The 142,140-nt window shown below is 37.8% G+C and overlaps 1 protein-coding gene across 3 annotated transcripts; it reads left to right on the forward strand.

Annotated features, from left to right (window-relative positions):
• The first annotated feature begins 42,157 nt into the window (after positions 1–42,157).
• Positions 42,158–114,954, forward strand: Scn9a (sodium voltage-gated channel alpha subunit 9). 3 transcript variants are annotated; one of them, XM_038336109.1, is made up of 26 exons: positions 42,158–42,415; positions 45,358–45,476; positions 45,776–45,865; positions 46,385–46,513; positions 47,992–48,083; positions 49,035–49,247; positions 57,541–57,604; positions 58,759–58,900; positions 60,699–60,905; positions 63,705–63,992; positions 66,191–66,562; positions 69,600–69,729; positions 70,684–70,922; positions 72,695–72,868; positions 73,574–73,930; positions 77,795–78,271; positions 88,589–88,709; positions 94,137–94,291; positions 97,609–97,782; positions 101,366–101,488; positions 105,557–105,838; positions 106,483–106,536; positions 107,348–107,485; positions 110,789–110,893; positions 111,160–111,430; positions 113,762–114,954. In XM_038336109.1, the coding sequence occupies exons 1-26, from the start codon at positions 42,158–42,160 to the stop codon at positions 114,952–114,954; spliced, it is 5,967 nt and encodes a 1,988-aa protein (XP_038192037.1). The 3 variants fall into 3 exon arrangements, with proteins under 3 accessions (XP_038192037.1, XP_038192039.1, XP_038192038.1); XM_038336111.1 differs by having other exon boundaries at positions 66,191–66,529; XM_038336110.1 differs by lacking the exon at positions 47,992–48,083 and adding an exon at positions 48,194–48,285 and having other exon boundaries at positions 66,191–66,529.
• The last annotated feature ends 27,186 nt before the right edge of the window (positions 114,955–142,140 follow it).

Raw genomic sequence — 142,140 nt, forward strand, 5'->3', positions numbered from 1 at the left:
TGACTTGAGAAATCACATCCATTAGACAAAGTGATTAAATATGCATCAGTCCTCTGGAAGGGAGCCGTGCAGATATCGGATACCGCAGCAGTGCAATCCCGCGTGCTCTTTCTAAAAGGAGCATGTTTTGGCCGTCGACGTGTATCGTTTGTCAGTATCTCAGGTCAACTGCTGAAAGTGGGTTTTCATGAGAAATATCACCGTTGATGGTTTTCTGTGAACCATAAAGTAAAAGCCGTTGGATCTTGGTAAAAATCACAAAGGAAGTGCTTCCCACTTGATCATCTCCACGCTAGTATAGGTTTACTTTGAATTATTGTTGTTTTGTTTTGGGTTGTGTTTTAAGATAGGATCCCATGTTGCCCAGGCTGCACTCAAACATGATGTAGCTGAGGCTGGTATTAAACCACTGGTCCTCTTGCTCCTGTCTCCTAGGTGCTAGGATCCTAAGGACATACAGCCACACCTAGATTGGCTTTATTGCTCTTTACGGTTTGGGCACTTCAATATTTCTAGTCATTTTATTAAATGTTTACCCTGGAAAACTTTGTGTCCAAAAATTGGACTTGAAAAAAACATATGCATAAATGCATATCTTAAATATCTGATTTTAAAAATAAAAGATTGTCAAATGCAAACTAGCATTCCAAATAACGCCCTTAAAATGTTTAAAATATTTTAGATATAAGGAAATGTCGCTATCAAAAGAGAATTTATAGTCCTAGTAATTACTTTTTTCATCTTATGTTAGCATGCTTACTGGTAACTATCTCAAGAGGTAATACAGGCCCTTACAAGTTCTTTTTGGAATGAATATCCTTTTATTTTTCTTCCCAGTTTTCATCAGCAAATATTTGGAAGATAACTGGCAGAGTATGTTTGCTGGTTTGGAATAAGAGACAATCCCAGCATGTTAAAAAGTGTACTTATTAAATATAGTTCTATACCTTTATTCAAGACAAGTTCCAGACAACTCAATCTGGTGTCTCAGAAGATAATAAATTACTGAAAGTACCATCACTAAACTGTTTTATTCGTAATTTCCTAAGGAGTACCCTCATGCAGAGCAATCTGTTTCTTTTGAACAAACACTTCCCTGTATTATGCAATGTGCATATTCTGAGTTTCTCAGTCATGAAGGGGTAGACCACTGAGATCTGTCTCTACTGTCTCCTGAATCAGCTGTAGTGATGCTTCTAGTGATGCTTCCTTTCCCAGGACCAAGCACAGCACAGGGGCAGGAGGCTGGTCTATCTGATAGCCCCGATGATTCAAATGGCATGTCCAGAGGGAGGCCTACCTGATAACCTCTCTGCTTACATAACAATATCAAGTGAGTCCCTTACAATTTACATCTAGAGAAGAGATAGAGCACTTTTCTTTATACTACAAGGAACCTTGCAAGTGATGTCGCTGAAACTATGATTTTAGTAAAGGATTTTATAAGCTGTGACGTTTTAGCTGGTGGAGTAGTGGGTTTTATAGAAAACAAGACCTGAGAATAGGAAAGCTCTTGACTGAGATGCAAAGCAGACTGGTCATGCCAATTTACAAGTTTCTCTTTCGTATTTGGAAGAATATCTTTGTATAGGGGCAACACAAGCTGAATTCAAGTCCTCTGTCCTCCATCTCAGCTTCCTGAGAGTTGTGATTATTGGTATGATCTTCTATGCCAACCTGAAATATTTCCATAAATACGGGCACCATAGGCTTGCATGGCATTGTCCCAGTTGTCTGCATAGTTTTTCATAAAATGAAGTCCTGATTTATCATATACAAATGGTGTTCTACTCTTCTTTATCGCTAGTATCCAACTTTCTCTGACATTAGACACTTACAGCTAATAACCACTTATAACTGAGGGCATATCATGTGTATCTCTCTGGGTCTGGGGTATCTCACTCAGGATTATTTTTCTAGTTCCATACATTTGCCTGCAGATTTCATGTTGTTGTTTTTTAACAGCTGAGTAGTATTCTATTGTGTAAGTGCACCACATTTTTTGTATCCATTCTTTGGTAGAGGGACAACCAAGTTGTTTCCAATTTCTAACTATTATGAATAAAACTGCTACGAATATAGTTGAGCAAGTATCCTTATGGTAGGATGGTATGTCCTTTGGTTATATGCCAAGATGAGCGATAGCTGGGTCTTGAGGTAGATTAATTCTCAATTTTTTGAGACACTGGAAAACAAAGTTGTTGTATCACAGTGAGAGCAACTGCTTTGGAGACATGGATGAAATCCATGTCTTAAAAGGAAGGAGTCATGGATGAAATCTTGAAGGATGACCATGAATCCCTCCTGGGCCAAAGTGTACAACTCAGGATCCAGGGTTTTGAATGGGCTGGTGGGAGTGCATAGCTGGGAATGAGGCCAAAACCAACTGTAAGCCCTTTGTGGTTGGTCCCATACTCTCCGAGAATACCACTGTTAACTTTTAAACACAGAAGTGACTGGGTTGACTGTTCTAGTTGCCACTCTGACAGCAAAGTATATCCGATGAAGATGAGAAAATGAGATTGGAAATCTGGGGACTGGGAGACTGTGATGATAGTTCAGAGTAGAGATGGACTAATATAGAACCAAAATGAAAGCCTCTGTGATAGGATTCTTTATGGATAAGAACTGAATCCATGAGCCTCCAAGAAATGGTTGGTATTTACCATTTTTAGAACTAGCTATTAAGAATCAGAGTCATTAAAGTAGAAGTAAAATTATAGTTTTCTGATCTTCAAGGGTACATCTAAGCAGATGCTTTTCATGTGGGTATATTGAGTACCTTTTCATTCTTGGTTTGTAGGAAACAATCCATATGGCAATCAATAAGCAATTACATAGAGAAAAAGGTGAGATATTGTTCACTTCCTGTGTCCCATGATTGATTGCTCCCTGAGATGCTTCCTGAGAGTCACAAATTACCAGCTGAGAAATTAGAAGTATCTTTTCTTTGAGTTTGCACTGAGTTTAGGTCCCCATTAACTTGCTGAAGTATAAGGCTTAGTCCATATAGTCTGTGCTTGTGAAGAGCTTTGAATTCACTGTGCAGATTCAAATTCTTAGATGTGGATTAGCTGGAGGACATGGATTCTGTTTGAAAAAAAATTCCCTTAGGTTTTTAACTGTTCATTCCTTTTCATGCCCTTGTGACTCTCTTTTCCTCGCTCTGGGTCAGAGTGCATCTGGCCGGTCCAACCTGGAGCACATGAAGGACGGGACTAGAGAAGGACCACACATCAGTCAATCCAGGTGCTTCAAACCCTGGTTCCTGCATTTGTTTTCAGTATTGCAATGTATTGATTACTTCACACAAAGCTGTAATGTTTTACAACACTGAAAATCTGATGGAATAGTACCAACAGTGCCACAGGTATGCTTTCACCATTAATTACTCGATTACGAAACAGAGAGATTTTAAATCACACAGAACTCACGAACTTTCATACCAACAGAGGTTTATGAATACAGCAGTTAGTAAACCAGGAGAAACAAAAGCCAATTGTGACCGGGCTCCTAGACTCTAGGATCTGGAACGATTGCCTACTTGAAAAAGTCTGTCTGGATGTCAAAGACTTTCTGAGAGCAATTCTTTGTGAACACCTGAACACAGCACAATAGCATAACATTACTCTCATCTGTTCTTTTAAGAGGTTTCTTGATTTGAGACAGGTTGTATTTTGTTTCATGTGGTGGAAGTTTATGTGGAAACTACCGAAGACTAAAAACACAAGATCCTGGAGGAGATTAAAGAAGGGGCTCTGGGTGTGGCTCAAGAGAGGGAAATGCAGGGAAGAACACGATCTGAACACTAAGATTATTTAGCAGTACTGAAATACCTTATGTTCTCAATTGGGCATAATCATGCAAACTTTGTAAAGTGTTTCATACCAATGGCAACACATTGGTATGAAGAAAAGTGAGAGAGACACAGGATGACTCTGTCCTACTTAACATTCCTCATTCAATTTTTAATTTAAAATACTCAGTTTTTCAGATCTCTACCTGAGGTGAAAGCGAATAGTTGTTTGGTCTTGAAACTATTATACAAGGACTCGGGTGTATCCCAGGGATAGAATTCTTGGCTGGTATGAGCAAGGCTCTGGGTTTGAGCCCTAGTAATATTAAAACAATAACAATATCTGAAATGTAGAGATCATTTTCCTATGTTTCATGTTCAAATTTCTCCTCTGTTGGACTTCCAACATATTATTAAAGACAGTGTGCATTATTATGACGTCTTTGATCACATGCCTTTTCAGAGAGCTGGATTCCCAAGCTGAATCCATGCTACTAAAGAACAATGGTTTGTCTCTGCATCTGCATGATGTTTAGTACCTTTCCAGCTACTTTAGGTGTCAAATAATAATGGATGCCTCTGCAGTCCCTTAGGTCACTAATATGCTTGGCTTTGTTGTCAGGGTAGCAGCCGAACCATATCTTTCACAAACAGGTGTTGATTTTTTTTTCCATCCCGGGCGAGCATCTCACCTTCATTAGGAGAAATGCCTCCAGAGGCCATTTTCATGTCATGATATATTTCAAGCAGGATAGACTTCACAGGGTCTAACCTAGTTTCAGCTGCGTGTCACTGGATTGTTTTATATCATTAATAGCATTAGCACACCCTAGAACTTTGCTGAGATGAAAAAAAAAAGGTATTTAGTTTTCCAGAGGCAATACAGGATGCTCCGTGAGAAATGCCAAGTCATGATGGATGCACGGTGGGAAGGAAAACATGGTCTGTGGCAGAAAAGACCTTTACTATTAAACTCTGAAATGAATCTGAGTCCTGGGTGATGAGAAGAGTCTCACAATGTGCTCTTCGGTTTGGAAATGTCCTCCAATGAAGGCAGCGGACATGCTGAAATATTGACTGGGGCAGGAGAAAGGTTGGGAGGTAGGTCATCAAGAACTTTGCATTTCCTCTTTGTTTTTTTTTTTTTTTTCTGTACAAAGCAGGGAGACAAATTGCCTGTAACGCGGTACAGTTTACTGCAGAGGTATTGAGATGCAGAAATATGAGATATCTTCCATCATCTATCTTGTAGGGCCATGTTTTCTGTTTGGGAATTTTCAAGGCAGATGGCAAAAGTTCCTCATTCCACAAATTTCAAGAACAAGGCTCACAGCGTAGATCTTCCTGAGATTACCTGATAGTTACTTAGTGCAGCATTCACAGGACTCAGTTATGATGCTGGGGCTGTGGAATTGACTCAGTGCTGCTGAGTAGCATAAAATTTTATGCTTATGTTTAAACATGATTTTTTTTCTAACAAGAGGTCATATTTAACATTAGAAGATATTCTTTTTTTTTTTTTTTTGGTTTTTTGAGACAGGGTTTCCCTGTCGTTTCTAGGGCCTGTCCTGGAACTAGCTCTTGTAGACCAGGCTGGCCTCGAACTCAGAGGTCCGCCTGCCTCTGCCTCCCGAGTGCTGGGATTAAAGGCGTGCGCAACCACCACTTGGCAGAAGATATTCTTATAAGATAAGAATCAAAAGACACTGAATAGACATCATCCATTTTTGTGATGGAGGAAGATTTGGTAGTTGTTGAAAATAAAATTAAAGAGCCAGGTAGTGTGGCTCATACTCATAACCCCATGTCTTAATTAGTGTTCTGTTGCTATGAAGAAACATCATGACCAAGCAGCTCTTATGAAAGAAATAATTTAGTTGGGGTTGGCCTACAGTTTCAGAGATCTAGTCTATCATCATGGGTGGGGAGCATGGCAGTAGACTAACCAGCATGGTTCCTGAGAAGGAGCCAAGAGCTTTACATCCTGATCCTCAAGCAGCAGGCAGAGGGAGAGACAGAGACTGCTGTGGGCTTTAGAAAATTCAAAACTCATTCCCTTCTCACAACACACCTATGCCAACAAGGCTATACCTACCAAAGGAGGCCACACCTCCTATTTCCTCTCGACAGTTCACCAACTGGGAACCAAGCCCTTAAATGTGTGAACCTACAGGACTTGCTCCCTCAGCCCAACACACTCTCCTTGTGGTCTGGACAGCTTGGTCAAGGTTCCTTTTTACTGGTTAACTTTATATGCACATCACAAGACAGTCACAACATAGTCCTAAATTTTTTTAAACATATCTCTTTTTTTCTTCACGATAGGTTCTCACTGTGTACAACTCTTTTTTTTTTTGCGCATGTCTTTTTTTTTTATTAAAGATTTCCATATCCTCCCCCTTCCCTCCCCTCCTTTCCACCCATACCCCCACCACTCCACCCCTCTCCAAGACAAAGAGCCATCAGGGTTCCCTTCACTATGTTAAGTCCAAGGTCCTCCCAGCTCCCCCTAAGTCCAGGAAGGTGAGCAACCAAACTGACAAGGCTCACAGTGAGCCCATCCATGCTGTAGAGTTCATGTTCATTGCCATTGTCCTTGGTTTCTCAGTCCTCCTCCGCCGTCAGCCACATTCAGAGAGTCCGGTTTGGTCCCCTGTTCCATCAGTCCCATTCCAACTGAACTTGGTGGTCTCCCATTAGATCTGTCCCACCGTCTCAATGGGTAAACGCACTCCTCACGGTCCTGACTTCCTTGCTCATAATCTCCCTCCTTTTGCTCCTCATCGGGACCTTGGGATCTCAGTCCGGTTCTCCTATGTGTGTACAACTCTTTTGTTCTCAAAGCTGACATCAAACTCACAGACAGCCTCCTGCTTCTGCGCTTAGAGTGCTAGGACTTAAACTGTAGAGTAAACCACTGAACTGTAGATATGTCTTTAGACCAGATAGTCTGTGGAAGAATTTCAGGATGCACACAATCAAAGTACTTATTCTATGTCAGTGGATGTTCTGCTGTTTGACTATATGTATGAAGAGTTAAAGTCTTCTATTGCTCTAGATGTCGTACATGGAGCCTGTGGTATTTTAGCTCCCATAATAATTGGGGCCTATTCACAATAGAATCAACCGGAATCTAATTTGTCAATGCTATGAGGTTTGAAATGTGGTCGAAGCTTGCTTTGGGTGCCTGAAGGAAAAGGAAAAGGCTTACCAAGGTAACAAAGGCCATGACTCAAATGCTGTCATCCGAGAGCCTCTGCTCCGCATCCAGCGCCGAGAAATTGGGTTCGGTGACCTTCTCCTCCCACGGATTTGGTAGTTTCTTGTCATAAACACAGCTATGACATCAGTGATGGAGATTTCCATCGCCCAGCTTGTTTATATTTGTGAGATTACGCAAAGAATTTTTTTCTTTTTTTTTTCTTTTTTTTTTTTCTTTTTTTTTTTTGGTTTTTCAAGACAGGGTTTCTCTGCAGCTTTTTTAGAGCCTGTCCTGGAACTAGCTCTTGTAGACCAGACTGGCCTCGAACTCACAGAGATCCGCCTGCCTCTGCCTCCCGAGTGCTGGGATTAAAGGCGTGTGCCACCATCGCCCGGCTTAGGCAAAGAATTTTAAAGGAATTTTCAGAAATCACACATGAACAACGTCACTAAAAGGAAATTTAAAATAACATATTTTTAGCAGAGAGAGAAATTAAAGTAATAAGAATTCCAGTTTCACCCATTACCCAAGATCTGCTTGCAGTGATGAAGCGTTGAAGTGAGGACTCTTTATGGAGCTGAGAGACACCTTTACATTTGTGTTAGTTTTGAACAAGCACAGGAAAATTAAATTTGAAATCTTTAATGTCAAATAGCTAGAAGACTTTCCTAAACAATATAGGGAATTGTGGCTCTTCAACGTTGTAAGAGGCCATCTCACCCCTGGACTTTATTTTGTAGTTTCTCAAATTTCACATTTGTGCTCACTCCTAGGTGACAGTTTGTATCTATTCTTTAGAAGTTTACTGTTATTAGCCTCAAACCAAATGATAATTACTAAAGAGCCTTATAACATTGAAAACATTACAAAAATATGTTCATTTATTCTGAGTAATGTGGTATGGCTAATAGATTTTGTTTTTCAGCTAACTACTTCTCTGTGCCATGCTAGATTGGTACAATATGCTGCTGGAGATAATACATAGGACAGATGCCTAGAGGGACATATGTCATTTTCTCCATGGACACATGGTCTTCTAAACCAGTGGTTCTCAATCTGTGGGTCTTGACCCTTTTAGAGCTGGTTATACAACCCTTTCACAGGGGTCACCTAAGACCATAAGAAAGCACAGATACATTTACATTATGATTCATAGCAGTAGCAAAATTGCAGTTATAAAGTAGCCATGAAAGCAATACTATGATTGGGGGGTCACCACAACACAAGGAACTGTATTAAAGGGTCACAGCATTAGGAAGGGTTAGAGTCACTGTTCTAGACTTTTCTCCTGGACTCTACCTAGTAGTCTCTCACAAGCATAGGCTTGACAGCATTTTGAAGTTTTCTACATGTTGAGGATATCTGTTCTCCCTCCATTACTTATGCCACAGAGCTTCTATAGGTAAGGAGAATATTAATATATACCATTGATTGCAAAAACACAAAACCAACTAGAGAAGATGGGCACTGCTGTCATCTTCTCTTTTAGAGAAGCTGGGGTTTAAGGATATAAAGACATGCTGCCTCACATGACTAGGAAATGACAGAGTTGGAAAGTAAGGCAAGACCTGTCTATTTCATAATGACTGATACTGTATTGCATTCCTCCAACTCAAAGACCTCCTCTAAAGGGAGTTTCACATAAATGGAGAAATCCTTGAAAAATAAAGAAATTGTTTTCAGTTTCCAGAACACCCATCTGACATATATTTTATACAAATCAGGAATTTGTGTTTAAAACAGAGACATTCCTAGTTATATAAAACATTGGAGAGGTGTGTTAGATGGAGAGATGGCTCAGCAGTGTAGAGTATTGTTGCCCTTGCGTTGGACCCAGGTTCAATTCCTAGCACCCACATGGAAGACTGCAACCATCCATTGCTTCAGTTCCAGGGGATTTAATGCCTTCTTCTGACCTCAGTGGCCACAAGGCATCCACATGGTGCACATAAACTCATGCAGGCAAAATATTCGTGCACATAAAAAAAAAATAAATCTAAAAAACATTTAGAAACATCAATGTATGTAAAGTGGCTTAGGGTTGTGGCACTTCTTTAGGTGATGGCTGTTTGCCTTGTTTCTTTTCATAATAAAGCATCATTTAGAAATCTAATTGAGTTGCCATAAAATTGTACTTTTGTTCTATAAAATGATAGAAGTAGATGACAAAAATTTTATGAATTTTTTTCACTTTAACAACAAATTTAGCTGATAATCATTGAACTTAAATAAGCTTTTTTCATCTGCGCTATGTTACTTAATCAATTTTATATATGCCACAATGTTTATTCAGGAGAATATCAAAATTAATATTATGCTGAAAACGTGAATTGTAAAATCCATTGCTCTCTGTTTGCTAGTCATCTTTGCAGTGTAAAGAAACAGGCCACCCTGTACATACAGATATATACAAATTATATCTTCTTTTTTTCTTTTTTTATTAAATTATATAATTTTACAAATTTTCTCCTCCTCCCATTTCCTCTCCCCTTCCCCATCCTCCTCCCCCTCCCCCTCCAGTCCAAGGAACAGTCAAGGTTCCTTACCCTGTGGGAAGTCCAAGTTCCTCCCCCATCCATCCAGGTCTAGGAAGGTGAGGATCCAAACAGACTAGGTTCCCACAAAGCCAGTACATACAGTAGAATCAAAACCCAGTGCCATTGTCCTTGGCTTCTCAGTCAGCCCTCCTTGTCAGCCACATTCAGAGAGTCCAGTTTGATCACATGCTCCATCAGTCCCAGTCCAGTTGGCCTTGGTGAGCTCCCATTAGATCAGTCCCATTGTCTCGGTGAATGGGTGCACCCCTCACGGTCCTGACTTTCTTGCTCATGTTCTCCCTCTTTCTGCTCCTTATTTAAACTATATTTTCTCTATAGTTTGGTGATTGATTCATTAGCTAAACCTATAAACAGTGTTTAAATATTTGAAAGCACAGTCTATGACATCCATAGTTAAAATTTCATACCTCAGATAAACTATAAAACAGTTTAATTTCTACAGGTTGTCTTTAAATTTTTCCATTTTGTGCATTTTGAATAAATAGCTACTATTTGTACTATTGAGTCTTAATTTAGAGAATCTATTAAGGCATGCTCATTTTGTTTGTATTTTAATAGTTATTTCGTTGCCAAGGATATGTGATTAAAATTACTGGAGACTACCAACATTAAACATGTTAAGTATGAAATCTTCACTAGCACAAATAGACTTTTAAATGCATGATGGTATAATTAAAGTTATGAAGTTTGAGACTTAATGGCAAGGACTGGAAATGTGGCCTTATGATTATTATCATTGCCAGAAAATGCCAGAAAACTAATTACACTAATCAAGCATGACAATGGAACAATAATTATGGTCAATCTTGTGCAAAAAGTAAATGCAACAGAACGTGTCTCTATAACATTGACGAAATAGAATACTATCACTATTAATTGAAGGGGCTTTTGTTTCTCACAAAAACATGAGATAACTTGATAGTTCAACATGACTTTAAAATAAGGGCAGTGAAATATTAGTACTACATGGACTTATGAATGTGTGCATCTCTTTATATTTTTTCTTTTGTACTTGAAAGATCATTGCTTTCCAATGTCAGGTACAATATCAACAACAAATGACTTTGGAACAGCAAAGAACACAACTATTACTCTGTTATTATCTGATAAATTTTTATGACGCACATTGGAGTGCATGTCTGAGACATTTCCTGTTCCTTGGTCTTGTTATACTGGAGGTATGTTTACAAAGCAATGCAATAGGTCCTAGTAATGTCAGTGCTAAGGCCTAGCCTGTCCTCACAGTTCCTGACTGAAATGACAAGTTAATGTTATTGATGGAATGATTATGGCTCAGCTTCCTTGAGACCCAAACTATTAGTGGAAAAGCAATAAGACAATAATATGGGAAGGAAACAGCAGCTCCTGTCCGTGGTTATCCCCTCCCCTCCTCTCTGCATTGTATCATGAACAAAAGCAGTGCAGCAGCCACTAATTATAGGAAACCTTCTAGACTTTTTTTGTAATTGGATCTATAATTTTTCCCATAGCAACTATGAGCTAAGACTTCGTTCACAAACCAGGGCTGGTACATTCCCTGGAGTTTTTACCTTTTTCCTCTGTAGAATCTTCAAACGAAGACACCAAAATAGATATTTGTGTATACTTATACTGGTGAGTTGGTGCTTTGTTTTTCTTTTTATCTTTCTCCCTACCTTTCTTTTCTTTTCTCTCTTTCTATCTCCCTTCCTTCCTTCCTTCTTTCCTTCCTTCCTTCTTTCCTTCCTTCCTTCTTTCCTTCCTTCCTTCCTTCCTTTTTTCCTTCTTTTCTCCCTTTCTTTCTCTTTCTTTCTATCTCAACTTTATTTCTGATGTTTCTAATTATTTCATCTTAAGTAGTATGGAGTGGTTGAGCCAAGCCACTAGAGCTCCAAATTCAAACTTGACCTCAAATCTGAGCTTTGTTTTTAACTAGGACAGGACTTGCTGGTCAACAATGAACGCTATGACAATGAATGCTATAAATTTCAAAGACTGATGCTGACATGTGTTAACTATATGAGGTGTCTATTCATCTTACCTTTCAAGAACAATGTTATCTATGAAGAAGCCATGAAAATGATAAGCTAAAAGAACATGTTATGTTCTATGTAGGTAGTAATTCTCATTATTGTTAAAAGTTTTTGTTTTTCTCTACAAATAACATTCTACCACATGCATGAATAATAAAAACATCTTATTTTCCATGTTCAATTTTCAAAATTTTAGTTGCTTTCATAAAAAGGCAAAGTAATTATGAAGTGTTACCCATGGAAATAATTCCAGAGACAATGCAGTAATATAGCAATGTCATCAAATAACAAAAAAGACTATTAGAAAAATAACAACAACACAGCTGGTAATTCTGGATAAACAGGAGCATATTGTGAAATGCATGTATATAACCAGAAACTTTATTTTTACAGTTTAAAAAAGGAAGTCAGCAATGGTTAAAAGAGAGAAATTCAGACTGAACCAGAAGGATCAATGAAAACACCTGTACTGGTGTTAACAAGTGAATGTTTAAAGACAAGTCTTGGAAGAAAAAAAACTCTTGCTGCCATTTGTCAACCATATTTTCTTAAAGTAAATCATTTTAATTTGAAAAGTCCCCAAGTCTGTTCTTATTCCTTCATATTATTTAGAACATTTTGTCTTCATTTTCATCATAGGGACAAGCTTTTCAAGTGTTTTCTAGTTCAGCAGCTATGATATTATAGAATGACAAAGAATGACTGAATTCTTTCTTTTAAAGAAATTTAAAACAGCAAAGTTCATTTTACTTGATGAATACAAAGCACCTGGATGCGGAGGATCTAGAAGATGCAGTACCCGGAAAGAGCAGCTGGTCATTGTCAGAGAGGTAAAGGGAGGAGAGCCTTCAGAGAAGACCCCTGCGGCCTGGAACTGTAGCTCAGTTGAGAAAGTGTTTGCCTTGCAAGCACAGGGACGTGAGTTTGATCTTCTAGAAACCACATTTTTGAAAGGTGGATATGATGGCATATGCTTATAATACCAACGCAGGAAGGCAGAAACAGGAGGATCCCTGGGACATTTTTGAAAGTTGGGCATGATAGCATATGCTTATAATACCAGTGCAGGAAGGCAGAAACAGGAGGATCCCTTGGACTGGGGTGCCAGGGCTGATCATTTGCCTGCTTTTCCAAGAAGTCATCCAGGCAAGCCAAGCCCACCCACAGTGCCATAGGCTGCAGAGCTCCTGAGCAATTGAGAGGCAATTTGGTTGTGGGCGTTGACACACCTGGTGCAGAGTCAGTGTTGGGCTTCTGATCCTCCAGTTGTAGCCTCCAGCCTCCCTAGACAGTAGGCTTCAACTTCAGAGAATGCCGGGGAAATGCCATGAATATTTATATACCGAGGTTCCCCTTTGATTTCCTTTCTATCATTTTATTTCACAGATGTCATCTAATTAAAATTTTGACCTATTGTGTTAAGGCACTTTCTTGTTATGGTTTGTATATTGACTTTTAGCAGTGCTTAAGATAAAACCCAAGGGCTTGCAGGCCTTAGGCAAGTGCTCTGCCATTGAGCTGCCATACTGCCTGTGTTTAAGGAAGGAAGCTTTGAGCTTTCGTGGTTATACTCTCTTCAAACCCCAGTGAAGATCATGAAGGGGGTCACCAGGATCTCAGAGCAATAGCAATTTAAAAGTTTGGAGGTGTGCAGGCTGAAGTGTGGCCCTCTATCCTGTACAATAAAGCTTTGAAGTTAAAAAAAAAAGTGAGTTTTACACTACCAACTAACTCTTCTTTGCTATACTAAGCTTTAGGATGAAGAGCTATGTGGGGCAGGGACTAGTTTAGTTTCAAAGAACTCAATGCTTTCTTGTTAGTGAACTTATTCATTTTAATCTCAATGTGTGTATGTGAAAAGTCACAGATTGTACCTTCTCATTAATCTTCCTAAAGTCACTGCACTTAGGGACAGGAGCATATGACAGTATGAGGACATATATATGGGTTATATTTTGACGTAAGTTCTCAAAGACTTTGCATCGTTCTTCCTCCTCTCACGTAGTTTTCAATTAAAGTGAGGAAGATGTCACTTAGAGATTATGTCACTGTCACTCGAAGGGTATTATGAAGGGAACGAGTCTTTTCTGTACCACATAGATATCAGAGGGTTTGTGATTACTTGCCCATGCCCTTAGGGAAGTTAAGAACAACTTGCCTGTCATGTTAAATTAGATTTTTAAAGAGCAGTGAGCCGGAGATTTGGCTTAAACAAACCGACAAAGTGTGGCTTCTAGATTCCTGATGGGCAGGCATTATTTGATTAAATTTCTAGGGATTGTTTTATTTAATTACAAGAACAGCTCACCAAACAAGTTAGTCACTGATTGAATTTCTAAACTCAGGTCTGTTGAATAAAGCCAAATGAATCATTTTTCCTACCCAGGAAAATCTTCAGTGATTCAGATGCCAAGACCTTCATGATAAATAAATATTCCAGGCCATGGACTCCTTGCTATAAGCTTTTAAACACAGAGAAATTCTTCTCCTGGTGTTATATTTACATATTTTTCTACACTGAACAGGAAATAGAAGATCTTAACCTTAGTTATTGCATCATTACCTATGACACACTTAGCTAAGACAAAGCATCTAACTAACCCTTTAAATGATACCTGTTTCTCAGCAAAGTGGACTGAAAAGATTGACTTCAATTTCTTTTAAGTACCCATTAAGTACTGAAGTGGTTTCTGGTGGGATTATTGTGTTGTAAAGTATAGATATGATCCCACTGGCAAAAACCAATGTAAAGAATGAAGACAGAATAGAGAATATTAGTAAGCATTACCCCTAAGAAGAGTTTTCATTGCTTGTTGTGATCAAAAGTTCTTGAACTTTTCCAGAATATTCACCAATATTTTCTTTCTGTTGGTTCCCAAATGAAAGCTTCATACGTTGCATCTGTGCCCCATTGAAGGATTTAATTGTTGTACACTTTAAAATACGGTGATACCAAATGACAGATCTTAGAATGAACATGAAGCAAGATCATCCATGCTTGAGATAGACTCTGTATGGAAATAGTTGATTCTCTAACTTACATTTGGCTGTGGGAAATCATAAGGGGCTCTTACAACATTGTGTAGTGTTTTCCTTTTAAGATGTATGGTGAACTCTAAAAGATCTTCTCATCTAAAAAGGCTGATGACTAATTTACATGCTAACTTTATTAAGCAATGTTCCCATCAGAACAATGAGTTTGAAATTGCAGGCTGAGATTTGCATATTAAATCAAGATGGTTAATAGCCATTGAGGCTCAGTAGGGAGTAGGTAATGTAGTCTTAGAATATTTGGACTTTCATCTCTAGGCCATAAAATAGATTTGAATGGTACATTATTTATTTCACTGCTGTGACAAAATACCTGGCAAAAGCAACTTAGTAAATTGATTTTGGTTGACAATTCCAGGGGATCCATATCCACCCATGGTGGCAGGGAAGGGAAAATGGTAGGAATAGAAAATGGCTGGTCATCTTGTGGCCACATCCAGGAAGCAAGCAGTGATGAATGCTTACTCTCAGTTTGTCTTGTCCTTTTTATTCAGGCTTGGTCCCCAACTTGTGAGATGGTATCATCTATTTTAATACTCGGGATCCACACAAGTGACCTGATCTAACAGGTTCTTGACAGAGATACCCAGAGTTTAGTTTTTGGTGAGTCTAAACCTCATCAAGTTGATAACCAAGATTAACCAACACATGTGAGACAAATAGAAAGTGACAGTTAAGAAGATCATTTGCTTTAATGTATTATTATTATTAATAATGTATTATATATGAGAAGTTGACTGCTATCTATATGTGCTGTGCAGGAGTCTTAGTTAATTAGTAACTTTAGGAAGGGGTGATAGTACATATTTATAATTCCAGAACTTAGTACTCAGTGAAGAGAAGATGAGGGCCCAGGAAGAATGTTCATGAGTTTGAAGCTTGTCTGGGCTACAAAGAGAGCATATAGTTGGGAGGGGTTTGGGAAGGAGGCAGACTACCTTCAGGTTCATAAGTATAATCCACTGATGCTCTTCCAAGTAGAATTGCTCTTTTGGTGTGCCTTTGGGCTTCCTTTATGTAGTGCCAAAGTCATGGTCCTTTCATGACTTATGAGAGTATTAAAGTTGTTTGAATATGGGATTATTTTTTATCCCTCTATTTTAAAAGCTTATTAAAATACCATCAAAGAACAGAGAACAATTGATGGTGGCATTCCGAGCCCTAAATGGAACAGCTATATCATTCACTCCTAGTCACTGAGAACATTGCTGAAGAGTGGGCGGAAAGAATGTAAGAGCCAGAGGATGGGGAGAAATGCAGTAGAAAAGAAGCCTTCTGCGCATGACACAGCCATTGCACACATGAATTCATTCCAGCTGTGAATCTCTGCATAGACCTGAACTTGACTGGATCAATCAACATTTATCACGAATAAGAGAGGATCCCATGAGACCACACCCCTCCCAAGGGACTACTGGCAATTAATGGCTGTTGGGGAAGTGCCTGTCATTTTTTGTCAGCCGTGTAGCCTCTGAGAGGATTGCTTTTCTACAGTGCATGACCTCCCACTCAGGCTTACTCAATGCTAATTAAACTTATTTGTGAGGGCCACATACAAATTAGACATGACGGTGGGAGACGGACTTGCTAGGAAGAGGTGTCTCAGTGGGTGATGGTTGGAGGAGAGAGTATGGTAGTGTTAAAAAATAACAAAAGCTTGTGGTAGAAATGTTGGACACTGTCAAGTAAAGTATTAAGTAACAAGCAATAAAATGCTTGTCCAACACAGGCAACACTCTCGGCTCCTTCTCCAGCACTACATACGCAGACCTAAAAACATTTATTAAATCTCCTTATTCAAAGTATAGTTTGTTTTTAAGTGTTTTCAATTATTTGCTCACCTTTCTCCCGACTAAATAGAGAGCAATTTACACAGGAACTCAATAAATGCTTCAATGAATGTCTGCAGTAGGTTGACGAGTTTGAATCTGAGCGACAGTGCAAAGTCACCGAGGACCCAGATAATTTGTTTGACTTGTTCTTCAACCTGACAGTTATCGTGCAGTCCAACACCATTATCAGAGGACTAACATTTAAATTTGAGGCGGAGTGTTAGCTTCTCCTTTTTCAGGCATCGTATGACATTCTATGTAACTCTTCTCACATTCCTATAGCCTGCGCTAAATTCATCTTCATTCATGAGGAAAGCTAGACAATGTACTGTCCCAATTTTCCTTAAAGTATTAGCCTTTTACCACAACAATGTACTTGCCTAGGAATTTAAAAGAGAAAAGATGTTCATGTAGCTTATACTTTTAGATGCTGAAGGTTTAAGATAAGCTGGTCCCATCGATTCAGTATCTAGTATTCAGTATCCAGTATTCAGTATCTAGTATTCAGTATCTAGTATTCAGTATCCAGTATTCAGTATCCAGTATTCAGTATCCAGTATTCAGTATCCAGTATTCAGTATCTAGTATTCAGTATCTAGTATTCAGTATCTAGTATTCAGTATCTAGTATTCAGTGTCTAGTATTCAGTATCTAGTATTCAGTATCTAGTATTCAGTATCTAGTATTCAGTGTCTAGTATTCAGTATCTAGTATTCAGTATCTAGTATTCAGTATCTAGTATTCAGTGTCTAGTATTCAGTATCTAGTATTCAGTATCTAGTATTCAGTATCTAGTATTCAGTATCTAATATTCAGTGTCTAGTATTCAGTATCTAGTATTCAGTATCTAGTATTCAGTATCTAGTATTCAGTATCTAGTATTCAGTGTCTAGTATTCAGTATCTAGTATTCAGTATCTAGTATTCAGTATCTAGTATTCAGTATCTAGTATTCAGTATCTAGTATTCAGTATCTCGCCCTCCTGGGCTGCATCAAGGGAGCACAGTGTAGTGAGAGTGACAGTGGAAACACATGGAAGAGATGCAGTTAGAAAAATGAGGTCTGGGAGTCAGGGATCACGCTTGCTCTTGTTATGGTAATCTACTCTTGTCTCTCTCACTATTCTTCAGTCCTGGTCAGCCTCAGAATTGTCATCCTGAGAGCTGGAATGGCAGGTATGAGCTGTATTATAACCTACTCTTAATGACAGAGGGATCTTGCCAAGTAATCTCTCCTAAGAACAGATGCAGTGACGTAGTCGCTAGCTGCATCTCTTACAGGGTTTGCCATTTCGTACACCACCCTGTTGGTGGTGCTGGCATATAAATGTTTCCAGAACAAACCATATCCAACCCATAGGAGACTGGTTACCTGGAATTTCCATATAAAAAAGAGCTGGACAATAAATATCAAAATATGCATTTCCTGTTTTGTTCCAAATAACTAATGAAATTTATAGATGTTTTGGTTTTTTTTTATTTTCAAAAACGATTCTATCATAAAATAATATCATTTTATTTAATAATTATTTATTGGCACCATTACTTTTACTGAAAGTCAGAATGATTTAAATGGATATTTTAGACAAGTCAGAATGATTTAAATGGGTAATTTAGACAAGAAAAGCACGTTAGAGATTATCATCAAAATTTTATATTTTCTATATGAGGTAACCGGCACTAGGGCAAGCTAGGCGACCTGCTGAGGGTCTCAGAGGTAATAAAAGCAGTGAGGCTGAGCATGAATATAAATGAGGCTCACAAGACTTTCTCTCTACTACATTAGGATGGGCATTATTGACTAAAGGAGCCTGTGTTTGGCACTTTGCTTCTCTGAAATGAACATTACATTATAAATATTTTAACATTAATGCTAATCTGATGTCTTTTTCTTTTTAAGTTTATCACATGGAAAGGAAAATTCTTGCTAGGCTGCTGGTGGTTTGCACTGTGGAAGTGTGTTTATATACCATTGTCAGGTTGCTGGTTGTACTACAGAAGGGTACTTATACACCATTGTTAGGTTGTTGGTGACTTGTATTATAGAAGTGTGTTTATACACCATTGTAAGTTTTCTGGTAGTACTGTAGAACTGTGTTTATACACCATTGTTAGGTTGCTGGTTGTACTGTAGAAGTGTGTTCTTACACCATTTTAAAGTAGCTGATGGGTGACATTGTAGACGTGTGTTTAGAAGCCATTTGATAGGAATTCAGAGGATGCTTCCATAGAGAGATTATGCAGCGTTTCCACAGTTGAACCAGATACCTATTTAACTCTTGATGAATGTGCTATACCATGCAAATAAAACGATCACAAAACTATCTTGGGAGCTTTAATAAGTTTTAAATGCATCAACAAGTTGTGTAGACATTGTGATGTATAGAGGATATAAAATAGACCTAGTACATTATTTTATGGCAAAAGAGACAGACATTTAAATTGTTTCCATGGGAGAAACTAAAGTTTCAAGAAAACATCTGAACTAGAGGAGGTGAAGTAAATTCAGTTTCCTGAACATGCAGAGAAACAAAAAGACAAAATGTAAAGTATTCCTTCCTTCCAAACTTAATTGACTCCAGATGTTGGTGATGATGCCAAGAAAAACTATTGACATAAAAGGGTTACTTTGCTCATAGAATAAAAAACACTATATCTTCTGCCATGGCATCTACTTTAGACCTGGTATCCCATGTCATCCTGCTCCTTTCTCCCTGGAATGGATTTAAGCATCACAACCCCTGCTTTATAGATCATGGAGCTTCAAGACTCTTGAAAAATATATTAACTGTGCCTTTTTTCTTCTCCATGGCAATTCAGTCTTCAGTTAATTTATCAGTTCTGTTTCCTTTGAAGTGGTAGTCACCACTTATGCCAATGTATTACTAAGTCACCTTGTCCATGTTAACAATGGCTTCTGATATATAAAGGGTTTTACTGATCAAATCCACCACCACTGGTTCTGAAATTTGGGACAAAAATCTAAAGAGAAACTGAGTTTCCAAAATCTCAGACTGTCTTCTCAAAGGTACTTCATAACACTCATTACAACAGTGAGGGAAGTTCTCACTGCTTAACTCCAGTTCCTAAAATAAACATCTGCAGCAATACGGTGACAGAGCTCACTAGCTACGGTATGGATTTCTACAATACTTCTACCAAAATTTCAAAACTTTATCACTAAAATGAAAAGAGCCATATTAATCCAGACTGAGGATTATTTCACAAAACTGGTTGCCTTCAAAAGTATGCAGGTGGTGAAAATAAAGACTTCTCTCTCTCTCTCTCTCTCTCTGACACACACACACACACACACACACACACACACACACTGACAAACACTCACATGTATGACCTCTTCTGGCCTTCACATATTCTCCACACCACACACACACAAACACACACACAAACACACACACGTATGACTTCTGGCCTTCATAGGTGCTTCACATACTCCCCACACCATACACACACAAACACATACACATAATGAAAATAAAACTAAGTTAGTAGAAATCAAAGTTTGGTGGCTGCTGAGATGCTCAGTGAGAAAGAAAACTTTCTTTGAATGCAAAAGGCTCTAAATCCAGATCCCCAGTGCTAGTGTGGATCTTTGAATCTTCTTCCATCAGTTGCTGGATGCAGTTTCTTTGATAACAGTTAAGGTAGTCATCAATCTGATTACAGGGGGAAGGCCAGTTCAGGTACCCTCTCCCCTATTACTAACTGGCTTTTCGGAGCCTATGCTCTTTGGAAGGATACCTTGTTCAGCCTAGATATAGAGGAAGGGCCTCAAAGTGATGTGCCAGACTTTGTTGAGTTCCAGTGGGAAGCCTTACCCTCTCTGTGGAGTGAATAGGGGGTGGGGTGAGTGGGAGAAAGAGAAGAAGAGGGAACTGGGATTGATATGTAAAATCAGAAAAGATTGTTTTAAAAAATAAAGGAGAGAGAGTCAGAAAAAAATATTCTCATACAAATTGGTCAGATGTCTTGCTTTCATGAGACAAGGCAGATGAGGCATAATTTATTTATTAATTGATTTTATCCTGTACCCTGCATTTTCAATGTACCCTAAATTTCCTGTAGTCACATATCAGTGAATTAGAGAAGTGTATCAGTTAAATCTACTTCTCCTCCATAGTAATATTGACTTAATGACATCATCAGCATGAACACACAGGTACACACACACACACACACACACAGTTGTCTATCTACAACCTATGATTTCTCCTGCACACTGGTTTAAGGTATCACTTAAAAACTGTGTTAAGTGTTAAGAGTCATTGGAGCTGGGGCTGGCCAGATGGCTCGGTCAGTAATGACACTTGCCTCCAAACCTGAAGACCAAAGTTTGATCCCTAGAACCCACATGGCGAAAGAATAGAACTGACCCCTTACATTAATTAGTCTTCAGTTGACATTATCGGCAACTCGATTAAGCCATTTCATCTTTACAAATGAAATACGATTCGAGCCAAGTCTTATTTCTTGTACCAGGGAAGTCTAAGATTACAGATGCCTATGGATAGATTCGAAAGACTCTGTGAGGCTTTCCATTTGACATTCCGTGATAAGACAAAGCTGAGATGACGTGTTTGCTGCCTGGAAAACTGAGATCACCAGGGACAGTCAGATGAGAGAGAAGCCTGAAGACAAAGGAAAGGCTTGGGGCCCGCAGCAGATGTGGAACAGCCATAGAAGGGGTTAGCGCACTGCAAGCAAAGACCCAGCTCATGCCTCCTCTCCCCCTGACTGAGTCTTCCTTCCAGAGTCCAGGTGAGATGTCTTTCCCGGGTGCTCTGGCTGTTCCCAGGTGGCAGGATCTCTGTCATTGTTTACCTGCCCATGTTCCCCAGGGGACTGTAAGCCTTCGGGGAAAGGACTAAAAAAGTCTCCTTTGTATCTGTGTCTCCAGCATCTGGCTTTAGATACGGTACTCAGCAGACTATTCAAAATAAAATTTGCCACACTCACACACACAAAATAACAAGAAGTAAAACAGTAAAAAATTATACATGGCAAACCAGATGTGAAGCTATGAGACGAGATACTAGACTTTTAAATGTCTATTTGTATTCCAAACCTCCATGGAACATACCTTACATATACACAGGAAATTGTATTTTTCTAAATGTTGTTAGTAAGGCATGATGACTTGGACCTGTGCTGAAGGCAATTTGGAGACAGAGTCAGAAAGATCATAAACTAAACATCATACTATCCCCAAAATGGAAAAAAACTTATTTGCTGAAATAGAAATAAAATAGAACAAGCATTTTAAAGAGATATCAGAATGACACAAGGCCAAATGTTTTGCCATGTGTGAAAACTGCCAGAGGTGACCTTAAAATCGGGATAACTATTCCTTGTCTTAGTGATTTGTGGGATAATAAACTGGCAATGTATAGATCTCCTTGGTCTTCATTATTGCTAAATTTAGTCTTTGATCTTGATTTTAAAAAGTCTTCAAGGTGTCTGATTTTAAGATAAACTATAATGACAACAATAACCCTGTGTAACGTAACCAATCAATAGTAAAGTATGATATAGTACTACTTAATTTTCAGTTGCTAAAAAACCCCTTCAAAAGAAGGCTGATTTTCAAAATCAGTACTTACCATACATTACACAGTAAAGCAATTCGTGGCCAGAGAAAGAAAATTTTCTTCTACTTTGTTTGAAGCACACAGAAATCACATTTGCAATCAATCCATGTAAATGTAAAAATAATTGACGTCAAGGTAAAATGTAGGGGTATATGCTTTGTTTTGTTTTGTATCTATAAGGAAAGGGACAAACTCATTCATACACTTTACATGGTCATATAATCCATGAGATAATTGCTACTGTCTAGTCACCAGCTTTTCCTCTGTCGAGTCGGTTCATCCTGCGTACACACAGTGGAGTATGTGATCTGATGCCTTCATTTCTTGAGGCACTTACCCTCTTCTGTTTGTTTGAGAACTTTTCTCGATACTAGAATAACTGTCACTAATGCGCTGTGTAGTTCAGTATAGGAATGAATTCCACCACTTTGGTATTTTTGAAATAGTTTTCTAAGCAAAGCTTTAACTAGTGTAGCTACTTCAGTAGTCAGCAGAGTAGAAGGGAGCAGGTGCGGGGAGTTCCTCAAAACAGAGAGAGAATGCGAAGTTGGGTGGGCAGGGAGAAGGGAGAGATATGAAAAGAACTGGAGGGGGAAGCAAACATGGTCAACATATATTGTATAGAATTTGTAACATTATAAAAGATACCTAAAGGGTAGATCCCGCTATACCCACCCTGAGAACACACCTAAGAAGGAGTCTGAGTTAGCCTGCAATAGGCATGTGCACACATTTGCTGTGCCACAATTAGCAACAGCTACACAGCTACATTATTGAACCCATTTCCCCAGCTACTTGAAGATGGATGAATGCAGAAAATATAGCATCTATACACAATGGCGGTTTATTCGGTAAGGGTCATTTGAGGTCATTTGAAGGAAAGGGGATGCATCTTTAGATATTATTTAGTTAAGCAAAATAGGCCAGACTCCAAACAAACTAGAAATATCAGTTGCATTTTCTCATATGTGCAATTTAGTTTATGTGCAGTACATATTTAAGGTTATGTACACAGTATCATATGGAATGGAATGGGGAATATTGGAGAAAAGGAAAGAGATTTTCAGGATTGGGAAGGGAGAGAGGAGCAGTAGTGGGGTGAGATGAATACGAGCAAATGTAAATCTTGGATTGAAATACATCATTTTTACAGTGAACATACACTAAAGAGCATCATTTTATAATCAGAATATATAAAATCATATATATCATAGAAATATGTAGCCCCATGGAATCTTCATAAAGAAAATGAGCCACGTGCCCAGGTCTGGATAAACACAGATCTCTAGCACTATAGACTATGCTCCTTCCCGTTATTAGTCTGCAATGCCAAGATTGGAAGTCTGCACAATCAAAAAGATAAGTCTACATTGTTTCAGACACGGTTACACTCCAAAGATACACTTTGCGCAAGGCCTCTAATTCGAATAATTGCTTTAGTGGCGCCATATATCTGTGGACAGCAGTTAAATGGAGACATGGGCTGGGAGTTTTGCCCTCTCATCAGGCAACCTTCCAATGGTGCAAGGAGGGAAAATGAGGAGCTAGTGTCCAAGATGGCAAGGAAGAAGTACTCTAACTGAAATTTCCATCCCAATGCACCATACTGGTCAGGACTATGGTAAAGACAGGTGGTTACTTGATAAACAAGGTTATATTGTATTTAATTGTTCACATCTGACGCCATTGTAAGGTTAAAAGCAAACAGAAATGTTATACTGAGGATAATAAGGGTGACTTATAGATTGATACAAACTGGCCTAATTCTAGACTCCTTACTCAAAACTGACCTTTGGGAAAATTTTAGGTTAGGTTTGGGCTGATTGCTGAATTTAAGATAACAGAACAAATAATACATCTATCACATAAATCTCTAATAAATGTATATAAAGTATATGACAAACAATTGTTGTACTGATCTTAGAGGGGCAAAAGGTAAAATGACCAAAAAGACAAGCAATCCTAAATGCGAAAACAAATATAATTTTTAAAAATTATGAAATCATATCCAAGATTATAGGTGCTTCCCTCACAGTGGAATAGATCATATGCAAAATAATTCAATAAAAAATGCAAGAATGAAACTTTAAGGCTGAAAATGATAACATTATTCAAGAGGTTTATCGGATCTTTTACTGCATAATTTTATGCAATGCTAATAAACATATGGATGTAGCTAGGAATGCTTTAAGCCTTCAGCCTGAAGTCCAGAATCTCCATTTATCCAAATGGTCCCAAGCCCTCAGGACCACTTAGGATACACTTTATCTAGAGCTACAGTGTCCAAACACTAGTGGCTTAAGAACAGGTTTCTATTAATGTTTATTTTTGCATCTGTACACAGACACAAAAGACACCTTGCAGAAAAGTGCATGGTAACTGTGTTGTATATTGATGACTAACAATCAAAATGATTAACTAATGTGTTTATATTAAAAACAAAATTATTGGTGCTTGGGATATAGCTTGGTAGGTAAGATAACGAAACTAAAATCAGCAAAAATCGAGTCTGAATCTCCATCATCTACATAAAAGCCAGGCACAGCTGACCGTGCCTGTAATCCTACCACTGGGGAGCAGACACACAGATCCTGAGAATTCACTGGCCAGCCAGGTAGCTGAAAAGGCAAGCTTCTAGTTTAATGAAAGACCATGTCTTAAGCTAATAAGGTAGAGAGTAAGAGAAGACACTCAATATCTTACTGTGGCCTCTTCATTTCCATGTGTGGACTCACATACCACACACATGCACAGCATTACACACACACACACACACACACACACACACACACACACAACTTGAAGAAACTATCACATAGCCAGCAACAGGTCCTTGGGAATTTTTTTTGATGATTAATCCACCAAACTCTCAAAAGAAAGAGTTATAAACATACCTAAGATTTTCCCCCAAAATTTCCATTTTGCCTCCTGTCTTGACAATCCAAGTGAAGAATATTTTTTTTGTTTGCAAAACAATTCTTACTTAGAATAAAAACACCATGGTTTTCTAGAATGAAGTCAGATGCATAAGTGAAATTATGTCAGGACAAGCAGTGGGTCTCTCCTTCCTCAAGAGAGGATGTCAGGTGTTCAGATTACAAACTGAAAGCTATCCCTTATTTACAACTCCAAGAGCAGAAAGAACCATCCTCAAACTCCAGACTCAAGTATACATCATTGTTGAGTTTCTTACTTAAATTGTCCAACTGTACAGAAGCTACACTGCACTTAGATTTTTCTTTCAGTACATTGATGTGATAGCTATCAAGGTGTACATTTTCGTTTTCATTTATTTATTTATTTTTTATTTATTTATTTATCTATTTTATTCTGTCATAGATTACATCTGACTGCAGGTTCCCCTCCTCCCACTCCTCCCAGTTTCCCATCATCTCCACTCTCCCACAGATCCACACCTCTATTTCCCTTCGAGAGAGAGAGAGAGAGAGAGAGAGAGAGAGAGAAAGAAAGAAAGAAAGAAAGAAAGAAAGAAAGAAAGAAAGAAAGAAAGAAAGAAAGAAAGGAAGGAAGGAAGGAAGGAAGGAAGGAAGGAAGGAAAGGGCAGGCCTCCTAGGGATGTCAACCAAACATAGCAAGTTACAATAAGACTAGGCACATACACTCAAATCAAGGCTGAACAAGGCAACTCTTAAGAGTTACTTAAAGCAGGCAGATGAGTCAGAAACAAACCCCTCTCCCACTGTAAGAAGTTACACAGGAATACTATGCTAAACAATTATAATACATATGCAGAGGACCCAGGTCAGACGCGGAAAGGCTTCCTGATTGTCACTCCAGTCTCTGAAAGCCCATATGAGCCCTGGTTAGTTGATTCTGTGGGCCGTGTTCTTCTGGTATTCTCAACCCCTCTGGCTCGTACAAATTTTCTCCCCCTCTTCTGTTAGATTCTCTGAACTTCACCTAACATTTGTCCTGGGCCTCTGTATCTGCTGCTGTGAGTTGCTGGATGGAGCCTCTCTGATGACTATTATGTTAGGCTCCAGTCTTCGAGTATAGCAGAATATTATTAGAAATCATTTTATTGATTTTTTTTTCTTCTTGCCAGTCATGTTTGTTCTGAGCTTGTTCTATCCTAAGTCTCTGGCCTATTCAGCCTCTGGGTCCTCACTGTGGGACAATGGTCTTGTACCCTGTAAAGATTTATCATTTGTATTGGTTTAATAAAATGCTGATTGGCCAGTAGTCAGGCAGGAAGTATAGGTACGGCAACCAGAATAGGAGAATTATGGGAAGAGGAAAGGTTCAGTCTGCAGTCATCACCCAGATGCAGAAGAAGCAAGATGAGAATGTCTCACTGATAAAAAGGTGTGTTAAGATTTAAGAGTTAATAAAAAAAAAAAAGTCTAGGCTAATAGGCCAACCAGTTTTTAATTAATGTAGGCCTCTGTGTGTTTCTTTGGGACTGAATGGCTGCGGGACTTGGCAGGACAGAAACCTCTGTCAACAGGTCCTGACTCTCCTGACAGTGTCAGGGCTGGTCTCTCTCTCATGGCTTTGGTCTCAAGTTGAACCAGTCTTTGGTTGGTCACTCCCATAAGTTCTGCTCCATTTTTACTCCAGCACATCTTGCAGGCAGGACAGATTGTAGGTCAATGGTTTTGTGGCTGATTTGTTGAACCAGTCTCTCCACTGGAAGCTTTGCTTGGTTACAGAATATGGCCAGTTCAGGTTCCATGTCCCCCATTGCGAGGAGTCTTTGCTAGGGTCACCCTAGTAGATACAATATTTTTATACTTTCACTTGCGTGTCTGTGTTTTAGCTGTACTACTCACGATAAGCAGGGAGCAAAGATGGAACCAGCCTAAAATCTGTCAACAGAATAATGAATAAGGAAAAGAGGGTACAAATCCACAGTAGACTTTAATGCAACCATTTAGAACAATGAAATAATAACATTTGAAGAAAAACAGATGTAACTAGAAATCTTATTGTTAAGTGAAATTAAAAAAGACTAAGAAAGAGAAACACTACATGATTTTTCTCATACCCAGAACATTTATTTATTTATTTATTTATTTATTTATTTATTTATTTATTTATTTATGACATGATTCCAAGGGGAAGTATTTTTATTTATTTCCTTAGTGTGACAGCAACGCATTATTGGTAACACAAAATTAATCACCAGTTTATATAATAGACACACTATCTAAGCAATTACCTTGATCTTTCCCCTTTCTTCCCATCTGGTTATCAACACCCGCGTCTGTCACAATTAAAGTTCACCTATTAGGTCAGAAGATTCAATGCCTCACTTTAGCCTTCTCTTCTAATTTGTACCAAAACTAACTGAATTATTTCATTTCTTCTGGCTCTTTAATAGGCATTCACTTAAATATATAGATAGAGATAGAGATAGAGAGAGAGAGATTATACAGATGATATAGATATAGATATAGATATAGATATAGATATAGATATGATATAGAGATATAGATAGATATAGATATAGATATAGATGAGAGATAGAGATAGAGGAGATAGAGATATAGAGATAGAGAAAGAGAAAGAGATAGAGATAGAGATAGAGATAGAGATAGATATGTGTTTAGACATTTCTGTACATATGTGTAGGTCATGAAACTAGAAAGAGTATCATGTGAAAGAAGATATAATGAGGGAGTTAGGAAGCAGAGATGCTAATAAAATATATGTAATAATAATGTAGAACTTAGGACTAGCTGGGGGAAGAAAGTTAATCAGCTGGAGTGGGGAGGGGTGTGGAGGAAGGCAGTGGGGAATAATCAGGAACAAAGTATAATGACATAAATAGTATATATCAATAAGTCACGATGAAATCTATTATTCTGTTTTTTGTTTGTTTTCTGGAGCTGAGGACAGAACCCAGGGCCTTGCACTTGATAGGCCAGCACTCTACCACTGAATTAAATCACCAACCCCCAATATCTATTATTTTATATTCTTGCCAAAACAATTTATTTAAAAAAAATCAGAAAGAGGAAGAGAGAGGGGGAGAGAGAGGGGAGACTGGTATTCCCAGAAGCTGGCTAGCTGCGGTCACACAGTAGAGTTTCATCAATGACCTGATTCTAGGACACAGAGTACCTCTATAATATGATTCTGGTAATTGCTCAATATTTCCCAAAACATTTTGTTGTAAATGGATTTGCCATTTTTTGTATAGTTACTGCCTTCCTTTACAGTATATAAAGGAAGAAACCCCATTAGATAAAGATAAGAAATCTTTAGTTAGCTTAGTGATCTTGCTGTCCCACTTGGGTGTGGAGACTTGTGAAGGAAGGACACAGTATCTCCTTCGGTGCCATATGCACAGACAGTGTCAAGCACCATTTGAGTCTTTGGTTCTAATTTCATAGTGTTACCAAAATGGAGCATTGCATTCCTGGTCTTCCACAATGCTTTTCCTGTCACTGGAGTTGAGATCCTACAAATGGAAATGATGTGAAGTGCTGAAGAGAAGATTTAGCAGCCGTGCTGACAAAGAGCCCTTTGTGTTTATGGTCCATCAGTAAGTGCATCCAAGACCGTCACACTGGAGCTGCTGCTTTGCTCGCATGATGCCAACAGGCACTTGAATTTCTGTAAAATGATGATTTCTGAATTAAATGGGTTTCTTTCAACTGTGTTATCCTGCAACAAAATTCAATGAGTGATGATGCTTGTGTCTTCACAGCATCAGTATGATGGCTGTGTAATGAGGCTCTTATTAGTAACTTAAAATTGTTAGTATGTTGACCACAGATGAGTAAAGCTGCTCATATTTTAGAAAGAAAAAGAAATACCACGCACTCTCTAAGCCACTTCACCATAGGACTCCCAAGTGTAATTAGTGCTCAGACACTGTGACTCCAGTCAAGTTCTGTTTCTAAGAGGAAAGCTCATTCCTGATCCAGGAGAGTACATTTATAGAAATTTATCTTACCAAGTCTAAAGACTTAAAAAATTGATCAGCATTTCTAATGGATTTCCCATTGATCAAAGCAATGCAATTTTGTATGGCATAAAATATACAATTTCTGTATGGATTTTAACTCATCTTAATTAGTAAAGGTAAAATAAGAGATTCTATAGTAACTATACCTTGTCTTGATGAACAGCAGTTCCGATTATTAGTCAGTTATCACAGGTGCACTGTACATAAGGGTACTGATAAACACGATTGTATAAAGATGATACATTAACTGCAACATTATTGGTTGTTTGGTTATTTGGTTTTTGGGACAGGGTGTTATACAGCCCAGTCTGTCCTCAAACTTGCTATATATCACAGGCTGTCCTTGAGTTCATGATCTTCCTAGCTTCATCATGAGGGATAGGATTGGAGGCATGTACCACCATGGGACAGTCTAACCTTTGTATAAGTTCAATTCTATGATTGATTTTTGGACAAAGTTTTTTTTAATCTCTTATCTTGGAAATGATTTGTTTGCCTATTTTTATTAGATCTTGAGGAATTTCGTAAAATATATTAGACCATGTTCACTGTTCACCCCCAACTCCTCACAAATACCCTTTCCCTCCCCACTCTGTGTTGTCTGTTTTTTATAACCCCTCGAGTACAGTAGCATCTTCCAGCACTAGGAAATCTAGCCAGTGGATACAATGTCTCCAGATCAATACTAGCTTCATTTCTCCAGGTTTTATGTTTCAAGGTTGATTTATCTTGAGCAATAGGGTTTTAAGGTCAAGTTCTACTTGGTAATCAACAGCATTGGCAATAGCCTATAATGTTTGGGGGTGTGTGGGGCCCTATAGCCAAGAACCCCACAAAGAGATAGACCATTTCAAACATTGAGGTGTTTTATTTGTTACTCTGTGGTGCCTAGTAGGGGGATTGTTTATCTTTGATAGGGGAACTCCATTGTAGCTATTTTTATATATGTGTGTATTTGTTTTAGAAAGTTTATACTGTAGGTGTGTATACACCTTTTTTAAAAAGGTTTTTAGTGTTATTTATTCTATCGCCCTGTTCACTTCTCTGTCCTGGCCTCTGATCTCACGCCCTGTTTAACCCTTTCTGGGCTTGCCCTTGGCATTTCCCAACTTTTTTCTGTTGGTCCAGTGCAGAGTGCTAGTTTTCAAACTTGTTCACACAACTTGCTTGTCAAAGTTCACACTTAACTTGTCTTTTAACTTGTATTTTGTGCTCTCTCTCTCTCTCTCTCTCTCTCTCTCTCTCTCTCTCGCTCGCTCTCTCTCTCTCATCTCCTGCTCTTCCTCCTCCTCCCAATCTCTCTAGACATGAACAAGAGAAATGAGGAGTAACTATGACACAGACAGAAAATGTAACTGTCTTGAAATTTCCTCTGTCAAACAAACACTTCCTTTAAATTAAACCTCCTTTGATTTCTCAGAACAAGGACAAAACAAAGCCAGATTCTTAGCCGGAATATCACACAAGTGTACCTGAGCCCAAGAAAGAATCATTTCTCCCATGAAACCTCAGGATCCTGGTCTCCACAAAACTGTGTTCCTCTTCACATTCCTGTCTTCCAAGCTTCTACAAGGATGGTCTTTTTCCATATGCTCTATGCTCAACAGCTTTGCTCACACAAAGTAGAATCTTTTCCACCTCCTGCTACGAACCAGTTCCAAAAGCCTAAGAACTACATTGCCACATTTACGACAATAGCTCTTTACGACTTTGCAGCAACCTTTTCCTCTATTGGTCACTTTTCTCGTTGTAATCAAGTGCTAGACCAAAGGAAATCCAGGAAGGAAGAATTGATTGTGTCTCACAAAGAATGGTGTAGTCTGTCATGGGGGTAAAATTGGTGCTTGGAATTGCTGGCCACGTTGCTTCTATACTCGGGATAGAGAGGATGAATCCTGGTGTTCCTTTCTGTTCAGTCTAGCAGTTGATGTGAATCTCCTTTCTTCAGGTGACCTAAGTCAGATAATCCACCACAGCACACTCAGAAATCAGGAGATTCTGTATCTTGTTAATTTGGTGATCACTGTAATCTGTCACACATTCCTTATTCTTGCATTGGGTTTTCTAATAGCTTTCTCTTGAAAGATGTATATTAAAATTGGGGTGGGGTTCCACACTAATAAGGTTCACACCATCACATCGTGTTAATGGCAAAAGTTACCAAGCTATGTTATCTTCATTGATATTAATGATTTAGTTTAATACCCTTTTAAAAAACACTTATGCAGATTTCATTCAGCTAGAAAATGCATCAAAATGAATATCAAGACAGGTAACTCATAAATATAAAATAGATATTTAAAAAAATGAACGAAGTTCAGTCAAAATTTTATCTGTGAAAAACATCACTCTTTTTAAAGAAGTAGCATTTTCAGAGCAGGTTTTTTGCTTAGCAGCAGACAGTATCAATATAAAAGATAAATTTTACTTTTTTTTTTGCATTTCCACTGTTTGTATATGATTTAGATCTGAACTAACTCTATCCAGATTTTTAAAGTTTTTTTTAACTTTCTTTATATTTATTTATATATCTTGATCCAATTTGAAAGATTTTTTTTAAAATTTGGTTTGTTGGACTGGCTTAGTATAGACATGGTTTAAGTTATCCCAAGCAAGAAACTCAGAGGGCATGGTGATATAAAATAGCCTGAGATGACAGCGCAGTTGTACACTAATCACTGTTTCCAACTCCCTGAAACAAAGGACAGACTCTGTCATTGTCCTAAAATTATAACTATGGCGGCAAAAATATTGAAAACTGCCAAACAAAACTTGCTGTTTAAATTTCTGAGAAAGATCTTAAAAAGAATGCCTCCATTTTAAAATGCAAATATTATATAAAAACATTTGTTGATTATATTCATTCAAAAAATAAAATGGAAATCACCAATGATACTCACATAACGCGAATCTAGCCTATCTATTCTCACAAAACATACGGTAGTTACAATTTGAATTTCTATCATCAGGAGCCTTCTATGTGGTCAAAATGATACAGAGGTCCAGTAAGAACTTTGCTAGGTATAATAATGGTCAAACACGGCTCATATTTTCCACATCTAGTTACGAAGGTAAGAATTAATATGGAGATTCACTTCCATAATTTCTGAGTCACAATTTGGACTGTTAACATCTAGGGGGATTCTCCCATGAATGTTCTCTGTACAAGAAGACTACAGCATCCTGGAAACTAAAAAAATATCTTCAAGGTGGTATTTTACACTGTCGGTTGCCTCTGATTTTTGACTCCTTATAGGTTTTGAGAACAATATCCATTCCAGACACTAGAGTCCCTAAGACTCTCCAGAGACTGCAGAGATCTGAGACACTTCTCTGCCTGCAGGAGGGGATCTTCTGTTCTTTGTTCAGAGACTCCATTAGTGATACTTAAATGCTTCTCAGAAGAGAAATCAAGTGTTGGAATTCACTTCCCTTTGAGTTAAGAAATATTGATTATGACTTTTAAAAGAGCCAAAGAATCATAATGACATTTCCTGAGCGACATACTTTGTTCTAATTAACAGTACTTATAATAAAGTTTCAAATAATGAGAATTTACCTGAATGAAATGGAGCCACAGACTAAGTGCCCCTGCAATCAGTACTAGGAAAAATTCTGCAGTGTCTACAAAGGCATTTTTAAAATAACTGTAAATATTCTGAGTCTTGGTTTTGGGGGTTTTTTGTTGTTGTTTGTTTGTTTTTGACAAAAAAGAAGTTGCATATTTGGAATGTCAAGTCCTCAAAACTAGTAAATGGTAAATACAAGGTTCAAATCAAATATTTTCCAGCTCTGAGCTTCTTCTAAAGTCATGACATTAGATCAGATGTTTGCTACTTTAGAGAGACATGAAATGTTTTGTGTTTAAAAGGCCAAGAAACTATTGGAAAAAGTCTTTTCAAACTTATGTGGTTAATAGACATTAGCCATAGAGGCGTAACTGACTCAGGTGATGAATTAAAACAGATACCTGAGGAGAGGTCACAGCGCTAAAGGGTTCACACGCACACATGGCTTCAGGTGTCAAACACTGTCTGGTACTTCCCACATTTTCTATCCCGTATGAAATGTTTGTTTGAGAGTGCGATGATTAATCCTGCTTTTCTAATTAGGAAATTACAGTTTAAAGTGATCACACTATCTTCCTAGAGCCACAGCTAGGAACAATAGAGCCAAGATTGAGATCATGGAAGATTAGTCTTTGTCTCTGAGCTCTGACACATTGTGGACTTTTATTACTCTAAGGCATGTGGACTTCAGGGTAAACACAGACTGCTGGGAATATTTTACCCATTTTATATTGTATGAATGAAAAGCGGGGCCATATACTCAGTATTTTATGAGAACTTAAAATTTAGACAAAATTACATAAGTTAGTGAAAGTGAAAAAATTTAAACGTATATATGTTTATAAAGCCACAGGCAATTGACAATGGCTGAGGGTGTCTGTTCTAGAGATGGGCCTCCAATCTCAAGCAATCACAGCCCTAAACACATATACATATGAGGAACACTAAATAAACTTAAAAGGTTTTGTTCATAAGAGTGTGTGTGTGTGTGTGTGTGTGTGATTGTATGTGTCTTTGTGTCTGTGTAAAACAATAATAATTAAAGAATAAGTGGCTATGAAGTTAAGGAGGAGCCAGAAGGACATAAGAGGATTTGAAAGTATGACAGGGAGTAAATGTTGTAAATACAATACTTAAATATGAAATTAAATAAATATCAAAATAAATAGAACGAACAAAATAATCTACATCTTTACTTCTAAGATTGATAAAAAAAAAAAAAAAAACTACGTTCCTTTCATTGTCTTTGCTTTGGTAGGAAATTTTGTCAGCTACGCTGAAAGTTGGCAATTCAGCTTTCTAAAATAAATGCTAGAAAGGCTAAATGTACCTCCTGGTTAGTTTACCACAGCAATGGTTCTTCCTTGTCCTTGCTCGTTGCTTAGCAACAGATTGTCTGAGGTTACATTAGAGCTGACAGGTCTGAGGGATGATTGACTCTGTAGAATACTCAGAGGAGAGCATTGCATGTCTCGAATGGATATAAGAGAAAAGGGTGCAAGAGTGGACTTGCTGATGGTGATGAAATCATGCCAGCAGCATCAGTGAGGGTGAAAACATAAGGAATTAAAATAAAAATAAATACGCTGAAAATCTTGCTTTGCTTTTTGGCTGTCTTGTTGCTGGAAATATGCTAGGAGAGCAGGGGAGTTTTGTTACTCATTGTTTTCTTCCAGCATTTCTTTCCTTTTTGGTCACTTGTATTCTTCTCTAAATGTTCTCTCTCTCTTTCTCTCTCTCTCTCTCTCTCTCTCTCTCTCTCTCTCTCTCTCTCTCTCTCTCTCTCTCTCTCATCTCTGTGTGTGTGTGTGTGTGCATGTGTGTGTGAGTCTCCCTCTCCCTTTCTCTCTCTTCCTGCCTTCTTTCCCTCTCTCCCTCCCTCTCTTCTACCCTATTTTCCTCCAAACATGTTCCCTTATTCCAACTCTCCTTTTGCCCAATGGTAAAATCATACAGAATTCTAAATATTGTCTTTAAGATGATTTATGTTTACCTATACCAACTTTCAAACGGATAATTTTAATCTTCTATTTTATGTGTTGTTCAAATAAAACAAAATTCAAAAATTTGTCTTTAAAGTAAAGGTCTCCTATTTTGACTAATAAAACCTCTCCATGAGTTTGTGCATGATTGCATAAATATCTACTTTAGTTTAAAAGGAGTTCTTGGTCCAACAAGATGGCTTTCTTGGCAAGGGTTCAACTCCCAGGACCCACCTGGTAGAAAGAGAGAACAATTGGTTCCTCTGGTCTTCAAGCTCCCTACACCACACATTTTTTTGCGTTAGTTCTTAATGAAAAGTTCCAATTGCCAAAATATAGTCTGTAAAAGAAGACACGTTAGGCCCTTCCCATTTCAGAATTACTGGATATGCTCAAGTATCTGTATGTATTTAAGTTACATAGTTAATTCCCATATATACTGTTGTCAAAAACCACAAAGGTAATAGGTTAACTGTGAAATAATCATGTTGCAGAAGTCATACTTAATTACTCCTTGATGACTGCCTAACATAAATTTGAAAAATTACAATTCTACTGGTATTTATGGAAATATGAGGAACTAAGACACATTAATTCCAAACTAAAAAATCTTGGCTTTATTTAAGATAGAATTCCTGTGCACAGAAGCCCATCATGAGAGAGTTAAGGGTTACCAGGACATTTGATAATATGGAGACAGGCATTCCACTAATCCCACTCCCCCGCCATAGTTTACACCTGGTACCGTGTCCAGTGTTCCCTTATGCTGGCCCAGGAGAATACAGAGTCCTCCCATGTGTCACTTTGTTCCCTTGGCATATATCAATAAAATAATTTGCAAATTGTTGACAATTTATCCCCAAACAGATTTAAATGTTTTGAGTAGATAACTTTGGAGGGATATGAAGCAGACAGTACTTTGAGGGCCGAATGCAGATGATCCATGTTTTCTACACTAGAAGCTTCATGTTGGCTTTTTTTTTTTTTTGGCTCAAAGTATATGTTTGGGATCTCCTTACAATTTATAGCTTATTTTTATTTTTATATAATTAGTTTTATAAAATTAAGACATAACCATGGAAATGAACTCACAGCATTGTCTCGTGCCTCTAGTCATTCTTTCCCTAATGTTTCCTGTTTTCTTCAAATCTGTTAGGACTACACCGCTCTCATTTGCATTAGCTTTAGGCATCTAATTTTCTAACCTGAATGGTAAAGTGTGTATTTACTTGTGCAATCCCCCTTTTACCCCATTTTCAAGTTCTCATCCCCTTGAACTGTATTTATCTTCATTTTTCCTGTTGGATTTCAACTTGAACTGAACCTCTGTCTATTTCCAGTGTTACCTAACCTAACATGTCTGTTCCCACTGTTGTTGTTTTTTTTTTCTTTTTTTTTTTTTCTATGCTATGATAAAACACTGTGACCAAGGAAACTGATGGAGGAAAAGGTTTACTTGGTGTTACTGTTCCAGAGTAACAGTCTGGAGTTGTGGAGATACAAGGCAGAATGTACCAAGCATGATTCCTGGAATAGGAGGCTAAGAACACTTATCTTGAATTGAAAGCAGGAATCAAAGCGCTTGTTATCAGTGATAGGAGTCTTTAAACTCACAAAGTCCATTCCTATGTGGCATACTTCAAGAAGATGCAATGTCACATCTTCTAAATCTACCCAAACAGTGCCACCAACTGGGGATCAAGTATTCTCATGCCCAAGATTGCATGGGATGTTTATCATTGAAACCACCATAACTCAATATAAGATTAGGACATGAACTCTCCTGCATTTCCTGCATGTCATACCCTATCCCCCAGCTTATGGTCACTACCTCATTGTGTGTCCAGTGCCCATATACACCTATATGCTTGTTCAGTAACCACACTTACATTTTCTATAAGCATTAATAATTAGCAAGATAGCAAAACAAACTGACATTCTTGTTAAATCATAAAAATGTTTTCCATGGTCATAAGTAATAAGGTGGTTTGACAAAGAGAAAGAAATAAAATCCTCATTTAACTGTTGTAGCTTGAGAACTCCATCAAGCTTAACTAGATCTTTTCTTCATTAATTCCATCGACTGGTCAAACTCCATGCATATTTTGACTTGCTCTCTGTCTAGACAGCTGTTGTAATATATAGCCAACTCTTATTGAAGAAATGAATTTCCTAAACTTTCTTCACACTTTTTGCTAACCAGTCTGATCTTGACTGTTTCTTGTATTCTAGGCATCTTTTGTTTTTTGGAAATACCATTTAAATCCAAACAAATTTTCATAGAAAATAAGAAAGGAGATAAATTTTGAGTCTTTTTATGCCTCAACATCTGTTATATTTGTTATCAGGCTTGACATGAGGCAAGTGGACACAGAGATTGACACACCCTATTTCTCTTACTGTGTTGGGGTGAAGAAGGTGGCTGGGACGTTTTAATGGTGATCTGATGGTCCTTTATGTACAGTGATGCTCTGATTTCTGGAAGTGTTTAAACTTTCCAGAAATGTGTACATGAAAGGCAACTGCATTATTAGCATTCTATTTCTGACATTGCTTATCAATTGTATGCTGAAAATGTATTTTTATATCCATGCCTTTAGTAATAAAAAATACATCCTTATTGTTGCTGTGGCCTATTATTTTATGTAATAGATTTTCTACCTTTTCAAAATTCTCAAGTAATGACCATTTTGTCTTTTTTACCATCTATAATACTTGCACTTTTTAACTAGATTTAAGTCTTGGTACATTCACTTGGGTCTACAACTCTCTGTTTGGTACTACTGGCATGTTAATTTATCATTTATTGTCTAATTACTACTGGGAAAAGAGTGGATTGCTTTTGGAGGAGGTTGCATCTCTCTGTGTGCAGGTGTAGGCTTGTTACCCCAAATAACTCATTGTTCAAAGGGAGGAATGGCTTCCAGCTCTGTTTATATGCCTTGCATCCTTATATGCAGGCTACATTTTAGCATCCATGTGCAAAGAAAGAGAAGCAAGAGTCTTTTTTATTAACTTTTTGTAATATTGCAATTTCATTCTAAAGAAGATATGATAAAAGTCATAATAAAAGGTATTATGACCGTTTAGTTCCAAGTATCAGTTCAACTTGGTAATAACAAGTACTAGTGTATTTGCTAAATAAAAATGAGATCAGAATACTTTGTTTAAAAGCAAGTATCTTTTTTTTTTTTTGATGGAGGCTAATTGTTCCCAACCACCCAGACTCCCGAAATAATCACACAACAACCATATTATTTAAATCACTGCTTGGCCAATCACTTAAGTGTATTGCTAGCTAGCTCTTATATCTTTGGTTAACTCGCTTCTATTATTTTATATTTTACCACATGGCACATGCCCTAGCAGCAAGGTTGACTTTCCCCTTTGGTGGCTCTATGGCTTCTCACTGACTCCACCTTCTCTCTCCCAGCATTCAGTTGAGTTTTTACCTAGCTCTACTCTGCCCTATCACAGGCCAAAGCAGCTTCTTTAGTTATTAATCATTAAAAGCAATAAATATACAAAAAGACTTCCCATACCAATTTTTTGATATGAGTATGGCATTTTATGATATAAAATATTTAAGTCAAGAGTATAACTAAACATGGATAATCTATTAAAATAATCCATAATTGGTCCAGTAAATTGTTCAGAGGGTAAAGCTGCTAACCATCAAGACTGGCAACCTGAGTTTGTCAGGACCTACATCAGAGAAGGAGTATACTGACTTCTGAATGTTAATGCCCACCCCACACCATGTGAGGTACAACACAATTCTAACGTTTTATTAAGGAAACACCTACACATTTAAATAAATGCAATAACTTTTGTGGAAGAGTAATTATTAATTGTAGACCAGGAGTTGCTTTTATTAAACATATTGCATACTGAATGTGCTTCTATACATTTACATTTTTTATTTAAAAATGTGTGAATGTTAATTTCGTTCCATCAGCTATCCATTATAAGGTGCTTATAATCTATTAGTCTCTGAAAACACTATTTAAAAGTTGTACGTTTTTTCTTATATATTCATTTTGTTGCTTAATAAATTTTGACTTTTGTATTGATTACAATTCTATTAAATACAAAAACATTTCAATAAACATCTTCATACTTGTTTAAAGGAATTTGACATTATTGACTTTAGATAAATACCTAGAAAGGAAAGCATTTGGTAAAGAACATCAGCCAGTGTACTTAAGAATTTTGTAAGATCTGCAAAATATCTATGCACACAGCTTTGTAACTTATTTATTAATTTTATTTAGGGTTTTCATGTAAAATGTCATTATTATTTTGTTAATACCTTTGATGCATTAATAAACTATATTTGGCTTCCCATACTTTATTTTTCTTTGACTACTTGACTACTTGTGATGTCAGTCATAGATAACATGAACTGTTGATTAAGTATTTGTATATTTTTTCTTTTTTTTAATATTTTAAAAATTTCCATCTCCTCCCCTCCTCTTCCCCCTTCCCTCCCCTCCCTTCCACCTATACCCCCACTCCCTCCCTCTCCAGACCAAAGAGCGAGCAGGGTTCCCTACCCTATGTTAAGTCCAAGTTCCTCCCAGCTCCCCCCAGGTCCAGGAAGGTGCTCAACCAAACTGACAAGGCTCACACAGACCCCGTCCATGGCGTAGAGTCCAAGCCCATCGCCATTGTCCTTGGTTTCTCAGTCAGTCTCCACCGTCAGCCACACCATCAGCCACATTCAGAGAGTCCGGTCTGGTCGCATGTTCTATCAGTCCCATTCCAAGTGGTCTTGGTGATCTGTTAGTTCTGTCCCACCGTCTCAGTGGGTGAACGCACCCCTCATGGTCCTGACTTTCTTGCTCATGTTCTCCCTCTTTCTGCTCATCAGGACCTTGGGAGCTCAGTCCGGTGCTCCAATGTGGGGCTCTGTCTCTATCTCCATCCATCGCCAGGTGAAGGTTCTATAGTGATATGCAAGATATTCATCAGTATGGCTATAGGATCCGGCTTTTTCCGGTTCCCTCTCCTCAGCTGCCCACAGAACTAGCTGGTGGCATCTCCCTGGATACCTGGGAACCCCTCTAGAGTCAAGTCTCTTAACAACCCTAAGATGGCTCCCTTAATTAGGATATATGCTTCCCTGCTCCCATATCCACCCTTCATGATTATGCTGTTTCATAATTCTGAGTGTATAAGTACAGACTTGTTATTTCCAAATATAACATTGCATAGCTTTCAATATATCCTATCTTGTAAAATTTGTCTCTGCTTCTAAAATGCCTTTCAGTTCTCCACTGTAGCAAGTAAGTAGAGAAAGGATAAAAGATACAACCATTTATGTCAGAAATGTAGAGCTTCCTGCCACCACCTGAAACCTAGCACCTTCTCTTAAGCTGTGATTATCTCCTGACACGTGCTTGTAATTCTATTTGTGTTTCTTCAAGAGAGTAGTAAAGATGCCTCAAGCTCCTTCTCCTAATCACATCTGCCTTGATGACAGAGAAGTCAAGGCTGCCCTTGGAGAGGATAGTGTGCCTTTTTCACCCACAAGTTTATTGAAGACAAAGCTGTATTTTCTCTTAATTCTCACAGCTATAAGTATATGATATAATGAAGTGTACATATTTAGTATTTGGAGTGACACTTCTTGTAACTAAAGATGGGTTATCAGTTTAGAAAGGAAATGTGAAGTATACTATGGCATGTCAACTATCACATAAACTCCAAAAAGCATTTCTCAAAAACTTGTCCTACAAGCCCTAAAACAAACTACGTTAAAAAAAAAAAAAACTTGTATTGCTTGAAGAAGTCTACAATTTCTTCTTGTCCCTAATTTGTCATCCAGCAGAGTAAGGGAAGCTGGAAGCAGCTGCAGTAACAAATGAGCCACACCTCACTTTGACGTCTCTTGGCATATAGAAGATCTGTTTTCAGTGGTGTCACCTGAGGGCCCTGCTAGTAGTCAGCTCGCTTGCAATGCGCCCAGGTGCCTGAGGAGAAAAGTAATTCACTTCGTCCTAATTGAAGCTTCTTGGTTTTGTCCCGAGAATGGGAGAAATCCAGGCAAAACAACAGTTTCAACAATTTCTTCTTGCATTTATATACCTGCTATGGCCATTACTACAATTCACATGCAGTTTACATTGGGCTTTGGAGAAAAGCAAAGCAGAATATAGCGACTCTTTGGCATGTGATGAGGTCCCTTAAAACACAGTCTGTCAACTTGTTGCTCTTGCTGCTTCTGCTGTTTTGGTTTGGTTTCAATTTTTCGGTTAGAGTATGCAGTATAGCACAGGCTAGTCTAGAACTTAAGATTTTCTGCCTTTGCCCCTGGAGTTCTGGCATTATAGTGATGGGCTGCCATGCTGAGCACGATGAGAAGAAACTTTTCTGATTCCTACTATAGACAGCAAAGTCCAATGTTTATGTTGCCATTAAAGTCCTGAAAAAACATACTTCATGACTCAAGAAAACATTCCCAAACTTTTCTATCCTTTTTACTTTTCACTTTAAAATACAGAGATGTGTACATTGATGTGAGCAGTCACATTCAGGAATTCAACATTAACACCAGTGCCAGGTGTTTTCTTTTTAAAAAACATTGATCATAACTGACAATAGGGACAGTGTTATTTCATTTGACTGGCATTAAACAACTTCAATGATTGATATGTGTGTGTGTCTGTGTATGAGAGAGGGGGGGAGGGAGAGGGAGAGAGGAGAGAGAGAGAGAGAGAGAGAGAGGGAGGGAGAGGGAGAGAGAGGGAGAGAGAGAGGGGAGGGAGGGAGGGAGGGAGGGAGAGGGAGGGAGATGAAAATTACAGATTTAAAATATTTTTTCGTGGGAGTTGTAATTGGTGTTTCACTTTAAGCTGTGATTGTTAGATTCAAATGTTTTAACAATGAAGTAATACACATTTCTTGCCCAGCAGTGGTTACTTCTTAGTTTGAGTTTATACACACATTTCCTCTTATATTTGAATCTGCTGTTTTTCTGTTTATATTTTGGATTTTAAATTCGGATCCAAAGCCCTTGTGTATGAAAGGAGAGCACTCTACAATTCCATTGGTTTCTTTCGTTTTGCTGTAACTAATGCTTGACGAGAAGCAAGCTTTAAGGAAAAGGGAGGCAAATTTGACCCACTGCTCAAGGCTACAGTCCACTATGGCAGTTAAGTCATGGAAGCCTGACATCGAGGCAGCTGGTCGCACTGTCCATAATCAGGAAGCTCAGAGTAGTTAATGCTAGGGTTCAGTTAGCTTTCTCCTTTTTATGAAGTCCTGGATCCCAGGCCATGAACTGGTGCTGCCTACATTCAAGGAAGGTCTTCGACTTCAGTAGATACTCACCCCCATTCATATCCACAGTTATGATCCATATATATCAATATATATTATCCTTCTCAGTTGGGTCCAGAGTTACCTCATAGGCAACTGTAGGTCCCATCAGGATGGCTATGAAAACAATCGCAGTCACAAAATACACCCTGGACTAGAGTTTGTTGACATTAGCTTTTAAAGTGTCTTCTCTAGAAGCCATGCAGTTACGTTTCTCTCTTCTTCACTTTTAACCAGGTCTCTTAGGTAAGGAGCCAAAGGGGAAATAAAACAAACAGGATGAAAAGATGGCGATGCTGCCTCCCCCGGGTCCGCAGAGCTTTGTCTACTTCACCAAACAGTCTCTCGCCCTCATTGAGCAGCGCATTTCAGAAGGAAAAGCCAAGGAACACAAAGACGAAAAGAAAGAAGATGATGAAGAAGGTCCCAAGCCCAGCAGCGACTTGGAAGCTGGTAAACAGCTGCCCTTCATCTATGGAGACATTCCCCCTGGGATGGTGTCGGAGCCCCTGGAGGACCTGGACCCGTACTACGCAGACAAGAAAGTAAGTTATTGAGACTTCAGTGATAGAGTTCTGATGACTTCATTCCATCCAAAGATATGTGAAACTTAATGACTTCATATCATGAGCGTTATATGAAATACATATTAGGATGTTGAGAATATGTTCTTTTTGTAGTATTTCATTAAAACTAGTAATGGAATTGGCCTTCTTATTTGATTTGGTTTGATTAATTCTTTCAACATATTCAATAGAAAAATCTGCCTTTTTAGGTATGGCATAGTGAACACAACTCCTCTAATTTTATAATTATGGCTATAATTTTTTACACTTTTTTTAGTAAGTAGGGTGCATGATTGAAGTCCCAACTTGGAGGGAGTCGATTCTCTACTTTTCTATGTGAGGCCTAGGGATCAACTAAAGTCTTCATCAGGCTTAGTAGAAAATGTCTCTACCTGCTGAGCTATCATGCCAGCTATTCACAGTAATATTTAATTAATTCCTGTGTGCATGTGGATTTAAAAATTCCTTAAGTTTAACCACAAATGAGTAATGATACCATAAATCACTATACCTTAGTAATAGTTTTATTTTCTAGTGAGAGACAGAACAGATTGGATTCGAGGGGAGGTGGGAAGGAACTGGGTGGAGTAGAGAGACGGACAACAGTAATCAGGATATATCATGTTAGGAAAAAAATCTATTTGCAATAAAAAAAGAAATTTATAAAATACCAAAGTTGTTCTTTTTATTCTTTTAAATTTTGACTACAATGTAACTTGGTCTTGCAAAGACTGTGTAATAATATAGTGGTTTAAACGTTAGTTTTGACTCCTTTCTTTGCCTTTTATGACACAATTCCTCGCCATGCATTTGTCGAAAGCTGGTTTGTTGAGACAATGCTTACCTCAAAAAAAAAAAAAAAATAGATTTCCCCTACAAAAGACACAGACTTAGGAGCTCATCTTCCCAATTTGATGAAAAAGATTTATTGTAGGAAGCTGATTTATAACTGCATGTAAACCTCAGTTAAAAAGTAGAACAAAAGAAAAAGATCACTGCCTTCTAGACAGCACAAGCATTTTGCTTTCTAAGTACAGGGAATCATAATTTAGGCCCAGTGTTTCAGACTTAGTGTTTCTGAGTTCCTAGCCTAGGACTGTTTTTAATATGCTGAGGTTAACATTTTTTATTTGTCTAACTAAATGCAAAATTTACGAGAAATGTCACTTGCCTTGCACTGAAGAAAACACAATACCTTTATACCTTTTTATACCTTTATTGATTGTGGGTTTCACATCATGCATTCTGATCCCACTCATCTCCGTCTCCTCCCCCTCCTAAATCAAAACCAAATTTAAAAGAAAAACCAAATACCAAACAAATAAAAACACAAAAACAAAACCAAAAAAGGTTAACCTTGTGGTAGCTGTATTGTGGCCTGTTGAAACATACAACTTACCCTTCCGTCCATTCATCTTTACTGACAAGTGTTCATTTCCATGAGTCGCTGGTCTGGCTCAAGGGAAACAAAATATTTTAAGGATTTTTTTTATTTAAAAAATTTTAAGCAAACTTTTTTTTTGTTTTGTTTTGTTTTTTTTTTTCTGAGACAGGGTTTCTCTGTAGCTTTGCAGGAGTCTGTCCTGGAACTAGCTCTTGTAGACCAGGCTGGCCTCGAACTCACAGAGATCCGCCTGCCTCTGCCTCCCGAGTGCTGGGATTAAAGGCGTGCGCCACCACCGCCCGGCTTTTAAGCAAACTTTTAAAACTGAATTTGGCCAATGAACTCCAGGACTTTGTATTTTCAGTAAAGGAAGAACTGCGCTACATACAAGTATATATTATTTTTAACAAAAGTTCAATGAATGAACTTTTTTAAATTTTTTAAACATTATAGTTATATAAGTAAAATACGGGAATCAAACTGAGTAATTGGAAGGATGGTCCAAGCTGGGGAGACAGCTCCATCATCAAAGTGCTTGCATTGCAGGAGGCCCTGTGTTTCTGCCCAGAACCCACATTAAAAAGAAAAATGGACTTTATGCTTTATAACCCTAGCCCTGAGAAGTCAGAGACAGATGTATCCCCTGTAGCCCACTGGACAGTCATCCCAGCAGAATCTAAAAGTCACAGGCCAGTGAAAGACTCTGTCTTATAAAAACTAGGTCTGTTATACCTGAGAAAGACAAGCGAAATAGTCCTATGGCCTCCACATTGGCATGTGCATCAGAACCTTAGGCAACGCGCGTACACGCGCACAAACACCAAAAGAAGAGAAGGATATTTTCAACTTTGATATGCCTTACTTGTGAAAAAATTTTTAACCCATTTTGTATTAACTATGACAATTCTCAACAAGCTTTAAAAACTCTCAAGGTATTGTGGTAAAAAAAAATCAGTAATAGTTTCTACTCAATCTTAAATTCTGTGTAATAGAAAAGAGAAATTTATTCTTAAAGCCAATTTCGGTTATGACAAGTGATTGTAATCATTGAAGGACTCTGGCAAAGGAAAGACTTAATGCTTTGGAGGCCTCCTCGACATGGCCAACTCGCTCCCCATGGTCTGCCGGGAGCTGAGAAGAACTATGGCTGTCATCCAACACATCATCACAAACACATTTACATCATGAGATCTTTTTGGTAGTTTTATTTTGAAGCAATTCAGCATGAACTTTGTAGTTTGTGACATGTTGTGGCAGTGTTTAAAGACTGGCCATGCCTACAAGTGAGTTATATACATCCTGGTATACATACTTGTATATAGCTCAAGTCCTCATTTATTGCAAAGAGGCAGCCTTGAAGTCCATTGACCAAAGTGACTGACACCCACTTACAGGCAATGGAACTGCTTGCAGAGTTCCATGGCAGCCTTTCTTCTGCCCTGTGCTACAATGTGGAGGTATGAACTTCTCACAGCATTGTGTTGGATGGAAATGCTGGGAATATGGTGTCACCCTGATTCTTTTTTTTCTCCTGCAGACTTTTATAGTATTGAACAAAGGAAAAGCGATCTTCCGCTTCAATGCCACTCCTGCATTGTACATGCTGTCACCCTTCAGTCCTCTAAGAAGAATATCTATTAAGATTTTAGTACATTCATATCCTTTCCGAAGCCTGGCTTCAGCAGTACCCCAGGATGTTGGGCTTGCTCCTGTCCTTGGACGTAGATGTGAGCTCGTCTGCACCTTGAAAGGTCTTTATAGAGTCCAATATAAATTATTCTCAAAGTAAAATGAGAGGGTGGTCTTATTAGCATTTTGGAATATGTTAATTTTATTCCAAGCACTGAAAGAATAATCTATGCATCCATTTCAATTAATTTCTAAAGAAAAGTTGTGTTTGCATTTAAATAAGTGTTTCCTTTGGTGGTGTCCCACACTCCTTGACTAAGGGCTACCTTATTCAGCATGCTGATCATGTGCACAATTCTGACGAACTGCATATTCATGACCATGAGCAACCCTCCAGAATGGACCAAAAATGTAGAGTAAGTGTGCATTGCTATATTTTAAAGTAGGGCTAAGTGATCATTTTATGATTTTTTTATCCTGCTAGAAGTTAAGAGTTTGAGTCTATAAAACAATGTAGTTTATCTTTTCATGCATACAATTTTATTTCAGTTTTTCCTTTCCTCTGTGTTCAATCATTGTTTGAGTAATTAGATGCCACCATGTTTATGAAGAGTGAACTTGTCATATCCCCTTGCATGTTCATAAACATGATATGCACATCATGTTAGTGGCTATGTTCTTCTTAAGCACTCTATTGGCATTGACTAGGCAGATCTAATACCTACATTCTCAGTTCCTTAAAAACCTGTGTCTTCTGTGAGTAGCTCTCATAGGGACATTTTAAGAGTTCCAGGAAATCCCTTGTGTAGTACATTCTGTGAGGTGGGGTGATCTACACACCACCAGCATCCAGGAGATGCTTCAAAAAACTATAAAGATGTCAATGGGATGTTATTCATTTCACACCTAACATTTCAGCCGATTATTTTTTTTAGATACACTTTTACTGGAATATATACTTTTGAATCACTCATAAAAATCCTTGCAAGAGGCTTTTGCGTGGGAGAATTCACCTTCCTTCGTGACCCTTGGAACTGGCTGGATTTCATTGTCATTGTTTTCGCGTAAGTACTCTCAATTTTTTTGAACTGGAAAATTTATGGAAGTCTCCAAACAGTATTCCAGTAAATACAACTTTTGGAGACTGATTTTTCTTGCATGCAATGGCTATATTTAAAGGTAAAGGATTTGTATATAAATTACTTATTCACAGTCATTTCTTTTTCAGAAAGTGTTTTTCACTCAAAACACATTTAATGTAGAGATAATCTTTCTTCCTGCCCAGGACTTGAATTGGCATGTTTGCATACAGTGTCAATTAGGTACACACTTTTCTTAAGATTTTATTTAAAAAACTTAATAGTGTGTGAGACACACTCTCAGTGCTCCCTAAGGACTAAGCTTCAGATTTTTTTTTCTTTTTTCTTTTTTTGGTTTTTCGAGACAGGGTTTCTCTGCAGCTTTTTTAGAGTCTGTCCTGGAACTAGCTCTTGTAGACCAGGCTGGCCTCGAACTCACAAAGATCCGCCTGCCTCTTCCTCCCGAGTGCTGGAATTAAAGGCGTGCGCCACCATCGCCCGGCTAAGCTTCAGATTTTAAGCACAGTGTCTGTATTCATGAGCTAGTAAATAAATTAAAACAAAAAGTTATACTGTGTACTGCTCCTACCACTAATGTATTGTAAAGCTATTGCATGGGCTCCATAGTCTGCTTTAAGTATAATTTAAAGTTATTTATATCTTTTTGAAAATGCATTTAACAGAAACATTTATAAAGTCTCAACCTTAATAATTTCCTCTATTGTCTTGAATTACAAAAGTAATTGATATTTATCTGAGACATTTTGACGATTCAGAAGGGTCTTAGATTTCTAGTCTTGGGGTCCCTCATCCTTGCCCACCTCCTCTCTCATCATGTTTCCTCCAATAGAAAAGCTGTAGCTCCATTGTCTCCTGTGGATAAGAAAATGGCAGGATGGATACCCTTCTCCTAGCTCCTCATTCTCTACTGTTAAATTCTTGTGTCACAAAGTTCAGCCTTTTTAAGTATGCAATTCAGTGTTTTCTAGTATGTTCGCAAATTGTACAGCTATCACTACTATCTAAACTGAGAATATTTTACTCACTCCAAAAAGAAATCCTTCACTAATTACTAGTGACCTCCTAATACAGACTCTTGGAAACACTATATTGACTTTGTTCTATGAAAACCTTGAATGATGAACATTTCATCTGGATGGAATTTGTTGAGTTTGGCTTCTTTTCCTCAGTATAGTACTTACAATGCTTTAAAGGAGATTAACACTATGTATTACTATACTAAGCTGATAGTGGAAGCATTAAATTGTTTAGGTAAATGAACCACATTAAAATACAATACTTGTATTTTAATCAAATGATTCAAATCCATATATATTAGGTTACATTAGGTTAGAAAAAAAAGACTTGACAAACTACGTACAGAAAAATACTTAACAGTAGCAGCACGGGTGAGTATTGTAGACTCTACCTATATTCTGAATAACTCTGATTTAATTCTACAGGTATTTAACAGAATTTGTAAACCTAGGCAATGTTTCAGCTCTTCGAACTTTCAGAGTCTTGAGAGCTTTGAAAACTATTTCTGTAATCCCAGGTAAGAAGTGATTGATGTGGAGCATTAGGCCACTCAACTCCAGCTGTTTGTGAGTTTTCTTTGTCTGTGTGTGTGTTGTCATTGTGTTTGTGTATAAACCCCTATTACAGATATGTGACAGAGTTTGTGGACCTGGGCAATGTCTCAGCGTTGAGAACGTTCAGAGTTCTCCGGGCATTGAAAACTATTTCAGTCATTCCAGGTGAGAGTGAGGTTAAACACAGGGGCTGACTTTGACCTTTAAGAGAAAGGCAGTTCCTTCTAGAGCGCAAACCAAATTACATTTCTTCCATTTTTGCATTGCAATCTTTATTTTTAAAGTCAGCCCTTGAGTTTAACCTGCTGCATGGGTCTTGGAGAAGGCAGATGACCACTTGGCTCACATCTCCACTTGAAATTTTGCCCTCCTGCCAAAGGGCTGATTTTCCACCTTTTCAGGAAGGAAAATTTCAACCAATCAGAACTTTCTATAACGAAGAAGATAAGACATTTCCGCATGTGGGCAGTGCATGAAACTGTCTTATCTCCTTCAGCAAACTCTTTCTTGTGTGAGAACTGCTTCAGTAGACGTTGTCGCTGTGAGCTTTCATTCAGTTTCTTACGTTTTCCGTTTCATTATGTAGAGGTAGTTTGTCCGACGTTTACTGAGTTAGTGATTATAAAAGCTACATTTGTGAGTGAGCGTGGCGATGGTTTCAGCCACCACTATTCTTAACTAGTGAATCCGAAGATTCTTTGGGAATTGTTTCACTAGTTTTAACCACTTGCTAAACTTCATAGAAACAAACTGTGCAGAGCCACACTTTTGAGCCAGAAGATTTCTCTGGTTTCAATTCAAGGCCATTGACTTGACATAAGCATGCATTCCTAGTAAGGCTTGTCTTTTTGATGTGCTTCTCACTCAGAGCCTATATGTCATTGTGAATGTGCTTTTCTCCCCTACATTTTAAGGACTGAAGACCATCGTGGGGGCCCTGATCCAGTCGGTGAAGAAGCTGTCTGACGTCATGATCCTCACGGTGTTCTGTCTCAGTGTCTTTGCATTAATTGGACTACAGCTGTTTATGGGAAACCTAAAGCATAAATGTTTCAGGAAGGAACTAGAAGAGAATGAAACATTAGAAAGCATCATGAATACCGTTGAGAGTGAAGAAGAACTGAAAAGTAAGAATGCCCCTGTAGTTGCTATCAGGTAGAAATAACACCAAAAGTTCGACTCTCTTCTGACAGTGCATGGGGCTTGAATTTTGATTATTTTGAAGGTATTCTAATATACAATGAAAACTTGTCAGTATGTGAATTCTTGTCACTTTTTTTTTTTTTTTTTTTTTTTTTTTGGTTTTTCGAGACAGGGTTTCCCTGTAGTTTCTAGAGCCTGTCCTGGAACTAGCTCTTGTAGACCAGGCTGGCCTCGAACTCAGAGAGATCCGCCTGCCTCTGCCTCCCGAGTGCTGGGATTAAAGGCATGCGCCACCGCCGCCCGGCTTCTTGTCACTTTTAGAAATGTTATTATAAGCATTTATTTTTCTTGGCTTTCTAGTGATTCTCTGTGTAGAAAGCTGGGTTAGTTCCATAATAATGAATTTCTACATGATGAAGAGTCAAGTTGCTAGGAACTAATAATGACTCACACTAACCATTGGATCTATGTATACAATATGGATTTTGTTCTATAATTTTATTTTTATAAAGACACTGACTAATTATATAATTTAATGGGCAATGCAATTCTATTTGCATTTAGATTAGACTTAGAACTATAATATCTTATAGCTAAATTAATGTTAATAATGATAGAACTATCACGACTAAGATAGATAGCTATTGACAACTTAGTTTTATCAACACCATTGTTATAATAATGATATTTTATCAACATGAATTCTATAAATAATGATAAATTTGAAAGGCTTTGTAGCACTTCTTGATAGTATCTTCATTTATGATTGATGGAGTCAGCAAAGACTAATTCAGAGAAATCTTCCCCTTTAGTAGAAGATGTGTACAGAATCTCAGAAGTCTGCCGGAAAAAAAAACAAATGCTAACATCTCATAACACGCACACTGCACATTCTCTAATGGTTTCCCCTTAGACTGCTTTCCCACAGTTGCTATTGATGAACAAGAAGCAAAAATGAAATCGGGTTGTATCCATCTTGACACCTGGATAGTGTCTGTGTGACATGCCTAATTACCTTAGGGCATAACATTCCAATCTGATCTCAGGATGAGGTAGGAAACAAAAAACCTTACCAGTTTGCATCCCTTTTACCAAAAAGAAATTGGAATTTTCTTTGATATGAGGGAACTTACTTTCTACTTATTCTAGATGTTTTTAAATACTGGTGAAGTAAAAGCAAACCAAGCCTATCTCAGATGGCGAAAGTGTGTAAAAAAAAAAAAAAGGAATGCAGGTGGGGCTGATAAAAGAAAAACAACAGGTTCCACAGTAAACTGTGCAGTGTGCACTTCATTACTATCACAGGTTACTACAAATATCATGCTTTCTTCCTTTTATCATTCTGTATTTTTTATCCAATTTCTGATTTTTATAATCAATATCTCCAGGTTTCAACTTCTAGAAAATATTATTTCTTCATTTTTTGCTATCGAAGTGGTGAATGCAATAAACAGTTGTCTACATTTATATTCATTTTTTTAAAATTCAATTTGCAATTCTTACCTAAATTTAGCTTCTTTAACACTTATGACACTACCATTCCTTTTATTCTGAGCCCTAGCCTCTTCTGAGTCCATAGCCTGAATGTCTTTCAGACCTTTGTTAAAAAAAAAAAAAAAAAAAAAAAAAAAAAAAAAAAAAAAAAAACCTTCAAACACATTTTTATTAGAATTTGTTTGAGCTAAGAACGACTCATGAAACCAGTTGACTTGGGAACAAGAAGATGTTCAGACAGTTCAGTCCATCAGTGTGGTGGGCTCTATTTACAGACAAAGAAAATGCTCATGACTTAGAGAAACAGCTTCAGCGTTATAGATCGGCATTTGCCTGATATGGCTGTGGTCTGATCAGTTCACAGTTCACAATGACGAGCATACTGAAGAGCTGCCATTCCAAATATATTTATTGCAATGTGGTAGATGTTAGTTCTTGCTTACCAGCATGTAGTTCAAAGCAATCTCGTTGCTTAAAGAAGATGGCTGGACAGCTATGACCTTTACAGTACAGTTATCTATTGTAGCCTATCCTATAATGAAGCCATTAGTCATGAATGCATTTACATGTGTGTTGAGCTGGCGAAGGAATGGTCCATGGAAATATATCCTTTTAGATGGTTATATGCCAGCACCTACTGGTAAAATTTAGATGACTACACTAAGGCTCAGTTGCCTATTGGCTGTGAACTAACATCTGTGTTGTTAGATTTCTTTATCTATATTGGTCATTATTAAAATAAAAAGTTGTTCATGGATGCGAGGGGATGAGAATTATATCACTAAATCCTCTTGTTCCCTGGAGGTTGACATTGTAAGTTACCAAAAAGAAAGCATGATATTTATTAAGGTTTCACTAGGAATTGCTGCATGGTTGTAGGCTACCAACAATTAAGAGATTAAGGATAAACATTTGCTTCAGACTTTCCACTTTGATGCTGTGTTATGCAAGTTCTGATATAACTGAACTACAAAATCATCTACAGGTTTTTAATATTATTATATTTAGAAGAATCCAAATATGTGATTCTGAAAACCCAACCCTAAAGAGAAGGCAACATTTGCAAATTGAGCAGTTTTCTTTATATTTCCTACTTTCAACTTTTAAAAACCATTTTGCTCTCCTATGACATAAACAAGCTACTCAGTGCAAAGTTTTTAAGAATGGAAACTTGGTATGAATTAGAAAGTTATTCAAGACATCCACATTTAACACCAGATTTACTTTATTTTAAATACATTTTATTTTCTCCATGAGGCACACAACAATATTTGGCTGACCAGATAGTACCTATCATTTGATGCGGATAAAATGACATAGCTTAGCAATATTAGTGCTGACCATCTGAGGTAGTATAAAAACATGAAAAAGCTTTTATTGATATTATTAATTATTTTTATTAGATAAGATGTATTTTTATTTTTATTTTTTATTTTTCTATGCTCCCCTCCTTTTTTCTCCCTTCCCCATGATTGCCATTCTTCCAATTTACTCAGGAGATCTTGCCTTTTTCTACTTCCCATGTAGAGTAGATCCATGTAAGTCTCTCTTAGGGTACTCATTGTTGTCTTGGTTCTCTGGGATTGTAATTTGTAGGTTGGTTTTCTTTGTTTTATGTCTAAAAGCCACTTATGAGTGAGTACATATGATATTTTAATTATTTTGCTTGATGCTGAGGTATTAATTTGTAGAGTATAGTGATTTCATCGTCATTAGAGGTGAAGAATCCATATCTGTCTAATTAATGGAAGGCCAAATGCCCTGGTATCTTGGAAATTTATGTGATTTCTAAAACACATTTTAATAATTTGGCTATAAAGACAGAACTAAAAGGAAGCTTGAAATTACGCATTACCTGACAGCACTACTTGGGTACTTTATAAATCAACTCAGTTCTCTGTTTTTCTTGATATAAGAACAGACGCCATTCTGAGATGACTAATGGGCCATTCTCTCAAGAAAAAAAATGAAGTTAAAATTAAAATAATAATAAATGAATGAATGAATAATAATACAGCAAAATTCCAAGAAAGCACAGTTGCTTTCACTTAGTGAGTCAATCTAGATTTTAAAAGTTGACAAAGTTTTAGAAAAATATGTTACAAGTAATTCTCTTTTAATCTTATCCAGCTTTATCACACATAAAATTTCTTTCATAAGGTCTGTTTTGTATGGGAACCCCCACAACCTTAATAGCCCTTTAGCTTTTCCTTCTGTTCTATGAGTCTGAAACAACTACCTGTGTTACTACAAGGCAAGGGTTACCATAACAGAACAAAACATCCTCACACTCCAAAGCTTTCTGAGGGGAGGGAACAAAATTTAATTTAACCATGTAGTGAAACAATGTTTAAAAGACATTAGATAGAACATTAAAAAAATTAAACTATTTGAGAAGTGAATTTAAATAAAACATTAGCACTAATGTACTCTAACTGAACCAAGAGCAAAAAAAGGAGAAAACATTTTTGTCATTGTGAATATTAAAAATGAAAGCAATGGCTCTGTAGTAGAGTAAAGCACATGACACTTGCTCAGTTCTGAAAGCCTTACTCAGATAGCTCTGGAAATACAAACACACCTCATGAGGGTCATAAGGAAGTGGAAGTGCCTTCTCAAGAAAGGCCAAAGACAAAGCCTAAAGCATAACTACTTATCATATAAGGATAGGACAGAAATACATATGCATATTTTTCAATATTATCTATTTCAAATGACCTATTATATGAGAGCTTAATGTACGTTTATCTAAATATTATAAAAGGCAGCCATGTATCAAAAATTAAAAATATAAAACTCTAAGCAACAACCTCCTTTAATATTCTCTTTCTGCCAAGAATCTACATAGTTGGCATTCACTAAAGCATATCAGAACAGTCGGGTGAAGTCCACAGTTCTACAGAACACCTTTCTACAGTCAGTTCAAGATTTTAGTTCATGGATCAATTAAACCAGTCCTTAGGTCAGAGCATCACTATCTAACTGTCTTTGGAAACACTTTGCAGCACACAAAGAAATGCACTTAATCTCATAAGCATCCTTAATCACTCAGTAGTGTAGTGAACATGAAATGTTTGTGTGTACATGTGTCTTCCTTTTTTTGACCTAGACCAAATCTCATGTACCTCAGACTGGCACTGAATTCCCTATACATATGACTTTGAACTTCTGATTTCCCTGACTCCATCTCTTAAGTGCTGGGGTTATAGGTATGATCCACCATACCTCATTTATGCAGTGCTGTGCATCAGACTTAGGGCTTCATGTGTTCTGGGCAAGCATTCTACTCACTGAGCTCTGTTCACAAGTCTGGGAATCTATTTTCAATTCTCAATGTATAACTTGTGGTTAAATTCATGAGTCATGGTTATATCAGCTCATGAATCACTTTCAGAATCATTTATTTTAGATTTTATACAATGATCACTTTCTCTTTCCAGGCCATTTCTCCTTTCCTTTAGATATTAAAATTATATTCTCTTGGGGACAATTAGCCCACACATTCAGTGGCTATTTAGAAAAGACTGTAATGTGCTCTGCAAAAGCATGGTGAGCTAGATGCATTGCTAAACCTTTTATCATGCCTGTTGAGTTAAATGGAAGCCTGGTAGCGTGAGAGTTCAGGCAGCCCTAGAGCCTCTTCCTATGATTTGGCTCCTCAATGACTGCTGAACATTCATTGGTAATTTTATGGCTAATCACTAGGTAATCTTACCTCATTAAAAATGTCATGTAGGTTTATGTGTGGAAAAAGATATCACAAGAGCCACATTTAGTAATCCATGTCTATAATCTCCACACATAGGAGACAGAGTTAGGAGTATGAGTTTGAGACAAGACTGGGTTACATCAGGCGTTATGTGAACCTGAAATACATGGCAAAAACCTTATACCAAAATCCCAAAGTAAATAAATAAACATACATAAAAGGGATAGAAAATTGCTTCCTATTTTGACTATCTTTATGTTGCCAGACTCATCATCACTGAAGCATGGGATTTTTTTTTCAAAGCTATTTACTGTCTCAATACGTAAGATCTTTTCCAGTTTTGCTTGTATCTTATATGTCAAACAAGGAGCTGGTGTGTGAGCCAGTTGGTCAATCTCCTTTGAAATTAAATGATATTTAGTGATAGTAGTGCTTGAACTTCAGTGACCGGTTTGTGTAGAACTTCATTCTTGGTCTATCTGAAAGTCATATATATGGATCATTTAAAAACTCAATAGGTATTTCAAACTATAACCCACAAATGCAGCATCTAAAGCAGTAAGATAACTTAATTGTATAGAAAGCTATAAAAGCAATACCCACTATAAGAATATGCAACTTCAAAATCTTTTTAAAAATTTTTTTAAACTTTTTTCATTTTATATACCAACCACAATTTACCCTCCTTCCCTTTCTCCTTCTCCCCCCACCATCCCCCTCCCAAGCTCCCATCCATTTCTGAGAAAACATAAGGCCTCCCATGGAGAGTCAACAAAGTCTGACATATCAAGTTGAGGCAGGACAAAGCCCCTACCCCCTGTATCTAGGCTAAGCAAGGTCCTTAGAGAATGGACCCTAAAAAAGCCAGTTTATGCATTGGGGATAAATCCCGGTTCCACTGCCAGTGGTCCCACAGACTGTCCCAGCCACACACTGTCACCCACATTCCTATGCAGGTTCCCCAGCTATCAGTCCAGAGTCAGTAAGCTTCCACTAGCTCTAGTTAACTGTCTCTGTGAGTTCCCCATACTGATCCTGATTCTCTCGTAGACTGGACTCTGGGAGCTCGAAACAAAGTTTAGTTCTGTATTTCTGCATCTGCTTTCCTAAGTTACTGGATGAAGGTTATGTGATGAGAATTAGGGTGGTCATCAATCTGAATACAAGGGAAAGCCAGTTCAGGCCCACTCTCCACTATTGCTAGGAGTCTTAGCTGGCGTCATCCTTGTGGACTCTTGCGAGTTTCCCTAGAACCAGATTTCTCCCTAATGCCATAATGGCTCCTTCTATCAGATAACTCTTTCCTTGCTCTCCCTCTCTGTCCCTTCCCCAATTAACCCATCCCATTCCATTATTACTACAAAATCCAATAATCATAATTTTCATTATTGTTGTTTTGAGCCAAATGGGAATTTGAACCCTTTAAAAAAAGATTGGAATTATATGCAAGTATGGAAATGCCATAGTGAAATCTATTATTTTCTAAAATTAACACTCATAAAAATGCTAGGATTTGAGAGTGATGATGTAAGCCTTAGTCCTTTATGTATGTAATTTGGAAGACTGAGTTGCCCTCCGGTCATATCAGGAAGTCTTAAAACTGAATGATGAAGAAAACATGAAATCCTTTACTAAGAAAAATAGGGATAAAGGACACCAGGGAAGAGCCAAACTCTCAACATCTAGAACTTTCCGAGTCCTATAGATACTGCTTTGTGAGTGAAGAAGAAGAGAATTTTGTAAAATACATTGTATCCATTTGCAGTATTGCATAATTGATTCTTTTGCTTCCGGTGTAGTACTTTAAGAGACAGTTTAGCGCTTCTTCCTTCTCTGTCTCCTCCCCTCTCCACCTCTCTCCTCTTTTCACCTCCTCTCCTTTCCTTCTCAGCTCTACCTTCTCTCAGAAAAACTTCCTAAAACCTGCAGCCTTGAATAGAATTTTTAAAATAATTATCCAAAGCTGAATGTGTCTCTCCAAACCTCATCTTCATCACAAGTGCTGTCTCTCTGCCTTACACACATTTCACCTGTCCCCACCAATAGTTGCCACCTCCTGTATTCCATGCCATCTTCATATCTAAGTATTCTTGAACCTGTTACTGCATCCATGTTTCCTCCTCTATCAGCATATATCTTCCAGGGTGATCACAATGACATTTCAAACATCAAAGAATGGTTTCTTCGTCAAATCCCATCCCCTTAGAATTTCCTGGACACCGTTTTTCTTATTGTTTTAGTACATTTTCATTAGATCAGTTATAACTCTCTCTTTGTTTTTTTTTTTTTAAAGTTATGATTACATTGGTTTAAATAAAATAAAAGTCAGTTTAGCTCAAGGTCTCGGAAGTTTGGGTCCATGGTTACTTAGCTTTGTTGTCTCTGAATGTGTGGTAAGGCAGAGCGCTATGATAATAAGCACATCCAAAGACTTGTGCTTACTCATCTTGCGGTAACCAGGAGGCAGAAAGAGAAAGGGGGAGGTGGAGGAAGAGACCAGGGACAGAATGTGTCCTTCAAGGGCATATCCACTTACATTCTTGCTCCGCCTGTGCCTGACCTTCATAGTTAGTTCTCTGTTGCCTCCCAACATCCCACTGAGATTGGTTCCATAATGCATTGATCCAATCGTGAGTTTAAAGCCATTTTAATTCAACCAATAACAATCCAAAGGCTCTATGAATCTGTGTACTAAAGAACAAACCAACTCTAGAGTCCTGACGGTAACAATGAAGACAAAAACCAGCCACTATCTGGGATTGCTACACATATTATTTACTTGTTAATTGCTTTCCTACGTACACTAACATCCATATGCATCAGATTAAGGAAGCTTCCCAAAGCTAGGGATTTTGTTTATCATTTGTGTCTTGGTAATTATTCACAGGTCCATAAAATGTTATAAGTAGATTCTTTATCAATAACGTATGAGAATATTAAAAGAATAAATGCTCATTACCAAGGGATGAGACTTAGATGTTTGCATACATGTCTATATTCATTAACTTACTTGCCTTATGACTCTTACTGATTGCATCCTATAATTGTATATTTTTCAAATTCTTCCTAAACAGGATATTTTTATTACTTGGAGGGAACCAAAGATGCTCTCCTTTGTGGCTTCAGCACAGATTCTGGGTATGTAATATTTGCTTTGCTTTTAGTTGAAATGCTGCCAAAGAAAAATCTCATGTTCACTGAGTACTTTTGATTCAATATTATAATTTTCATAAATTTCATGGCATTGATTTTGCTCATTTTATCTAACAATGAACAGAGATTTTAAAATGTTTATAGTTTATGCATGCATTGGAAAGCAAGACCAATCATGAGATAAGGCTTGAATCAAAACAAAATAGCCATCATGAGAATCTTGGGATATACAAGAATACTTTCTAAAAGCCTATCAAAAATTGGTTGGCTAGTTTCAGGCCTTACTTCTTGGAAAGAAGAATAACAAAATCAATATCTCTTTCCATCTCAAAGCTCTCCACTGCCTAATTCAATATGACTCATAGGTAACTGAGTACACTGCTCGGACCAATTTACACAGGATCCTGCGGACTAGCTGTTTTCAGAATCTTCTGTTTATAAAACACCGTTTTGATTTCTCCATACACCACTTTCAGTTTGCAGCAGAGCTTTGTTCTTGTTCTGCTTGCCAGCAAGGAATCTCTTCATCGGGCTCTGGAAACTATGAACCTCAAAATCAACAGTGCTGCCCCTCCCACAAACGCTTCAGTCACCATGTTCATCTAAGGAGGCTAAAAACCAATCTGCGAGTTTTAGAAAGAAAAAAAACTTTAAAGCCAAAATTTTTATGAGCATTTTCAAATGTCGTATTATGACTGTTCTTGGCTTTAATTCACCACAAGACTTACTTTAAAAGAAGCCATTTTGCCAGAGGCCTTCATAGTAAACCCTATTGATTTGAATTCATGAATATGTTGCCTATGACATCTTTCATTTGCTAAATGGTTCTATGGTCAGGGAGTGGGTTAATCATGTTATTTAAATTCAAAGTCAATCTTAAATTCTTGGGGTAAGTCATTTTGCTATTCCCACTGGAAGAAAGTGTATCTTTGAGAATTTAAGTAATCTGGCAAAATGGTCAACTAGTAAATACTGAAATGAGAAGCAATGGCCATTCTTTCTGACCCCAGGTTACAGTCTCTTAGTTGTTCTGCAATGTTCAACCTCTACATTGAACCTTGAGGTTGACACTCTGCTATAGTGTTCCTTATCTACACGCCAAACATATCCTGACCTGTAATTCCCATTTGTATCTGCAGCCAGTGTCCAGAAGGATACTACTGTGTGAAGGCTGGCAGAAATCCCGATTATGGCTACACGAGCTTTGATACTTTCAGCTGGGCCTTCTTGGCCTTGTTTCGGCTAATGACTCAGGATTACTGGGAGAACCTTTACCAGCAGGTGGGTGCCAACAGAATCAGCCGTCTCTGAAGGCGGTCGGTGCCCGGTATGCTTTGACTCTGCCTTGGGAACTGTTGAGGTTGCTGTTGCTTTCATTTTATTTCTGTAGACAGTATGGGAATCCTGACGTGCATTTCTAACATTAGAGATAATTTATCATGCTCGTATTAAAACAGATAGTTCTTAGATCCTAAATTAATTTTCTTCTATGTTCTGTGCAATGTCAATTTTTAGATCTTCCTTAGTATCTGACATACCCTTAGGATCCAACGTAAAAAGCAGAGAATATTGCAGTTTCTTGAGCTGTCTTTGTACACTCACTGTTTCCTTCACATGCCTGGGCATCAGAATCCTCAAGCATCTCATGTACTGTGCCCACCAGACCCTTCTGTACTGTGCCCACCAGACTCTACTGTACTGTGCCCACCATACCTTAGTGTTGAACCCTTATTTACAATTAAATACCCAGTTCTTCTTCAAACCTTCCTCTCCCTTGTCAACTACTTCCTCTTTTGAACTTCACGACCCTTTAAATATTCCTCAGCTTATAACATCAATCTGCTATAGTGTTCAGTCCCATGGCCATGTACTCTAGCATAGATGTGAGGCACTTGCTACATAGGCTTCTCTATGTGCATATTATATATTCTCATTGCCCAATCCCAAGAGGGAAGAAGTTGAAATGATAATTCTCTTATTTCATGTAACCATGAATTTCTTTTCTCAGAATTGTTATAAGTGCTTCTTTTGGCCTCTTTTATATTTACTTCTGTGACTATTACAAATGTTATAAAAACTATATAAAATACCTTTTGTAGGAAAATAAAATTAATAGAAATAATTCAGAGGTAGAAACAGAGTCGTAGAATGCTGTATTGCTGGGCTCAAGTCCTCCTTTGTCATCCTCCAGAGTCTCCAGGGCCACTGTCATAGGACTACCATCTTAGTCCCCACCTTTATAAATATAGAAAAGAAGGGTATCTTAGCTCAAAATTAAGATGATGCAAAATAAAAATATTGACATACAATTTTGCAAAAAGACATCGAAAGATGGCCATATTTAAGTTGAGATATGGAAGCTAGACTTTCTCACGCATTGGTAGCAACCTTTGTAAAAAGTTAATGAAAATAAAAAATAAATGTTCCCAATGACCTAAAAGTTCCACTTCGAGGAATTTATTCAAGAGAAAAGCAATAACAACAACAGAATGATAGCGTGGTGAATTGAGTAAATAGTAAGGATTCCAGAGGTATATAAGTTACACTTATATCTCTATACTATTTTGAATTTTTCTAAAAATGCAGCAAATGGCAGAATAAACTGCATTTAAAAATTATTAATGGTGATACTAGATAAAAATAAATATCCATGGAGTCAACAGATAAATTTAATCAGTAGGGCAATCTACCTGCATCAAAGTTTAAAATGATAACCCATGCTATAAAAGGGAAAGTATACGACTTGAACAATAAAGGGGGCCTGTTTGAAAAATTAAAAGACAGCATAAGAGCTAAAGTTACCAGTAATTTCAAAAATGTAGAAAATGAGGAATTGTTATGCTATATTTAATACTAATGATCAAACCTTAGTACCAGCCTGATACATTACTATACCTTTTTATAGTATTAAAACAGTTTGTTTAATACTGTTTTTCTTCAACTATATTTTCATTTATATATCTATAACATTAAATTATACAAAATATTTGATTTTGATGTTCTTTATATATCAACCACAATGAGAAAACTAGTAAAGTTTTTGCATTATTAAAATAACAATTTCCCTCCTTACCCCCAGACTCTACGTGCTGCTGGCAAAACCTACATGATTTTCTTTGTCGTGGTGATCTTCCTGGGTTCCTTTTACCTGATAAACTTGATCCTGGCTGTGGTAGCCATGGCGTATGAGGAACAGAACCAGGCCAATATCGAAGAAGCTAAACAGAAAGAATTAGAATTTCAGCAGATGTTAGACCGACTCAAGAAAGAGCAGGAAGAAGCCGAGGTAAGTGTTTGTCACTACAAATATGAAGGCAGAGGGGAGCCAAAGGTCCATGACTTTTTTTTTTTTCTAACCATACTGAGTTTAACCAGAGCAGTCACCGTCCATGGATTTGCTACTATTCCCCTGAGCCCCGTGAGCTAATCAGTGGGTACAAGACTGAAGACAGTGTCTGCCTCTCCTCCAGAATCCAACAGTGGCTCATAATTCAGCAAGAAGGGCAGGGCCATATGAGCCCTCCCTGTAACCGAAGGCTGGCGGGCGCAGTACTGTGTAAGCCTGTCGTTGGCGGTCTTCGCTGCTATGACGTCATGGTTCTTCGCTGCTATGACGTCATGGTTACATTGCTGTGTCGTTCTTACATCATAAAGTTTCATATCTCTTATCCCTATCCTCCACGCTCTTATATTCTTCTCGTCCCCACTTCAGGATTGTTCCTGACTTCTTTCTCCCAGCCTTCAGTTTAGTTTGCCACTCTAACTCTATTCTACAAAATCACAGGCCAAGGCAGATTCTTTATTCATTAACCAATAAAAGCAAAACAAATACAGAAGGTCTTCCCACACCCACATAGGGCTGAAGGCCTCCTCACTCATGGGTTTTAAAATTAGTTGATAGGAGCAGGCATGGATTCCATCTTGCGGAGTGACCCTCACAATCATAAGAAAGTAACTGGAACATTAAAGTTGGTCAACAAATTAGAGATTAAAAACAAATGCTCATTAACTTTGGCTAATGTTATAAACTTTCAGATTAAGACAGCCACAATAATGATTGTGACCACTTCTGAGTAAGGCACAGTGCGTGCTAGCCTTCTCTGCAAAGGCTTCAGTACTTCAGCAGGAAAGGCTGGGAGGGTCTGTACAACTGTTTAGTAAAGGCTTTAAAATCTGCCGCATGATTTGGTATAGTTTACCTCTTGGCAGTAACATTAGCCAGGTGGATAATCTGTGATGCGGAGAAATACTCATGCAGAAGGATGTGTACCGCAGCATACATTTAACATCAGAATGGTAAAATTAAGAAATATAACACATTTTCAAACCATCCAAAAATGTACAGTAGGATTATGATTCTTTCTGTCTTGACATTGTACTCATATATAGAATTATACATTTTTGAGAAAATTCTGTAATGAGGAAAACATTGCTAAAATAATAGTGGGTGGGGTTATAGATAGGATACAATCACAATTTAACTGTTACACTTATACTTAAATGACCTGGAGAAGTATAACCACAACTCCTTTCTGAGGGTAACACTGAAAGTATTTTCTACTTTTCATTTACATCTTTACATCTAGTTTCCTTAAATGATTTTCCTTTAGTCTTGAGAATTTCATACACATATACAATGAAATATTCACATCCACTCAAACCTATAACCTCACTTTCCCACCCTCTAACTCTCCCAGTCTACCTCTCCCAATTTCAAGTAATTTTTGATAACCCTCTAAGTCTGATTAGTGCTGCCCATAAGTGCTTGATTATGGGGTCATCCCCGGACCATGGGAAAACTCCCAATGGCCATACACACAAAGAAAAAAATGATTCTCCCTGTCCCAGGTGCCTCAACTGCCGGTAACACTTCCATAAGGGGCATGGCCCAGAGAGTACCTTCCTCATCCTTCCTGAATTTTGCTTGGCTTGTTCTTGTATAGGTCTCACACAGGTAACCTCAGCTGCTCTGAGTTCTTGAGTGTGATAGCCACAGCATGCCCAGAAATCAACATTCCAAAGCTCTAATTCCTGTTCTCTGGCTCTTGCATTATTGTTGCCTCCTTTTCTGTGGTTTTCCCTGAGCCTGGCTGGGTGTAAGAAGGGAGGTTGAAAGCCGGGCAGTGGTGGCGCACGCCTTTAATCCCAGCACTCGGGAGGCAGAGGCAGGCGGGTCTCTGTGAGTTCGAGGCCAGCCTGGTCTACAAAAGCTAGTTCCAGGACAGGCTCCAAAGCCACAGAGAAACCCTGTCTCAAAAAAAAAAAAAAAAGAAAAGAAAAGAAGGGAGGTTAATGGATGCCCCATTTAGAGCTGAACACTCAGTTTCTTATTATGAGTACTTAGAACAATCATGCATTCCTGCATTAACTGTTTCCCTCTGCAAAAATAAACTTACCAAGGCTGAGGACAGTCCAGGTACATGGGTATTGACACAAATAATTAGAAAACAACTTAGCAAAATTATTGGGGAAGTGTCGTTTACTAAAATAACTGGGGAAGTGAAAAGCCCTTTGATAGAATCCAGTACTCTTATTTCATTTTTAGAAAGTTTTTTTTTTTTTTTTTTGAAGTGAGATAGCTACCTTCTCTCCCTGGTAATTCAGTTTCGAGATTTCATCAATCCCTTAAAGAATCATTGACCTTATAATTTTTCTTGACACTTTATTTCCTTATTAACTTATTTCTATTTTCAGACATGCCACTCTCACTAAGCTATGGGGTTCCTGATTCCATTGGTCACCCTGAGTTGCTTGCCTGATCTTCAAACTCACTATCTTAGCACACAGTTTATGTGAGTTTTATATCACAGAAGTACCTATAAAACTTCGACACATAATACTTCAATTTACTTAATTCTAAGGAAGTTCACAGCATGAAAGAGTTGCATTACAAAGGTCCTGAAATTTTATTATAATATGTGAGAGGAGAGACTATGCTTCACATGCTAATTGGTTATAATGCAACACAACACAGGTTACTTCCTGGACAAGATTTGTAACTGAATGCCCAGGCTGGTTACCCTGAGGCTTGTTTTTTTCAAGATTTGGAAATGACTTAAATGCTGGGATTGTCTTGGTCCAACAGGCCATCGCTGCAGCTGCAGCCGAGTACACGAGTATTGGGCGGAGCAGGATGACGGGTCTTTCAGAGAGCTCTTCAGAAACCTCCCGGCTGAGCTCCAAGAGTGCCAAGGAGAGACGAAACAGAAGAAAGAAAAAGAACCAGAAGAAGATCTCCAGTGGTGAGGAAAAGGGCGACGATGAGAAACTATCCAAATCGGGATCGGAGGAAAGCATCCGAAAGAAAAGCTTCCACCTCGGCGTGGAAGGACATCACCGCTCCCGGGAGAAGAGGCTGTCCACCCCTAACCAGGTACTGCCGCGCCACCAGGCGAGGCTGCACAGCCAAATGCCAGTGCAAAGCTTAACCCTGGGGTTAGGGCCCAGGAGAGGAAGGGGACTTCACCACCACATTTTAACTAAAATGCTGCCTTTGGCTGGGCGTTTATGGAAAGAAGAGAGATGTATATGTTTTTCTCAATGACGTTGCCATTTTCATTTTCATAAAAGGCTATTGTTTCAGAATTGCTATATCTTCCTTAAGAAGCATTTTTCTAAAATAAAATGTTTCTGCAAGCTACTATAGGAATGAAGAATGTTGTTTACAACACAGATTAATTCTCATAGTTGTATTTTGTCAATGTTTTTAATACCCCACTCCTGATTAAAAAAAAAAATAAGAGGAGGGAAAGAAGGGAGGGAGGGAGGGAAGGAAAACCATAATCCTAAAAGTAGTTCCTCTATCTTTTTCTTTCCTGTAGACCAGCATGAACCAAAGCAGCAGGCAGCCAATTTTGAATTTTGTCCATTCTTTGTTATCTTCCACTCCAAGCACAGAAGCTTCTGGTTGACTAATAAATTAATTCCTCACCTGTGGATTTTCCCTCTTACTGTCTTGTTTATTACACTGAAACCTCTACACCCTGGTCCCCCTGCAAACCCATCAGATGAGCCATGACTCCAGAGCTACCAAACATTTACACACTGTACAACCCCACCTCAATTGTTGTCAAGACAAAAATATACATATGGGTTTGGTACTCTATTGAATAAACACTGAAGATCAAGAATCGCATCTTATGCAGTTCACAAATTGCATAATTGACTTCACCTTCTCAGCTTCCTTTACTTTCCTTGTTTCCCATAACTGAGATACTCACTATTACCTGAAGATTTTTATGCCTTCCCTTCCTCTATTAGTTAGTACATATTTTTCCCCTTTCACTTATTTCTTTTTCTTTTCAAACTCTCTATATGGCCAAGAATGACCTTAAACTTCTGACCTCTTCCCTTCTACTTCTCCAGTGCTGGCATAGTAGGTATTGGTCACCATGACCAATGCAGTGCTGGGATTTGAACCAAAGGACTTATACAAACTAAGCGAGCATACTACCAACTTAGCTATGTCCCCAGCCCAGTCTGCTTCTTACTGATAACTTTCATTCATTTCTCCTGACAGAGCGGCACCCCGCCTTCCACTGTTTAACTCAAGTACCCCACCCCCATAATCCTACACATCTTCCTCTGTCCTCTGCATCCCCGAATCTGGGGTTCCAGACATGGCCCGAGTTATCTGCCATTGTCGTCTTCACCACAGTTGGAAGTTTCCAGCTTCTGTTACTTAGGTGTGAAGCACAGACATAAAAGACAGTCAGTCCTTTTCTGCAAACATGGCACAGGCTAGGCTAGACAGCTAGATTCCTCGTGGTACTAATGCAAGGAAAGACAAGAGGGAGTTTCGGCTTGTTCTGAGGCAAAGTCCTTCCTTGTTATATTCATTTTCCACTGTTCCCAGTGCCTGCCACTTGTCTTTAAAATAGCCAGCACTAGGCCGGGCGGTGGTGGCGCACGCCTTTAATCCCAGCACTCGGGAGGCAGAGGCAGGCGGATCTCTGAGTTCTAGGCCAGCCTGGTCTACAAGAGCTAGTTCCAGGACAGGCTCTAGAAACTACAGGGAAAGCTTGTCTCGAAAAACAAAAAACAATAAAATAAAATAAAATAAAATAGCCAGCACTAACGTTTATTGAATTTAGTACTTCTAAATAATCTACCCTGTGTTTTCATTTATGGAATCAGTTTACACTGCAGAGGAGTCATATGAAGGGGATGGCTTTCCATTGTTCCCTTGGGAGCAATTCCCCCCCCCTCCCCCGAGCCCCCAAGTCACCTTAGTCCCTGACTCTTAATTTCCTTGACTACTCTGTCCTCTAAAGCATACTCAACTAGCCTCCAGTCTATAAAATGATGGGTTCTCACACCTTATAGTGGACGAGTTTTAGTGCTAGAACTGGGGCAAGTTCTTTGCCAGGTTCTGGGAATAGATTCTTCTGATTGTTGCAGCCTTTTTTCTTTCTTTTTCTTTTTTCTAGAATTGATCTTTTTGGTTGCATTGCTTTTCTTTTAAACAAGCACAGCGTCGCTGGTCTCAGGCTAGCGGCTTGGTGGTAATTTCAGGAAGCCTGCTCTTATTTGGAGCTCCAGCACACACTTTCTGTCCTGTTTTTCTCATAGTCACCACTCAGCATTCGCGGCTCCTTATTTTCTGCAAGGCGCAGCAGCCGAACGAGTCTCTTCAGTTTCAAAGGTCGAGGAAGAGATCTCGGATCGGAGACAGAGTTCGCTGATGACGAGCATAGCATTTTCGGAGACAACGAGAGCAGACGGGGTTCGCTATTTGTGCCTCACAGGCCTCGGGAGCGACGAAGCAGTAACATCAGCCAGGCCAGTAGGTCCCCACAAATGCTGTCGGTGAACGGAAAGATGCACAGTGCGGTGGACTGCAATGGCGTGGTGTCGCTTGTTGACGGACCTACAGCCCTCATGGTCCCCAATGGACAGCTTCTTCCAGAGGTGATAATAGATAAGGCAACTTCCGACGACAGCGTAAGGATGTTTTCCATAGCTCAGGCATGCCTGGGCAATTACTCGTGCATCAGTCAGTCTCTCTGCTGGGGGGTCTGCTCTCTAGCCTGTGAATGGCTCTGTGTTTGGCGATGCCTTCTCTGTGAAAACACGGCTTTAATTCGTAACTCAGTCCCCACAAGTTAGGTGCTGCAACCACCCATATAAAAGATGGGGCTAGAGAGATGACTCAATGAGTAAGGGCCCTTGGCACAGGACCACGGAAGTCAGGAAACTCACAAAAGTAACCTCTGTATAAACTCTGGCTCCAGAGTTTCTGGCTCCCTCTCCTGGCAGCCGTGGATACCGTACTCACATGTGTATAACAACACAGACACAAATACACATAATTAAAAACTTATACATAATTCTTAAATTAAAAACTATACTTTATATCCCATGTTGGCAAAAGGATACATTTACTTATATTTGTGTTAAGATTACAGGCTGAAACCCATCACTTTAGAAAACATTTATGCCTACAGCATATAGAGTAGGTTGAACTTATTAGTAGGCAGGCCTCACTTCTGTAAAGAAAAATGGATCCTTTGCCATCTACTTCTGTTATTTCAGGTCAGTTAATATATATTTATTGCAAGGGACTCTTACTTGAGTTGTTAATAACGACAGCAACAACAGCAAACACACTCTTAAGCTTTTTTAAAAATATCTATATGAGAATACATATTATTGTCAGCGCAAACAGAAGAAATAAGCCAGAATATTCTCATGTGATCATAGTTCAGGAGCAGCGCTGACATTTCCACAAAGGCCCTGGTGTTCTAAGGGTATGTTCTTACCCTCCATCCCCACTGATTTTTCCGGTTCCTGGGGTTTCCAGGATATTGATCTTGCACACTGATTATGTTGTGTTGCATTAACAAGTAGCAAGAGCTGCCGTTAATCCAGCAAGTTTGCATCGTAGACCACACACCTATAGTGCTTGAAGTGAGAATAAAGTTCCATCAAAGTCATGGCCACACACACATTTCAGTTTGAAAAGAGTGCATGTGCTCAGTGGTGACTTTGAAACCTCTCTGCTTGCATGATACATCGTAAGCCTTTCTGTTAAGCTGGTGTCTCCCTGTGAAGTGGCATGTTACCTTTCTATGAAATGACACCTAAGCTTTATCGTCCAGCCATGTTTGGAGTCTGTTAAATGCTATGCAATTTATGTCATATTTGCAGGTGATTTCACATTTTTTAAAAGAAGTATTTTATTTAAGAATTGACTTTTTACCAGAGGAAAATCAAAACCACAAAACTAAAGAGCTAAGTTTATGAAACCTGAAGAACTAACCATCATAGAAGTCCAACATAACGCACAGTTTACATGTGCACACCTAAACTATTGCATGACAAACAATAAAATCTGTATGTTATAGACATGCCCAGGTGAAAAAGAGTTGGTATGGGCAAACTCGTTTTTATTTGGGGGAAGAAGAGAGAATGGCAGAGAAAACACGACATTACATGCCCATATACATATATACAAATGTGATTATGTATGCACAGCTATATTTTGATATTCATATATACATGACTATATACAACTTTGCAGCCTTTTAATTATATGAACTATTAACATACATATGTATATTATACATATATTGATAAATGTGTGTGTGTTGGTAAAATTTTTACTATCTATCACATAGCACTTATAAACTAATACCTGGTGCTATAGGATTGTATAATTCTCTCTTTTTTTTGGCTTTTTGAGACAAGATTTTTCTAGACAAGTTTTGGGGATTTTTTTGTTTGACTGTTGATTTTTGGTTTTTGTTTTTTGGGGTTTGGTTTTTTTTGGTTTTTTAAGACAGAGTTTCTCTGGAACTAGCTCTAGACCAGGCTGGTCTCAAACTCACAGAGATCTGCCTGCCTCTGCCTGCCAAGTACTGAGATTAAAAGCAGCTGGATATATATATATATATATATATATTTTCTTTTTTTTCTTTTTTTTATATTTAAAAATTTCCATCTCCTTCCCTCCTCCTCCCCCTCCCTCCGCTCCTCCTCCCCCTTCCCGCCCCTCCTTCTCCCCCTTCCCTCCCCTTCCCTCCACCCATACCTCCCCTCCCTCCCTCTCAAGGCCAAGGAGCCATCAGGGTTCCCCACTCTATGCCAAGTCCAAGGTCCTCCCAACTCCCCCCAGGTCCAGGAAGGTGATCGACCAAGCTGTATATATATGTATATATGTATATATGTATATATATCAGCCATCATATAAATATATATGTATATATATATGTGTGTATGTGGGTGTAATTTTTAGAAGACCAGTGCAATTTTTTTTTTGTTTTTTAAGTTGGGTGGCATGCTTGAAAAACAAGCGTTTTTGCTTAAGGATGAATATGCCTGGCATGCCTCCGTTCAAATTACTGCATGTCAGTGGCTTTTAGGGCTGTGGTTTTTAGCATGTGTTCACCTCTTTGAGGCAGAGCTTGTGCTCTCCACGCTGCTAGTGTTGCTATCAATCCAAAGTATCTTTTTCAAACTGAGTCACTTAGCACTATCCCACCCAAAGTGTTATAAAATCTTCTTTCAGCGGCAAGAAAAAAAATCCTTGAAGTAGTTTTCATTAATGTTGGTATTCCAACAGACAATGGGAATAGCAATGATGGAAGTTAGTGTTTGACCCTGCCCCTTTCTTCACACACCTCTACAGCTATTGTCTGGTTGTTGTTGTGTATGTTTTTTTCTTGGTAGATAATTGGATTAAGTTGGATGTGCAGAGAGAACACAATAGTGCTGTAACAAGAACAGCTATTTCTTAACCCTGAAGCAAGAGTATAAGGCAAGCTCTCTCACTAGATGCATTTTACTTGTGATGGAGGCTTTAGGTAGCCTTCCTCTTGCAAATATCTAGCAAGCAGCAGGGTCATCGTTTGAATCTAGTAGTCTAATCTCTGCTTATAAGCATTCATTACAGCTACCCAAACCAGATTTTGTTTCTACCTGTGCTACATTAGAATTATGTTCTTAAGAAGGCAATCAGTCACCTTTCCTCCCACTTCAGGGCACAACCAATCAAATGCGCAAGAAAAGACTTTCCAGTTCTTATTTCCTGTCTGAGGATATGCTGAATGACCCGCATCTCAGGCAGAGAGCCATGAGCAGAGCAAGCATTCTAACCAACACTGTAGAAGGTATGTGATTAAACAACAACAACAACAAACTTACCTTATGGGTTCTTAAATAAAATTAATATAAACTATGATCACCTCTAAAGAGATTTGTGAAATTATTAACAAAGATTGGAAGCATATTAAACGTGAAAGGGAACAACTAAAAAATGTTATTTTATGAAAGGGAAGTTAAAACCTCATGAGCATGTGAATTTATATGCCAGTGTATTCTATTAAACCTTTCAAAAGTGTTTCTTCATTCGTTTAAGAAGCAGGTTACCTTAATTAATAGACATCACCAAAATTTTTGTATATTTAAGTAGAGTATGATTTGTAGTTATAAATATAATTTATGTATCTATAAATGTAGTATTATATATGTAAATTTTTAATGAATGAAATCACTTTCATGCAAAAAATAGTATTTTATCAATAGTAATGATAACCATGTGCTGAGAAGGTGTATGTGCACATGGGTATGTGTGTATTTGTAGGCTGACATTGAAGATATTCCTCTATTGTTGACCATGTAATTTGGGGGATGGGGGGTCTCTCACTGAACCTGGAAATCACTGATTCAACCAGACTAGCTGACCACCAAGTCTAATGGTTTTCCTGCCTCCCCCTCCCCAGTGGTGGGATTACAAGCATGAACTTTAGTGCCCAGCTTTTCATGTAGGTTCTAGGGATCAGAATTCAAGTCCCATGGCAAGAACTTGACCATCCGAGACTTCTCCTCAACTAGTATATATTTAACTGCGAGGTGCCCATATGTATTTGGTCGTTAATATCTTCTGCATCGACTCACTTGTCCTTGTAGTACAAGATTTTTATGTAAAAAGGCTTTCAAAGAAACAACACTTTTATACAAAATTTAAACCATGAAAAGTGTTTGAATATTAGATTTTATTGATGATTTCTAGTTGGTAGTTTATAAACTATGCGAGTGATTTCATGTGTGTTCTTTTTTTCCAGAACTTGAAGAGTCTAGACAAAAATGTCCACCATGGTGGTACAGATTTGCTCACACATTTTTGATCTGGAATTGCTCTCCATATTGGATAAAATTCAAGAAGTTCATCCATTTTATTGTTATGGATCCTTTTGTAGATCTTGCAATTACCATTTGCATAGTTCTAAACACATTGTTTATGGCTATGGAGCACCACCCAATGACTGACGAATTCAAAAATGTACTTGCCGTGGGGAATCTGGTGAGTTGTGCACCACAATCTTCTCCCTTGGGGTGTCATCTTGGCATTTCCTTCTGGTTTTTAAACCTGTGGGTTTATAGCTAATTATGCAGACATTGAACTTACCATATGAATCCAGCCTCAAAATCAACCTTCTGATATTATATACTATTTTAAGATACTTTTTCCAGTAGTGTTGGCTTCCATAAATAACAATATTATTTTCATATGTGTTATCATTTCCGGACTTACAATGTCTTTTAACTGTCAAAATACCTAAAAAAAAATTAAAGTTTTAAATGTTTTTAAAATGCATTTTATAATTACATTGCTCTTCCTGAATATTCAACATTTTTTGAACTGCTTTGGGTATATTGTTCTGAATTAATGCTGGTGAGGTGTCCAGACCTTTATAATTTCAAAGACCTCTGCTTGAACCCAGATTTAATCTTTTATTAATTATGTCCTTGAACAAATTCTAGAGTGTTCTGCATTAGATTTTTTTCTTCTTTTCTTACTCTTTTTAGGCAAAAGGCTAAAAAAAAATTCTAATTTCTGATGGAGTCCTAGGTCATGGAAATCAGTGTCTTCTTTCTGAGTTTATTATAGCACGTGAACTCAGAGGTCAACCTTGTCTCCTGCCTCACAACACAACACCAAGTGGAGAACTCCCTGCTGTTGCTCTTATAATTCTTTTTTTAATGGTCTTACCACTTCCCTTTGAACCATTTTTGTTCAGCTAAATTCTTTGAGGCAAACTGTGCCACAAGAAGGCCTAAGCAAAACTTTATATGTTATATCTTTGAGTTTTTTGAGTCCTGTGTCATGATTTAATTGTATTTTACAATACACTTTGCGCATGGGTACTTTAGGTATCTAACTTTATCTGCCCCATGTAGGTTAAACACTTTTCTTCCGCCCTTGTAAACCTTTAAATGTTGAGTCAACATGTTCTTTATGACTCTGTGAGCAGAAAGTATAAAAAGGAGAGAGGATCAAAATTTCAATATCTGAGTAGATATGATAGATAAATAGATATTTAATATATAGATACCAACTATATAAGTGATAGATACACAAATAAATAGATGATTAGATAGAGACATAGTAGATAGATGATAGATAGAAAATAGAATAAATGATAGGTAAATAAGCAATAATTATCAGATAGATAATAGATATAGATGATAAATGATGGAGAGATGGATGATGATGATAGATAGATAGATAGATAGATAGATAGATAGATAGATAGATGATAGATAGATAGATGATTGATAGATAGATAGATAGATAGATAGATAGATAGATAGATAGATAGATGTGGTAACAGAGAATTATTAGGCAATTATCAAAAGCTCATGTCTCTGAAATTTTAAAAGATCCTTTTAAATGCTGTCTCTGATGATGAAAACTGACATGATAACTAGAACTTTTTAAGGGGTTTTTTTGGGGGTTTTCGAGACAGGGTTTCCCTGTAGTTTCTAGAGCCTGTCCTGGAGCTAGCTCTTGTAGACCAGGCTGGCCTAGAACTCAGAGATCCGCCTGCCTCTGCCTCCCGAGTGCTGGGATTAAAGGCGTGCGCCACCACCACCTGGCATTAAGTTTTCAATCTTTATATGAAAATTATAAGAAATATATGCCTTGTTTTTAGAAAGAAATGAGAGAATTGCCACTTTTGAAGTGTCTAACACATTACATGGGACACAGTCACTACTAAGCTAATAGTCATTGTCACCATCAAGATGACTCTACCTTCCAATAACAGAAAAGAAATGTTGTGTTTCATTTAGATCTTCACAGGGATCTTTGCAGCTGAAATGGTACTGAAGTTAATAGCCATGGATCCTTATGAGTATTTCCAAGTAGGGTGGAATATTTTTGACAGCCTAATTGTGACGTTGAGTTTGGTAGAGCTTTTCCTCGCAGATGTGGAAGGATTATCAGTCCTGCGATCATTCCGACTGGTAAGTAGAAGCCAAAGATGCTGCTACATTCTGTAAGGAAGGGATATTTTGTTTGTTAGGGATTTCATTGGTTTTTTACTTTACAGTATTATAATTTAAAATTTTTACAAGTTGAATCAAAGACAATATCAACTCTTACACTTAGCAAAATAAAATTCATTCATTTACAAATGCACTAAAGGGTTAGAATCTCATGTTTAATTAGGAACTTGAAAATATGTTCAGTTCTGTCTTATGATGTATTCTAATGTGATAGAAAAACTTTTAATTTGATATATAATGATGTAATTCACAGTAAGAAGATTATGATTCGTAGAAATTTATACATAATACATTCATAGATTTATGGGTTTAGTAATTAAAGTTTAAATCATTATCACCTAAACAATTATGTAGAATAAAAATATTAAAAGCATTAGAAAGTAAATTAAGGTTGAGCTAACAATTCTAAAAGAACACATAACATGCAAATGAGTTGTTTTCAGAATCCTCAATGAAAACTACAACACTTTTTTCATAATATGCACTGTCATTATTATGATAATCAAAAAACAACAGAAATATTAAAAGTTTGATGAAAACAAACTATTGCCTTCAGCTAAAGTTAATAACATGGAATGTAGATTACACTGCTTACTTAAAACAAAAGTCAAGAGTAGAAACATTGAAATCTGTTTTATAACTAATTCTAAACTTTGTTTTTAGCTCCGAGTCTTCAAGTTGGCAAAATCCTGGCCCACACTGAATATGCTCATCAAGATCATTGGCAACTCGGTGGGCGCCCTGGGCAACCTGACCCTGGTGTTGGCCATCATTGTCTTCATCTTCGCCGTGGTCGGCATGCAGCTGTTTGGGAAGAGCTACAAGGAGTGCGTCTGCAAGATCAACGAGGACTGCAAACTCCCGCGCTGGCACATGAACGACTTCTTCCACTCCTTCCTGATCGTGTTCCGGGTGCTGTGTGGCGAGTGGATAGAGACCATGTGGGATTGCATGGAGGTCGCGGGCCAGACCATGTGCCTTATTGTGTTCATGATGGTCATGGTGATTGGCAACCTCGTGGTATGTAAGAGCTGTTCATATACTTAAACTTTCTATTACAATTATTTTCGGATGTTATTTTTTTAATTTTAGACTTAACTTTATTTTAAAGACAAAATAATATCTCTAATCTCCTTCACCAGTAAAACCTATACTTATGTTTTTTGAACTTACCTCCTAGAAAAAGTCCTAAATTATTCTCTCATTTTGATAGCTTTGTCATACAAATTAAGTTTTCAAGCCTCTTAAAGAATGAACTGTCTTCAAATATGAAGCTATAGTGGTAAATAATACATGATTAAATTAATGATCCCAAGCTAATGGAGCAAGGCAAAAGAGAATATTTGTTATAGGGCCTTAATTCACAAAACTAGCAGATGAATGAACATCAGAGTCCTCGCCCCTTCTGACCCATTGACTTAGAAAGGATTTCCATATTGCACAGTGATTACAAAGAATAAATGAAGAATATTTTATGCCATACATGCATCATATGAAGTTCAACTTTTAGTGTCCATGTAAAGTTTCATATAAACATGGATATATTCATTCATTTACATTTTACCTATGACTACCTTCATGCTCGGTATTCAAAGAGAGGAACTACTTAAACATCCCATGTCCTACAAAGTTCCAAATATTTGTTATACAGCCATTAAAAAAAATTACCTCCCACTAATTTATAGCATTTCTTTCATATAGCAGTCTCCTCATGTTTCTAATTAGTGTTTTCTTGGCTTCTGGGTTTTTGTTTGTTCTTTCTTCCTTCCTTATACTGGTTAGTAAAATCTCTCAAACTTACATAAAAAGAATCTTACTTGGTAAAATGCCCTTTGATGAGCCATTCACCTTGATTTTCATATCCACTATTGTTGGCTTAACCTACATGTGGTCTACAGGGCATCAAATCACCTGCCAACCATAGGGTAAGTACATTCACTCCCATTAGCTTCAAAACAAAGCTACTCAATATTTTTGCCCTTATAACTGCCACTGAAAAATAAGAGACAGAGATCAGAACAGAAAATCCACATTTTCCAAATCTCACACTAAATAATGGCATACTAAAAGTATACTGAGTAAATTATACACTAGTAATTCTATACTCTTCTGCACAAAATAAATCATCATGAGTTGCTCTGTAATTCTTTATCAACATCATGTAGTGATAAATACATTTTCTAGTGTGATACAGGTTAACAGATCCTTCTAATATGCAAACTCATGAACCCCTTGCCTCAGCTTCCTGGGCGGTGGGATTACAAGAATGCAACACTGTGTCTAGGTAAAGAATAAGTTTTGCATCCTGCTAGCAAGTTTTATCTGCATGCTTTTTCTTATAAATATTTAGCATAAAATAGTGAAGATTAAAACTGCGTGTGACACGGTCCTTGTAGTCATATACTTGTATCATACGGAGACAAAAGAAAAATGGCACAGAAAAATCATCAGACCCGGAAGAAGTGATGAATTTAAGCCGTGATGCTGAAGAAAATGCTCTTCTCACAGTAAAGAACGAGAAGTTCTTGATGGATACTATAGCAAAGTTTTTGAAGAAAGTCTTTGAAGAAACACAGTGTAATATTTGGGTGTAAGAAGTGGTATGAGAGGAATGTGCTTCTTTGGGAGGAAGAACAGACTTAGACATAAGTGAGCATTAAATCTACATTATACTCATTATGAACGACTCACATTTCACTCACAAGGTATTTATCCATCATTGTAAACAAAACAGAAAGTTTGCTCTTTTTTGTGATACCTACTTCCCAGACACCAGCTATCAGAAACTCATTGAAGCAGACAGTGACTGCAGACTTCCTACTTTCGATAAGAAGCACATGGACACAAGAGTACCTGCTGGCGCACCGGGTGGAGTTTGAAAGGGTTCTGTGGTCCAAATCAGTGGTGGGAAGGACAAACGAAGTTATGCCATGATGTAAGGTAGCTTGACCTAAGGTAGAGTGTGCCAGCTGTTGAATGGGGGACAATCTTTTTTATAAACCAAGGAGAATTAGAGAGAGGAAATGCAAGTCTGTTCCCAGACACACTGGAAATGCCAATCTGAGTGTTCTCAATGTGGTTATTGTAAAAATGAGGAAAGGAAGATATTCCTAGGCTGGCAGGTACTATGACTAGAGCCCAAAAGAGCTAGAAGAATTAAAAAGCTTTTCAATCTCTCCAAAGAAGATGATGCTTATCAACGTGTTGTCAGACAGAGCCTAAACAAAGGTGAGACTCCCAGGACTAAAGAACCCAAGACTCTACCTCGTGTTACTGCATGTGTCCTGCAACACAAGCAGCAATGTATTCCACTGAAGAAAAAACAGCACTCAAAGAAAAACAAGGAAGATGCTGTAGACACACATACACACAATACACATACACACAAAAGAAAGAAAAATTTTCATATTTATTGCTTATGCAAGTTTATTTTGCAGTCATTGTAACCACTAGAAACCACAGATTTCAGGGAATACTTGGAAAAGTAGGTTTTAGTCAGTTCTAGTCTGTGCTAGGACATTGACTAGAACTGTTATCACCAAATTGGACTTGGGATATCTATCAGCTATTTTTATAAGTATTTCTTTTCTTTCCTAATGTGTTAATGCAATTTATATGAAATTGACTTTGTTCTCATTTGTGATATCTATTAAACTAATATAAGTATTAGTTTCTTGTCATTTTTTGAAGTGAAATAAATTTTCACAGAATCTATTCTCATTGAAGAAGTGGCGTGTCACAGGTACGGTACTAGAAAGAGTCTATCACTTGGAGATAGTGAGTAGCCCACTAATCTAAAACAGATCTTTGGAGTGTTTCATTGATATTCCTATTAAAAGACAAAAATATGTTCTTAATAAAATACTAAAAAGATAACAGTTTAAAAGTACCTAAAAGTTCTTAGCAAATACAAAATTATTTTCTATGATTCCGTGTCAGCCAGGCTTTTTATTCCTGTAAGAGACACCTGACATAAATGTTTTTAAAAAGGGGAAGATTTTTCTTGGGCTCTCCTTTAGTAATTGCTATCCATAATAGCAAGGGGGCATGTGGAGCCTAGCAGCTCATGGGATGTCAGCCAGGAAGCAGCCAGCACTTTTAAGCTGTAATCTTTCTCCTCTTTCCCAATGTATTCCATTTCTCCCAGCCTATATAAAAATATGAGGTAGATAATTTGGGTGTGAAGACACTTAATATTTAATTTAGCTCAGTTATGTTTGTGACTCACATTTAAAACTTTAAATATACATACAATTTACATGTCTTCTGCCCTTGGTGAAAATCTTAACACTTGAAATTCACTTGGATACATAATTCAGAAATGAAAGGCAGGAATGAATTGCTTTCAAAAAAGACCTTGCTTCCAGGATACGGATTGCCCTGACCTCATTGGCCACTTCTTCCAGGACCTAAGTGATGCTCAAATCAGTTTCATTGTCTTGCATGAATAGTGCTCAATGTGTTAAAAGCTTGACCTGAACAGTCAGGTACAATGAATGACAGCGTAGTGACAGCAGTCTAATTTTCCTGCACACTTTGCTTCCCATGAAAGTAAGTAGCAATCAGAGGTGAGTTAAGAGAATGTTTGAGATGCATTAAAGGAATTTGGCTAGCTCACATGGCAGAACAAAAACAAATGGATAGATGGCATGATGATCATGATGGGGGATGATTCTCTGCTCTCATGGTAATTCATCAGAGCATTGCTGATCCTCTGCTGCCCAAGCCCCATGTCTGTATGCGGAGAGAGTTCCGACAAGAGCATTAAAAGGTGCTTCACGTTTTTGTCATTGTGGGTTTGTATTATGACCTATATTTCTGAAAAGTGTACTTCTTTGTATTTCCTGTGTCTCTCCTCCCCTTCCCCCATCTACCCTGCTGTAGGTCCTGAACCTGTTTCTGGCTTTATTACTGAGTTCCTTTAGTTCTGACAATCTTACAGCAATTGAAGAAGACACCGATGCAAACAACCTCCAGATTGCAGTGGCCAGGATCAAAAGAGGAATAAATTATGTGAAACGGACCTTACGTGAATTTCTCCTAAAATCGTTTTCCAAAAAACCAAAGGGTTCCAAGGACACAAAGCGAGCAGTAGATCCAAACAACAGAAAAGAAAACTATATCTCAAATCGGACACTCGCGGAGATGAGCAAAGATCACAATTTCCACAAAGAAAAGGATAAACTGAGTGGTTTTGGGAGCAGTATAGACAAAAGCTTTGTGGATGACAATGATTACCAGTCCTTTATTCATAATCCCAGCCTCACAGTGACTGTGCCAATTGCACCTGGGGAATCTGATTTGGAAAACATGAACACTGAAGAGCTTAGTAGTGACTCAGATAGCGACTACAGCAAAGAGGTAAGGTCACCTTACATATATTGTTGCCCTAACAGTTTGTAGATGAACTAATATTTGAGATGTCTGGTGTTCTCTGGTCTAATGTTGGATATGCTGAGAGAGACATTGTGTGTGTGTCGTTTTAAACAGCTTGCTGACTGCTCGGATATTTTCTTGCTCATTTTTTAATAATTGATTTAATCCAGTTTAATTAACAGCTGATCTTCCCATCCTCCATCGCTTTCTTGTGGCCACAGTCTTCGTCTACATCCTGAAATTCCCTTGTCATCTCCATCACTCTTACTTGTACACTCCCTACCTGTCAATTCCAACTAGTCCCTCTGCCTCCATCTCTCATGTAACCCGTGTATGAAAACTAATTTCACTTCAGTCCACTCCTAATCATGTGCTTCCCATGACAGAGTTTCTGAAGTCTCCTGAAGTATGCATTACATGTAAAGCTTCACACTAGAGACTGAAGCAGCTTTGATCACCACCACTACTTCCTCCCAGTCTCCTCCAAAGCCTTCTGAAAACAAGTAACTTTCCATTTAAGCCATAAGCATTTTATATCTGTGTTACTTTGCTTGAGATTTCCTTCTGTAGACAAACTCTGCATAAATGTTTAAAATTTGAATCTAAATTCTTCTATTAAGTCATTTGCTCCTAAATCACAGCTTCCGTGAGTGCATACAAAGCTCTCCAAACACTTACCTGTTGAGTCCTTCCTAATTTCTGCTCTAGTTGGCAGAAACTCATCTAATTTTGAGTCCTGTATAATTTTATGCCTCTCTCTTGATTTATTATTTAGATTTGAGTTTTTATTTCTGGGGGAATTTTGGGATACATTAAATGGCGGTGTTGTCTCCCCAAACAAGATCGACATACATCTTTTGAGGAATGACAGCCAAAGGTATCTCTGTATTCCTAGTGAGTCAGAAATCTGACTTGGGTCCACTATGAAAACCCAGGGCTCTTTTGCTTCAGGTTTTCTAGATTAAAATGTCCCTGGGCTGACTTTGCAGTGCCTGCCTTGTTTTTCAGTTAGGAGCTAAGGAACACAGACCACGTTTGTCTGAAGTACATCCCTCTTTCATGCACACCTCTCCTCTAATGGCCCCCATCTCTAACTCCAGCTTCCCCTTCCAGTTTCCCAGCAGGTTTTTCCGTCCCTGGGAAGTGTATTCATTTTCTACCCCTCAATGTCTTTGAGATAACGATCTGCATGTTCCTAGTGAGGGCTGATGACGCTAAGCAGACTGCACCTACTGCAAAAGTAGCTCTAGTTCCACGTCAAATATTTCACCAGTTCCCTATTTCAAAATCTACATTTTGGCCAAACGGATGGAACATCTCTCCCTCTTGCTTTCATTTCCCCAAAGCCCTGCTCTTTGTGGGCTATGTGTTGTTTCCAGTATATTTCATAGACATTTCTATCCTTTCTTGTGTCACCTCTCACACAAGCAGGTTTGCTGGCCGAGGTAAACAGTTAAGTGAGTACAAAATTCAGGTCAAAATATTCCATAGAGAAACATCTTTCCAAGGAATGACTCAGCAAAGTATCTTCATCAGTTCTGACGAAATGACTTATCAATAAAAGGGCATCATTCTCTCAAAACACAGTTCCCCTCTGAGACAGAAAAGACATATGATCATCTACAGTGTACTTAGGAGAATAACACGGCCACTGCCTCTCAGAATGCAGACACTGGATTGATAGTTCTCACTCAGACTCCGGAGGTGTTGCAAGCCCTGCAAGTACTCTGGAAGCATTCACACGCTGCACAGATGTCTCCCATCAGCAATAAATTGCTTCCTTTTTAGAAATCTCAGATGAAGCGTAGGATGAAGCCATTTGCTCAATAAATACATATTTCAATTTACTATGCTCCAGAAATTGTGCTGCACTGCTGGGAGAGAGAAAAAAAAATCTTACTTTCTCTCAACCACAAAATCCTACTGTGTGGTTTAACCAGCAAGTTAAAATATAAAGAGCTCTGGGTGAAGACATGTGAGATCATGTACTGTTTTAATGACGTACTAATAGTCTAGAGCTTCAGAAACACACTCAGGGACTCAGATCATATTCCTTAGCAGTTCTTGACTCCAGAGTTCTAGATTTAAGATGCTAGCAGAGCCAACTTCAATCTGAAAGCACTAGGGAAAGACCCCACCCACGCTGCTGCTTCTACGCCATCTGGTGGTGGATAGCAATCTCCTTCAGGTGCATCTATCTCCCCAGCCTACTTCGGCCATGATGTAGTTAGTGCCCACCATGAACTTAACCCCACTGTCTTCTGCCCGCTGTAATTACTCATGAGACCCACAGCTTTAACAAGACTACATGTTGTTAAAGATTATTCCAAACAAAGGAACACCTGAAGGTGTTCAAAAAATACACAAAATTAGAGTATATGAAGCTTAAGGATAAGAAACTGTAAATATTTAACCATTTTCATATCTTAAAATTCAGTTTCCTATATGTCAATAAAACTTTTTAAAAAACTTTAAAAGTTACTTTATTTTACAAGTATTATATTCATTTTAGTTGCCTAAACACTATGCAACTAAATAAAATTATTTCACCCAGTACCTAAAATCATGTACAAAAGGGATCAAGTTTATTATTTTCTATGACTATGTACCCAGCATTCAGACAGGTATATTTCTTTCTTTCACATTATAGTCATTAAATATTTTGACCCTTTTAAATATTTGATTTTCAAATTGACCTTAAAAGTTCATGTACATTAAGTAATCATTGATTAAAATAGTAATATCATTTTAATCTGACAGTTTGCAGTTGTGATAAATATGCAGGCCATTGCAACCTAGGCAGAGTAAACATATTCTCTACCAGATCCTGTCGTATCCCTTTGAGGGCCCCCCAAATAATTGATGTGTGTCTTAAGGCTGGAGAAGGTGGCCCATGAGCCAAACCCTTGCACACAGGGATAAATTCACTAGCCGACTGTGCCACAGAAGGAAATTGCAGGCCAACAACACAAGATTCATATCACTTACGTCATCCTCGCATTTAACCCTCCACTCATTCATCTGTTCAGTATGTATTTCTGTAAGTCTGAAAGCCGTCATCTCTAAAAGAAACATGCATACCTTTATTGATTTGATAAAAAGTTACTTAAATTTTACATAATCAAAGTTAAATCTTTTATACCAACTTACTGTAATGGTTTTTTAAATTGTTCTTGTTTGTATCTCTTTAGATTTTTATCGAATTTTTTTCTCATCCTTTCATTAAAGAGCAGTTTGTATTTTCACTTAGTACTGAACTTTGTAAAGTATTATCGTCCTCACCAGAAAAGCTCTTACTGGCTAAGTTTCATTGTTTGTTAGTTCATAGTAGAGGGGTACTAGGCTTTGACTCTACTCTTTACGCTTTAGGTTCCTAAAGGAAATCACTCTTCTAGAAAATTAGACTTTGACCATTTTTTTTCTCAGTTCCAAACTCTTTGAAAAATCTTTCCATCTTTATTGGACAATGAAATTTTGGTCTGAAATATCTAGCTTTCATAAGTTTGGAGTACTACATCCCCACTGTGATATCTAAACTCTTGAAGCTAGTTAAACATGACAACTAAAAGTTAATGGGGGAATGCTTACTTTAAGAGAATTTTTCTCAAACCTCATACTATTACTCTCACCCAGCCCACAGTGTATATAATCTATTTTTAAAGCATTGCTTGTATTGAAGGGCAAATAAGAAAAAATGCTTTGTATATGATAGTGTAAATGTTCATTTGCTGAATAAGAGAATTATAAAACTGAAGGATTGTTTTTATGTCTACTTCAATGACATTTCATTTATTTTTTATTGTGTTTCAAATATAATACCTAACAGTGAATCCACAACATGTATTTCAGACAGATGCTAAGTTTCTCCTTGCAGGTTTAAGCCCTCACACACTTTACTTCACAGCTGACTGCTTCCTCATGCTGCCTCTCTCAGCTTCAGAACCTAACCTTCTCCCTTCTGCAGGGGTAAAAACCACAGTGGAACTCCCCAGGATACAGCTCTGTGCTTTAACTACGCAGATACACATGTGACCACTTTTACACAGGTTACCTAAAACATCATACATATACGATGTTTCTTCAGTGTCTTGCATGCTGCTGAGCTACAAAATCTTTCTGCCTGACCCATTGCAAGAAAATAGAAAAGCATACAATTGTTCCATTGACGAATCTACGTCACAGCATGTCACTGGGGTTATTCCATCGTTTTTTGTGACTTTCTTGATTACTTTTGGTATATCTTTCATGTTCTGATCTGAGTTCAAGTGCATGACCTATATTATGCTATGGGATGGATTATAAAAGTAAGATACCATAGTAAATGACCTTTGAAATCATATTTTACATAAAACCACTCTCAGCTTATAAATTGAGTAGATTAACAGTTTTATTGTTGCAAAATTTAATGGGAGGAATATTTTAGACATTAACACTAAAACCATATAGAAAAAGGACCATTTTTTTCTAGCTCTGTATTCACAGATAGGAAAATAAAGACTCAGCATTTGACTGCTTTCAGAGTGCATATCCAGGAAAGTAAGAGCACAGCAGATGGAGCCAACATCTACGTTTAAATTTTGAGTAATTTTGAAATGATTTAGCGGATACTAGCACTTTATTTTTATAATCAATTCAAAACCTTAGATAAGACATGTTTATTCATTTTTTAAACACAATCAAGTAAATGTTAATGAGCTATGCCTACCAAGGCATAGAAATAAATGTTTGAAATGTGTCATTTAATTCCAGAAGTAGTATCACCAACTTTCATAAAAGTCCGTTTCTGCTTCTACACAAAGCTGCCTCTGCTTCTAGTTTTAAAAGGAGATAAGTGAGCACTTCAGCTCTGTTTCAGTGAAACAGAGACATTTTGCAAAGGTTATGAACGATAACATAGGCTGCTTTATCTAAATTCTCTAAAACTTATATTTCAAAAATAAGTTGGTTTGACATCACGTAAAATTTGTAAGTTTTAGTAAATCTTTGAAAGATTGGGTAAAAAAACCATATTAAGAATCTTGCCTATTTTATAATCCAGTTCATATTTTTACTTTCTCTGTCATGTTGAAATGTTCGTATTATTTGTTGTTCATTGTGCAGTGAAGAAAGCAAAGTGTTATCCTGAAACAGTCACATTCTACATTCTAGGAACAAGGACACTAACAATTTACAAGGAAAAAAACATATAAACAAAAGCTCTGGTATTTTAGTGTCCTGTATACGTGAAGTTATTGTTTATCGTTAAAGGAAATATTTTCCTTTTCTCGATTGCTAGTGATTTGAATTCAATGATCTTGAAGAAAACTATCTCACAACGCAATAAATGTCCTTCCATTAGATCATGAATGAAATATGCAGGTATAAAGTAGCACTTATATAAATATAGTAGAGCATACAGTATTTCAGAAAACTTTCAGAAATGCACTTACATGTACTTATATATGTGCACATAAATATATATGTTGCTTACATATATGTTTATATTGTGAATTCATAATTTTTGCCAAACTAATGTTATAGAAGATGCAGTTACATATCGAGAAATTATATTCCTGGGTATTGAGAGGAGACTCGGTGGTCAAGAGTGCTTCCTTCTCTTCTACAGGGTTCAGTTCCAAGCACCCATGCCAGGTTTCTTATAGCTGCCTACAACTCCAGCTTGGGGGATTCGATGCCCTTGTTCTGGTCTCAGAACGCATTGCACTAATATGCTCAAATACAGACACACTGAAGTACACATAGAATAATGGTTCAAAATGTTGGCAAAGTAAAGCAGAGCTCTTCACTTTCACAGGGTGACTTGGAATAGCATGTTTTGATGAAAGGCTGTATGAAGGTTAGGAGAAACATTTTTCATGAATAAAAACTTTGTATTTTACATTGTACTTTCAATATGAGAAATTCATATGTTGAGACAACTGGTAATTATTCTTGTCTCTGGTATTTCCCCATCCTGATCTTCACTTAGGGGGATGACGAAATTGTAAAAAAGATACAAATCATTTGGGTCTTTTTTTTTATTTGTTTTGCATTTAAGAACAATCTATAAAACAGTTTGAGAGCCAGGCAGTGGTTGGGGCACGCCTTTAATCCCATCACTCGGCAGGCAGAGGCAGGCGGATCTCTGTGAGTTCGAGGCCAGCCTGGTCTACAAGAGCCAGTTCCAGGGCAGGCACCAAAGCTACAGAGAAACCTTGTCTCGGGGAAAAAAAAACAAAAAACAAAAAACAAGCAAACAAACGAACAAGTTTGAGGCTTTCAGTCTATACTTATAACCCAAAATTCTATCTTCACCTTTGCTTAGCTTAAATCCTTGCTAACCCACTGGGAATTTTCCACAGGTGTCAGTTGTGATAACGTTTGCCAAATGCTTTTAGAATATTTTCTATCAATAGTCATCATGATCATTCATTGATACCATATGGAAGCCTTGAAACTTTTATTAGGGAAAGCCCCTCCCCTTTTAGTTACTATAAAGTTTGAAGACTTCACTACTAGTTCTAGAAAAGAAATATGCAGCCTTCAAATTTCTTATGTTTCTACATGTTGCTTCTGCTTGTTCATGTTTTTAGCCAAGATCTCACCATTTATCTCGGTTGTTGTACATTGGAAATAGAGTGCCCTTGTAGAAGATGTTAGGGAAGTCAGGACTCAGTAAGTTGCTGGCTTTATTTTAAATCTTCTTGACAATGGCTAAGACTGCCCTTAGGACTTCTTTAGCATCTGAAACTACGTGCCATATTGACTGTGTGAGTTCTTACTGCTAATAACTCTGAGTAGAAGGCTGATGCCTGGGATGCCAACAAATTTTTCTGATAGCAGAAATGAGGAAATCTTGAAAAGAAAATAATAAAACTGAAAGGGATGCTTACACTAAATTAGTAAATGAACAGAAGTTTTAGTCACTCGTAATTAAAATATAATGTGTCATTTTACTGTAATTTTTGTTGGTGGTGGTTTTTGTTTTTTTGAGACAGTGTATCCTGGTAGCTTTGGAACCTGTCCTGGAACTAGCTCTTGTAGGCCAGGCTGGTCCTGAACTCACAGAGATCTGCTTGCCTCTGCCTCCCGAGTGCTGGGATTAAAGGCGTGTGCCAACGCCATCTGGCTTTTTCTGTAATTTTTAAATATATTGAAAATGTTCTCCACTGCTACAAATGACATAAATATCTAGACATGGGGATTCTGTTGACTTTGCAATTGTCTAAGAGTATCTATAGTATTTTTAATTTGTAGCATCAGCTTTTTGAAAAAATAATAATCTCGAGCATTTTATTGGTGGACAGAAGAAGACTGAAGATTCAAAATTCTAAGTAGAATAAAGAAACTTTTCTGTTCAAGATAACAGCAGGGGCAGCAGTGTTATTGATCACTCTGGTCTTAGTGGCGTCAGTAAGTGAGGTTTGCATTGTTCTGGAAGGAATGACAGCAGTGGAAAGCTGTAAGAACTGAAAGACTAATGAAGTGTGCTTTAGCTTGACCTTTGATCCTTTGTTATGAACTTTACTCTTCTACTCCTTAATGATTGATAGATTTTCAACTTAGTTATCTAAAAATTGAGATCGTATCTAAAAAAATGTTCTCCCTTGTTGATACATAATGGACCTTAGCTTATCAATAATGCCCCTACACATGTTCCTTTTAAAACCAGTCCTTTCTTTTCAATTTGCTTCTCTCAACCTTCTTGCTCTCCCTAACTTCCCACTGTTTTCATAACAGGGTAAAATAAATTTACCAGGCTCTCCTAGTTAAAAAATATATCTTTCCTTGTGTGAGGCAAATAGATCCAAGATGTATAATTATTCTAAATGTAGCATATATCTGGGATGTCTTCTGTATTAGATGTACTCTGAAAAATGTTGAGTTCTGCGTTTTCTACAGTGCATGCTATGTATCTTCTGGTTTTCTGCTTTTGAGTGAAATATTGTTGTCTGTAGATAGCCATACCTGGAAGTTTATGGATCAAGAAAGAGTCAAGTAGCAGTGGCTTTTTTCTATTCTGTCATGAAGTAGTCTTTTGGTGCTAATGTCTGTTAGGTTTTAAAAGTAATAAATGTGTCTGAAATCAACATAGGGAGGATTTTTTAAATATGGTGCATATTTAACATGTGTTTCCTCACATTCAACATAATGAAAAACACTTAAAGACAAATGAAAGAGAAAACCGTGAAATTTAATAAACCTTTTGGTTTTAACATATTTTCAATAATATAAGGGGATAGTTGTATAGTTGTATAGCTATACAAGTTTAAAATGATGATAAAGATGCATTCCTAACTAAATTTTATAGATACACAGTGGTAGATAGATGGATACATGGATAGATAGATAGATAGATAGATAGATAGATAGATAGATAGATAGACAGACAGACAGACAGATAGATGATAGATTGGTAGAGATAGATAGATAGATAGATAGATAGATAGATAGATAGATAGATAGATAGATGATAGATAGATAGACAGACAGACAGACAGACAGATAGATAGATAGATGGAAGGACAGACGAATGGATGACAGACAGGCAAGCAGACAGACAGACAGACAGTCAGACAGACAGACAGACAGACAGACAGATAGATAAATAGATATATAGATAGATGGGTAGATAGTAATAGACAGATAGACAGACAGACAGATAGATGATAGATCGGTAGAGATGATAGATAGATGATAGAGAGAGAGAGAGAAAGAGAGAGAGAGAGAGAGAAAGAGAGAGAGAGAGAGAGATAGGCAATAGGCAGGATAGAGATGTAGATGTATATATAGGTTTTACATTACCTATTTCAATAGAGTTGAGTCAAGGAGAAAGTGGAGATGACTTTGTTGTATAATTCTGAATCAAGTGCATATTTCATAGAAGGAAAGGAATACCATTAAAATGCACTTGTAGTCAAGTCATAGAAGAAAAAAGGCTAACTCTGGTAAACTTTATAACTGATATTAATAATGAAAGCCTGAGCCTTGTAGGAATAGCATATATATTGAAGTATTGATTTAATAAAATGTTTCTAATTCTTCACTCTGGTTATTAAAAAGACCACCAATAATCCATGCCTATTTTACTGATGACTGATGTATGATTATTATAATAATGCACATAAAAAGAACTTCAATGTCCACCTTAAAATTTAATACTTCAGATGAAACCTATGATATTAATATAGATTTATTGTCAAAAGAATCATTGAAAGGGGGTATCTTTTTTCATCTTAGCATTTTAATGTGCTTAAACAATTCTCCCAAACTTAAGTTATAATCTTAATAAGGGAGTCACTGCCATGATTAGTGGTGGTTTTCCATTTTCATGTGTCATTTAGCAAACGAGGAGAAATGAACTCTTCCCTTGTGAGATGCTCCACCCCTTTATAAACCAATATTATGAATCTACCCGAGTTTTGCTAAAGTTACTGTATGTACTGTATCTGAAACCTTTTGTGTCTGTGTGTATATGTGCAGACATACTACTAGATCATAAAGTTGGGGAGGGGAACTCGGCTACATTATGATCAGCAGAATGATCATAATGACGAGTTCATTGCTCTCCTGTGTGAGTCTACTGTGTTTAATTCCATTGACTTTTTGTTTCAGCATTTGCATGTGATGGTCCCTTAAGTAGCCACACCTTTTGCTTTCAAAAGTAATACTTTATGATCTCCTCCTCCATGCAATAAAATCTGAGATTAAGATGGGTGGTGGTTGGGTCTCTAACGTTTGGATTCCAATATGGTTTACATTTTATATTTGTCTTGTTTAAAGACTTTCTATCTATTACATCCTGCTAACTATTCTGTCCTAAAAGTAAATAGAGCATATTGGGATATTATTGTACATTTTTTAAAACCCCAGCTACTTAAAATATTTTTCTGGCAACTATTGGCTCTGTCCTTTTAGTCATGTGGGATTGGCAACTTGTCACTTTTGTATCGTGTTCCCCAGAGGTAAGTTTTCCCAAAAAAAATAACTTCACATAAGTCCATAATGAACATAATATTTATGGCAAATAATTTCTCAAATTTTAGCTAAAATAAAATGCTATCTTCTGCCAGCTTTGTCCAAATGCCTACTTCCTGGCATTATAAAATTTATTTTGTGCAGGATGTGTAGATAGAATGATCAATTTTAGGTTTGCCATAGGGTAACTTGATCTCAACATGTGTTTCTATGTTCTTATGGTCATCATACTGTTAAACATTTTTCATGACACTTTGCATGACTGGTCATTAAATGAGGCCTAACTGTCACATTTGAACATTCAATAAATGACCTGTTTGGTTGGGGTGGTGAATTCCTTTTTAGAGACGGAACCGATCCAGTTCCTCTGAGTGCAGCACAGTCGATAACCCTCTGCCAGGAGAAGGAGAAGAAGCAGAAGCTGAGCCTGTAAATCCAGATGAGCCGGAGGCATGTTTTACGGATGGTAAGGGAAACATTGAAACTCTCACATTCACTATGTTTAGAAGTTTGTCTTAGTTTGTAATGTTACAGGGGACTATTTGCAAAACGGGAATTTCCTATTCTTCCAAGCATGACTTTCTTAGGAAGTAGCCTAAGGCATTAGTAAGTTAAGCAAAGACACTGGGAAATAAAGGTATCTACACTACAGGTGTAGTGATACACGGATTTTTTAAAATATATATTGAATTTATTTTATATGAGAAATAAAAGAGCATTATAACCTGTCAATATGTATTGTGTTTACAGGAATTAGTGCTTTGAGAATTTTCAGGAAGTTCTGTTAAGAGCGGTTAGGTTAAAAATATTTAAAGTTTTCATTCTGTCAGACCAGCTGGTAGCTGTCTGCATCCCAGTAATTGGAAGATGGTGGCAAAGTATGGGGAGTTGAAAGCTTAACTTCATATAGCCTGGGTTACAGAAGAACTTGTCTTAGAACAAACCAAAACAAAAGAATTGCTTCTAAATGTATGACTTCTGTCTTAACAATTTTTTAACAGCCTTGTAAAAATAATTTGTACAATTATTTGCTGGCAAGATTTCTCCTGTGTAGTTTAGGAATGACACTTACTCAAAATTTGAGTATAATTAGAATGAAACTGAGCTAATCAAATAATTTAACTCTTTAAACTGGGGTAGCATTAGGCCCACAGGGAATATTCTGTTGAGAAAGCCAACAGAAAAATCAAAGGAAGCAGAGAGATGCTAAATTAAATTGGTACTTTCACCAAAGATGGGTTGGAAGATTTTGTTTGTTTGCTAGTTTGTTTTGTTTGTTTTGTTTTGCTGTTCATTACGCAAATCTATTCATTCTTCTCCGATTCTTACTTTTGCCTTGCTGGTGTGTTTTATCAATTTGCCTTCTGTCTTTCTTTTGCTTAATTTTTTTCCTCTCTTATGCCATGTCTTTTATTAGCTTTATGTGTGGTTTTATATTGCAAGGCTTTCTCCTCCTTCCATAGGTGCCATGATGCTATTCACTGTCCTTAATGTCTTAGAAATCAATTAATTATGAGTATGACCAACCAATTAATAATTGGTATGACATAATTTATGGTTGTACTTGCTCCTATACTGTACTCCTTGGAGTTATTCAATTAGTAAATTATTTCATCAGAATCTGAGTTAACGTGTAATTTCTTTTTTTAAAAAAATCATGGGTTTTCAGCTAATTTGGTAGGTGGAACCAATTTATCTTTTTTTTTTAAAGTATTCTCAGCTCATCAACTCTTTGTACAGATAACTAATTACCAATTCCCACTTTAATATAGAATGAGCAACCCATTCAGTCTTTTATTTTCTTTATTTTGAGAGGAAATTATGAATGAAACATTTGTTTTAAAACAGGAAGACATTTTGAATGAGAGTATTAAAGAGTTTGTTTTCCTAATCAGATTTAAATTGATTATATTGATCATGCTGTAATATTCTTGGGTCATCTGTCTTTGGATAGTTTCTTTGTTATCAGGGATCATTGGATCATTGGTTTAACATGATGAAACCCAGCTTCGACTTTATGTAATGTATCACAAAAGCTGACTAATGAACCCCCCAAAAGGCAAAGACTTGATGCTCTGGGACTCATTAGACTGTTTAGAGATACTGTTGTGTTTACGTTTAATTGATAGTCATTCTAAAGAGAAGATGTGATAGCCTTACTAACCAGCGAGGTTGGACGTCCCTGGGGATTTGCCTTTGCCTGAAAGTCAGGCAGGCGACTGAGCACTCCTGCCTCAAATGAAGAGAAATCTCTGGGGTGTGATATGCCCTAGGGGCAGTCTTTGTGAGGCTTTACCGCAGGCAAAACTTTCCTTACTTTTCTAATTACAATGCAGTGTGTTTTTATTTCTGTAGCTATAAAAAAAAAATGTTTCTTTCAATTTTGAGACTGGCAAAAATGCCTCCAACAAAGCAAAATCTTTATTATGGTTAACTTTCTCCTCCAACAATTCTTGTCTTTAAAATAAATCTGGTTATTTCTTTATTTTTCTATCAACTTGAACATTTTAATAAGATTTTAAGCTCTGTAATAATGATTTTTCTGGCCCCTTTCGTTCAGAGTTACGTTCGCCTATCCATCACCTCTCCACTGTGGCCTCTTGGCTTTCCATGTGTACCACTTGACACACCCTATGTGTTCCCTCCTTCCACTGCTCCAGCAGTATTCAGAGCGATCCTTAACAGCCAGTTGTCCAAGAGAAAAAAGTGTGCTTGCACACAGCATTGTAATATAAGAATTTCTTACACTAATGAGTAGAAAAATGACAAATAATACTATTATATGTAACTTACTTTATCACGCATATGCAACTGTGTCTTACAGAATGTTGTTGTGAAATTTTGCCAACTGCCTACAATTGCAACTGATGAGCAAATATAGTTCATGAGGACCACTCGGTGTCTTCATTTACATTAGTTGCTGAAAGAAGCATAATTTCACTCCTGCATTAATGATTTGAGCAATTTTTACTAGCCACATTAAGGTTGAGTAATGAGAAACCATTTCTTAGTGACTTCTACTGTCCACAATTAATCACCATGAATACAACATACACTCACTTTCAGCTACTTCACTATCACGTGCCCCGTCATTTTCTTATACACACACACACACATACACAGAGAGAGAGAGAGAGAGACAGAGAGACAGAGACAGAGAGACAGAGAGAGAGACAGAGAGACAGAGACAGAGAGACAGAGAAAGACAGAGAGACAGAGAGACAGAGAGAGACAGAGAGACAGAGAGACAGAGAGACAGAGAGAGACAGAGAGACAGAGAGAGACAGAGAGAGAGAAAGAGAGAGAGAGACAGAGACAGAGACAGAGACAGAGAGAGAGACCTACGATGGTTTTTATTGTATGAAGGTTTCTGCCAGGCTGGTTTCAAACCACTGGGACCTTGCAGAGTGTAAGATGCACAGACGCCACAGAAGCCACACAGTGTTGTACATTACACCATTCAAAAGGAAACGCCACATACGGCCTCATGAATATGCGATGGAAAACAATAATTAGGAAGGGACAGACTCTTAACACTTGCTCCTTAAAGAAAGTATTGAATTCTAAGTTTATATACCTTGATCTCTAATAACAGTGACTTTAAACAACACATTTTAAAAGTTCAGCTCCACAGGGAATTATTGTGAACCAGTGTAGTTCTGGCACACCTCTGAGTCCTGTCCCTTAGTGGTACTGTCACAAACGACACATGTGATCTGTTCTTAAACATTTTTGTGTGACCTCATGAAATGGTTCTGACCTCTGGTATTCATGTGCTAACGATTTCTGCTCCACATTTCCCCTCTGACCTTTAGATTTATACCTCAAACATTTACCATATACCTATATTTAGAAGTTTTACTGGCCATCTCTAACTATCAACCGACAGGGCAGCGCTTATTTTTGTGACCTTCATTTCATTTCTGACATTCATCACTAAATCCGGCTAGTGGTAAAAGACAAATTTCTTTTTTTAATTGATTTTTATTGAGCTCTATATTTTTCTCTGCTCCCCTCCCTGCCTCTCCCCTCGCCCCTTCAACCATCCCCCAAGGTCCTCATGCTCCCAATTTACTCAGGAGATCTTGTCTTTTTCTATTTTCCATGTAGATTAGATCTATGTAAGTCTCTCTAAGTGTCTTCATTGTTGTCTAAGTTCTCTGGAATTGTGGTTTGTAGGCTGGTTTTCTTTGCTTTATGTTTAAAAACCACCTATGAGTGAGTACATGTGATAATTGTTTTTCTGTGTCTGGGTTACCTCACTCAAAATAATGTTTTCTAGCTCCATCCATTTTCCTGCAAAATTTGAAATGTCATTATTTTTTTCGCACTGTATAGCACCTCAATTGTGTAAATATACCACATTTTGCTTATCCATTCTTCAGTCGAGGGGCATTTAGATATCTTGAATCTCTTGTTTCTTTAGTTTCTTGTTCTTTCCCCTTGACGAGGATACTTAGTGCATTAGAACCTATAAGCTCGATGACTTCTGGTGTCTCTTCCACTTACTAGCAGCACACAGTGTTGAGGATATCTAGTTAAATGCCTATCATTCCTTCCTTGTAATCCATCGCTTACTCCTCAACCTCTATACCATATGATCTAATTCTCTGAGGCAGAATAAAATTGCTTCACAATCTGTCCAGTTTCTCTAACCATGTATCTTTCACTTGAGTCTCTAAGAGTATTACTTTCATAATTGTGAGCTGTTATAATTCCCCAAAATGACTGCTTGCTGTACTTTTGCAGGGGATCTCCTTCCAAGCTTTTGCTTTTATTGCAACTAAACTCTTTCTCTTACTGGTATCTGAATTCATTTTGGGCTTCTGCCTCTTCCAGCAAGCCTCTTACAACCTCTTTTTGAAAACACAAGCCAGGTTATGTGGACTTCTTCTATTCTTCCAAAATGACATATACATGTCTGATGTTAGTTGTTTGTCCATTTATTTCATTAAATTCTGTGTCTATTTACCCTAAATAAGATCAAAATCCTGTGGAAAAGAAACTATAAACAAACACACATTAAAACACTTGATGGAAAAATGAATAAACAAGCCCAAATGTTGTAAATAAAATTGCTCTCAGCAGAGAAAAATGTAGAGCTCAATAAAAAATTGCTCTCAGTTTCTTATAACAAGGTAATTTAATAATATGAGTCCCAAGTAAGTTATTTTTACCTTAGAATAGATAAAAATATATTTATCTGCATCTTCTAATGATAATTGCTTTTTTATTTTACTTTAAAGACTTCCCGTTACTTTTCTCAATATTTTTACAGAATACCCTTTTCCAAAATGTTTTGTGTTTGTGTTTACTTTTGCTGTTGAGTCAGGTTTTCATGTACACCAGGCTAGCATCAAATCCCATACATTATCAAGGATGTCATTCAACTTCCTATCCTTTTGCAGGCATTGCATGGGTGCAGGCTCACCATTCCAACCTGTTTGTATGCAGTTCTGGGGATCAAACACAGCTTCACGCTTGTTATGTAAACATTATACCAACTAAACCACACTCCAGTCCCTCAGAAAGTTTTAAACTGAGGAGTAGGATCATGGTGAATTATATTTTCTGTAAGCAACAAAAAGCCTTGAAATTAATTTTGCTTCAGTGTTAGGCTTGTTTTATTCATTCACAAATTTCTCCATTAAATGATCTAAATGGTGTGGGAGAAATCAAGAAGTCAGAAAGTCACAGGTGACAATATATTCCGAGTTGAAAGAAATTGCAGATGCTAAAAAATGCCGTCAAAGTTAGAAAATGAGAGAAGGTGGTATCTTGAGACATTAAAATGTAGAAATGATGTGATCGTGGGAGAATGTTTCCCCTTGGTAATGTATTTCAAGCTCTTACTCTGAGCATCAGGGTGTTCTACGCATGTCTTTTTTGCCAGGTTGTGTGCGGAGATTTCCATGCTGCCAAGTGAATGTAGACTCTGGGAAAGGGAAAGTCTGGTGGACCATCCGGAAGACCTGCTACAGGATAGTTGAACACAGCTGGTTCGAAAGCTTTATCGTTCTCATGATCCTGCTCAGCAGCGGAGCTCTGGTAGGTCGGCTACTCTCTGGATTCACATAAACGATTATCTTTATATGCAAAAGGGAAAAGTAAGTATGGCAAGCTTTGCTGAAAATTAATCCTTAGACTTTCGTGTACATGGTTCATTCGCATTTCTTTCTTAGCATTATTGACCAATGACTATATATATATATATATATCCACTGACTTAAGATTTAGTTTATATTTTAGCTGTGTGCTCTGTGTGTGTGTGTGTGTGTGTGTGTGTGTGTGTGTGTGTGTGTGAATGCGTGAGAGTGTGAAAAGATGCCACCCTACAGATGCCAGAAAGGGACACCCAGTTCATTGGAACTGGAGTTACAGATGACTGTGAGCCACACACTGTGGGTGCTGTGAGCCAAATTCAGGCTCTCAGCCAGAGCAATGAGTTCTTGACCTCCAGCCATCTCTGTAGCCCCAGAGGTACTGATCTTTGAGCGTTAATTTTGTTTTCTGCAATGATGTTTGAAGTGCTTATCAGCTATCGGCATGTGGGGATAATCTTACATCTATTTCAAGGTTCCTCTTCTATTTCTTCTCTTGTCATATTGATCTAAGTGGTATTTAAGACCCTATATTGTATAGGAATGGAGTTTGTGGGCTTGTATTCTTTCTGATTCTGGTAGGAGCACTTTGAGGTTTGTTCCATTTAGTGCAATGCTGACTCAAGGTTTGTAGTGCATAGTGTTTATCATGTTGAGAAAGATTCCCTCCATCCCTAGCCTTTTACCATGAAGGGATTTGGAATTTTGTCAAAGATCTTTTCTTCATTTTTTCACATATTCATGTGATTTATGTCTGAGCTGATTTATTGGATGAATTAAATTTATTTATGTATGTATGTTGAACTACCCCTGCATCTGTGAAATAAAGCCAACTTGGTCATGATAAATGATGTTTTTTATATGATTTTAAATGATATTTGCAAATAAGTTACTGGTAATTTTTGTATCTATGACTATCAGAAAGAAAAACCTGTAATTTCTCTTTCTATGAGGTCTTTGAGGACCCTGCATTATTGATATACTATGTGAGAGTAGACTGGGGCCACAGAGTACTACCTTTCTTAACAAGATTAGTCTCCTAAAATTAGAAATGAATGTGTGACCAGAATGTAAATCAGAATCCTAATAATATTATTTCTTAATAACTAGTAAAGTCTCTCAAGTTTATTATATTCTAAGTCGTATATGTAACCAGAGAAAAGGTTAAAAAGGTTAATGTTTTAAATAAACTTTAGTTCAAAATGTCTTAAAAGGAGAATGGTGTTTTGGAGGAGGGCATCCCATGAATTAAGTCACTCCCATGAAGAAAGAAACAGGAATCTCAGTCAGTTGGAATCTGGTCAAGTAAGGTAGTCTTTTGAAATTCCTGTTGTTAATCCTGAGATTCACTTAGAGATAAACCAGTTCCACAATTCTGAGTCAAATTTAAAGCAAGCTTTAGTTAAATACTGGTGTGGTTAACAGCTCCAGCCAGGTCCATCCCTGGATTCCCAGAAAATGGCAGCAAAGTCACGTTTTGCAGAGCCTTACAAAGTCAAAACCCACAATTCACTGCATTTCCCATCAGGTCCAATTAGGGGCAAACATACATCCTGACATATTTCCTGCCCGTGTACACCCTGCCTGCATGTGATCAAGCACATTCTATGTAAACAAACTTGTTTAGGGGAGTGGAAACAAATGGTTTGTTATTTCCCAAGAACCATAGCTCCCAACATTCCAGAAAGTTATCTATCCTTGGGCATACAAGTTAACTTTGACTCTTAAACTGTCGGTAAAATAAGTGCAAATCATAGCTATACTATAGTAACAAACTACTATATCTTATAGTTTGGGTATACATTTCTCTCATTAAATTTTCAAACAACTCTAAGAAACTATAAAAATTTTCCTCACTTAACAAAAAAGGAAACTAAATACAGAGTTTAAAATGTTTCTTCGTATCTCAAATATAGCAAATGTCAAGGTTTTTACTTCAAAACTACTTTTTCTTTAACCCAGCAGATGAGAATACACCTAAAAGAAAATGGAAGTAGGACCTGAAATAACTAATCATGACACCTAAATCCCAAATCCTTCCTTGCCTTTCTGCTTCTGCATCCACAAAGATGTCCCTGGACTTTGAGACCTTGCATCTGTCTGAGTCCTGTCTTGATGCTGAGACCAGTCACAGTGAGGTCTTTCCAAGCAGAGCATTTTATCTCATCGCTGAGACTCGCTACCCCTCACACTGACCCTGTACCCCAATTCTAAGAGCACACTTCTTCTTTGGCACCAAACCCTTTCTGTCTCAATTTTTAGAGTTGTGGTTTATGTGTAGGAGGCTTGTACAAGCTCTCAGAACTGGTAAAAGACACAGGAAAGCTTTGAGAGCACACACACACACACACACACACACACACACACACACACACTTCAAGCCTGCTGACTTTCACAACATGAGCCAGTGTTGTACATCTTAGCAGATCTGCCCATTCTATCTGTCCTAATTCCTCAGTCTGCTTCAATATTGCTGTCAGTAGTTGAAAAAAGAATGTGCTAAGGATGGTTTTTAAAAAATTAATATTTTGGGTAGGGGGGAAGATTATAAGAATGGATCAAGTCCATGACCATGTACAGGTAATACGATGTTAATCACCAAAGTTCTGTTATTTAGCTATCATTTTTTTTTTCCAACAAAGTGGTTGGTGCTTTCACCTGGTAGAGAACACTCCAGTAATTAAGATCTGTTTTGATAAGTAGCCATTTCCAATACCTCCATTAGTTCACTCTTTAGATCAATTTTAATTATTTTCCAAAGAACTTAGGGCTATGACTACTGTGTCATTCCACTTATTTAGAAGTTCTTGTAGAGTGTAAATGCTACTTACATGAGAAAACCAAACCAAAATAAAACAAAGGAAGTTCCTAACCCTGTGGGGCGGGTGTGAAGTAGTGTGGAGGATTACAAAGGTTGGCAAGAGAGCTGGAGCCTGGAATGCTGCTCTAAAAAGATCAGGACTCTTTCCATTTAGATGGTAAAAGGTGAAGGAAGAACCCTTGGGTCTTAGAGACCGTGATTCTTCAGAGGATTACTTGCAGTATGTAATTACATTCTTCTGCAGTCCCTTTGCCTTTGGCAACAATGAAAAGAATGTCAGAGCCACATGTTCTGCAGTAGCTGCAAACTAGAGTCACATAGCCTGACTGCTTTCACACGATTGTTTTCTGTGATGTGCCCACCAGGATTACATTTCCCGCTTCTCTAGTGAAATATAAATTTTAGACTGGACAGGAATTAAAATTTGAATGATGTTTCCATAGGCCTTTGAAGATATATACATTGAAAAGAAAAAGACCATTAAGATTATTTTGGAGTATGCTGACAAGATATTCACTTACATCTTCATCCTGGAGATGCTTCTCAAGTGGGTGGCCTATGGCTATAAAACATATTTCACCAATGCCTGGTGCTGGCTGGACTTCTTAATTGTTGATGTAAGTATTTTAGAACAAATTGTAAAGGTTTATTCTAAATGTTCTGTTTTCACTAATGCTGTTCTATATTATCATCTTGCATCTTATTTTACTTTAAGGCCAGCCATTTATGTTTCTAAGAATATTAATGTAGCCCACGGAGATATATCTGTGATAAATAGAGCAATAATCTTTCATCCAATGTAACTTCTCTTCCATACTACTCCATCAAACCCTTGTAACCTACTTTTCATATGTTTCCCAAAATTCAAAAGAGATGTTATTCTAGAAACATACATGATTTGAGGCTAGAAATATAGCTCACTGGCTTGTCTTCCAAGGCATCCAGTCTTGATTTGCAGCCCTTGTATGGAGACTCACAACCCTCTATAACTCCTCTCCCAGGCATTCTGACACAATCTTTTGGCCTGCATAGGTACTAAAAACACATGGTGAACAGACATGAAACACACATGATGAACAGACATGAAACACAGACATACATGCGGTTAAAAACCTACACATAATTTAAACAGAAATAATTTTCTTTAAAATGAACATGATTTGAATATCATTCTGGTTAACATTTAACAAAAAAAAAAAAAAAAAAAATGGAAGACCAGAGAATCTTTGAGAGGAAGGAACAGAAAAGAGTAATGTTTCTAGGGAAGAAAAGATGTTAATTTTGACAATATAAAATTCAGAGATGAAGGGGAGATAGTCAAGTTGTCTGACGTAGCTGAAATTTAGGTAAGAATTCATGATTAAGGCTGATTTTGTGTTAGACAGAAAAAAAGGCTAGGGAATATTTATTTCAGTCACATTGATGAAGCAAACAAAAATGAGTCATTCTCGTTCTTCACTCAAACATTGAGCTACCACCCCAACCAAAAACCTTTGCTACCAAGGGTAGCAAAGCACAGAAGTCAACACTACTTAAATAAATTCAGAGAGCTGAGCCGGGCAGTGGTGGCGCACACCTTTAATCCCAGCATTCAGGAGGCAGAGGCAGGCGGATCTCTGAGTTCGAGGCCAGCCTGGTCTACAAGAGCTAGTTCCAGGACAGGCACTAGAAACTCCAGGGAAACCCTGTCTCAAAAGACCAAATAAATAAATAAATAAATAAATAAATTCAGAGAGCATTTTAGGACTTGAATATTGGAAAATGCTTAAGAATACTTTATTTTACATGTTATTTTTAATGTAGGACAAAATGATTTGGGGGCTGGGGAACAGAACTCCATTATAGGGTGTCTGCCTACCATGTGTGAGGCACTAGTTTCAATATTCAGCAGAGAAAACTGGAGAAGAAGGAGATGATGAGTTTCTCTCATTGCTTCTTTATTTGTTGACAATTCCATACACATGTGTGCTAATTATTCCCCACCCTTTGCCATCTCCTTAATTGGCTGTAGTAATTTGTGTAGGGATGAGGGCTCTTGAACTTCCAGCACTCCCCCTGCTACAGACCATGTTAGGGTATCTCTGATTGTTGTCTTATTCAGCTCTTAAGTTTAGGCAGTCATGTTAGTAAAACTCTCTGGAGTACTTTCTGATATTCCTACAACTTTACATATTTAGGAACACACACGTGCACATCACACACACACACACACACTTTTGTAACAACAATCAACAAAAAAGAGGCCATGAACTTGAAAAAAGTGAGGAGAGAGGTATATCATTAATCCCACAGATGCAAGTAAAAAGACCACTGACCTAAATCATTGTGACCAAATAATTAAAGCAAACAATTAAGCACGCTTCTTTTTTTCATGTATGTGGGCTATCTCTCCCTAAAAGTGGAGCTCAAAAGATATTCATGGGAAATTGTTAAGATAAGGACTTTTAAAGTCCAGGTGTTTGAGTTTTTAAATGGAGGACTTGGCAGGCAAATAGGTGAGATTACAGAAACTACTACATAACTACTTCCTGAAACAAAGAAATGCTTGCAACGTGGTTATACAGGGTAATCATAGCTAGAGAAAATCATAATAACCTTTGAAACAAAGGTATGGTTGCTCTTTCCTAGAACAGGCAGTACAGAGCCATTTGTCTTTAAGGTTACAGGTGGTACAAAGCAGATTTGAGAAACAGATTTAATCATAAATAGGAATGAATCTAGTTTGTTTTTACTATGAGATGGCTTTCAAGCCTAAGACAAAGGCAGACTGCTTTATCAATGTGAGAGGGTTTGGAGGTAGGAAAGGGAAGGGTGAAATGATTTAACTATTATATTTCAAAATATAAAGGAAGTCCTTTTTTAAAAAAAAAATGTGGGAGAACATGGACATGTAACCTAGGTATTGAACGGAGTGCAGTGTTCTTCGAGTTTGTCAGTATGCACTATCAGAACATTCAACACCAGCTTGAAGAACCATTTTACTATTTCACTATAGATTTCAAGTGTTAAGTAATAATTTTAGAATCTTTTTTATGAAAAAGAGAGCATACCTTTTTTAGGTGGGAAATAATGAGCATGCATAACAGAATCAATTCAGGAGTGAGGAGTAACGGGTCCTACTAGCTATAGGACATTAAAAATGTATGCTCCATTTAGTGAGCTATTCCGAAGTGAATACACAAGGACATGAGTTCCACAGAGCACTTTACCTGTTTCAAGCAGCAGCCGTTAACTTCTAAGCAATGAAGTTCTATTCTCTAAACAATTAAATAGAAATTGACCTGAATCCAGTCCTCTCTAGAAATACTGAGCCTCTGCCATTACATTAGCTGTGTTTAAGACTTGCTTCGCTCTTAGATGCAATGTCCCCTTGCAGTAAATAATAAACAGAAATTACTCAGAAACTGAATGCACTAGAGATACAGATTTTGTTTCATGGAAGAACTCAATGATCTGATCCAAAATGAATGTTGATTTCTTTTCTGCAAGGATTCTTTCTTTTAAGATAGAACAAGAAAAGAATTATTACATATTCCTGTAGGGTGGCCATCATAGCTGCTAGACCTAACATGATGAAATTATTATAAATTTATGTTTATTGTTAAGCAGTGAGTCATGTAGCCATATTCTATCTTCAATGTAGCTCAAAATTCTTCCTATAAATTATTACAGATTGATCTTTGGTGACAGTCCTGACAAATCAAAGGCGAAAGCAATATTGTTTTAAAACTTGTCATCACCATCATGAACCTTCAGGTGGTTTCCAAATACAGATTACATTCATGTTTAGATCCATTTAAGCCTTTACAATACTTTGTTACAGCCTTGGAAGCACACTTAAATTTGCCATTGGTTTCATTTTAATAGACAATTTATTGGTTGCTGTAATTAAATTTTCTGATTTAATAAACAGATAGGTACCCAGTAATTATGAAATACAAAGTTGTGTTGTTGTTTCTCTTTAGGTGTAGTAATTAGCCTTTCTTCCTTCTATTATTTCCTCTTTTGGTTAACCTTCCATAAGATCGATTTTCTTCTAAAATTTTCTTCCCTACCTAGCAGGAGTGTGCTGACTAGATAATTTTATAAGGACAATTACATTATTCTTTTTTTTTCTTTTGGTGTGATTTAGAATTGAATTTTCATTTCTGTGTTTTGTCTCTTCACTAAAATAGTTACTGAGGATATCATGTTTTACAGGTATCTCTGGTTACTTTAGTAGCCAACACTCTTGGCTACTCAGACCTTGGCCCCATTAAATCCCTGAGAACACTGAGGGCTCTAAGACCCCTGAGAGCCTTGTCTAGATTTGAAGGAATGAGGGTAAGAAAAATACTAAACTCCTTATTGTAAAATTCTTGTTGTTTAAGTATAGCATGGAATAGTTCTAAAATAAGTGTGTGGTTATTATGGACTATCACTGAATACATAGGTGTACATATACATAACATATGCAATATGTTTATATCTAGTAATTAAACATAGAATTTTACAGTGCCTACTAATTAACAAAGTAATAAATAATATTATAATTCTTCCTTTATTTAATATACGTAGAAAATCACATGATCCTAATAAGTGGCCTTTCTTCTTTTAAAGTGGAGTTTTTTTTTCTATGCTAGAGTTAAATGATGAGATCACAAGCAGTCCGGATACTATTTCTCATATATACACCAATGATTTGCCTCATCAGACACCCAAATGATTTTTGATAAAGGAACAACCTTAGTCAGGGAGCGTAAGAAAGGATAAGAGGGTAAGGTAACATTAGCCATCATATCTAATTTCATGCTCAAAGTAATGATGATTCAAATTCCGTGGAACTGTATCAAAACTACATTCAAAGAAATCTAAGCACCAAGAGTTTAGTTCATTGACAATATGCTGCAGAAGAGCCCCAGAAGAGGCTAATTCCCTAGAAACAACGTGATACAAGCAGCTAACTAGAGTCAGCCTAGTTTTAAGGGTTGTATTAAGCCAGGAACTTCTTCCTAACACCCAGACAATGCCTCTATTTTTTTGCACTTAGCGCAAGTCATTATTTCTTGCTATTCTTTAATTTCTTTTTCTTCTTCAGATTAATGCCTGATTCCTCAGCCTATATTATTTGTTCACCTTGGGGTGCTTCTGTCTCCTGTTTTCTTCCCTCACTCACCAACTTGAGTATAATAGACAGCATAGCATCAGTACAAGAACCTTACCATTAAATTGCATTTGGATTTACCTCGTCTGTGCAATGCAAGACCTACCTAAGCATCCTCTCACCTATGATTACATACTCACCACTACCATTGTATTTTACTCCGTTGTTTCTCTACTTGCAACCTCAGAGCAACGTAACATGGAGACCAGTCTGGCTCATGTGTTTTAGATAATTGAACACTGACGACAAGCTACCAGCACTGCCTGGGAATTTTCAGAAATGCAGACTTCGAACTCAGTCTGCCTAGCTACTTTCAAAACTGAGAAAAGAAGGTAATCATTGAGAGACTAGCCTAGGAAGGTGAGCAACCCATCTGACAAGGCTCACAGTGAGCCCATCCATGCTGTAGAGTTCATGCTCATTGCCGTTGTCCTTGGTTTCTCAGTCCTCCTCCACCGTCAGCCACATTCAGAGAGTTCGGTTTGGTCCCCTGTTCCATCAGTCCCATTCCAACTGGACTTGGTGGTCTCCCGTTAGATCTGTCTCACCGTCTCAATGGGTAAACGCACTCCTCATGGTCCTGACTTCCTTGTTCATGATCTCCCTGGACTTAGGGGAAGCTGGGGGACCTTGGACTTAAGATAGTGAAGGGAACCCTGATGACACTTTGGCTTGGAGAGGGGCGGAGTGGGGGTATGGATGGAAGGGAGGAGAGGGAAGGGGGAGGAGGAGGGGAGGAGATGGAAATTTTTAATAAAAAAATGAGAAATAAAAGAGACTAGCCTAGGCCATGTAGTGAGATCACATCTCAGAGAACCAAGAACTAGAGAGATAGCTCCGTGGTAGAAGACATGTCTCACTTTCATAAGAACCTGGATCATTGATAGCCAGTGCATGTACGTGTGCTCATGTTCACACAACACATGCAGCCTCCCGTGGTCCACTCTAGGTTCACTCAGCCTGCCAAATGGTATATTCTGTATTTAGCCAAACTCATGTGAGCATCAGAAAACGTTCTGACCGTCAGCCTTTAGATTGTTAGCTCTGATTGCTTAAGTGGCACTCTAATCTTTTGCTAGCTCATGATTACAGTTGATGATTCCCAAGTTTATGAGAGGTCAGTAACTAAAAATAATTCATAAGCAAGACACCATAAGAATGCATAAAATGCACTCTTTTTCATTTTATGAACATAGATGGTATTAGTATTCCTAATTCTAAGTTATTTTTTGAGCATTAGTAGAATGTTGTGTTATATTTACTGGCCCATGGATTTTAGCGATGTCTACTGCTTCTCTAGAAGCAAAAAAAAAAAACATGTTTGTGCCTAAAAACTATTTCATTTGCTGATAAAGCCAAGCTACGATTTATAGGGTGTTTTTGTTGGTGGTGCTAGTAGTGTTTTTGTTTGTTTGTTTGTTTGTTCGATCATTTTCATTAAGGTAAGTTGATCTAATTCAAAATATTTTAACATATTACAGAATCCAAATATTTATTTATGTCTGCCCTGAAAACAGAAGTATTTCTTCGAGCGGCACTGTCACTTTGGGGGAAGAAAGGAAACAATGCAATTGAAAGATGTGGGTGTAGTTTCCTCGGCGTGCTGAGGCTCTGTTCCTTTCCCATAATCCTATAAATACACGCAGCAACATCAGTTATTGTGCTGGTAAAAATGACGAGTGTAATGATAAACAGACCGCACCTTCCCATCAGCAAGTAAATCGACCCAAGGAAACAGCGTTTTGTGGTACCTCCTGTAATAGTAGTACACGGTGCTACAGAAATGCCATAGGCGCTTGTCTGCCTGTGACAGTTTAAGAAAGCTCTCAAAGTGTGGTAATATTGCAGAGCTATGTAAGTCTGATAGAAAGAGTTGCATATGTGAGCCTTTAGGGCTAAGGGCTATAAGGTGCGGTGTGATATGCACAGTAGGGAGAAGAGAGGAGATGAGGATGGGGATGTAAGTCCGATGAGAAGCTGGTTACCCTAAATACTACTCTAGCCCTGTTCTCCCTAGCCTTTTTGGAGATCGCCTATACAGTCATTACTGATAAAGTGAGGGGTAACATGGTTACTCATCACCACAGCTTTCTCTGCAGTCTCCCCAGAGTCATTCTTTCTGCTCCAGTAGGGGGGTCAGGAAGTCACTATCGCTCTACTGACTGTTGCTATGAAGAAAGGTTTTACGGAACCAGAGTAGGACCCTTTGTTTATGTGCGACAGGTGGCTACAAAGGCCTAGGACCCATACCGGCTAAAGAAATTTAAGAATATTTTCCTATCTCTGTTTTAGACTCCTTCACAGATAGTCAGAGACCCTAAATGTGCCTCCATTTGGAAGTTTCTTGAGCTCCTACTTACCACGTTAAACTGAAACACAAACACTCATAAACTAGCTCTAAATGGTTCATGCTCAAACGCGGATGAGAGCTTAAGGGTGAGAAGAAAGACAGATTTTTGAAGGATGCGATAACTGTGGAAACCCAGGGAGAGAGAGAGAAGTACTTCAGAAGCTGTGGTGCAGGAAAATTGAAGGAGGGAACTCGCTGGATCCTTAGCAAAGTCAAGGCTGCGGAGCAGCAGGGAAGGAAGGAGGAAGAAGGAAAGCCGAAGCACGTGTCTGTTTAGGCTGAGGCCAGCACGCTCTATACTCCGGCAGGCACTTGCATAGGAGTTGCTTTTAGCGTTAGAAAAATAACTGCAAGAGAATTGACTCCATGTTGTAGCATCATCAAAATGTAAAGAGTGCAAACCACTAAAGAACTCCTAACCTTAACCCAATCTAGCACAAACCAGCACTTCATTATTCACTATACAGAAGAGTGGGCGTCCGGAGGCTAGTTATTCCAGGATGGTGAGACTGTAAATACACACTTCATTAGGTTTTTGCCATTAATGTTTCTATTTCTCTCTTTTCTGAAGTTTGTAGATTCATGACTTCATCTTGTCAGCATCGGTTCTATAGGTTTTACTTATATTTTTTATTTATTTGAAGTGCACTGTCATTTTTGGCTATTTACTGTTCTGTTTATTCTAGTAGCTTTAATGTGTTTGTTAATCATGAAACTGGTAAATCAAAAACCCCAAGGCTTAGGACACACCTCATGTTGCTTGGCACACTCCTAGCCATTATCAGCTGTTCCATATAGACTTGTTATTGCCTGGTCTTCGACCTTGAATTTTGTATTGATGTCTGTCTGACATTTGCTACTGATCTTAACTAGTCTTTCCTTTTTTTTCTGGTATCAGGTGGTGGTCAATGCACTCATAGGAGCAATCCCTTCCATCATGAATGTGCTTCTCGTATGTCTTATATTCTGGCTAATATTTAGCATCATGGGAGTCAATCTGTTTGCTGGCAAGTTCTATGAGTGCATTAACACTACGGATGGCTCACGATTTCCCACAGCTCAAGTTGCAAACCGCTCTGAGTGCTTTGCCCTTATGAATGCCAGTGGAAATGTCCGATGGAAAAATCTGAAAGTGAACTTTGATAATGTTGGGCTCGGCTACCTGTCTCTGCTTCAAGTTGTAAGTGATTCTTCTCATGAATGCTTGGTGCAGAGTGGAGGGTGTCAATCATTGTTTAGATAGATAAGCTGCCAGGTAGAAACTAAGATGCCATGAGATTTTTCCAATAGACCTGCTTTTCTTTTAGAGTATGCTGCCTGTCAGCATGGCTAAAGAGTACAGATTTCTTGAATTGTATTTTTATTAATCCAGTATTGACAGTTTGTTTTTACTCGAACCTACATCACTGCATCACCAGAATATTAACTTCAAAGGTATCCATTGTGAAACATCTATGTTTATCTTACAAGGGAATGAGAAGACTTTCCTAGAGGCACAGACAAGCCTTGGAAAGTGGAGACAAATGGTTTCTTGCTGTAACAATAACATTCTTCTCCACTTTTGGAAAGTAGAAGTTCATATGCATTAATTCATAATATTTGTAAAAATTGCAACAATTTGTAGATGTTGAATTAGGAAAAAAAAGTTTAGATAATGACCTTCTTTTAAAAAATTATAGCTGTCTTAGCCTGGCTTTTACATCTGAAATAATCAAAACTAATTTGACGCTACTAGTAAATATTGTAAGACTAAATAGACACAGCTCTATTTATAATCACTTTAGAGTCTGGCTTCACGCTACAGTTCTATAAATGTACTTGCAGGCCACATTCAAAGGCTGGATGGATATTATGTATGCTGCTGTTGACTCTGTTAATGTAAGTATTGATTAATTTTAATTTTTTTTAGTTTAACTCAGTATATTATGAACCACAGCTCTCATTCATGCCATGGGTATGTACAAATATAATGAAAAGCGGCCACTCTACTGCAGTCGAGTGGTTAGGAGTATAACATTTCGAGTTTAGCATTAATGTAAATTCTAGATCCACTACATTTTGCAAATTCTCCAACCAACTCTGAGCAATGTACTTTCACTGTCTGAGTCTTAGTTTTATCTGCTGTGAAAATGAAATAATAAAGTGCCTCTCTCATGGGTATGTTGTGAGAATTCACCAATCAGCACTTAGCATAGGCTAGTGGTCTCTAATGGACAGCAAACACAAGTTTATCAGAATAAATATGAAATTATCTTTATTCAGATTTTTTTACTGTCTTTATATTTTGAAGCACATTGAAATAAAACTTTATCTAATAAACCTTAAAGATTATTGGCTAGTTTATGTTCCTGAAATCCAGTAGACATATTTATAACCAATAGAAATATAATAAAATTAATATGAATTTGGAAATTAAGGGTATTCTTTCCATCATTTAGCTGATGACCTGTCCTATTAGACTGAGATTAAACTCTGCATATGATTATATCTTTTATAAATCACTTTAAGATTGTGTGACTATACAGAGAAAGTATCTATCAAACATTTGCTATTACTGAATATATTTTAACAGTGATTCTACGAAATTTTAGCAATGCTTCTGACACACTCTTTTTAGGATAGCAGTCAACACATGTGAAAGCAAAAATAATAAATTTTATTGTCAACATGCTATTGACTTTTTCCACAGGTAAATGAGCAGCCGAAATATGAATACAACCTCTACATGTATATTTATTTTGTCATCTTTATCATCTTTGGGTCGTTCTTCACTTTGAATCTGTTCATTGGTGTCATCATAGACAATTTCAACCAACAGAAAAAGAAGATAAGTATTTTAAGTGTTTCCTTCATTGCACTGAAAAAGAATTAACTCAAAGTTAATTGGTTACTTTACATTTTATTTTTCAAAGTATTGGTCAAGCATGCAATTTCATATATGCATAATCCTATCATTTTACTGTGTAAAAGTTTTCTGTCATAGCTTTAAACATAACATTAATTCTTCTGTTTCTCTGATGTTGTCTATAAAAGACTGAACACTAACTAGATCACTAATTCAAACCAGTGAGCTACTTTCAAAGTAGTTTTATTTATTTTAAAAGTAGCCTTTTTTCCTGCTAGTCATTGTTCTGTGGTGATGGCGCATAGGTGGCCATTGCATGCGATGTGGTTGCTAATGTGAGGTCACCTATGTTGTAGCATAAGAAACAATATAGCTAATGAAAGCAAGAACCCTGAGTGTGCATATCAATCACTCTCTTGAGCTTTTTAGCTCATTAACAGCTATAATTCCTTTCGACTGTCATAATAAAATGCCACGGAGAGTATGACTCAAAACAACAATGGTTTATTCCCCTACAACTTTAAAGAACAAAATCAAAGCAGTAGAGGGGTCCTGCTCTTGTCCAGGCCTCTAGAGGAGGATCTACCGTGTATCCCCAGTCAAGCTCCTGTCAGTCATGCCTGCCTTTGTTTTTGGGCAGTGTAAATCTAGTATCTATCCATTATTATATCCTTCTCTCCTTTTATACACTCATCCTCTAATAAGTACCCATCACATCACATTATTAACGCTGGCTCTTCCACTTGGACATCTTCTTAATTAAACAATGCTAGGCAACAGCAACATCTTTAATCAAAGTCACTTTTTATGTTGCTAGGAATTAGGGTGTTCATACATATTTAAGGTGGTAGAATTCAATTCATAAGGTCAACCTTTATATTCTTACTTACTGTTACAATATTGTCCTAGGAAAGAGGATGTGGAGTTGGGGATTTAACATAGGTAAAACTCTTACCTAAGATGCACAAGACCCTGGATTTAGTCCCAGTATAAAAAACAAATAAGTAAAATAAATAAATAAATAAATAAATAAATAATAGCCAAAAGCCAGCAAGGAAAATAGAAAAGAGGAAAAACACAACAGGATGAGCAACTGACCCTCAATCAGACTCCTAATAAGTAATATAGACTAAATAGAACCAGTAATAGATCTCCTATCTGCTCAATAGTTACTCAACTTTTATTCCATCCACTCCACTGTAACTTCAGAACCTGTGTATCTGAAAGAGTAAAAAGTGCAGGGAGAAAATTACACAAAACTTCACAGGGGTAGTCAGAAAAGTGGATTCAGTTGTGGGTGGTATTCAATATAACTTCTGAAGGTAGGTAAGAGGACATGCAGCAAGCAGGAGGTCAAAAAATGGACAATCTTCATAAAGGGGAACAGAAAGAGGTGAACATATGTCTATCTCTAACAAAAGAGGCAGCAATTCAGATGAACAGCAACTCACCCGGTTAATATGGAATTTAGAGTTAATGGTAGAAATAGAAATATTCATGATGTTTGTAGTTTTGGAAAAGCAAATTTGAAAATCCTTATTAATTAAATGTTGTTCAGTAGGAGCTGTTATGTCATCGGGTATTTCAAGCAAGGTGTAACAGGCATTATTGGGATTCTATTATGTCTGATACTTTTTAAGATGTCTCATGTGTGAAATCTAGAGAAATTAACTCTAGCTAACTTATGAGAGAGGATATATGACATTTGTACAGTCTGACCCTAGAGAGTAGCTTCATCATAAACCAAGACACGGAGTTACTTCAGCCAAAGATTATGAAACTGGGACTTTATAAAAGTCTTCTGTGACTGAAAACTCAGGTTAGTTCAACCCTGTTGAATCTGTCACCTGAGCAGCTCTTAAAATATTCAAAATAGCCCACAATGACAATAGTTAATAGAGAACATATTCAATTAAGAAATTTTGTCAAAGACTATGACTGTTGTGCACTGCAAGAGAATAGAATCTATGCCTTAGGTTTATTGAAAATTAACTTAGTTACTATGGTTTTGGTACCACCTACAGGAAAAGATACTCTTGAAAAAAATAGGAGTAGGATTCCTAGAGAAAAATATTTCAGGTTTCCGCTTAACATCTGTAGATAGATATGTGCATGCATTAGCATGCCTATAGTGCACAGAATTCACTATTGTAAACACAAAAAGGGGTCAATTTGGTTCAAAGCCCACATGTTATACAGGATTCAATATAGCCTCTTAAATATTTTAAATGCAAGTATTTTAATTTCCGTTTATGACTCTGCCCACCTTTTTGAAATGCACACTCCCATTTTGCCAGTTCTCTCAACTATCCATCATCTCTATTAGTATACTCTTCATTATAAAAACTTTGCTGTGACATTTCAATTTCTAAGGATAACCATAAACATTCAACTGAAGGTTAGTAGGTAAGCCATGAGTACGTTGAAGTTTTAGAATGGAAAACTCAGAAGAAACAGATGCTGAACATGGATGTGGACACCTGTGTGTGAATTCTGAGTTAAGACAACCCTTTTTAATAACCATATCCTTATGAGGAAGGTGAAGAGCAACTACACTAAAACACCCTCCATTTAAAATTGTGGAGTCCCAAATGCTTCAGATGTCATATTTTCTTGGATTTTAATATTAGTTTACTATTAACATGCATAATGAGATACTGTGGGTAAGAGACAAAGTCAATACCAAAAGGCAATCATCTATATTTTATAGACATGTTGTACACATAAGATGGTAATTGTCTGTAAAATTTGAAGTGTCCACACACATCGATGCTGACATAGCTAAAGAACTGCACATATATTGCTAGCACACTCTGTTACTTCTTTTCTCAATTAATGAAATGGCAACGTGGGGAAATAAATATAAACGAATAGAAAATTAATATTATGCTAGCTGCTGTTGTAGAACTCTACTCCTGATGAGAATCCAAGTCATCAGCAAAAGCATGAAAGGCATTTTTAAGTATTCCTAATCCACCTGATATTTAGCAGTAATTTTTCTAGTAATAAAACTAGCGGGGGGAAGGATACCTCAGCAAATAAGCCAAGATATCACAGGTAAGTCTGTGAAAATATAATCAAGGTCATGTGTGTACTCTACAAATGTAAATTCCATTATTACCACGTTTATACATAGGTATTCATTTTAGGTATCTTATGTATAGATCTTAGGCATATGAAAATAAATTTCATCTCTATATTTAAATATATAACTCTTTTATTAACAAGAAGAAAGAACTGCACATTGATTCTGGTTTTAAGTGGGTTTTTCTTTTGTTTCTTTACCTTGGAGGTCAGGACATCTTTATGACGGAAGAACAGAAGAAGTATTACAATGCAATGAAGAAGCTGGGATCCAAGAAACCACAAAAGCCAATTCCTAGGCCAGGGGTAAATATATAATGGGGGGGGGGGGGTGTGCACGCGCGCGCACATGCACGCATGTGTGCATACACATGCAATATTAATCTGTGTTCATTTCCTAACTGTAATATATTTTACTCTTTTTTATAAAATTTATTTAATTTTTGTGCATTAAATTTTGATCTTATTTTTCCCTCCCTCAACTCCATATAGATCCTTTGTATATTTTAAGAAGCATATAGTACTTGAGAATTTTATTCTGCGTGCTCTATTGTTTTTGGTTTGTTTTGCAGAACAAATTCCAAGGATGTATATTTGACTTGGTGACAAACCAAGCTTTTGATATCACCATCATGGTCCTCATTTGCCTCAACATGGTAACCATGATGGTAGAAAAAGAAGGGCAGGGTGATTACATGACTGATGTTTTGTACTGGATCAACGTGGTCTTCATTATCCTGTTCACTGGGGAGTGTGTGCTGAAGCTCATCTCCCTCCGACATTACTACTTCACTGTGGGCTGGAACATTTTTGATTTTGTGGTGGTGATCCTCTCCATTGTAGGTAAGGCCATTTATTAATCATATTTTAATTGTGGATAAAGTCCACACTGCCCAAAGCAGTGTCGGCAGGCTTGAGATCTGTTTTACTTTCAAGTGAATTATTAGCATGAAAGAATGGGGGAGATCATAAAAGAAAGCATTTTCTACATCAGAATCTATAGTTCAAGCTCAAGCCCCCAAAACCAGCCATTGTGTCTGTCTGTCAGGAAGAATTCCTGCTGAGATTATTCCCCAAGTCTGCCTTTAGAAGCCTGAGAATAGATATCTGTTTGTAGATGTGTCCTGAAAACTAATGAAGAACACACTATTAATTTGTTTTAGCAGGTTCAGGGATACCAGTATATTTTTGGCTGTTACATTCCTCCTGAACTTAAAATATCAAAAACTGCCATTTTTATTTCTTAAAATTTAAGGCTTGGCCAGTCTATAGAATTCAGTGATTGCTTAGCTAGTGCCTCGGGTCTGTGCAGCACAGATTTTCTATGTCCTCTCCTTTCACCCCTAGTTCCTCCTGTTCTCTCTCCTCACACACCTACTATTTCAAAGTTACATATAATCTTTCACATTGAAATTTCTTGATAGAAGAAATTGTAGAATTAAACTCATAGCTGACCAAACAGGGCCCTAAAAGCAAACGTTTGTATAATCTAGAAACACAATGAAGAGTCAAATGACTTAAAATCAGTGTTTAAATGACATGGTCACTAGATGTGATAAACCAAAGCAAATTAAAACTCAGGTAGTGATGTCACAGTGGTAACATGAAACACAATGATGAAAGCTTTCCCATTCAGCCAGGATAATAAGAGAACATCCTTCTATCACACGGCAGTACTAGTCAGAGGATTTAAATAAGAAAACAAGGAGGTGCATGCATTAAAACCCAAGAGTAATTCATCTTTATCCTCATCATATCCTGAGACTTCTAAAGTGAACAAGTTGGCTGTAGCCACATACACCTATCTGTAATCCAATCACTGAGGAGGCTTTACCAGTAGGATATGGAGTCCTAGATCATCCTAGGCCACCTAACCAGACAATTTGAAAACAGTTTTTTAAACTCAAAAATTTTAAAACATCAATTGGAGTTCAGAAAAGTCAAATTTCAAGTTGCCCTTATCAACAATGGCAATTTTCTGAAAGGATGATGAAAGATATAAAATCTACTGAACAAATTTTTAATTTAAAATTACAATAATAAGATTAAAATTTAGTAATAAATTTACTGTATAATGTATTACACTTCTGTGGAAAAAGTAAAGGACAAAGTGGTTAAAATAATTGAAGGCTTATCGTATGCTTTGTTACCAAGGCTGCCATTGAAATTATGGCTTTCTGAAGAATTTTATTTATCTTTGCTCATATCGGTGTGTATTTGTATCATATGGGTGTATATCACAAGGGTGTGGGCACCTACCTAAGACAGAAGAGGGTGTCAGCCCCCTAGAGCTGAAGTTACAGGCAGTTGTGAGTCACCAGATATAGGAGCTGAGAACCAAACTCAGGTCCTCTGCAAGACCCCCAAACCTCTGAGTGACCACTCCAGCCTCGGTGACTAGTTTTATGAAATTAATTTATAATTTCCCCAAAACTATCAGTGAAACGTTTCATCTGACAGTGGTTACAGACTGAAAACACAGCAATAGTAATAGCCATAACAGTGTTTAAAATCAAAAGTCAAAAGATTCAGAGAAACTAAACACTAGACTTTTACAATTAGTAGCTGACTCAGCTGATAGCCCTAAAAAACAAAGGTCGGTATTTAAAACGTGGGGCAGCTGGAGTGGTGCCTGGGTTAATCACAGCACTCATTGGGGAGGCAAAAGTTGGCAGATCTCTTTGAGTTCCAGGCCAGCCTGGTCTACATAGCAGTATTCGGTCCAGCCAAGGGCAAGGCTTACATAGTCAGACCAGATTTTAAAAAAAAAAGTTAGAAAATTTGCGTAATTTTTAACTTTTTATTTAATTATTCCCTCTCCCAACCCCCTTTTTTCCCTCTTTTAGAATCTAGTTTATGGATCGCTCTAGCACTGAGCTCCATCCTGAGTCCTGGAAATAGATTTTTGAGCATGAGGGTGCATAATCCTTTCTATTCACGACACAACTTTAATCTAAAGAGAACAAAAAAATCTGATAGACAAAAATAGAGAAGAATGCGTTCATGAATTTAGTTAAGATGGAAAAATGTCACAAGCAGTTATTTGCTAAAATACTGAATTCAAGATAGGACCAAAAAATGAATTTGTAAGATGGAGGACGAAGCTATTTAGATTCATGATATTGTCCCATATAAGTATCTAAAATTTCCATTTATTTTTCCCCTCCCACACAGGAATGTTTCTCGCCGACATGATAGAGAAGTACTTTGTGTCCCCTACCCTTTTCCGAGTCATCCGCCTGGCCAGGATTGGCCGAATCCTACGCCTGATCAAAGGCGCCAAGGGCATCCGCACCCTGCTCTTCGCTCTGATGATGTCCCTTCCCGCGCTCTTCAACATCGGCCTCCTGCTTTTCCTGGTCATGTTCATCTACGCCATCTTTGGGATGTCCAACTTTGCCTACGTTAAAAAGGAAGCTGGCATTAACGACATGTTCAACTTTGAGACCTTTGGCAACAGCATGATCTGCCTGTTTCAAATCACCACCTCGGCAGGCTGGGACGGACTGCTGGCCCCCATCCTCAATAGTGCACCTCCCGACTGTGATCCCAAAAAAATTCATCCAGGAAGTTCAGTGGAAGGGGATTGTGGGAACCCATCTGTGGGGATTTTCTACTTTGTCAGCTACATCATCATATCCTTCCTGGTTGTGGTGAACATGTACATCGCTGTCATCCTGGAGAACTTCAGCGTCGCCACAGAAGAAAGTACTGAACCCCTGAGTGAGGATGACTTTGAGATGTTCTATGAGGTCTGGGAGAAGTTCGACCCCGATGCCACTCAGTTCATTGAGTTCTGCAAGCTCTCTGACTTTGCGGCTGCCCTGGATCCTCCCCTTCTCATAGCAAAGCCAAACAAAGTCCAGCTCATTGCCATGGATCTGCCCATGGTGAGCGGAGACCGCATCCACTGCCTGGACATCCTATTTGCTTTTACAAAGAGGGTTTTGGGGGAGAGTGGAGAGATGGATTCTCTTCGTTCACAGATGGAAGAAAGGTTTATGTCCGCAAATCCTTCTAAAGTGTCCTATGAACCCATCACAACCACACTAAAACGAAAACAAGAGGATGTATCTGCTACTATCATTCAGCGAGCTTACAGAAGGTACCGCCTTCGGCAAAACGTCAAGAATATATCAAGTATATACATAAAAGATGGAGACAGGGATGACGACTTGCCCAATAAAGAAGATATAGTTTTTGATAATGTTATTGAGAACTCAAGTCCAGAAAAGACAGATGCAACTGCCTCTGCCATCTCTCCACCTTCCTATGACAGTGTCACTAAGCCAGATCAAGAGAAATATGAGACAGACAAAACAGAGAAGGAAGACAAAGGCAAAGATGGGAAAGAAGGCGGCGAATAGAGTCTCAGGTGTTTACAGCCTGTGAAGGTTATTAACTGGTGTTAATAAGACTCTTTCACGGAGCTCTATGCCAAACTCTTTTTATCCAAACATTCTCAAAGGCAGCCCAGCCCCTAGTTCTGATCCAATGAGCGTCGGGAAGGCAGCATTGGCACATGGATATTTTTGCATTGGTAAATGATTCTATAAGAATTATGAGCGTAACTCTGTAGGGAATAATCATTACTACAATCAAGGGTGATTTAATCATTCAACAAGTCCAAAAACCATGGAGACTATTTTGTCTCCATATCTTTTCTCTAGCTTCTAATTAAGTGTGAACCCCATCTAAATATAGAAATTCAGGGACAGATGCAAACATACACACAGACACAGATACAAACAGGATTAGTGATGATTGTGAATTCAGTGCAAGTATTTTGCCTTTGGTTTGAAATGAAATTACTTGTAACAGTAATGGGAATTAGTAATGAAAGTTTTTGTCAAAACATCTTATTATTAGGAAGTCAGACTCTTTATCCATAACTAGAGTTCAGTTTATATTTTGAGGTGCTCAAACTTACCCTATAGTGCATCAAAAGCAATTTATAGGTATCTTTAAGATGTCATGGGATTGAAGCATATGTAGGCTACTTATTTAAGAAATCACTTGTATTTGCATAGATTAGCATTCACTTTGATTTATGATGACATCTGCAGAATTTTGTGCTCACTTGATTTTCCCACCTCAGTCACTTGGCTTGAAGTTCAGGTTCACTGAGAACAGCTAGCCTGTCTTTCTTACATCCCACGTTGTATGTACAATAACTATGGGCCTTGAAAAATTATTGGAAATATATATATGTATATATATATATCACATTTTATAACATAAAACATGAAGACTGTTAACAGAAAAAATAATCTGCAAAGTTCCATTTACTTAAATTTATTTAATCTGACTTGCCCAATAAGACAGCTAATGAGTCAACTCTGAATGCCAGTTGTCACATTTATCTTCTTATGCCATTTTGGTCTGTCATATTTTATTGCTAAGCAAATTTAATGTTTCCTTTTAATGAAATGCACCTTGAAATGCAATTAGCTACTTGATACCCTAACACTTGTTTGAGCAGATGACCGGAACACAGTATGTACTGCATCTCTTAAATACAATCCTTAATGTGTTTGGCAGCTTCCCAAGTTACAAGAAACACCAGGCTTTTAATACCTGCCCACCAGGTGTGCTCTGTGAATGAGGCAGCAGCCCACCAGGTGTGCAGTGTGAATGAAACAGCATTCAGAGAGCGAATCTCAGCAGCTTGCTTTATCATCACTAATTTCCCTAATTGTGGAAGTAAATCTCTGGACCGCTATTATTTCATCTGTAAATAACATAGTTGACACTCCCTCCCTAATATTCTAATCTGTGATATGAAATGTACTTTACATTGAGCAGTAAAATAGCCCGGGTTTATCATTTTGAAAGCCCACTTATTTTGAGCTGATTGTAACTACCCTACAAAGGATTGGAAATCAAAAACTTTATGTTTTTGAAGCACTTGGTAAGCATAAGTGGCCCTGACTCGTTCTCTTGTAATTTTACTCTGAGAAGATGAAGCCATTCTTCCAACACATTCTTTGCAGAGAAAATAGAGTTGAGTAAAAGTAGCAGATTCTAACAGAAACTTTGAAGTAACTGCATAAAACATACTTCATCAAATTGCTTTTGAAATTCAAAGGTAACACAAGTGTTGGTATAATAAGTAATCAAAACATATATTCTTTATTTCTTGCCCAGTTAAAAAGAAAAGTTTAAATATTACTAGAGATATGAAGAGACAAAGATAGAAAATGAGGCATGTAAGGAGGGAGAGAAAAAGCAAAGCTATAAGAACAAAGATATAATTATACAGACTTGCTCAGAATGCTGTCCACTGTGGTGCATTGCACAGTGCCCTATAGAAGAGTCTCGTTACACACGTTTGTCTAAGGGACCTAAGAGGTTAAGTGTAAGGCTGACAGCTCTCTGCATCTATGCTTAATCATTTAGCCTAGTTTGGGGGGCTACTTTTTAATTTCTACATATGATTCCAAACAGTGCTCAGCTCAACAATATAGAGTCCTGTGCATCTGTTAAGCTGCTAGAATAGGTTTGGTCGGCTTAATTGAGGAGCCACACAAAACCTTTCATTTGTAACAAGCTTTAATACATTCAATTAAGAAATTAGCTTGTTTAACAGTTGAAATCAGTTTCTCATTATTTTGCGTCCATTAAAAATATAACTACATTGTAAATATTTTATGGATATAGCATGTGCAGATGTTTGGTATAGATTACCTGTGATTTGCTATTAATGTTTTTACCGTGGTTGATTTTTATGTAAACTTAATATATTGGCAACTGGTTCCTCAATACACTTTTTTTAGCATTGCAAAAAAATAACAAAGTTTCTCTTTTTTCTACTTCGTGCTGAACATATTTCATTCTGAACTATATAATTTTAAATGTGATATTAAGTTTTATACATACAAATATGTTTATCCTCCAAATCACTACTTATGACATAGTATCCATTAAAAATGGTATTTTTGTTAGACAGGATTTCTCCCTGTAGCCCTGGCTGTCCTAGAACTCACTCTGTAGACCAGGCTGGCCTTGAACTAAGGGAGATCTGCCTGCTTCTGCCTCCTGAGTGCTGAGATTAATGGCGTGCGCCACCACTGCCTTGTCTAAAAATGGTATTTGACAATAGAATAACATTAAGTAAAAGCTTAAAGCAAGCTTACACCCCTTTTCATATTGGCTAGTGTTTGTACTAATTATAAAATGTCATCCCACTGAAGCTACTTAGTCATATATCCACAAAATTATTTTCCCTATTGGCATAGAAGGCTGACTATAGAAATGAAGATATAGATTAGCATTAAATAAAAGAAAGTATATGTGAACACATATCCATCCACATAATTTGGGTGAAAACAGGAGAATCTCATGTAACTAATTTGTCTCTTCTCACTGCAAATGGTAAAAGAAATCTGTGAGCTATTTCAAAATTCAAATTGTCACATCTTGTGGTCATAAATATGTAGCGTGGTTTTGTAGAATTTTGATAGTTTTATAAGAGTGGAAATTAGATGCATATGTAAATAAAACCGTCCACACTAGCAAACTCATCAAACGTTAATTGAAGTAATGAAAAGGGAGCAGCTAAATAAGGATGGTCAGCACCTGACCTGGGTTTAGAACTTATGTGTAGAGCCATCAATTTTTCAGCATATGTTTTCAGTATGTCGTTAGCTTCCTGATGAAAACCATCAAGAACTGCTCCCAGCACATGAATAAGTAGCCATGCATATATGAATGCTGTTTACCAAATCCATAGACCCACAAATGCTCAAAATGTTTCAGTTTGTCAACATGACATTGTAGCCATAATTGAGACTTAAAACTGTTAATAGAATCTAAAATAAAAGTCACTAAAAATAAAATGATGTCATATTTATTTTGTGTCTCAGTACGCTTAGGGGCAAATTTATGGCATCCCTAATAATTGTTAGTATTTTTTTCTTTGTTTCTTTTTCTCCCCTTTCCTTGTCTTTGCAACATGAACAGCTTCGTTGTAATGACTCCTGGATGCATAAGTTGAGGAAGAGAAGTGTGGCGTTCCAAAATAATTCATTCTGTTCCACAAGGGAGTTTGTGTAGGAGGGAAACATTGAGACAGACAGTGACCAAAGGCAATCATTTAGCTACAGAAAAGTAATGTATGCTTGTTCTTCTTATTGTCCCGACATTACGAAGCTGCATAGCACGTGTGACAGGAAATATCGCGTGTGCGTGAGTCCGAGCCATATATGGATTCCAAAAAAACCATGGTCCTGGATACGTTACCTCTGTGGACCTCTTTTCACATTGAAAATACGAGAGGGTGCTACTTCACACATGGTAGGAAGGTTAGGATAAAACAATTCCCAGCCGTTCAAGCTGTTCCTGAATATGCAGAGTCAAGAACTTAGTTCAGTAGTGGTGCTAGAGCGGCACTCCATGAGGTACTTGTACATTGGACAGAACCACAACTTAGCCAACATGCATGCTCAATAATGGCCATATTTCCTGTTTCATATGAGTCTATATAAATATATTCCCAGAAGAGTTTCATACCTTCTACTATAAAGAATGAATATTTAGTGATGTGCTGTATATACAAATATTTCAAATGTAGGTTTTTTATAATTTGTAAGTTGAACCAATATGTTAAAGTCAGAAAACATGGACATTTACAAAAGTTTAAATCAGTTCTAAAATGCGGATATTTGTTCTAAAATTTAGCTATACAATTAATACAAACCACTGTATTTTAACCATGAGTATTGAGTAATTTTTATTTAATTTTTTAAAAATTGTACATACTAGCTCCAGTTCCCCCTTCTCTCCCCTTCTCCCACCATCCCACCTACCCCCAGCCCACTCTCCCCCATCCATTCCTCAGATAAGGTAAGGCCTCCCTTGTCTACAAAGTCTGGTACACCAAGTTGAGACAGGACCAAGCTCCTCCCTCCTGTATCAAGGCTGAGTCAGGTATCGCATCATGGGGAATGGACTCCAAAATGCCAGTTAATGCACCCAAGATATGTCCTGGTACCACAGCCAAGGGTCCCTGCAACAGATCAAGCCAGGTAACTGTCACCCACATTCAGAAGTTTTAATTCAGTCCCGTGAAGGACTCCTTAACTGTCAGTCCAGAGTCTGTGAGCTCCCACTAGCTTAGGTCAGCTGTCTCTGTAGTTTTCCCAGCCGTGACCTTGACCTTCTTTGCTCCTAGGATCCCTCTTCCCTCTCTTCAACTAAGCCCCCAGAGCTTAGCCAACAGTCAGTGCTTGGTTGTAGATCACTGCATCTGCTTCCATGCGTTACTAGATGGAAGCTTTAGAGCATCCAGTATTTTTAATGATTTTCATGTAATATACAGTAGAAATAATAGATGTTATATTGTATTATTATTTCAACCCTGGAAATAATATAATAGTATGCAAGATGGTTTCAAAATATTGCTCAGAACCTCTGTAATGGTAATAATATTTTCCACGGTCGCTCTGTTAAACAAAATTATAGGCACTAAATGATATCATAAAACACCCAACCTGACTGATGGATATAGACAAAGATTTCCTCCAACAGAAAAGCTCAACTCTTCCAATGTTGTAAGCCGCACGAATCCATAACACAAGCAAAATGAGATGTGGAAGTCATAGCAATCTCTCTCCTGGGCGGAGGGGATTATCCATCAGCCAGAGCAGAAGGGAATTCTGCTGAAGCAGCACCTCATGAACACAACAGAAGACCATGAATAATTGATAGTTATATGCAAGCAAGAGAGCAAACATGCTTCCCTTAGCTCGATTCTCCGTCACTCTTGAGTTGCACTTAGAGTCGTGATTGATCTGTCTGGGGGAAGCGAAACTGAAAAAATTTGAGTGACTTCTGTAAGGCTTGTCATGTGCTGCAGCTGGAAGATCAGAGATCCCTATGAACATCAAAACTCTAGAAGAACTGAACAAAAATACTATGTGTTCCAAATAAGCTGATATGCCCTAAGTTTTATAGTATTCTTATCAAAGCAGAATATCTTTAAAATTATATTTCTCTTATCAAAATATAATTATCTTAAACACTTATAATTCATTTATACTTCAGTAAAACATAAAATGTCAAATTTATAGAAAATATATCTCACCAGTATTAAGAACATTGTAAAATCAAATTATAATTATTTTAAACTTAACCTAGATTTCTGGGTGCTGTTTTAGCGAAAACATTCTTTTACTTACGGTTAATCTTGTGGTTGTTTGTGAATCTCAACATTTATTCTCTTCATTTATTTAAGTATCTTTCCCATTCCTGTGTTCAACAAAAACCTTTAACATGTGATTTTTCCCAGCACTTGAGAATGGGAAGTATTTATATGAGAATTTCATCTCATTCATATAAGAGGCTTGAGACAACTGTAATACAGGACCTTCCACTAAAAGAAGCAAAATCTTCCCAAACCCTACCCCCATCTCTGTTTAGTCCTTTAATCCTTAGTATTCCTCCATTTCTTTCTTTAGAAAAGTGTTTTGCTAACTCTCAACGTTCTTTAAAAATTGGGTTGTGGGGTAATAATTGGCTGTGCATATCTCTTTAATTTCTGTCTCTGACTGCACAGTGTTGCTCTCCTCAATAGTTTTAAGTATAAAAAAGAAATAAAAACAAATAACATCAAATACAAAATAATAATTCTACATTAATGTATCTTGCTTTGAGGATTCTTAATAGCCAGTGCTAAGCTTCTAGTTTGTTCATTTGTGGTTGTAGGGCGCCATCTGGTGGATTATCCTGCACATGCCTTGTCTGTGACAGCTTCAGAAAAGGTCTCTAGAATATGTCAACCTTTTCCTGAGGACAACATCTCTCCCATTTGTGAACAATTGTTCTTGGCTTTGTTTACCAATTAATGAGTGACAAATGACTTTTTCTACACTTGCTAATAATTAAATGCAAGAACCACAGAGGGAAGGCTACTTTTTAATTAGAGGGGATTGTTGGTTTATTGTCTATTTGTTTTATGGTTTCTAAAAAAGAACTTCTTCTGAATAAAAAAAATTACCTTACACTTATAAGAGTGTCAAGTCAGTTTTTGCTTCCTTAATGAATAAGTGGTACCTTGTTTCATTACATGTAGAAATGTATATCTGCAGCTATATTTTCTTGTACCTTAATATAGACAAAACAAGTTCATCAACTTTCTCCATAAACCATTCTTCTTCAGCATGGGGCTTCCAATTCTTCAAATGACTTTGCTTATCCTAACGTGGCAGAAAGGATTCTGCTCAAGAAGAAAGACATCTATAGACATCACACAGAATGAGACCTACCCAGCGTTCTATATTAGAAATGCTCTGGGTAGGCATTTATTACAATATTTTAGATATAACTTCCATAAAGATGTTGCACACCAGCTTTTTTTAAATATTGGGTTTCTCTGTGTAGCCCTGGTTATCCTGAAACTTTTTCTGTAGATCAGGATGTTCTCAAACTCAGAGATCCACCTGCCTCTGCCTTCAGAGTGCTGGGATTAAATGCCTGGGCCACCACCACCCTGCAAGCTTTTATTCTTAATAGTAACTTTGCACTCCTAACTGAGTGATTTAAAATTCATGGTTATTTAATTTGATAGGTTGAGTTAAAAAAATCTTAATGAATTTGAATTTTCAAGACATCTATGGAAATAAATGAATAAAGACTTCCATTAATCTTCTTCTCTATAACACGTGAAAATCATTCCATGACTCAGACAATCATTTTCAGAACTCAGGGAATTCGCCATGCGGACGTTTTAGGGAAGATGTTGCCTTTGGGGAAGAACAGAAAGTACTGCGATAACCTTTGATTAAAAACAAACAAACTGAGGCTCACAGCCTGACTCAGACATCAGTCAAGACAAAGAGATTTATGGGACCTCCTGGGACAGAAAACCTGTCAACAGAATGGTGCCCAATGTGGGGTGGAACAAATCCACTTAAAAGCCTGAGAGAGTGTGAGAAGTTATTCTAGATAGAAAAGAATAGAGCTAAACTCAGCTTCTTGATAGCAGCCCCTTTTCAGATGGGCTCTGCTTGCTAGAGGCAAGTGTTTTCAGTTAAGAGAGGCTTCCTGACTTAGCTTCAGCTGCAAAGCCTTGCAGCTCTTTTAAGAGGTCCTGCCACGAAACACTTAAGTGGTGTTGATGAAAAGCTGACCGTGTTCTTTTTGGTAGTAGCAGAGATCTTGAAACGCCATAGAGTTGTGGCAATAAACATGGCTCCGGCCAGTACCTCTGCCATGAGGCTAGACTCTCAGAAAGCTAAGGAATGGGCTGGATCCAGCTGTCAAAGCCACGGCTTTAAGCCTGGCCATATCGCTTAGCAAATTAAAGACTCATGTGGTCAGAAAAAGAGATACATTAAAGATAGTTTCAGATAAAAAAAAATAAGCCTCTAAATAATTTACACTGTGTTTTAAAATATATGTAGGCTTTGAAAAGAAAAAAAAAAACGTAAAATCCTTAAAATAAAAAAGAAATAAAGAGAGCAGTTGGGTGTGGTGGCATACAACTTTAATCCCAACACTTGGGAGGCAGAGGTAGGCCGATCTCTGTGAGTTCAAGGACAGCTGGTCTACAGAGTGAGTTCCAAGACAAAGATACACAGAAAAAACCCTATCTCAAAAAGCCAAATTTTTTGTAAAAAAAAAAAAAAAAAAAAGGAAATAGAGTTTAAAATAAAGCAACGTAAAGATAAAAATCACACAGAGAATCTGAACACTGTGTTATTATGTTCTCTTTGAATTTTTTGAATGCTGAGGAAGGAGCAACAGCTGCTAAAAGATATTTGTTTATAAATGCTGCTGAACTGATCCAAGATAGGTATTTTGAAAATAACTTGACTTGAAAATTGAAGTCAAAAGGTATGTTACTTTGGAGAAGAGGATTTGCGTTTGTTTCCACAGGTAATGAGAGTCTGTGGATTCATTCCGGGTTAAGAAAAATCAGGTTTGACCAAGGAAGACGCCCTGAGAAATCTCTGATAGGAGCGGATGGCCCAGATTTCTGAGTTCTACATCTAGAAAAGATTCAAGACTGCTGCCTGAGATGATCAAGCCTTACAGGATACTCTAGTCACTATTTGATCATAATTCTAAATTTTCTTTAGGTCCTCATAAGATTATCAGCACCCTCAATCCGCACAGGAAGTAGCCTGGGAAACTATGCCCACATTCCCAAAAAAATGGACTATGGATATTTTTGTTTACTTAGAATGTTGGTTACAAGTTGTGGATAATGATCAGGAGAAAAGCTAAACAAAGGATATTAGATTCAGAGTTCTTGTTTTAAAAAGGGGGGGCTACCGTGGAACAATGGCCTCTTATCCTGTCACTTGTATTATTTTTAATAAAATTCTGATTGGCCAGTAGCCAGGTTGGAACTATAGGTGGGGCGATGGCAACCAGGCAGGAAGTAGAGGCATGGCAGTGAGAATTATGGGAAAAGGAAAGTTTCTCTCTGCAGTCATCACCCAGACAAAAACAAAGCCAGACACAGAGCAAGCAAGCCATGACTGCCTCACCAAAAAAAAGTACCAAGCCACATGGCTAACACAGACAAAAATTACGGGCTAATATGTTATAAGAATTAATTCATAAGAAACCTGAGCTACTAGGCCAATCAGTTTATAATTAATATAGGCATTTTTGTGTTTATTTGAGACTAACCAGATGTGGGACCTGGTGGGACAGAAAATCTCTGTCAATAGACTTATCCTGGGCTTGTTTACAATAACTTAACAAGGCATTTGTGTGAGGGTATGATAAGAAAAGGTACAGATAAGTTGATTTTATTTAAAGAACGAGTAGGGAACAAGATGGCTGTACTAGATTTTGTAAAAACGTTCGCTCTTTCTTGAATCTACAAGGCAAAATGCAAGCACCAGCCTGCCAGGATCCCAAAACAGTAAGTGTCCTTAGTTGTCACCTCTGATTGAGCTGAGGCAATACTTTCAAATGCAAGGGCCATAGATTGTTAGATTTAGCTTTAGAAAGTCTCTGAGCAAACGAACAGCAGAAGGAGCAAAGAGAAGCAGCACAAATCCAGTGACAGCTGAAGAAAGAGGTTTCCGGTGCTTCTGAGCTATATTATTTTAAATATCTACTTTTTTAACAAAAAAAAAATCACAGAATAACTCACTGTTGGCTTTGTTACTGAAGGAAATAACACCCAACTCAGAGACCATAACTGTCACCAGTCCTCATATACACACAAAGATCAAAAGAAAAATAAATAGCCTATGGTAACCCTCCCCCGGGTAATACTAGATTCTTTATACCCTTGGCAATACTTAAAATATATTCAAAATTCTATGTTTTGGTAATTGGATTAAAAATATGCTTTTCAAAACTTATTTTAAAAATGTTCCGAAAACTAAATATTACTGGGTCAAAAACACTGAGAACAAGTTTTCAAAACAGAGGGAAGGCCATAAGTATGCACAAAATTTATGAAGTAACTACTGAGGGGTTCTATGTGTAAGACAGAAAGTTTCATTAGAGTGGCTCAAAAGAAGATGTGAACTGGTAAAAAAGAGAAAGCATTATACTAAATGTAGTTCAATTAGGATTCTCTAATTTGAGGAATGGATAGGGAAAAAAAGCATGAAGAAAATTGAGCATAATCACAAGCACCTGTAGAAAGCCAATCAACGCCCAACAGGGAGAAGAGGAGCAGAAGAAAGAGAACGGGCAGGAAAAACACTTCGGGAAATAATGGATGGCAGCTCCCTAAATCTCATGAAGACATTTCAGAAGCTCAGCGAGGCATATCAAACATTAGAGAGCTGTCCAAAGTCACCATTTTCATACTGTTGAAAGTAAGTAAGTCTTAAAACAGAGACAAGAGTTGCCCCATACACGGACTATCTGATAAGACTAGCAGCTGGCTTAGCATTGGGCATCTTGAAGGTCAGATGACAGGTGGATGTTTCAAAGTTCCGGAAGACTCAGCTAGAATGCCTGTAATTTGCATTGATCATAATGTCTCTTCACAGCAATACAACAGTGACTAAGAAATATTCTTATTTCAAATACATATTCTAATCTGTCATGGCGGTATATTCTATCATGCCTCTGTAAGATGCTAACAGCAATACGAACAAGCACATCCCTAAGCTCCTGAGAGCAGCATATCACCTAGCATCTGGATTACTTCTCCTGTGCCTCTGGTTCCTGGAAATCTATAATCACTTGAAAGTTTAGTCTCTCGTGGAAAAGAGTATTTGTTAGATTTTAACCACAGATATTTTACTGTCCCTCAAGCTATCGTGGAAAAGAATATTTGTTAGATTTTAACCACAGATATTTTACTGTCCCTCAAGCTATCTGGTCGTCTAGTTGCTGGTTTTCTTTGCTTTATGTTTAAAAACTACTTATGAGTAAGTACATATAATAATTGTCTTTCTGGGTCTGGATCTCTTTGACACTAGGGTGTCATACTTCTCAGTAAGTTGGGAACGGTAATCCAAAGAGCCAAGAACAAGAGAAGAACTTTGAAAAATAATGTTTTAAAAAGCAAGTGTTGAGCTGCTTCTTAATATCAGGACAATTTTCTAAATATCCTGTCTTCCTCACAGATGAAAAAAAATATTCCTAACTGTGGAGTATTTGATTCATTGCAATAAAATCCTTAAAATAGAAATTCAGAGAAGAATACACCAAAAGACATCTTGGAGCTGCTCTGTGTACTCCTGTTTTTTTCCCTTCTTTGCTTCCGTTTATAAAACCATCTATAATTTCAATGTCTTAGACAGCGAGGATTCCAGACTAAAAGAAAAGATATTCAAGGAAAATAACTGAGGGTTACCCTCCTGTAATGATGTCTGGAACAACCAGAGGACATTGTCCTATTTCTGTCCCCTGTCTCTAAGTACAGATTGGCATGGAGAGTAAACAACAGAACTGGAAGAGTGCATAGGAGAAATTTAAAGTCACAGAGAATTGATATCGATCGCTATAAAGACGTTTGTACTTAGACATTGTAGGATGGGAGGAGGATTATATTACCTCCTGTTTTCAAGCTATCCTCCCAGACTTCCTGTATGTAGAGCTTCAAATAAAGATGTTAAAGTGTGGGAGGGGGGATGACATTGTGGCTCAAATTCGTAGTCACAACAATTGGGAAGCTGGGGTTCCATGAGTTTCCCATGGTCCAAGGTAACCAATGAGATTATCCGTGTCTCCTCTTACAGAACTCACCTCCGCCACACACAACCAGTCCTTCCTGTACATCCCCACCAGTTGCTAACTGTTCAACATTATAACAATATACTAATTTATACATGAGTAATACGTTATTACTCTTTAGGTACTAAGTTAGTACAGGGGGAAATCGTGGTTCTAGTGTGACCTTTAAGTTTCAAAATGCTTTGTCCAGTGTCTCCATCCGCTGGCCTGCGAAGCAGAATTCAGCATCTAAAAAGAAGCCAGCAAAAGGAAAACACACAAGACGTAAGCCTACCCAGGGATGTTTCAGACTCAGTCCTTAATGTACACTATTCAAATCTGTTCTTTTCTGTTTCCCTCTTGTTTTCTATATGTCCATCATGTGAGTAAATTAATTCCTGATAAATCTAGTTTCTGATACTATGTAACAAATGATACTTGATTCCTGGGGTGAGGAATAAATTCAGTTTTCAAATTCCATAAAGAAAACAGTGTAATATGTCAGGAAACAAGTACAGCTGGCTTTGCACTTTTATTTGACAAGGCTGATGTCTTTTTTCTTTGGGGAATTTTATTTTGTTAGCCATTTCAGTCATCTCGTGCTTCTCATCCTGCCATGTGCAGGATTAGACTGTTTTCTCCCCTCTATTTCCTTGGTCATCCTCAACAAATGGTGTTAGTCCAACTGGATATCAGCATGATGGAGATGCAAATACATTCCATGTCTATCACCCAGCACAAAAATCAAGTCCAAGTAGATCAAAGATCTCCACATAAAACCAGATACACTGAACCTAATAAAATAGAAAGTGGGAAATAGCCATGAATGCATTGACACAGGAGACAACTTCCTGAACAGGACATCAATAACACCAATAACACCAATTAATAAATGGGATCTCATAAAACTGAAAAGCTTCTGTAAGGCAAAGGATACCATCAATAGGACAAAACAGCAGCTTACAGAATTGGAAAATATTTTTACCAACTCCACATCTGACAGAGGACTAATATTCAAAAATACATAAAGAATTCAAGAAACTAATCATAAGCAAACTAAACAATCCAGTTTAAAATTGGGTACATACCTATACAGAGAATTCTCACCAGAGAAATGTTGAATGCCAAGTAACACTTAAAGACATTTTTAACATCTGTACTCATCAGGGAAAAGCCATTCAAAATGACTCTGAGATTCCATCTTACACATGTCAGAATGACTAAAATCAAAAACATAACTGACAGCTTATGCTGGTGAGGATGTGGAGCAAGAGGAACACTCTTCCATTGTTGGTAGAAATGCAAACTTTTACAGACATTGAAAATCAATATGGTAGTTTTCAGACAATTGGAAATCAATCTACCTCAAGACCCACATCTACCACTCCTTGGTGTATACCGAAAGATGCTTCATTCTACCAAAAGAACAATTGCTTGACTATGTTCATAGCAGCTTTATTTATAATAGCCATGAACTAGAAACAGGCTACATGTCCCTCCACTGAAGAATGGATAAAGAAAATGTGGTACGTTTACACAATGGAGTATGACTTAGCTGTTTAAAACAATGACATCATGAAATTTTCAGGCAAATGGATGGAACAAGAAAGAATGATCCCAAGTGAGGTAACCCAGTCCCAGAAAGACAAACATGGTATGTAGTCACTTACAAATGGATATGAGCTATGAAGTAAAGGACAACCATGATACAATCTGCAGATCCAGAGAGATTAGGTAGCAAGGAGGGCTCAAGGTGGGTGGGAAGGTAGCATGACCTCCCTGAAAGGGAAAATAGAATAGAGATCACTATGGGTGGAGTAGTGGGGGAATGGGAACAGGAGGGATCAGGTGGAGGGAGAGAGTACTGGGAGAGACAACTAGAACTGGTGGGGCATCTTGGGGATGAGCTAGAAACCTAGTGCAATGGAAACTCCCATAAATCTACAAGGGTGACCCTAGCTAACACTCCCAGTGATGGGGGATACAGAGCCTGAACTGGCCATCTTCTGTAACCAGGTAAGGCTTCCAGTGGGGGGATTGGGACACCAACCCAGCCACATAACCTTTAACTTACAATCAGTCCTTCCTGCAAGATGATATAAGGGTAAAGATGATATAGAAATTGCGAGAGTTGGCAACCAATTACTGGTCCAGTGATGGAGGAGTGTCTATGTGTTACTTTCATTATTAATAAAGATACTGCCTTGGCCCTTTAAGAGAACAGAAAATTAGGTAGGCGGAGTAGACAGAACAGAATGCTGGGTAGCAGGCAGTGGGGAGACGCTTCAGGCCGTCGCTATATGCAGTAGCCATGCTTCTCCTCTCCGAGATGGATGCAGGTTAAGGTCTCTCCTAGTAAGCTACCCCTCGTGGTGCTATATAAATTACTAAATATGGGTTAAAGGAAGATATGAGAATTAACCAATAAGAGGCTGAAACTATGGGCCAGGCAGTGTTTTAAAAGAATACAGTTTCCGTGTAATTATTTTGGGCAAAGCTAGCCGGGTGGCGGGACACAGCCCGCCATTCCTTCTACAGTCCAGCTTGAGACCCATACCATAAGAGGGAGCCTACCCCTTTCACTGCCTGGAGGGTCAGGACCCAGAGGCTGGATAACCTAGAACCAATACGCCTGGTAGCACACACACACACACACACACACACACGTCAATGAAATGATTCTTAATGGTATTCTGCTATACTAATAGATTGGTGCCTACCCCAATTGTCATAAGATAGGCTTCATCCAGCAACTGATAGGAGCAGAGGCAGAGAGACTCATGAACGAACATTAGGCAGAGCTTGGAGAATCCCAAGGAAGGGAGTGGGGGAGAAAGGATTGTAGGCACCAAAAGGGTCAAACACACCACAAAAACACAACCAGAATTAACAAAGCAGGGTTCATAGTGACTGAATCGACAACCAGGAAGCCTACATGGGTCTGACCTAGGTTTCTGGCATGTACGACCTTCTTGCGGAATTTTACAGTTGGGGTCAGGAGCTGTCTCCTATTTTTTCTCCTGCTTTAGGGACCCTTTCCCTCCTATTAGATTGCTTTATCCAGCCTTGATATGAGGGTATGCCTAGGCTTATTGTAACTTGTTATGTGATGTTCAGTTGATATCCCGAGGAGGCCTGCTCTTTCTAGGAGGGAAACAGAGGAGAAATGGAGGTGAGGGAGGGGAGGGGGGAGGAACTGAGCAGAGAGGAAGGAGGGGAAACTTTGGCCAGGAAATAATATATAAAAGGAAAATGGATAAATAAATAAATGATAAGTAGTCAGTGACAAGCATTAGCGATCAATTCTGGCCCACCTAAACAAATGTATTAGGTCACAAGGGTGTTTTTTTAATTCAAAATTCGTAAGAAGTCTACATAACAAAACACAGAAAATTTGGACTCCCAGCAGTCCATATAAGGACCCAGCAGAGCTCCATCACCAAGGTAACAGGGCCTGCCCACTTTTTACAGCCTCACATTCAGCTTAATCAATATCTCAGTATTAAGTGACAAAGTTGAGATAAGCAGAAGCATTTGCTCTTTTCTTTAGAAGACAGAAAGTAAGACATCTTCTTGATTATACTAAAGTCAGCAGAGGTGGTTTGTCCATTGAATCCTATCACTTGCTGGAGAATGACCACGGAAGTTGTCCTTCACATAACGACAATAAGAAAAACCCATGAGGTTTAAAAGATCAGCATTTATTCTGGGGAGCAAAGCCTATAATCAGTTTATAGAAGTATGCAGATGGAGTCCCACGGTGGTGGTGCATGCCTTTAATCCCAGCACTCAGAGTCAGAGTCAGGTGGATTTTTGTGAGTTTGAGGTCAGATTGGTCTACAAGAGCTAGCTCCAGGACAGGTTCCAAAGCTACAGAGAAACCCTGTCTTGAAAAACAAAACAACAACAACAACAAAAGTTTGCAGATGGAAGGATCTTTGTCCAAATGGTCTATTTTAATTGGTCCATTATTAAAAAAAACTTTATAATAGTTTCTCCTTGAAACAAGATTAGTATTGATATGAAATTTTGTGCAAAAGGGTATTTCATAGTAGAGAAAAAACAAACAAACAAAGCATGGTCATGTGTACCTGTCTCCAACATCTGATTTCTAAACAAAGGGACATTACTTTTAAATAGATATGACTTTAGAATAGATATGACTTTAGAAACGTAAATAATATGAAGATAAGTAGCCTAGATACTCAGATATCTCCAAAAAACCAAAATTATCTTAGAAATATATCTTGATTTTGTTGTTGTTGTTGTTTTGCTTTTGCTTTGTTTTATTTTCCCTTAGTGTCTGGATATGTTTGCAGTGTACAAAGTATTTGCTAGCTGATTTTTACTCTAAAAGAAGATAGCGGATACTTTAAGATTAAGAACGAGTCAGGTGATAGTGACACACACCTTTAATCCCAGCACTTGGGAGGCAGAGGCAGGTGGATCTCTGTAAATTCGAGACCAGCCTGGTCTACAAGAGCTAGTTCCAGGACAGGCTCCAAAGCTACAGAGAAACCCTGTCTCAAAAAGCAAAAAAAAAAAAGGAGGGGGGGGTGAGGTGACGTAGAAAAAAGAAAAATAATGCAAAAGCTATATGTGGACACAGAATAACTCATACTAGATGTTTCTCATGTTTACATAAATTGTCTGCGTCTACTCTCTCTTTTAAAGAGTTCTTAGAACAAAACAGGCTGTAAGGACATTCCACCTCCCCCATCTTAGCAGAGGGGCCTTATCTCTTCTGTATTCTTGACAAGAGGAAGGAAATTAAATAACGTACTCTTAGAATTTAACATTTCAAATATGGCTCCAACATGTTACCCAGAATCAAGGAAGATGTTGCTAGTGAATATAATAACTCTAAGCAGAGTATAGTGAAGAAATGACAGGAAATCATTGGCATTTCCTTTTTCTACACACAGATCTTAGCCAGAGAATCAGGAAGAGTTTCTTAGAGGTAGAACAGAACCAATAAACAGTGGCCTTTGTTTAGTACCCTTAATGAACACAAGGTTGTGAATCTGTCCTCATTTAAAAGGCAAAGAAGCTTCTTCAGTGACAGAACAGGTATCACTATATGGTTGGGTCACTCAAGTCATTAAGTCATTACCACACATGTGAAGTTCTGTTCCTACATGTGGTGCTCATTAGGTACTAATCTCTTGGCCAGTTCCAGGGGAGAGTGTTGAATACCTATCATTCACTGAAGGTCAGTTAGGTCGAATGCGATTGCGGTGTGAAACACTACACTGCCCTGTGATCGATCTATTATTATTCTTACTTCAAGATTCTTTGCAAGTCATGCCAGGAACAAAAAGGAAGCATCCTTTTAGAGTGTTCTTTATCTCATTATATTTCTTTGGAAAGTTGGTTTGGGATTTAAGTTTTAACTAGGCTAAAAGCTGATCTGCAGACCTAGGAAAATTTCCCTGCCTCCTGGAAGGGGAAATGATTTTAATTGTGTGGCTTATTCATCGTGAGTGTGTTTGTTTAAAGGAATAAAATGGAAGAAGATTGCATTTAAAAAAATTAGAATGTGAGAGGATTAAAACACATTAAGTTCACTCTCACTTTTTTCCTGACTACACACATTTACAGACAGGAAATATTCAAAGTTATATAAGAAGGAAATATTTAATGCTAAATGCAAGATTATTTTAAAATAAGAATGTATACTCCCATAACACATTACCTCCTTCCATAATTTCTTGATAAATAATGAATATCAGCCCAAGCACTAGCAATCAATATGTACTAAGTGAAAATTTCAAGTCATATAATTAGATATTTCAAGGACATGGTGTAAACCCCTACGAAGACTAAATTTTCGTAATTTTCTTGGAGCAATAACATTGCTCAGTTCTTAAATATCACATATGAATCATTATTTTAATGAACTTTGTCTTTTAACCTTCACTTAAAATACAAGCAAGTATATTCTGTCATTTATGATGCCAAATAAAATACATCAACAGAAATTAATAGGCAATAGAACCTGATGGATTCTCCTGGAGATTATTTTCATGATGGAAACTTGGCAGCTGTCCTTGTGATTAATCACAATAATGCACAAACCCTTAGCCCTGCATAAACTGTCCTATTCCTTCTTTTTTGGAATATTCCTTTCCTCCACAAAAGATTAACTTAATCTTTCTGTGTAATATTTCCACCTCCATTTCTCTGTCCAAATTTCATTTCCCCAAGATCCCTTAGACCACCCAAGGATGAAGCACTCTGATTCTTTTCTAAAATCCAATTATTTTGTTCTTCCAGTCCTCAGTCTTGAGTGACCAAAGTCCATGCCTTTTATAAACTAGCAAGAGCCCAAGTATTCCAAAATGATTGTATCATAGGCTTCTAGAAGCTAAAAAGAGGCTATGGATAATTAAGGATCTTTCTTTGCTGCTGGGTAAGGAGGATGCACATCAGTTAAGATTATCAGAAGCGAGACATGTGCACCTTCAATAACAGCATGGAGGATCATAGACTAGCATATGCAAGAACACGGATTTCCCATAGTCTAGAGCACAAGTCATTAACCCAAAACGAGAGCAGGTATAAATTGGAACAGAGAATATAAATACCTTACCCAGCTAAGAATATAGTTGGCCTTTTCACTTTCTAACAAAAAGTACTAAAAATGAGCTGTGGGCATTTTATCATTTTCTAAATGTGTCAAAATGATACTATCGATTCCTTAATACAAGGATACAATTATAATATTTGTAGGCAGATATGTTAAGCCTGGCTTGGCTGTAAATGTAAATGCATAAAATGTGTGCAAAGCAGTCAACAAAATCATGTCCATTTGCTAATGGCTGAGGTACTGTGTTTTCCATGTGGGTGACTGACCTGTGTTCATATTTTCTATGATATGAAGGGAACATGACAGCTTTTGGTTCTGTCTCAATTGTCAAAAGTCTAGGACATTTGACAGCTCACTGGAATCTTCTTAGATGCAAGTTGGACAACCCAATTCAATGATTAAATATGTTCATTTGGTGATGGTAGGGATGTTGGCCAAGAATGAATATGTGACATGAGCAAAAGTGAATGCTGCTAGGCTCACTGTAAAAACTGACTTTAGTGAGGACCACGTAACTGTGTGAGTTTACCCAGACTGACATAGCATGCCCAAAGAAGCTGGCCAGTGCCTTGCAGCTGGAATCTGTAAAGGAATCTGCATGTCCCATATGATAATAATCATGTAAGAGCCCCCCCAAAAGAAAAAAAAAAGATCACCAGAAGCAAAGATACTTTAAAATGCAACCACTGGGTTATTAGTTAGAATGTATAATGAATGTGGCACTCCCCAGTGAAGAAGGAAAACTCAAACCTTCCAACTTTCAGGCGGCAAATAAGTGAAGCTAGAAAAGGGTAAATCATGAAATTCAAACAGAATATTTTCAATGCGCTTGAATCTGATGATTTACCTGGTTAGATACAGATTTCTTTTGGACTATTAGAGTTGAAAAGTCTCATGTTTGTAGAAGGGCATCAAGAGGGGTAGAGGTGAACACTATCAGATGCATGTGACTTTCCATTGAATAAATTTCCCCACTATGTTTATGTGCCAGAGAGGTGTTACTGTTCCCACAATCTTGTAAAGTTTGCTTTTATTCTAAGCAAGCAGAAATACAGACAAAAATATAGTCAAGATGTAGATTTCCGGTAATAGTTTTCAGTCTTTGTTCTATACAATAAGTATATATTAAGCAACTATAGGGGTAGAGGGAAGGCTCAGTAATTAAGAGCACTGGCTGTTCTTCTAGAGGACCCAGATTCTATCTCCAATACCCACACGGCTGCTTACAATCATCTGTAACTCAAGTCTCAGGGAATCTATCAACTGCTTCTGCTCTCTGATGGATGCATGCATGTGGTACACACAGACAAAACACCCATACACACACAAAAAATTGTAAAACATAAAGTAAAGTCAACTGTTTATAAAGAAGTTACAGGGTTGAGGGACACCACAGTTAGTAAGATATTTGTTTTACATAAGGATGTGAGTTGAAGTCCTAGAGCCTATACAGCAAAAGGCAGACATGGTGGCACACACTTGTAAATCTGGAGCTTGGGAAATGGAGACAGACAGACACCTGGGGTTCCACTGGTCAATGAGATTAGCATACTTGGTGAGCAAGAGAGCCATGAATATGACATCTCAGGAACCAAGCTTGAAGACTCCTGAGCAAGGACATCCAAGGTTAATTTCTGGCCTCCACACACATATGCATTCATGTACACATACCCACACCTACATATGTTCGCATGCACCTGCACATATGCAAACACATGTACACACACATATAAAATTACATAGCTTAATGATTTTGAATATTCATGAACACAGTATTTTAAAATTATTTATTATACAAAACACAATTTACTAGGGCTCAAAGATTATACATTAATCTACTGTTGTCTTACACTTCAAGACTGGCTTACATCACTTAAGGAAGATTATAGATTTTAATGTGTTTTCAAAATATGTTGTCTTTAAAAATATTAGCAAAAGAAAATTTTCTTCTTTGTGCTATTTTTTCATGTTAAATACATTGGAAAACGTCAAAACCAGAAGTTTCTTCAGTCTCTGGGTGCTATTATTGGTTAATCTGTAATGTGCATTGCCACGGAAAATAGAGGCAATTTTATCATACACAACCAAGTATGCTGACATAATAGTTCCTCGTAGGTGCAAAATTGTTCATATTTAGAATCTTTTTGCCAGTCTTGCAGAAGGAGAAGTGCTTTCAAATCTGAAGATATTTGCAGCTGTTCATCTAGCTGCAAAATCACTTCTAAGATTGCCATCCCCAAAATAAAAGGCGTCATGGGACTAATTGTTGCTCACAATAATGTCAGAGCAACGCTTTGCGAAAGATCTCATCATCACCATTTCACGAGTCTGACCCCACCACTGAAATTATGAACATCAATCAACATCCCAAGTTGGGGGTTGAGCTCTCCCAGATTCTGTGTAATATTTTCTAGTAGAATTAGAGATTTCTACACATATTTCCACCCTCAGGTTTATGTAATTCTACAGCAGGTTAATAGAATACTACCATGTGACAAGACAGAGAAAAGCACGGAGTTTCATGAAAGATGCTGATCTCATGGAGATAGTCGCATGCCCCGTAAATGTGTAAAGTAAGGTTTTTGAGTATATGAGCCTTCTAATTTCCGTATCCCAGGATGCAGAATAGCTTCTGGCCAACAGCAACATTATATAATTAAATTGATGGAAAACAAGAAGATGCCCATGGATCAGCTATTTAAGTCTAGTTGATAAATTAGCAAGGGTGAATTTTACTTATTATAGAGTTAAGGTTCAATTCAGAATCCATTGATTGTCTCTTGGTAAGTTTTGTTTTGTTTTAATAAAGAAGCCTTTGAACAAGTGTGCTTGAAGGTCACAGTTATACAATGAGATGCTTCAGGACTAAAGAGCTCATATTGCTCTTTCGTCGGATCCCAGTTCAATAAAAGCACCCACATTAGGGGGCCAACAACGAAATGCCCATAACTCCAGTTCTAGGAAGTCTGTCATCTTCAGTCTCTGTGGTCAAGTGCACTCACAGGGACGTCTACCCCACACCATACACAAACACACAATTAAAAATAAAGTCTTGTTTTTTTCAATGAGAAACCTCTTAGTGCTTTTGGAATTTAAGCAAGTTTAAACTTTCGGCCCATTGCTAAATGCGTTCCAATTTCACCAGCAATCAAAACTACAGAGTGAGAAGGATGTTCAGGAGAGTGTGCTGGTTTACCTTGATTGTCAACTTGTCAATGTTGCTAGCATCACCAGGGAGACAGACAGCTAGGCGTGTGCCTGTTGGGGATTGGGCTAACTAAGATGCAAAAACCTATCCTAAATGTGGGTACTTCTCTAGGCTGGTCCTGTGCTGAAGAAACAGGAGATATCTAAATCTAGCTAGCAGGGATACTTACCACATTTCGCTTCCTTACTTTGGACATCATGTGACCACCCGCCAAAAGTTCATGCCACCATGCCTCCTTATGATGGAAGACCCTATCCCTTCTGTAAACTGATACTAACTCCATAAGTTCTTTCTTGTCAGATGTCTGGTCACAGCAATGACAAAAGCAGCTAATACGTGGCGGAACACCACATTGGCCTTAAAAAGAGAACCCAAGCTTTGGTGGGCTGTGGCAATCGCATAGCAAAACTCACTCAGTTATTCTTGACATTCCTTTGAAAGGCATTTTACACATTTAAGCACTATGAGACATAGATCAGTCTCAGGATGGCCCTCTGGAAATGTTCTTAGAGAAACAACAGACCTGCTGGTACCTAACACTCAGCATTTCCAGTTTCTTTTATCTAATTTAGGCAAGACATCAGTGGTGAGGCAGCCATGTTGGGGCCACGAGGCAACAAGCAGGAGGAAGAAAGCAGAGCACTGCTCGTTGGTATATGGCTGCTTACCGCATGCCCGCCGGAGTTGGACACCAAGCACCCTAACAACAAACCATAACAAATAGGAAGACGAAAGCCGTGGCCTGAAACTAGTCCAGAGGAAGAAAGCCGAGCTCAGGCCAATAAAGATAAGGAGTTTGCAGGCCTGACTCTGAAGTCCTCCCTCCAGATGACTGCATCACTGAGGAAAAGCAAAATTCCTTGTCGTAAGGTGGTGAATATCACGTTCTATCTGATGTGTGGCCAAACTCATACAGCCTCCATCTGATAGGGGAAACTTTCCTTTAAACACTGTAAGAACAGTTTCTAAACAAGAGTTACTGAAGCATTCATTTGCATAGGCACGTATTAAATTAACAGAATAATGAATAATCTTATAGATAATTTAAAATTCTTTTACAGAGAGTTCTACCAAACCATCATTGCGAACCCTATTTATCCCACTATTTCGGCAAACGTTCAATGAGGTCCAGTAAGCACTGTCGTAACGGCAGAGACCTGAGTGTGAAAAGCACTGTCCCTGACTATAAGAGGCTTTAATGTTTTTCAAACAATGTTAAGACAGAACTTTTTAAAGTGATACCTATTTTCCAGACCCTCACTTCCTATGTTATTTATTCCCTGGTCTTCGATGCTTCAAAACATGGACGCCTCTTACATAATCCATATCAACACAGCCTCTATCACTTAATATTCAGAATATAACTTATGACTTTAAAAATGTAGCTCAATGTTATGCCAGTATGCTCTTTAATGGTCTTTATAGTTCTGAATGGGGGGGGAGGAATCAGACAATTTCTCATTCCATCTGCTATAGAACTTGTTTTTCCAAAATCTAGACTACCGCAAAAAAAAAAAAAAAGCAAATGTTTCATTACATTATAGCTTGTCTGAGGAAAGAAAAATCAAATCTTTATAAATCTCACCCATGTTCTGGTAGCAAACCAACCAACAAACATTTACTGTAGTGTGGTAGCAAAATTCCAGGTGGACTTGAAGCGAACCACGTTCCATTCACCTTGTCTGTGTCAGCTTAGACGCATCTGACTCTATTTACTAGCAGGTTCCCTTACTAATTAACTGACAGAAGGCATCAGATCACTGTGTTCTTTCCTAGACCTACATTCTCTCATCCTCTCCCTGGTCTCAATGTGGTAAATTAGCAGCACACTCCTAGCTAAGAACAGAACCAGACTGTGGTTATTTTTGAGAAGTGCATGGCTGCTTCTCTATTTTACTCACCTCAAAACCTATATAGCTCAGTCTACAACCCATGTAAAACCGTGATTTTCCTTAGTATTAAGTAATATGATGACATCGTATGCTGATATAATATCATCATCCTTAAATGGAAGGCTGGATTTACTGTTTGTAGGTCTTAAGGATGCAACCTGTATTATATACACATGAGATAATTGATTAGTAATCAAGTAGTGTGTGTATATATATATATATATATATATATATGAATATATATATATGAAATAATATATATATATTATTTGCTGTTTAAAATATTCCCTCAGGTATTAAGAAGTGAATCTAACTAAGATTATCTTAAAAAAAAACAAAAACAAAAAAAGATAAAAATAAAACAAGAAATCCCTTGACATATTCATAGAGACTGCTTTCAGATTCTAAAAGTGATTACTTATATGCAAAATCTGATGAGAAAATCATAAACTATATTTCAGTATAGATAGTAAAATTAATGGTGATATCTGAACTTTATCTGAAAACCACAGAGATGTGTACCTGTTCCCAGGTGACCATCAGGAGTTAAAATACATAAAATAGCCATACCCAGCTTAGTCTCAATTTTATCTAGAAAAGCAGTTCTGTTATCATATTGCTTAAAGCAATGTGTTTAAAGCATGAGAAATCCTTTGGCTATTCCTCTGCAAAGCGACCTGCATCGCCAGCACCACATCCCCCTTCTCTCACCACAATGAGTTAAAGGCAGACCGAAGCTCTCAGCAGCATCCTCTGCGTTATTCCACCGCTTTACAGTCCTCTTCGCTCCAGATGTAATGGTTTAGAAGTTCACAGAAGGCAATTCCTCCTCCCGGGTTTACTGCACCCTCACGAGAGAGACCTTGCACTTGCTGGAAGGTTTGGCTTTCATGCTTCTGGTCATTCTTCCCACCCACAAAAATGAGACCTATTTCTGGGCTATTCATGACTCTCCTTCCAAAACATTTCAGAAAAGAAAAGCAAGGCAGGGCTCATGATTTCCATGCAAAATCCCAGCCTGCCCGCCTGCTTACTGCTGCCAATTCTTCTTATTCTTGCTGGTGATGACATCGTACCAGCGCTCCAGCACCGATGCTTTGTTATGTAAGTCTGTCTAGGTCAAGTGTAGGAGACTCACTACTGGCCTGTGGAAACTCATGGAACTGTTTCTTCAGATTAACACTTCAGGGGCTATGGAAGATGCAGGAAGCTGAACTTTAACTACATACATCTTTTGGGGTAAATACTTATTTGCATGATTCGGTGATTTTTTTTTTTTTTTTTTTTTTTTGCCTTTGGTCCTGGCAGGTTCCTGTCAGCCAGGCTGAGAGGTGCAGGTAGGCATTGCTAAGAGGCTCCAGTTCTGCCAGCATGCTTGATTATTCACTGGAAGCGTTGGAAGTCTTGCACTGTTCGTAGCATTAAGACATGAGAGAAAGCATCATAAATTGGAATTCGCTAATCAGGCATCTTTTCTATGCTGCTGATTTGATATTTAAACCAAATATGATCTGTTTAATCTGAGGCGTTGCAGGAGAGCATTGTTAGAGATTTCTGTGAGCCAGAAAAGATTTACTGCAGGTCTTGGCGGCTGTGATGCCCTTGTCTCTAACTGTGAATTTGCTTGTCTTGGAAATGAGCTCTGTGTCTGCTCTACTCGTCCTCTGTCGCGCCTGTTTGTGACAAGAATGGAGCTCGAGTAACCTGGTACTTGGGGGACTTCCGCAGATAATAAATCCTGCCTACTTAGTCTCAAGATGAACACTGCAGCAGTGTGTCATTTGATGCTAGCACCGAACGAGGCTGGGTTAACTGCACTGGGTTAACACCGGAGAGGCTGTGCTTAGATCTGGAGGGACAGCCAGGGTTTGACGGGAACAGTTACTCCTCTAAGGGTTGCAGTGAGGCAGGATAGCACTGATTCTGTTTCAGACTCTCCCATTCCGTGTCCGGCTGCAGGAAAAAACAGCAGCCCCAGAGTTGCATGCTGCAGAAAATGCAGGACAAGCCGCAGAGTGAGTTTGCCGCAGCAATCTGTGATTGGCAGGGAACCTTCATTCAGTTAACCCGGCGATGATGACACAACAGAGTGCGCCTCCTTTCAAAAGACAGAGGGGTTTTAAAAGTTGGGGGTAAATGCAGCACATTTGAGGGCTTGGCTTCCGATGTGTCTTTGGCAAGCAGTATTCTGTGATTTGGAGTCTGTGGTAGGAGTTAAGGAATTAACGGTTTTGTCAACTGTCTCCATGATCTCCAAGGGCTGAGTGGAGAGTTGACTCATCTTTGGCTTGGGTGTCTCCAAAAGAGCGCTGGGGCACGGTGGGCTCTCTGGGTAGACTGCCGAGAACTGTCTGAAGCACTGGGCATTGCTGAAATAACAGACTGGAAATAAGTGTTGTGGAAGTCAGTTTCCCTAGCTGTCATTTTCACAAGGCTAACCGTGATTAATGTGCGGGGGGCGAGGGGGGGTGGCGGTGTTGGTCACTTAGGGTAGAGGTAGGCTGCATTTGTGCTGTGTGTAATTGATTGAAGATGTACACATTTTCCCAAATCACTTGAAGAGACAGCTACAGCTCCCTAAAGGCCTGATTTTATCTTACCGTTGTCAATAGATGCAGCTTGGCATAAGAGCCCCATCTGATAGAGGTTACTTGGGGTCAGAAATAAAATGTTAAAAATAAGGAATACATACATAATCATATCTATACATCTGGAATATGTATGTACATGTAATATATAGACATATTCCGGGTGTCACTATCATCCTCAAATTGTTTCTGATTTTACTTTAATGTTATCTATACTGGCTTCTGTAAGAGGAATTGTTTGCTTTAGGTGAGAACATAAAAACATACTGATTTCTTTCTTTTTAGATGTTTTGGAATTTGAATTAAATATGGTCTAAATTGGCTTTGGTCCTGCCACTTATTCCTTTGTGTGAATTAACATTAATCACTCTATGCTAAAGGTGATAGAGTGACATTGGAATTTTAAATACCTATACCCTTGGGCCAACATTTGCCGTTTCCCCATCAAATGCTAGGCCAGTCGTTCTCAGTGGTCTGACTATCAACATCAGCATCTTAATGGAATTTGTAGAAAAGAAGATCTTCAGGCCTCGCTGTAGACATACTGAGTAGAACTTCTTTATGTAGGTTCCAGCAATACATGTTATTATAGCTTCCAGGCGGTTGTGAAATGCATGAAGATCCACTCTATTGTGTTGTTATTTGATCAAATGCAAAACTGGCTCTTGTAGTATATCTAAATATGTGTTACATAATTGAATTCTCTGTTCTCCTCCTTGCCTGGTCATCCTAATACTTGTTAGCTGTGCTGTGTTATAAAGATTTGTAGAATTATGTGCTGTATCTAAAGTCTAATGTGTTCACAGGACTGTTTATTTTCCATCAGTTCATGTAGAATGGTAGCTTTCAGAAGCTAAATGGCATACTGGGAATGCAGTAGAGGACTTATCGCTTTTGTTTTCTCAGTGAGACTTGGCATACATCAATAGCCTCTTTGAAGCTTGAGTTCTCCCTGTAAAGTAAGTGGTTGTTCTAAGACAAGGTTTAGTCTTGGCCTAACTGAAGTATGGGGTCATAAATTCCTAGCAGTGGGTCTTTCTTGTGCATAGCAGAATACTGAACAATATCACTTGCCTCTACTCACAGGTAACAGAGGCAACTTTCCCTTGTGATGACTAGAAATTGTTGTAGAGACTAAC

The sequence above is a fragment of the Arvicola amphibius genome, chromosome 7 (assembly GCF_903992535.2).
Source record: "Arvicola amphibius chromosome 7, mArvAmp1.2, whole genome shotgun sequence".
NCBI classification, from domain to species: domain Eukaryota; kingdom Metazoa; phylum Chordata; class Mammalia; order Rodentia; family Cricetidae; genus Arvicola; species Arvicola amphibius.

What these genes read in the sequence shown, in the direction of transcription:
- Scn9a (XM_038336109.1), top strand. Translation starts at nt 42,158, where the DNA reads ATGGCGATGCTGCCTCCCCCGGGTCCGCAGAGCTTTGTCTACTTCACC. An exon ending in CGTACTACGCAGACAAGAAA is followed by an intron (nt 42,416 to 45,357) that starts GTAAGTTATTGA and finishes TTTCTCCTGCAG; the next exon opens with ACTTTTATAGTATTGAACAA. An exon ending in TCTAACCAACACTGTAGAAG is followed by an intron (nt 69,730 to 70,683) that starts GTATGTGATTAA and finishes CTTTTTTTCCAG; the next exon opens with AACTTGAAGAGTCTAGACAA.